The sequence below is a fragment of the Dendrobates tinctorius genome, unplaced genomic scaffold, assembly GCF_039654945.1.
Source record: "Dendrobates tinctorius isolate UK_male_01 unplaced genomic scaffold, ASM3965494v1 ptg000032l, whole genome shotgun sequence".
NCBI lineage: Eukaryota > Metazoa > Chordata > Amphibia > Anura > Dendrobatidae > Dendrobates > Dendrobates tinctorius.
Window position 1 is genome coordinate 4245438 of NW_027361700.1, and position 144179 is coordinate 4389616.

Genomic DNA, 144179 nt, shown 5'->3' on the forward strand with positions numbered 1-144179 from the left:
TCTAAGGGAGGTGATCGCATCATACTCTATGAAGGGACTACATTATACTATATGAGGAGGCTACATTGTATTCTATGGGGGATGCATTTTATTTTATGGGGGGCTAGATTATATTGTATGGGGATTTTATTATACTTTATGAGGGGGCTACATTATATTCCATTGGGGCTGCATTATACTATACAAGGAGGGCTACATTGTAATCTATGGAGGGGCTACATTATACTATATAAAGGGCTGCCATATATTCTATGGAGGGGCTGCATTATACTATATGAGGGGACTGCATTATATTCTATGGGGGGTTACATTATATACTGTGGGGTGGCTACATTATGCTCTAAAGGGTGGCTGCATTATACTATAAGAGGGGGGCTGCATTATATTCTATGGGGGTTACATTATATTGTATGGTGGGGCTGCATTATACTCTGTGGGGTGGCTGCATTATGCTCTGTGGAGTGGCTGCATTATACTATATGTGGGCTGCATTATACTGTATCGAGGACTATGGTGAATACATTATACTATATGAAGAACTATGGGATGCATTATACTATGGGAAGTGAATTGTACTAGATGGATGACTGGTGGTGTATTAGACTATATGGAGCACTATGAGGAGTGTATTATTCTATATGGAGAACTGAGCAGTGTATTTTAATATATGGAGGAGTGTATTATATTATATGGAAGAATGAGTGTATTTTAATACATGGAGGGCTATGAGGAGTGTATTATACTATATGGAGGACTATGGGGAGTGTATTATACTATATGGAGGACTGAGGAGTGTATTATAATATGTGGAGAACTATGAGGCACATTATATTATATGGAGGACTATGGGGTGTAAACTTTAGATGTGGAGCTGATAACATGATACTGTATGGGGACAGTTTGATCCATTAGTGATTGTTCTATCCCCATCATTCTTTCTCAGACGGTGGAAAGAGGCCGGGAAACAAGTGTTGAACAACTTCAATATTGTCGATCGCGCTCATTTAGCATCCTGAACTCAGCGCATGTAAATGCAATCGAAATACTTCTGTGTGATGTGCAATATGTGAGCATTTGGGGCCCCATTTTTGCCTCCTATATAAGATACACACACTACACTTTTATATGGCCTAATATGTCATATGAGGCCTGTATACCGACCATACAGACCGCACTATCATCCTCCTATATGCCGTACATAGGCAGAGAGTGCGGTTTGTACAGTATCTAAGAGGGCGACAGTCTGTATGTCTAATAGGAGGTCGACACTTTGTATGTCTTATAGGAGGCCTAATAGGAGGCCGACAGCCTGTATGTCATATACGAGGCCAATATGCCGTACATACCGCAATATCGGCATCCTATATACTGTACATACCACACTCTCAACCTCTTATAGAAAGTATCTGTTATAGGAGGCTGAGAGTGCAGTTCGTACGATATGTAGAAGGCTAAGAGTGTGGTCTGTACGATATATAGGAGGCTGAGAGTGTGATCTGTACAATATATAGGAGGTTGAGAGCGTTCTCTTTTGCACACTGTACTGCTTGCTAAAAGGCACACGTTTTAGTGGGAGAGGCCAAAAAATGAACACGTAATAAAACCGTTTTTGGTAGCCATAGGGTGGGCCCCTAGAGTCAATTCCCCTGGTGGACCCTAGGCACCCCAGTCCGACCCTGCTTGTTCAGAATTCAACACTGGTTGTAGCAGCACGGAACCCGTTAACCCTGTTGATCCAGGCGTGGAGGAATGCCTGATTAAAAAATAGGCCCAATTTCTTGGAGCGGGTCTCATAGACTTGGAATGCCCATACACTTAGTGTATGGGCTGGCAAACATTTCTCTTGTGGGGCACACCTCAACCTTTTTCAGAACAAGTATCTTATGCCCAGCATAATCACCCACGCTTGTTCAGAATTCGACACTGGCTGTAGTAGCACGGAACACGTTAACCCTGTTGATCTAGTGGGGGTGGATGATGAGGTGTGGAGGATGGCCTGATTAAAAAATAGGCCCAATTTCTAGGAGCGGGTCTCATAGACTTGGAATGCCATACACTTAGTGTATGGGCTGGCAAACATTTCCCCTTGGGGTGTACATATTTTTTATATTTTGGTGACAGGCATCATAACACCCTTGCCAAAGAATAGAGTGGCTGGAGCATGATGGAATACGTTCACCCTGGTGTTCGAGTGATGGTGGACGGTGAGGATGAGGAGAAGGAGGAGGACACCAAATAGCCAAAATCAGGAAGCGTATTCCCATGGTTGGTTGTGAAGAGGTGCATGGGAATACACCTCCCAAAAAAAGACTACATTGGAGTTTATGCTTTCCTGTCATCATTTGGTGATGTCGAGAAGTCATGCCCAATCCATCCCTTGTTCATTTTTATAAAAGTCAGCCTGTCTGCATTTTCCGTTGAAAGGCGAATGCGCTTATCTGTGATAATGCCACCAGCAGCACTAAAAACCAGGCCAGGACCTCCAAGGCATAGAGCGCCAGCTCATGCCACGTGTCCAGCTTGGTACCCAATAATTAAAAAGCACAGAGAAATCACGGAGGATGTTGGTACAGTCAGCAAGGTACTCCCTCAGCATCTTAGAAAACATTGCATTCCTTGTGAAATTACCCGGCGTCTCATTGCCAGGGTGATTGGAGAGTCTTAGAAAACTGTACCAGAACTTTGCCAGTGTTCACCTGCCTCTGCTGGAGTGGACTTGTGTCTCTCTCGCCTGTCCTTGGTTGGCCAACGAATGGTTATCTCTGCCACCAGCGTTTTGAGATGGGAATTTTTTTATGGTACGCCACCATTTTGGAACACCTGTCTGCCTCTGGAACAAGAGATTGAAAGTTATCCTTGTAGCGTGGGTCCAAAAGTGTCACTAGCCAGTAATGACTGGTACCCAATATTTTGTCAATACGAGGGTCACGGGAAAGGCAGTGCAACATAAAGTCAGCCATGTGTACCAGACTGGAAACAGGCAAACCTTCCGTGTCCTCACCAAGAGGATGACTGACCAAGGTGTCCTCCTCTTCCTCTTCTTCCCTGTCCTCAGGCCATCCACGCTGAACAGACAGTATGACAGTTGTGGTTGTAGTCCTGTCTATAGCGCATGAAAATAGCTCCTGTTCTTCCTCCTCCTCCTCTTCCTCATTGTCAACCAATCCTCGTTGGGATGACATGAGGCTGGGCTGTGTGTAATCACCCTGTATGGTTCATTGATCCATGTCCTTGTGCTCCGCCTGCAATGCATCCTCTTTCATTGTGAGCAGAGAGCTTTTCAGAATGCAGATGAGTGGGATGGTGGCGCTAATTATGGCGTCATCACCTCTCCCCATCTTGGTGGACTCCTCAAAGTTTTGGAGGATATTACATATGTCTGACATCCATGTCCACTCTTGAGGTCTTATGTGTGGAGTCAAACCTGAAAAACGACAGCCTTGTTGATGCTGGTATTCAACAACTGCCTGCTTCTGCTCACAAAACCTTTCTAACATATGCAATGTAGAGTTCTAACGCGTGGGGACATCACACACCAGTCAGTGAGCCGGGATCTGCAATCGCTGCTGAAGCACGGCAAGGGTGACTGAAGCTGTATCTGACTTTCTAAAATGGGCACACAGGTGGCATACTTTCACCAGCAGATCCGGCAGCTCCGGATTGCTTTTTAGAAAATGTTGAACAACGAGGTTCAGCACATGTGGGTCGCCCTCACACCCAGGGCTGTGGGGTACTTGGTACCGGGCCGGTATCTCACAGGGAAGTGTCACAGTAGCGGAGACCCAGTCCGTGGCCCTGGGCGCCCATTGTAAATGTTCAGTATGAATGTGTAAGTCGTGACACCACCTGTGCTGTTCGGCAATGTAGATGTTAAGCCGACGCTGCAGACAGTTCCTCTGGGACAGATGGTGTGGTACAGCAGTGATGGTATAGCCCTCCACAGGCAGGACTGTAGTCTCAGGGCAGAGTGGATGTAGCGACACTTAGATGGTGTAGTGTCGGGCGCAAGGGATGTAGCAGTGCTGGGCAGGTTGACGCAGGAATAAGTGGAGAACACCAGGACATCTAGTTCCAAAGCTTTACTCACAGTCTGTGGTGGCTCAAGAGCCCGCATCAGTGCCGTGACCTCCGGATCAGGAGTCAAGCCATCCTCCAGGCAAGATGAAGCACACCTTTCCAACACTCCTCCAACTTATGTGCCTTTTCTGAACGTCTCCCTCTTAGTGCCTTTAAGTGAAGTACTCCTAGTACTGAGTTTCACTGGAGTTCCTCCTGTCCGATGTTCCTATGAACTCTACTTGTACGGCAGACAGCTGTAGCCTGCTTCGGGGACTCTCTGCTTCTAAGTCCCGGCTCTCTATCTTATTGCTGTTGTGCCCCCAAGTCTTGTGTGGGAATAAAGTGATGACAAACTTCTATTCCTCCGGTGTCAGCTGCGGGACCATAAGTATCCAAACAACCTCGGAGACTGGACCCCGGCCTTGCGCCTAGAACTTGAGAAGGGTTCTCCTCTAACCCTCAATCCTCTGTTCTCTTCCTCTCCTCACGTTCCGTACTAATCCTTTCCTTATTATGGAGAGTTAGGCTTTCTTTCAGTGTTCCTTTCCTGTGCCAGCGGACCCAGATCACTGAGGTCGGCTGCAGCACTTTCCCTCCTTCATCCCTCTCAGGGGATCTCCTTACACAGGTCCGACCTCGTCAGACTCCTGTGACTAACTCCCTATATCCTATCCTCTTCCCGCTCTTTAGTGCAAACTAAACTCCACCCACCTCCCAGCACACTTCGTGTTCCAAGCAGGGAGCCACCAAAGGGTGTTTTGCTACACTACTGTGTTGTGTGGGATGCAGGTGTTGGAGCGTGGTCAGGGGTCTCCACCTTACCTGAATGGTGGGATACCACACCTCAGGAGGAGGTGTAGTACCTCTGTGGCGACTGAACCCTCAGGGGCGTCACACAGGGGCCAAGCATGGTACGTGTGTCAGTTCGCCTCTCCTCAGAGTCGCCACCAGGTTCCTGCCATTGTCACACACAACCATGCCTGGCTGGAGAGTCAGCGGTGTCAGCCACACATCTGCCTCCTCTTTCAGAGCTGTCAGCAACTCATCAGCATTGTGCGGTTTGTCACCTAAGAAAATTTGCTTAAGAACAGCTTGTTGCTGCTTGGCTTTGGCAGTGCTGCAGTGCTTCCAGTGCTCATTTCGGAGATGGAGGCTGAAGAGGAGGAGTAGGTGCAGGAGCTGTACACAGTGGGGGCAACCCTGATTGATGTAGGGCCCGCAATCCTTGGCATCGGGAGGACGTATTCCATCCTAAGGTCTGACTGGGCCTCAGCTTCCACTATGTTAACCCAGTGTGCCGTCAGTCAGATGTACCATTACTGGCCACAAGCACTTGTCCACGTGTCCGTGGTTAGGTGTACTTTCCTAGTAACTGCATTGTTGAGGGCACCGGTAATGTTGTGGGATGTGGGACACGTGCTTGTGTAATGTCGGGACGGCACAGCGGGAGAAATAGTGGCGGCTGGGGACCTAGTACCTTGGGATGGCCGCCGCCATCAAGTTGCGGAAAGCTTCTGTCTCCATGAGCCTAAAAGGCAACATTTCGAGCGCAAGCAGACGGGAAATATGAGAATTCAGTACTGTGGCCTGTGTGGCATAGGCTGCGTATTTACTCTTATGTTCCAATGACTGAGGTATGGACAACTGAAGGCTGCGCTGGGACAAGGACGTGGATGTGCTTGATGATGGTGCTATTTGACTGTGGGCAATGGCAGGTGCAGGGCAGGAGGCATCTTCACATGCACCGTGGACATGGTATTGGCTTGCACGCACAACACTGGAAGAAACTGTGGTGTCACCCGCAGACACTGTTCCTGCAGCATGGGGTTGGGCCCACAAAGTCGGGTGCTTTGCTGCCATGTGCCTGATCATGGTGGTGGTGGTAAGGCTGGTAGTTTTGCTATCCCTGCTGGTGCTGGCATGACAGGTGTTGCAAATGGCCTGTTTGGGGTTATTGGCAGAGTCTTTAAAGAAAAGCCAGACTCGGGAAGACCTAACAGTTGGACTGGCAACTTACGTCAGGTTGGTGTTGCGGGGAACTGTTGCACGCTTTCTGTCTGCAGCCACCACAATGCTTCTTCCTGCCTGAAGTGGTGCGATTCCTACTTCCCCCTGTGTGCTGCTGTCCTCGCTCTGCATGTCCTCCTGCCAGGTTGGGTCTGTTACTGGATCATCCACCACCTCATCTTCCACTTCCCCACCCTGGTCCTCCTCCTGACTTTCTGGCAATTGTGTCTCATCATCGTCCACCTCTTGTGACTGTGGCTGCTCAAATAATTGTGCATCGCTACATGGAATATCATCTTGCCCCGCTTCAAGTGGACCGGGCGAGAGGCACGAATCTCCAAATGGAAAACTGAACAGCTCTTCAGAGTGTCCGAGTGTGGGATCAGTTGTCTCAGGGGACTGAGCATGGTGGGAGGAAGGAGGAACAGGGTAAGGAATATGTGGTCCAGATTCATGGCTACTGTGACCTGACCGTGTTGAAGACAGGGTGCTGGTGGTGGTGGATAAGTAACTGGAAGTATTATCCGCTATCCAACCAACAACCTTTTCACACTGCTCAGGCTTCAATAGTGCTGCCTTGCCGCAGTCCCCTAGGACTTCGGACACTAAGGTCCAGCGAGAAGATGTGGGTGTTTTTGATGGCCCAATTTCAGCTTGCCCTCGGCCTGCACCATCACGTCCACTTCCCCGCTCTTTGCCACATTGCCTTGCCCATTGTAAATAGGCTAGAATATTATACACATTCACTACAAACGGCTGATTTGGGAGGCAACTTGTATGTGATACGTGTGCTGGAAAACCACACTTTTACCTATCTGGACTGTAGGTAAAAATGTGTTTTGCCTTATCAGATTTGTGTCAATAAGTACTTTAACAGACTGCAAAAAAATACAATGTGTAGGTCTAAAATGGACAAATTTTTGGCACTGATAAATGAGGCCTGTTAGGTAGATACCACACCGACAAATGTGTTGCCCGTATTTTTTTTATTTTTTGCCTAAATAGTGCTGTATATAACTACAGTGACACCCAGGACAAAAAAGGAAAACCGGCCTAAACTGGCCAAACTTTGAGCGTGCACAGATATCAGCCGGCACGGAGATACCACACCGAAAAATGAGTGCCCTTTTTTTTTTTTTTTTTTTTTTGCTAAATAGTGCTGTATATAAGTACAGTGACACCCAGGGCAAAAAATTAAAACTGGCCTAAACTGGCCAAACTTTGAGCACGCACAGATATCATCTGGAATGGAGATACCACACCGAAAAATGTGTGGCCTGTATTTTTTTTATTTTTTGGCTAAGTAGTGCTGTATATAAGTACAGTGACACCCAGGACAAAAAAGAAAAACCGGCCTAAACTGGCCAAAGTTTGAGCACGCTCAGATATGAGCCGGCACGGAGATACCACACCGAAAAATGTATGGCCTGTATTTTTTTTTATTTTTTGGCTAAATAGTGCTGTATATAAGTAAAGTGACACCTATGACAAAAAAGGAAAACCAGCCTAAACTGGCCAAACTTTGAGCATGCACAGATATCAGCTGGCATGGAGATACCACTACAACAAATGTGTGGCCTGTATTTTTATTATTTTTTTGCTAAATAGTGCTGTATATATGTACAGTGACAGACAGCAAAAAAAAATTGAATTTAGGGCTAAAAACACCATAATTTTTAGCAGACGGATGGATGAGGCGTGTCACAGATATACCACACTGTAAAATATGTGGCCTTTTTTGGGGGGGTTCAGCAAAATAGTGTCAAGAAATTGTGTAAGACACTCAAACAAAATCTACTCAACCATACCACAAAAAAATTAAATATTTCTCTGTACACTCAAAAGGGATTTTTGGGACCCCTTTAAAATTGCTGGATTTTCACGCTGTGCTAGGAAAAGGATCTGGCTGTATTGTGCACTGTCAAAAAGCAAATGGAGAAAAAAAGGGCTCTGGATTGCTTTGCAATAAAAAAAAGCTCAATTAACCCTGGCCAAAAATTTTTTCAAAGCCCTATTACACCTGGGGCTAGGTATATATGGCAATATATCCTACAGGTAGCAGCAGCAGCACCAGAACACAGGAAGGGAATGGACCCTCTTGATGTATGCAATGATATGTATATACACACATACAGTGCCTGCAGGCCTTGCACTGATGTTTATAGAGCGACGTACACTACCCTGCCTACCTAACACTGGAACTTATATACTCCGGAATTAGTCCTTAGAAGGACTGTTGGGTTAGCTGGATTTGAGTAGTTTACGATGGTAGACCCCACACTGACTAATAAATCCCCAATTCTGACCCCATCTCAGCAGCAGCTCTCCCTACACTATCTAAATCTGGAGCTGAATGCGCCGAGCAGGGCGGCATCCGGTCTCTTATACCCCTGATGATGCTGTGCGGCCAGCCAATCACTGCAAGACCATAACAAAGATGGCTGTCGCGTTTCATTGCTTGGCAGACAATCCCTGCATCGTGATTGGGTCTCTAAAGTCCGCCAAAAAAGCTGGATGGAGACCCGAGTTCCCGCCATGTAATCCCGGAAATCCTCGGTGCTTGTCGAGTACACCGAGTACCGTGATACTCGGGCGAGTAGCAAGCAGTGGCGAGCACGTTCGCTCATCACTATTATTAACCCGTCTGGTAAAGGTGAACTCAGTGAGAGGTATAAATGAACACCAGTCCTCCTTCTGAGTCACCCACAAAGAACCTTAAAATGTAAGATTTTTCTGACTGACTGTTGGTTTCAGGATGGTAAGCCGTGTTAAATTACAACTTAATCCCTAGTTTACTACAAAAAGTCTTCCAGAATTTGGAGAAAACTTGCACTCCCCTATCAAGGCACAATGTTAAGAGGGATCCCATTTAACTTTACAATATTAGAAAAAAACATCTGGAGAGTGTCTCTACATTAGGTAATCCTGCCAAAGGAACAAAATGAGCTTGTTTGCTGAATCAGTCAACTACCACCCAGATAGCAGTTTTCCCACCAGAGGCAAATCCATGATGAAATCCATGAACAGATTAGTCCATAGTTATTCTGGAATAAGCATTGGAGGCAATTCCCCTGCCGGCCAGTTATGACAGACTTTAGCGCATGCGCAGACTTGACAAGCGAACATAAAATCTTTAATATCATTATGCACAGATGGCCACCAAAAAGTCTAGCAATGGCTTTTCTCGTAGCTGTGACCCCAGGATGATCACTTAATTCGTAATCATGAAACTCCTGTAATAGGCGCAATCTGGAACTGACAAACCAGTTAAGCTACTGGGCAATCACTGAAAGCAGCCCAGCACTTCCCAGTCTCAGACTGAATGACCGAGGGGTCAATCAAAACACCGACCGTTCAGCACGCCCCTGCACCAGACTGGACAACTGAGCTGTCAATAAAAATATAAACAGCTTCAACACACCCCTGCACCAGATTGGACTGCGGAGCTGTCAATAACTGCCTCCCAGACACACTGAGGTGTGGAATCGGGACAATAAATAGTGCAGAAATAAATGCAAGGCAAAAGGTTGGATGAGACGTGCTTTTCTAAATATTTTAAAAATATAAATCTGAAACTTGTGAAATGCATTTGTGTTCAGCCCTACTGAGTCAAAACTTTGTAGGACCACTTTTCTCTGCAATTACTGCTGCAAGTCTTTTTGGGTCTGTCTCTATAGCTTTGCACATTAGAGGCTGAAATGTTGTTTACCTATTTTTCTTTGCAAATTAGCTCTAGCTCAGTGAGATTATTGGTTATTTTAAATTTTTGTGGAAATTCAAAAACTGAAAAGTGGGGCAGGCAATATCATTCGGCCCCTTTAACTTAATACTTTGTTGCGCCATCTTTTGCTGTGATTACAGCTGCAAGTCGCTTAGGGTATGTCTCTATCAGTTTTGTACATGGAGAGACTGAAAGTCTTGCCCTTTCTTCCTTGGCAAACAGCTCGAGCTCAGTGAGGTTTGATGGAGATCGTTTGTGAACAGCAGTTTTCAGCTCTTTCCACAGATTCTCGATTGGATTCAGGTCTGGACTTTGACTTGGCCATTCTAACACCTGAATACGTTTATTTGTGAACCATTCCATTGTAGATTTTGCTTTATGTTTGGGATCGTTGTCTTGTTGGAAGACAAATCTCCCTCCCAGTCTCAGGTCTTTTGCAGACTCCAACTGGTTTTCTTCAAGAATGGTCCTATATATGGCTCCATCCATCTGCTCATCAATTTTAACCATCTTCCCTGTCTCTGCTGAAGTAATGCAGGCCCAAACCATGATGCTGCCACCACCATGTTTGACAGTGAGGATGGTATGTTCAGGGTGATGAGCTGTGTATCCTTTATGCCAAACATATCGTTTGGCATTGCTGCCAAAAAGTTCGATTTTGGTTTCATCTGACCAGAGCACCTTCTTCCACATGTTTGGTGAGACTCCCAGGTGGCTTGTTGCAAACTTTAAACAACAGTTTTTATGGATATCTTTGAGAAATTGCTTTCTTCTTGCCACTCTTTCATAAAGGCCAGATTTGTGAAGTGTACGACTGATTGTTGTCCTATGGACAGACTGTCCCACCTCAGTTGTTGATCTCTGCAGTTCATTCAGAGTGATCATGGGCCTCTTGGCTGCACCTCTGATCAGTCTTCTCCTTGTTTGAGATGAAAGTTTAGAGGGATGGCCGGGTCTTGGTAGATTTGCAGTGGTATGATACTCCTTCCATTTCAATATCATCGCTTGCACAGTGCTCCTTGGGATGTTTAAAGTTTTGGAACAGGAAAGATGTATATCTTTGTACCGTGTTAGCCAGTAGATAGAAAAATATTCAGAACTGAAAGTCCTCAGTGGTTGATACCTTTTAATGGCTAACTGAAAAGATGGTAACACATTGCAAGCTTTCGAGACTACTCAGGTCTCTTCTTCAGGCTAGACTAATACAAAATCTGAAGAGTCACATATTTATTGTGCATAAATATGTGACTCTTCAGATTTTGTATTAGTCTAGCCTGAAGAAGAGACCTGAGTAGTCTCGAAAGCTTGCAATGTGTTACCATCTTTTCAGTTAGCCATTAAAAGGTATCAACCACTGAGGACTATCAATTCTGAATATTTTTCTAAAGTTTTGGAAATCATTTTGTATCCAAATCCGGCTTTAAACTTCTCCACAACAGTATCATGGACCTGCCTGTTGTGTTACTTGGTCTTCATGATGCTCTCTGTGCTTCAAACAGAATCCTGAGACTATCACAGAGCAGGTGCATTTATATGGAGACTTGATTACACACAGGTGGATTATATTTATTATCATTAGTCATTTAGGACAACATTGGATCATTCAGAGATCCACAATGAACTTCTGGAGTGAGTTTGCTGCACTGAAAGTAAAGGGGCCGTATAATATTGCACGCCCCACTTTTCAGTTTTTGAATTTTTACAAAAAATTTAAAATAACCAATAAATTTCGTTCAACTTCACAATTGTGTCCCACTTGTTGTTGATTCTTCACCAAAAGTTTACATTTGGTATCTTTATGTTTGAAGCATGATATGTGGGAAAAGGTTGAAAAGTTCCAAGGAGTCGAAAACTTTCGCAAGGTACTGTATAGATCTGGACTGTGACTGGGCCATTCACTGCTCTGGCAGTATTTTTAGGGCCATTTTCCTGCTGGAAGGTTAAGTTATGCCCAAGTCTCACGTCTTTTGCAGCCTTTAACAGGTTTCCTTCAGGATTGCTCTGTATTTAGCTCCATCCATCTTCCCATCAATTCTGACCAGCTTCCCTGTCCATGTGGAAGAAAAACTTCCACATACAGTGGTTACGGAATATATCTAGACCCCTTTAAATTTTTCACTCTTTGTTTCTTTGCAGCCATTTGGTAAATTCAAAAAAGTTCATTTTTTGCTCATTAATGTACACTCTGCACCCCATCTTGACTAAAAAAAACCCAGAAATGTAGAAATTTTTGCAAATTTATTAAAAAAGAAAAACTGAAATATCACATGGTCATAAGTATTCAGATCCTTTGCTCGAACACTCATTTGTAAGTCACATGCTGTCCATTTCCTTGTGATCCTCCTTGAGATGGTTCTACTCATTCATTGGAATCCAGCTATGTTTAATTAAGCTTATAGGACTTGATTTGTAAAGGCACACACCTGTCTATATAAGACCTCACAGCTCACAGTGCATGTCAGACCAAATGAGAATCATGAGGTCAAAGGAACTGGCCAAGGAGCTCAGAGACAGAATTGTGGCAAGGCACAGATCTGGCAAAGGGTACAAAAGAATTTCTGCAGTACTCAAGGTTCCTAAGAGACAGTGGCCTCCATATCCTTAAATGGAAGAAGTTTGGGACCACCAGAACTCTTTCTAGACCTGGCCATCCAGCCAAACTGAGCAATCGTGGGAGAAGAGACTTGTTGAGAGATGTAAAGAAGAACACCAAGATCACTGTGGCGGACCTCCACAGATGCAGTAGGGAGATGGGAGAAAGTTCCACAAAGTTAATTATCACTGCGGCCCTCCACCAGTCGAGCCTTTATGGCAGAGTGGCCCGACGGAAAACCTCTCCTCAGTGTCAGACATATGAAAGCACGCATAGAGGACTCCCAGACTATGAGAAATAAGATTCTCTGGTCTGATGAGACAAAGATAGAACTTTTCTGTTGATAATTCTAAGGCTGGGTCCACATTACATTAGGCAGTCTGTTAGACGGACTGCGCTACACCGCGGTATAAAGTGGTGTAATACAGTCCGTTAACGCTGCCATTCAGCCCCATTGTCGGGAGCATCGCGACGCATGCCGTAAAGCGGCACACATTTGCGATGTGCCGTCATTCACTGACGGAGCCTCAGATGCGGGCTGCAGCATCTGAGGCTCCGTCACCGCTAGCGCAGATGAATCATCTGTGCTAGCACAGATGATTCATCTGCGCTAGCGGGTATATCATAACGCGATCGTGTTATGCTATACCGTGAACACATCCCATCAACGCTATGCGTTGAACGGGCTGCCTAACGTAATGTGAACCAAGTCTAAGTGGTAAGTGTGGACAAAACCAGGCACCACTCATCACCTGCCCAATACAATCCCAACAGTGAAACATGGTGGTGGCAGCATCATGTTATGGGGGTGTTTTTCAGCTGCAGGTAAAGGACGACTGGTTGCAATTGAAAGAAATATGAATGTGGCCAAGTACAGAGATATCCTGGAAGAAAACCTCTTCCAGAGTGCTCTGGACCTCAGACTTGGCCAAAGGTTCACCTTCCAACAAGACAATGACCCTAAGCACACAGCTAAAATAATAAAAGAGTGGCTTCAGAACAATTCTGTGACTATTCTTGACTGGCCCAGCCAGAGACCTGACCTAAACCCAATTGAGCACCTCTGGATAGACCTGAAAATGGCTGTCCACCAACGTTCACCATCCAACCTGACAGAACTGGAGAGGATATGCAAGGAACAATGGCAGAAGATCCCCAAATCCAGGTATGAAAAACTTGTTGCATCATTCCCAAGAAGGCTCATGGCTGTACTAGCTCAAAACGGTGCTTCTAGTCAATACTGAGAAAAGGGTCTGAATACTTATGACCATGTGATATTTCAGTTTTTCTTTTTTAATAAATTTGCAAAAATGTCTACATTTCTGTTTTTTTTCAGTCAAGATGGGGTGCAGAGTGTACATTAATGAGAAAAAAATGAATTTTTTTGAATTAACCAAATGGCTGCAATGAAACAAAGAGTGAAAAATTTGAAGGAGTCTGAATACTTCCCGTACCTACTGTACCTACTATACAATGATGCTGTCACCACCATATCTGACGGTGAGGATGGTGTTTTCAGGGTGTTGTTCAGTGTTAGTTTTCTGCCACACACAGTGTTTTCCAGGTAGCACAAAAAGTTCTACTTTGGCCTCATCTGACCAAATCATCTTATTCCGCATGATTGCTGTGTCCCGTACATGGCTTTTTGCAAACTGCAAGCGAGACTTCTTATGGCTTGCTTTAAAAATTGGCTTTTTTTGCCATTCTTCCACTAAGGCCAGATTTGTAGGGTATATGACTAAGGGCTCGCTCACGCGAGCGTTTATATCAGACAAGTGCTATCTGATGTTTTACTGGGTAGCGCTCCGACCACTGTTATTCTATGTGACACTGCAGATTTGTTTTTTTTCTCGTGATAAAAAAAATTTCAGCATACTGCAAGTGGATCCAGAAAAGGGAGGAAACGCACCCATACAAGGCTATGGGTGCGTGTAAAACATCGAACTGCACTCAGATGTCATCCAAGTGCAGTCCGATTTCTGCAGACTCAGACAATGGAAAAGATGGAGAAATTAAGTTCTCCATCTTCTTCACAAGTGGCTGCGGGGGTGGCCAGGTACCCTGACATCACACTCTGATAGTGTTCTATCCTCCATGTAATGATGAGCTCATTATTACTGATCTGAGTCGGCAACACAGAGCGTATGCTGTGATTCTCTGCACATTGCACAGTGCACAGCGCCCTGTGACAGATCAAGGATTAGCCCCACCCAGAAATGAGCATCAGTGATGACATTTCATTTCATGGAAGATGCAGAGGCTGTGGCACAGGTAGTTTCAGCCAACAGTACACAGATAAACAGGTGGAATGCACGCTCCAAAGATCCCAGTACCCAACAGGATCAACGACTCACAAGAAACATGAAGAAGGAGCAGCATCCATTCCAGGTGAAGAAAAATCTTTTGCTTTTATTCTGCCATCAACAAATACAACGTTTCGACCATGCCATGGTACTTGATAAAGACCATGGCATGGTCAAAACGTTGTATTTGTTGATGGCAGAATAAAAGCAAAAGATTTTTCTTCACCTGGAATGGATGTTGCAGAGGCTGTGACAGTGACCAAAGCCTCTGCAACCTGCTCTGATGATGCTTTGTTAGAGTATCCCAGCATGCACTGGGATTCTCAAATGAAGTGTCATCCCACAGGTAGTAGGAAAAAAAAGTATAATACCAGTGTAGTTAGGGAATTTTTATTGCAGGCATATTAGAAATTAGTTTAGATTATAGCATCCAATAGATAAGGATTTAGATTTAAATTTCTTTGACCTCTGGTCCACCACTTTAACTCTTATGGATCATCCCAAGATCTAATGACTCGCATCTTCATGCATCTTCATGTGGCCACAAGAGTGGAGTTCATGTATTCATTAATCGCACTGTGCTTGGCTGCATAACATATTTGTGCACTTGAATATTAATCTAATACTAAAGGTGTGCGGTTTCTTTTGTAGATGATTTGAATGTCACTACCGTAGAGGGATTTTGATGTCACTTCTAGTTCCCGTTGTTTCCTGTTTTCTATTTCGATTATAAGGATTTCTTCTCAATGAATGAGGCTAGCAAGCATCTCTCATAGCTGAATGTGGCTCTCAAGGTAAAAATTGTTGAGGATCACTGAGAGGCGAAGCTAGGGTTTCAGCTCAGGGGATAGGGGATGTAAAATCTGAGTGGGCCCCTAACCGGTAATCCTGATTACAAATTTGATAGCACTCCCTAAATATGCGGAGATGGGAATCTCAGCTAATGATAATGCTGTTACTGAAAATAACTCACTATACAAAGACCAACACTGATATTACTGTCATATGGTGACCATATAGTGGTAGAACATATAAGAGATCACAGTAATGTTGTAGATGGCGACTTACAGATGACGTTCTTTTTGACGGGGTAGTTCACATTTCCCGTTTTTACTATCTGGCCCAGACCAATATGTCAACTTTTCCTGACACGAATATAGAGATTACAATAAAGACACATTTGACTTATCACTAGTGTTGAGCATTCCGATACTGCAAATATCGGGTATCGGCCGATATTCGCTGTATCGGGATTCCGATACCGAGTACCGATATTTTTTCAGTATCGGATATCGGAATCGGAAGTTCCCATAATGCAATGAGCCACTGTTGTGGCTCTGATTGGCTGCCGAAATGACGTCATCATGATGCGCGGTCTGTGCGCATCATGATGCGCCGTCAGTTCTGGCCTTCTGGAGGGTCTGTGCCGACTGCCCGGTGGTCTGTACCGGCCTGCCCGGGGGTCTGTACCGGCCTGCTGGGGGTCTGTGCCGGCCTGCCGGGGGTCTGTGCAGGCTGCGGGGGTCTGTGCAGGAATCGTCCGATGGGACTACAAGTCCCATCGGGCGATGCCTGCTACCACGACGGTGATTGACACATTAGCCAATGATGGGACAGTAGTAGTCCCATCATCCGGCTAATGTGTTGAATGTACAAAAAAAAATACATACTACATACATACTACATGCTACATACATACTACATACATGCTACATACATGCAACATACATACTACATACATGCTACATACATACTACATATATACTACATGCATACAACATACATACATACAACATATATACTACATGCATGCAACATGCATACTACATATATACTACATGCATGCAACATGCATACTACATATATACCACATATATACTACATGCATGCAACATACATATATACTACATGCAACATGCATACTACATATATACTTCATGCATGCAACATACATACTACATATATACCACATGCATGCAACAGGCATACTACATATATACCTCATATATACTACATGCATGCAACATACATACATACAACATATATACTACATGCATGCAACATGCATACTACAGATATACCACATATATACTACATGCATACTACATATATACCACATGCATGCAACATACATATATACTACATGCATGCAACATACATATATACAACATATATACTACATGCAATATACATACTACATATATACTACATTTATACGACATGCATGCAACATACATATATACTACATATATACTACATGCATACTACATATATACCACATGCATGCAACATACATATATACAACATATATACTACATGCATGCAACATGCATACTACATATATACCACATATATACTACATGAATGCAACATACATATATAATACATATATACTACATGCAACATACATACTACATATATACTACATATATACTACATGCATGCAACATGCATACTACATATATACTACATGCATGCAACATACATACTACATATATACCACACATATACTACATGCATACTACATATATACCACATGCATGCAGCATACATATATACAACATATATACTACATGCATGCAACATACATATATACAACATATATACTACATGCATGCAACATGCATACTACATATATACTACATGCATGCAACATACATACTACATATATACCACATGCATGCAACATGCATACTACATATATACTACATGCATGCAACATACATATATACTACATACAATACATTCATACAAAACATACATATAGACATACAGTACATATAACATAGAGTACATACTCACCATCACTTGTCACATTGTTCCCCGAAGCCATTGTCATCTGTGGAATAAATATTAAAATAACAAACCACCAATATACTTACCCCTGATCCGCAGAAGTCCACGAGTGTCCCACGACGATCTTGCGTGGAGAACAGCAGCATCAGCTGATGCTACCGTTCTCTACGGGCTCCGGGAATCCAATGACGGGAGGTAGGTATCCTTCCGCACTGCATTCCTCCGCCACTGTAAAAAAAAGTCCCTAGTCTCACTTTATGGCAAAAGCTGCGTGGGAATATATGTAGTATGTATGTATGTTGCATGCATGTAGTATATATGCAGTATGCATGTTGCATGCATGTAGTATATATGTAGTATGTATGTAGCATGTATGTAGTATGTATGTTGCATATATGTAGCATGTATGTAGTATGTATGTAGTATGTATGTAGCATGTAGTATGTATGTAGTATGTATTTTTTTTTCTTTTTTTTTACATTCAACACATTAGCCGGATGATGGGACTACTACTGTCCCATCATTGGCTAATGTGTCAATCACCGTCATGGTAGCAGGCATCGCCCGATGGGACTTATAGTCCCATCGGACAATGCCTGCACAGACCCCCGCAGCCTGCACAGACCCTCGGACAGTCGGCACAGACCACCGGCAGGCCGGCACAGACCCCCGGCAGGCCGGTACAGACCCCCGGCAGTCCGCACAGACCCCCGGGCAGTCTGCACAGACCCCCGGCAGGCCGGCACAGACCCCCGGAAGGCCCGTACACACCCCCGAGAGGCGTTACAAGGACAGAAAAGGGTTTTTCTTATTCCGATACCGGAAGTCCCATAGACTTGAATGGGACTTCCGGTATCGGAATCGGCGATACCCGATACTATTTCGTATCGGGCTGATACCATCCGATCCGATATTTTAGGGTATCGGATGGTATCGCTCAACACTACTTATCACATTTCCAGTACCTTCTCCATCTATTCCCAACTTGCACAAACTCCTCAACCTGCTGTCAACCTAATTCTGAGCCGCTGATGATACAGTATGTGCCTTTATTACTGCACAACAACAGTGCACCCCTTTCTCCCCCACATAATAATGCCCAAAACTGTGCCCCCGCATAATAAAGCCCACCATTGTGCCCCTTACAAAGTACAATGCTTCCTTTGTGCCCTCTAAATGGTAAAATTGTCTCCAAGAAAATATTAATGCCCTATTCAAGTGCTCTAGAAAACAGTGTCCACATTTTGTCACCAAGTGCAGCTTTGACGTTCATAGTACCCTGTGTGTCCTTATAACAATAATACTTCATAAGTGCCCACTTAACATTTAAGAATCACCCGAGACTCCCATGTACAATGCCTCTATACACATTATAATGGGTCCACAGCTCTCCTATACACAGCATGATGGACCACAGCTCCCCTACACACAGTATGATGAGCCCACATCTACCCTATACACAGTATGATGGACTAACAGCTTCCCTGTACACAGTATGAAGAGCCAACAGCTCCCCTATATACAGTATGATGAGCCCACGGCTCCACTATGCACAGTATAATGCCTCCACAGCTCCCCTATACACAGTGTGCCAGGACCACAGTTCCCCTCTACACAGTATACTGTGTCTAAAGCTCACCTTTACACAGTATGATAGAGTAACAGCTCCTCTATACACAGTATGATGGACCCACAGCTTTGCTATACATAGTCTGATAGACAAACATCTTCCCTATGCACAATATAATAGGCTCATGGCTTGCTATACACAATATGTTGCTCCCACAGCTCCCCTGTACACTGTATGATGCCCCACCAGTCCCCTATACACAGTATGATATCCCCACATCTCCATCAAAACACAGTATAATGGCCACCACAGTAGCCCTCACATTGTACAATTAGCTCCCATCTAATCCACAATCCTGATGAGCCTTCTAGCAAAGAGCAGGTGGACCAGCACGCTGTCATCTCACTGGTAAAATGCAATGACATTACCGTTCCAGGATTCTGACATCCTGTGCATGCTCCGGGATCTCGGCCAACTCTGTAGACCACAGGCTTAAAGCAACATGAGGTTTACTTACAGTAAAGGACAGCGGTAGTGCAGAGAGATCATGTCTCCTCGCACTACCGCAGAGCTTAACTATACTGGTGAGCTGTGCATGCTGATATAGTGTCTGCAATTGTAGTTCCCTTTGCACCACTCCACAGGCTCCGTGCTCCCTTGGGGCAACTTCCCACCGAGTTACCAGTAAGTTCAGAGACAAATTGAAGTGTGGCGCCCCTGAGGCTCAGTCGCCACAGAGGTATTGCACCTCCTCCTGAGGTGTGGTGCCCCACCATCCAGGTAAGTTGGAGGCTCCTGACCACGTTCCAACACCTGCATCCCTCACAACATGGTAGTTCAGCAAAGCCACATTGCGGCTCCCTTCTTGGAGTATAGCAGAGCACCTTTGGTGGCTCCCTGCTTGGAACACAAAACGTGCTGGGAGGCGGGTGGAGTTAGAATACATAAAAGAGCAGGAAGGTTTAGAATTTCAGTCAGTAGATCAGTCAGTCAGAGAGTCACTCAGAGAGGAGTGAGGAGAGAAGATCCGTGAGAGAGGGATCGAGGAAGGAGGTGCTGCAGCAGATCTCAGTGACCTGGGTTTGCTGGCACAGGAAAGGAAAGAAGGAGAAAGACATTGAACCGAAACCTGATCTTCCATAAGAAGGAAAGACTAGTATGGAACGTAGGAGTAAAAGGGAACAGAGGACGTGGGTTAGAGGAAGAACCCTGCCTAGAAGTTCTAAGCGCAAGGCCGGGGCCCGGTCCCCGAGGTTGTATGGACACTAATGGTTCTACAGTAGACACCGGTGGAGTAGTGGGCTGTAAATGCACTACTCCCATCTAAGACTTGGGGGCACAACAGCAACACTGATAGTGAGCCGGGACTCAGGAGTAAGGAGTCCCCGAAGCAGGCTACAGCTGTCTGTCGTACAAGTAGAGTTCTTGGGAACATCTGTCAGGAGGCACTCCAGTGTAACTCAGCACTAGGAGTACTTCACACCAAAGGCGCTATAAGAGGAGACGGTCAGAAACGCACATGTTGGCGGAGTGTTGGAAGGGAGCATTCCATCTGGCCTGGAGGTTGATTGAGTCCCTGACCCGGAGGACACAGCACGGAGGCAGGCATCTGTGTGTACTACAGACTGTGAGTAAAGCTTTGGAACTACAAGCCCTGGTGTCTTCCATTCATTCTTGCGCCAACGTACCCAGCACCGCTACATCTGGGTACCAGCTTCTACACCGCTTGTGCCTCTCCTCTCCCCCTACATCTACACTGCCCTGGGGCTACAGCTCCACCTGTGGGGAGCTTCACCATCTTGGCTGCAACACACCACTAGCCCCAGAGGATCTGCATGCAGCGTCGGCTCAACATCTCACTTGCCGAACACCACAGGTGGCGTCACAAACTATTCAGTTACATTCCACCATTCAATCTCCCCTAATACTTGGGCGCCCAGGGCCACGGACCGAGTCACAGCTGCTGTGACACATCCCGCTGACACCGGCCCGGTACCGAGTACCCCACGGCCCTGGGAGGACAACCCAGAAGCAAAGGCTTTTATGATGCATTTTGGATGAATAAATTATTTTTCTCTGTGCCGATATCGCTAACAGTAGCAAAGCTTCGATTGGGTTGCTCTGTGGGCAGGGACTGGGGCGGCTGAGCCCTATGATCCCCCGGGAGCTACACTACTGGTACCACAATCTTACAGCTTTATTTCCCCCCATTGATGTACTGGAATAAAAATAAAATGCCATAAGCCAATTTGCCCTAAGCTAAGAAAAAAATCCTTCAAGATTGCAAGTGGCAATCAGACTGGTATAAATACAACTGTAGGAAGCAACTTTTAAGGGGTTGTCCAAATAGGTCATCAATATCAGATCTGTGAGGAACGAAACCTGTTTGCTGGATACAAGGTCCTATTGAAGTGAGCTGAGCTGTAGTACTGAAGAATGGTTTCTGGACAGTGCACGGAACCATGGTGTTCTGGCTCCATATACAGTACATCCATCTGCCACCATCACTGCACATAGATGATTGATGTGGGTGCCTGGTCCGCAAACATCTGATATTGATAACAGGCCATCACAATATAAATGCTCCCATACACATTAAATTAATATCAACTGAACCCGATATCAACGAGTTTGGCCTACAGTCTGGTTTGTATGTATTTGGCCGCCTGATCGTCGGGGGAAGATATCAGCATGACCAATTTCAGCCATATCAGTTGGTTGCTTTCTTTTAGAGAACACAGGGGTGCTCAGACGAACAAGTGCTCATGTGTTGGCTGAAATGGCTGTCGGCGTATAGATAGGCCATTGCTGACAGCTTCAGAAATAGACAACCTTTAACACTAAATCTGTATTTAGTAGTCTTAAGGCCCCGTCTCACTAAGCGATCTCGGTAGCAAGATCGCTGCTGAGTCACAACTTTTGTGACGTAACAGCGATCTCACCAGCGAGATCGCTGTGTGTGACAGCGATCAGCGAGCGGCCCCCCTGTCAGTATCGCTGATCGCTGGAAGAAACCTCTGGACATTTCTTTGGTCTCTGGTCTCCTGCTGGGCAGCACGCATCGCTGTGCGCGACAGGCGGGAGACCAGCGATCAGGTGTAAAAAATAATAAAAAAAATAAAAAATATAGTTATTCTCACCTTCCGACGTTCCGTTCAGCCATCCTGCCTCTCTCCACGCTCCGGTCCCAGTGATCCTTTGCACGAATGACCGCGAGACTTTGTTATCCCTCGAGACCGTGACATCTTGCGGTCATTCGTGCAAAGGATCACTGGGACCGGAGCGTGGAGAGAGGCAGGATGGCTGAACGGGACGTCGGAAGGTGAGAATAACTATATTTTTTATTTTGATTCTATTTTTTACAGCGATGGCAAGCGATGCCGGGCGCTCGGCATCGCTGTGCTGATTGCTGGTGAAGCTGTCTGTGTGACAGCTCACCAGCGATCACATAGTGACTTACTAGCGATCCTGACACCTTGATATCGGTGTCGGGATCGCTGGTAAGTCGCTTAGTGTGACGGGGCCTTTACTGATGCAATACACAGTCTAGTACTTGGAATTGATATATAGCTCCAAAAAACTGCAAAAATAAAAGGAAGGTTAAAATTTCCAAGTTTTATGTACATTTGGATTAAAGTTTGTAACCTTATCAGTCAAAGTTACATTTCTATTGAGATGGTAAAAAGCTGATGAAATCTCACTTCTGAGCTGTTAATCTTACAGATAAAGCAGTGGCATGAGTTCTTGTCTATCAACGCAAACAGCTGCAGGAAGAATTTGTCACTCACGCAGAGGCATACAGTATGTACAAGGGCTAACATGCTCCTAGAGAGTTGAATTACTTCTGCTCAAGGAAAATGGAAATGTCTATGATAAAATGGGTTGTCATCCTGTTATATAAGAGCAAACACAATACTTGCAGGTAAGTTTAGGTATTCAGAGAAAATTTATTTTCTGTTCTTTCCTTGTTGAAAATAGTTTAGCAATTTTGGCAGTACAAATTAATGTAACAGACTTACCTAGCAATTCACAATTTTGGATCCTGGCTGCCATCTGCCTACACATGGCTGCCAATATTTGGAGATGTACACCATCATGATTGATGATATACACAAATTTTTACAAATCCAATACATTATCTGTATATATAAAGTGTATGTATGTGTGTGTGTGTGTATCAAGCCACACCCACCCCACATAGCCCCACCCACTCAACATAGCCACACTCACTCCACATGCAAAGCACCGTATAATAATAAATACTGTAACTAATCTAATATATATCAAGAATCATAGAATCATAGAGTTGGAAGGGACCTCTGTTATGAATGAGTTACCGAGGAGGAAAAAACAAAAAGCAAGCTAAGCCCAGAAAACCAGAGAGGTTGGTAACTAGCGGATTGCAGACCCCTGATCCTATCCACACAACTAGCAGTAGCCGTGGAGCGTGCCTACGGTGGTCCTAGACGCCTCATCACGGCCGGAGAACTAAATAAGCCTAAAGAAAGAAAGGGAAATCTAAACTGCCCCAGAGCAGACCCCAAAGCAATAGACAGCCCCCAACATGTATTGTCGGTGAAACAAGATGAAAACACAAACACAGATAGAAAGATAGGCGGAGCAAACGATGGGGCCCTCACTAACTAGAAAGGACAGGAAAGAAAAGCTGCTGTCTGCAATCACGCAAAAAACCCTGCCAAAAAATGTCCAACATGTCTGATAGAAAAAGGCCCTGAAGTCGCTAGACTTCAATTCCCTATATCAGCCCTCAGGTATATTCTGAAGACAGAGCAAAAGAGATCAACTGATCAGAGACAAAATGGGGATTCAGCCCAGTCCCAGCCAGGGCTGGCTAAACACAAAAACTAAATAAACCAGGCGAAAACTCATATGAACAATAGCAGAGAAAACTTAGCTTTAAGAAGGCAGGAACCAAACTGGAAACCAGAAGCCACAGTCAGGAGAAATCACCAGCAAGAAACTAGGGAGTCGGCTGCCTTAAATCCAATCAGAAATTCCTGATGTCCAATCACAGTCCTCTTCCTCAGGTGGCCGGTCTCTGCCATTTAGATCAGCTTCATTACCTCCCTTCACCAACAGAGGGAGTCCAGATAGAGAACTCACTACTCCTCTGTCAGCACAGCCAGCTCCATAAACCTCACCAGAAGCCAGAGGCAAACCCGAAAAGGAGCTCACAACAGTACCCCCCCTTGAGGAGGGATCACCGAATCCTCATCCACGCCACCGGGCCGATCAGGATGGGCCCAATGAAAAGCACGAACCAATCTATCAGCATGGATATCAGAGGCAGAGACCCAAGAATTGTCCTCCTGGCCATAACCCTTCCACTTGACCAAATACTGGAGTCTCCGTCTAGCCAGACAAGAATCCAGTATTTTCTCTACCTAATATTCCACATTACCTTTAACCAATACAAGGTCAGGAGGTGCTGCCATAGGAACTACTGGCTCAACATATCTCTTCAACAGCGACTTATGAAACACGTTATGGATCTTAAGCGTAACAGGAAGAGCCAATCAAAAAGAAACCGGATTAAGAATCTCCAAAATCTTGTAAGGTCCAATAAATCTTGGCTTGAACTTTGGAGATGCCACCTTCATAGAGATATTCTTTGATGACAACCAAGCCATATCACCCACTTTAAACCGGGGACCAATGGTCCTAAGCCGGTTAGAAAATCGCTGGGCCTTTTCCTGGGAGAGAGACAACTTATCCACTACTTGGTCCCAAATCTGCTGCATTCTCTCTACCACAGTGTCAACACCTGGGCAGGCTGAAGATTCCACTTGCCCTGAAGAAAATCGAGGATGAAACCCAAAGTTACAGAAAAGGGGGACATCAAGGTGGCAGAACTAGCTCTATTATTTAAAGCGAATTCGGCCAAGGGCAAAAATGAAACCATATCATCCTGATCAGCAGATATAAAACATCTCAAATAGGACTCCAAAGTCTGGTTTGTTCTCTCCGTCTGCCCATTGGTCTGAGGGTGAAACGCAGAGGAGAAGGACAACTGAATTCCCAGCTTGGAACAAAAGGCTTTCCAGAATCTGGAAACAAACTGAACTCCTCTGTCCGATACAATGTTCTCAGGAATCCCATGCAACCGAACCACCTGTTGTAAAAACAAGGGTACCAACTCTGAGGAAGATGGCAACTTTGGGAGTGGTACAAGATGGACCATCTTAGAGAATCTATCACAAATCACCCAGATAACAGTCATTCTCTGAGAGACAGGAAGATCAGAAATAAAATCCATTTAAATATGGGTCCATGGCCTCTTAGGCACCGGCAAGGGCATCAACAACCCACTAGAGCGAGAACAGGGTTTAGACCGGGAACAAGTCCCACAGGACTGCACAAAATTCCTGACATCACGAGATAGCCGTTTGGCCGACTCAAGGTAAATCAAATTCTTGTGGTCAGTGAGGACCACAACTTGATGTCTAGCTCCCTCCAACCAATGTCTCCACTCCTCAATTCCCGATTCCCCACATCATAGTTGCCTTCAGATGGGGAGAACTTTCGGGAAAAGAAGTCACAGGGATTCATTTTAGACGTCACCGGATCTTTTTGGGACAAAACAGCTCCTGCACCAATCTCTGAAGCGTCTACCTCCACCTGAAAAGGAAGTGAGACATCAGGTTGCCGCAAAACCGGAGCAGAAGTGAACCTCCGCTTCAGCTCCTGAAAGGCCGAAACAGCCTCTGAAGACCAATTCAGCACATCAGCACCCTTCTTAGTTAAATCAGTCAGAGGTTTAGCAATACCAGAAAAATTAGCTATAAATTTACGATAAAAAATAGCAAAACCCAAAAACTTCTGGAGAGCCTTCAAAGAAGTGGGTTGAACACAATCATAAATGGCCTGTACCTTGGCCGGGTCCATTTCAATAGTTGACAGAGACAAAATAAATCCCAAAAATGAAATCCTCTGTACACCAAAAAGGCACTTCGATCCCTTAACATACAAGGAATTCACTCTCAAAATCCGGAACACAGTCCGAACATGTTCCACATGAGAATCCCAATCCCTGGAAAAGATCAAAATATCATCCAGATAGATGAACAAAAACTTATCCACAAAGTCCCGGAAAATATCATTCATGAAGGATTGGAAGATAGAAGGGGAATTAGTGAGCCCAAAAGGCATCACCAGGTACTCAAAATGTCCCTCCGGAGTATTAAACGCCGTCTTCCATTCATCCCCATGCTTGATGCGAATAAGATTATACGCCCCCTGAGGTCAAGCTTAGTAACCCAGCAAGCACCTTTAACTCTGGAGAATAAATCAGAAATCAGGGGTAACGGATACTGATATTTAACCGTAATTTTGTTGAGGGAATGATAGTCAATACAAGGCCTTAATGAACCATCTTTCTTGGTCACGAAAAAACCCCCAGCACCTAAGGGCAAAGAGGATGGTCTAATATGAACCTTCTCCAACGACTCCTTAATATAAGATCACATAGCCTCGTGTTCGGGTACAGATAAATTGAAAAGTCGACCCTTGGGAAATTTACACCCAGGTCTCAACTCAATTGCACAGTCATAACTCCTATGAGGAGGCAAAGACGTAGACTTGCTCTCACTAAATACATCATAAAAATCAGCCAAATAGTCAGGAACATCATGCGACTGGGAGGAGGTGGAGAAAACGGGAGTGTCGCCAAGAGCACACCGACAACCCCAACTCACCACAGACACAGATTTCCAATCCAAAACCGGATTATGGATTTGCAACCAGGGAAAACCCAGAACAATGGTATCATGTAAATTATGCAACACCAAAAATCTGCAATTTTCTTGGTAGTCTGGGGCGACCCGCATTATCACCTGGGTCCAAAACTGAGGTTTATTCTTCGCCAAAGGAGTAGCATCAATACCCCTCAAAGGAATAGGCATCCGCAGAGGTGTCATAGGAAAACCACAACGTTTAGCAAAATCCAAGTCCATCAGATTCAAGGCCGCTCCATACAAAAAACGTGGCAGAAACGCATGCAAAAACGCACGTTTTTGCCACAGCATGCTTCCTGCCAAGAGATGCAAAAACCTTGCAGAAATTTCTGTAAGCAAATACTTGATGTGCGCCTGAGTTCTCGCTCCTACAAACCAGTTACACACTCCTAATCAACTTGCTACCTGTATTAAAGAAAGCTGTCTTAGGCCGGTTTCACATTAGCGCTTTTTCAGCGCACGCACGGCCGGGGGTAGCTCCGCCCCCGAGCCGGCTCTCTGCCCGGCGTGCCCGCCCCTTGCTTGTAGCGCCGCCTACTAGCGGACAGCGGCGCCTGCGATCGGCGCACCCTATCTTTAGCATAGGGTGCGCAGATCGTGCGCAGGCCGTGCGCTAGTTGCGCTTTGACCTGCGCTGCGCACTTTTGACGGTGCGCCGTGCGCGCCAAAATCAAACTTTTCGGATTTTAGCGCGCACGGCGCACCGTCAAAAGTGCGCAGCGCAGGTCAAAGCGCAACTAGCGCACGGCCTGCGCACGATCTGCGCACCCTATGCTAAAGATAGGGTGCGCCGATCGCAGGCGCCGCTGTCCGCTAGTAGGCGGCGCTACAAGCAAGGGGCGGGCACGCCGGGCAGAGAGCCGGCTCGGGGGCGGAGCTACCCCCAGCCGTGCGTGCGCTGAAAAAGCGCTAATGTGAAACCGGCCTTACATAGTCACCTTTATGAAAGACTCCTGTCCACAGACAGTTAATCAGTCAGACTCTTAACTCAACTCACCGTGTTTGAAGGAAGAGAAATGCTGCCTATGACCCAAAGAACACTGCCCCCACTGTCAAGCATGGAGATGGAAACATTATGTTTTGGAGGTGTTTCTCTGCTAAAGGCACAGGACTACTTCACTGCATCAATGGGAGAATGGATGGAGCCATGTACCGTAAAATCCTGAGTGACAACCTCCTTCCCTCCACCAGGACATTAAAAATGGGTAGTGGCTGGATTTTCCATCAAGACAATGACCCAAAACATGCAACCAAGGCAACAAAGGTGTGGCTCAAAAAGAAGCACAGTAAGGTCATAAGGCCTAGCCAGTCTCCAGACCTTAAACCTATAGAAAACTTATGGAGGGAGTTGAAGCTCGGAGTTGTGAAATGACAGAATCAAAATCTTAATGATTTAGAGATGATCTGCAAACAGGAGTGGACCAAAATTCCTCCTAATATGTGCGCAAACCTCATCATCAACTACAACAAAAGTCTGACTGCTGTGCTTGAGCAAAAAGGGTTTTGCCACCAAGTATTAATTCTTGTTTGCCAGAGGGATCAAATACTTATTTCTCACTGCAAAATGCAAATAAATTTATATAATTTATACAATGTGATTTTCTGGATTTTTTTTTTGATATTCTATCTCTCAATGTTATTATTAACCTACCCTTAAAATTATAGACTGTTCATGTCTTTATCAGCAAGAGATCAAATACTTATTTCCCCTACTGTATGTGCCAGAATGGAGAACCATTTTGTTAGGACTTGTGCATGCATTACATGGACAACTAACCATTTGAATGGTAGCCATGCAAGGCTATTTTTCTCCAGTAATGTCCCATGATTGTATTATAATATTCTTGAATGCATAATGTATGATGTTATTTTATTACATCTAGTTTGAGACTTTTCTATGGATGACTTACTTCAAAGTGCTATCTATACTCATCTGAAAACATGAATCATCCCTTTGCATCTACTCTTAAGCCATCAAAATGATGTAGTAGATTGGCTCACTTAAAGGTATCCCCCCTGATGAAGGCACGCCGAAACGCGCGTCGGGGTTGGTAGGTCTGTCCGGGAGGGTCACTCTCTTGTTTACAAGGTACCTGTATACTTTCATTATTTGATGTGTCATTAGTGGTATTAACCTGGTAGATGGATGTGACCCGGTTTTGGTCATGGCATTTTTGCCTGAATGGGTACCCTGTATGTATTACCATTTGGCACAATACTATGAGTGATTGATATATTTATAATACTCTTTTGTTTATTTATACTCCCTTGTGACATACCTACCTTGGGCTTCCTGTGTGTGGTTGTTATAGCCATTTTCCATCTTCCAGCCCTTTTTTGTGCATGTTTGTCTGTACAATTTTTATATATCAATAAAGTTGTTTTTACTTGGTGTTTGACCTTATGACTGTATTTGCTTGTTCTTTGTGAGTTTAACATTGCAGTTGGTCTTCTACTGTCCCTATTGTGGTGGATATGTGAGATTGTGGCTGTGTCCATTACAAAATGTCTATTTTCTCCATCCACTATGTTCATTGGACTATTCTTATCACTTAAAGGTAGACACAGGGACACAGTCTCTTTAAATCTTCCACTGGTTTATTAAAAATCCTGCATAAACTAGTGCAACATTAGCAAAACAAACCAAGACTTCCTGGCCTATCAGGAAAACAAAGCATAACGTATAGTACTATTTTTATTATTATTATTATTATTATTTATTGTTATAGCGCCATTTTTTTCCATGGCGCTTTACATGTAAGGAGGAGTATACATAATAAAAACAAGTACAATAATGTTAAACAATACAAGTCATAACTGGTACAGGAGGAGAGAGGACCCTGCCCGCGAAGGCTCACAATCTACAAGGGATGGGTGAGAATACAGTAGGCGAGGGTAGAGCTGGTCATGCAGCGGTTTGGTGGATCGGTGGTTACTGCAGGTTATAGGCTTGTTGGAAGAGGTGGGTCTTCAGGCTCTTTTTGAAGGTTTCGATGGTAGGTGAGAGTCTGATATGTTGTGGTAGAGAGTTCCAGAGTAGGGGTGATGCCCGAGAGAAATCTTGTATGCGATTGTGGGAAGAGGAGATAAGAGGGGAGTAGAGAAGGAGATCTTGTGTGGATCGGAGGTTGCGTGCAGGAAAGTACCGGGAGATGAGGTCACAGATGTATGGAGGAGACAGGTTGTGGATGGCTTTGTATGTCATGGTTAGGGTTTTGTACTGGAGTCTCTGGGCAATGGGGAGCCAGTGAAGGGATTGACAGAGGGGAGAAGCTGGGGAATAGCGGGGGGAAAGGTGGATTAGTCAGGCAGCAGAGTTTAGAATAGATTGGAGGGGTGTGAGAGTGTTCGAGGTACAGTACAGTCCTTGTTGCTATGGGAATCCACCCGCTTCAGGGACAAAGGACAAAAGGTTCAACTTCCCTTGACATGAAAACACCCCTCCACTCTGAATGCTCTAGAAGGCTGGGTGTTTATCCTTTTGACTCTTCCCACTCTACAGCCATTCAATCAACCTATCACTAAACATGGCTGATTAACCCCTTTCAGCACTTGGTGTGCTGGAGCATTTGCTAGATTGCTAGGGCTACAATTTTGTTTCTGGTGTCCTTTGACAGCTCTTTGGTCTTCACCATAGCGGAGTTTGTAGTGTGATTGTTTGAGGTTCTGGACAGGTGTCTTTTATACTGATAACAAGTTCAAATAGGTGCCATTACTACAGGAGTGGAGGACAGAGGAGCCGCTTAAGGAAGAAGTTACAGGTCTGTGAGAGCCAGAAATCTTGCATGTTTTTAGGTGACCAAATACTTATTTTCCATCATAATTTGCAAAATAAACCTTGCCAAATCAGATAAGGTGATTATCTGGATTTGTTTTCTCATTTTGACTCTCATAGTTGTGGTCTACCTATGATGTCAATTACTGGTCTCTCTCATCTTTTTAAGAGAGAGAACTTGCACTATTGGTGGCTGACTAAATACTTTTTTCCCCACTGTAAGTGGAGTGAAATTGAGGTCCTTTGGGTCCACAAGAGGATGGTTCTGAGGGTGAACCCTACAACTTTAAAGAATATGTGTAAATCCAGATTTAGTTGTATAGTTCACTTCATTGGTATCATTGCACACAGGTCATGTCACTAGAAAGATAACCTGTAAATCCCATAAGAGGTTGCAGAAAGTGAATGGCTTTGAATATCTATGGGACCAATGTTATGTCAGAGATTTGGATATTCTTGTGGACCAGTGTGACATTGAACACAAGTTAGAGCCATTTTCATACAAAAGAACTTCATGTATTTGTTGCCAAAGTTGGATTTTATCCAATGCCCAAGTGCAACACAGTGCGCGACAATGAACCATTATGCTACTTGATAGTTGATGATAACCAAGCCTATAATGATCACCTCCGAGTTACAAAGTTTGAAAGCATTATTTCCAGTTCATTCATCATATATTGTCATTTATAGCATCAGTGACCACATGCAGAATGTGACAATACCCATGATAACCTCAATATTTTATCTAGTGCTGATAACCAGGATGCTAAACCCACGCCAAACAAGAATATAGTTACAATAATTCTTAAGTTAATTATTTAGGAAGTCGTTAAGGATGGCTTGATTATCTTTGGCACTGGCATCTTTAAATGTGACATGAAATATTTAACCGTCCCTCCTGTTCCAGTAATAATATTTGGTTTCCAATATAGGCTTATTACTATTGGCATTGACACTTGTGTGAAATTGCTGGAGCATAATGCAATATCAAAGTATTACACCATTCTTGAGACTTCTGCTTTGATCCACCACCTATCAGGTGATCTTAATAACTAAGCAGTAGTTGGGAAATACTTTGGTAGAAACTTTGGTACAAACTATTTTTTTCTCACCAAAGGATATAGGGAACCTGTTCCAAAACGCTACTAACCTGCAGATATGCATTTAATCTGCGAATTAATAACATTCTAAAACCGTGCGGCAGCCACCTGGCCTGGCTCCCGAGAGGAAATTAACTTTATTCCTCCCAGTAGGCTCAAGCTTTCAATCACAGAGGCACAGTTGGCACAGTTGGCGTGGCTTCAGTCATCGCTCAGTAGATAGTAAGCGACGGCTGTAGCGGCACTTTAGAGCTGATTGTCAGTCAGTGCTGGCCGCGGTTAGTCACTACTCACTATCCACCGAGCGGTGACTGAAGCCACACCTGCGGCATCAGCCGCACCTCTGTAACTGAAAGCCTGAGGCTGATGAGAGGAATAAATTTATTTCCTGTAAGCAGCTGGGCTGTGAGTGTGGTGACCCCATGGCTGTAGAACACTATTAATTGCAGAATAATATCTGCAGGTAAATAGCGTTTTGAGACATGACAGGTTCCATTTAAAGTATAAATATTGGAGCAAAATACAAATGCCCAATGGGAGACATAGGAAACAAGAATAGAAGATTCTACAGTATAAGATAAAGGTATACCAGTAGGTTTTCTTATTCACATGTGAACTTACACAACACATCTTCTTACCAAAAGGAAGGGAGGAAACAGCGTTAGGGTCGGCGAACCTTTTCTTTTTACAGTGATTGGATAGAGTGGCTGAAAATGCTCTGTGATTCCCACTGTTGTTGAGTATGGCTTTATGATTGTATGGAAGAGCCCTTGAATAGCTTTAATCTTAAGGCCCCGTCACACTAAGCGATCTCGGTAGCGAGATCGCTGCTGAGTCATAACTTTTGTGACATAACAGCAATCTCACCAGCGAGATCGCTATGTGTGACAGCGATCAGCGAGCGGCCCCCCTGCCGGGATCGCTGATCGCTGGAAGAAACCTCTGGACATTTCTTTGGTCGCTGGTCTCCCGCTGGCCAGCACGCATCGCTGCGTGTGACAGGCGGAAGACCAGCGATCAGGTGTAAAAAATAATAAAAAAAATAAAAAATATAGTTATTCTCACCTTCCGACGTCCCGTTCAGCCATCCTGCCTCTCTCCACGCTCCGGTCCCAGTGATCCTTTGCACGAATGACCGCGAGACTTTGTTATCCCTCAAGACCGTGACATCTCGCGGTCATTCGTGCAAAGGATCACTGGGACCGGAGCGTGTAGAGAGGCAGGATGGCTGAACGGGACGTCGGAAAGTGAGAATAACTATATTTTTAATTTTGATTCTATTTTTTACAGCGATGGCAAGCGATGCCGGGCGCTCGGCATTGCTGTGCTGATCGCTGGTGAAGCTGTCTGTATGACAGCTCACCAGCGATCACATAGCGACTTACTAGCGATCCTGACACCTTGATATCGGTGTCGGGATCGCTGGTAAGTCGCTTAGTGTGACGGGGCCTTTAGTCACAAAGCTCACTTTTGATGTTTGTATACACCATATAAGATAAAGGATTAGTAACAGTGTGAAGGAAAAAACCTCTAAAATTAGCCTACTGTGAAAGTTTAGAAAGTGTAGAAGAAACATGGATGCTATAAAGAATAAACAGCTGCCCAAATCAGACATTTGCTTCATCATTGCCTGACGCACAGTTGTATCATAGCCCAAAAATGGGAAAGTCACCTCAGCTCAGATCCTGCATGCTACAACCTGACCAACCCACTCACACATTACATGATGTGCCAAACCATGACTTCACCATGCCAGGCTGCCACTCACACTAGTGCAAAACAAGTGACTATGGATAAGTCATCATCTTATTAACTCTTCAGATGCTAGGGTGAACAAGCAAAGCATAATTTGCAGCACTATTCTTTCCATCAAAATCACTGGAAACCTGACAAAAACTTGACAAGACTCCATTATACGTCAATGGAATCCACAAAGATTAGATTGGATTCTTTTGAAAATGCATCAGTCTTGTTTCTCATACCACTATGACAGATCCTGTCCACAAGGCCTATTAGGACAACAGAAATCATAGAGGTTGGTCCTCTCCATAACATACCCTCTATGGGGAAACATTGTGTAAAGCTATTTCCAACTCTGGCAGCCCAATGTATACATAGATGGCCACTCATATGAATAGCCAGCAAGTAATGCCATATTTTATCGGCCACTGCTGGGTACTGTCTGACACCTCCCCATTGTTTTTCAAGCAATAACAGCTGATCCCTAGGAAGTAGAAAAGTCAGATCTTCATGACTCAGTCTATATAACCGGAAGCCATAACAGTAGAGTAAATTACACCTAATAATGAGCATAATAACTCCAGTCCAAATTTTAAAAAAAGTGTTCACACGGGACAATCTCTTTTTATCAAAGAAATCCAATAAGCTTTGATCTGAGTAATTGTAGGATATTAGTGAGATTTTTCTGAGGTTTTTAGACTCTAAGTGTCAGACACCTATGGGTCCCTTATATGGACCAGTAACCAGTCTAAGTACCATTGTACAAAATACAAGGCCTGTACCCAAAGTAATGCCAAGTTTTATTCAGTGGCATCTGGGTGCTGTTCAGCTTTCCTAGGGTCTTAGAACCTACACTGTTAAAAGTGCATGAAGTGGTTTTATCAGTCATATTTTAGGAGGAAAATCTTTTCCAGAACTAGGAATATATTCAGAAAAAAGATGCATAGATTTTTCTAGTATACTTTTCCTTTCTCTTATTCTTAGCAGAATTTCCATAGCTCTTTAAAAACTGTAAAGAGAGCGCAATTACTAAAATAACAATTAGTTTACTGTAAGGTAAAATTCTCACATTTACACGTTGTGAGTATGCACAACACATATAGTAAGTATGATAGGAGGGCTGCAGATGACACCGGACCCACAAAGGATCTTCAAGAAATTCTGGATAGGATATTCAAGATGCCGACAATTCAGCGCTCCTCAAAAATTAGGTAAGAGAATCACAGAGTTCAGAAGAGTTGCATACTTTATTCAGGGCTCTAAAACTATGCGTTTCATGCACGTCCTGTCCACCTCCTCAGGTGGAATAGCAAAGAGACTAGCACTAGGAACATAAACCTTAGCATCATGTTGCTCATGTTTTCTCAACATGACTAATTTACTCCTATCTATCTATCTATCTATCTATCTATCTACATATCTATCTGTGTCTGTCTGTCTATCTATCCATCTTTCCATAGATCTATGTTATTACAGCTGCACCAAGATTTTCAAAAGTAATTATCCTAACCTCTTAATTACCTCTCTAGTCTTACTGCTGTAGACTGAAATTATTGGAGACTTTGAGAAGTTTAGGAGAATCAGCATTGCCTTCACTATTTTTTACTAATTATTTTTACACTACTTTTTGGAGGGACAGTTCATACTTTTGACCCAAATCCCTCTATCCTTTGCTGCATTAGTTACTGTATTATACTTAGGTGTGTAAAGATCGTGGTAGCAGAGGGTGCAACCGAGCCCGTGCAGGATGTGGCCCGGCAATGCCAGCACCAACTTCAGCTGCGTTGGGTCCGAGGATGTACATTCAGCTGAAGTGTATTGCTACACAGAGACCCGTCAGCTTCCTGCACTGCAATACATGCCACTGGCCAATAAGGGGCTGGCTGCTGACATTGGCAAGTCTTTCATGGCCGCAGCGTCATGTACTGCACGTGGTTGGCATGGCGAAGTCAGTTGTCTGACTCTGCGCCGGCTATAGAAGAGGACGCTGCATATTGTGGGACTGGAGGAATCTAAGAAATTTATTTTTTTAAAAAAAAAAATATGTTGGAGAAGAGTGGCAGAACTTGGGACATTATTACTGGAACGCGCCCAGGATGTGGAGCATTATTAATGGAAGGGGATCAGGATGGGAGATATTACTACAAGGGGCCCAGGATGAGGAACATTATACCAGTAAGGAACCTAGGATTGGTGACATACCAGCAAGGGGCCCAGGATAAGGGACATTTTTACAGTAAGAGACCCAGGATGGGAGACAATATAGTAGGAAGGGGCCCATGATGAGGGACATTATTAATGAAAGAGGCACAGAATGGGAAACATTATTACTGGAATGGGCACAGGATTGAGGACATTATACCAGGAAGGTGCCCAGTATTGGGGACATTAGTACTGGATGGGGCTAGGATGGGAGACATTAGTGCATGAGGGGAAAACATGTATGTACATACATCTGACTACCATGCACGTGGTGGCCAGGCCCAAAGTTTTCACTGAGGCCCATTGCACTCAAGTTACACTGTTGAGGAGAACCTTAAGTTTAAATACTTAATTAACCTCAAGTGTGTTATTTCACCTTACATGAGCTTTTTCAGATCAAAGTGTGACACTAAAGATGGCTGCAATTTCCTGCTTGCCTCACACCATGTGCTCATGGAACTGGAATTTCCTGTTTGGCCAAACAGCATGTGCTCCATGGATCCACCCATGATGACGCCCACTGTGATGACCTTATGGACCAACCCGGCCTGATGACCTCATGGATCCGCTCATACTAGCTCACTGCCCAACCCACTAACCAATGGAATACATCCGAACACTCCCATTTTAGAGTTAACCGAGCCCCCTTACAAGGGACATATAAATTTATGTTTGAATCAATAAAGGCTCTCTTATTTGTCTTGCTCTCTCTTGGAGCTGTGCCATAGATTGATCAAAGAGAGATTGCATCCGATCGTGTGGTGTGTTTCTTTTAGTGCACACTGATCAATACCCATTGGGCCAGGAGCAGGCAACTAGTGAACATTGCTTATTGTTCAACCTAACAACACAATTGTTTATACTATATTGCCTATGATAGTGTCTCATTGTCTTTTAATTATATATTAGTCACAAAATTGCATCTACGGTAATATCATGTGTTTATGCAGTTTTGGACTTTTATAATTTCCAAAGGTAAAATTTGTCATGCATATGCCTATGCTTTATTATTTCTTTTATTTAGAGTGAGCTACTAATATACAGTGGGTACGGAAAGTATTCAGACCCCTTAAAATTTTTCACTCTTCAAGCTGTCTTATGTTAGAGGGGGCAATACACGATATTAAGAAATGGGGTATGCAAACTTTTGATTAGGATCATTTGGATGTTTTGGGTTGTCATTATGATTTAGAAAGAGAAAACACAGTACTTTGACAATAAATGGCCTCACAAAGCCACTAACTATGAGTGGAGAAAAAGTTTTGGTGTTGTCATTCATATTCTCTGAAAAAAGGCCAAGAAAGCAAAAATTCTGCTGGGGTATGTAAACTTTTGAGCACAACTGTATGATGAACTAAACTAAAAAACAGGGTGTCAAATAGTGAAGAGGACTCATACATAGTAAATTCCAGAGGGTAGAGAGTGCCTGGTAGTGCGGTCATATGTTGCAAGTCAACCAAAGTTTATGGTTGTGGATAACCATAAACTTCGTAGGATGATTAATAAAGCAAAAAGTAAATTAAAAAATCAGAGCGTACAGGTTGCGCTGTCAATTGAAAACAGGTACAACTAGAGCATCAAAAACAGTAATTTTTTGGGCATCTTTTAAAAAATAAATGGTATGGCAAATAAAACTATGTCTTCCATGGCATGAGGAACACATCATGCTGATGTAGAAATGAGTAAACTTTTATCTGCCAGATGCAAAGGCTTTCATTTTATTTTTAATCACAATAGTTTTGACTTTATTTAAAGAAGCACTCCTCCTCCCATCAAAGTTTTTATCCTCTTAATGTATTGCAATTATCATATTACATAGCACTGTGTATTTCCAATTGCTCATTTTGCCTTTCTACGAAGGTAATTCTTCTCTCTTCTCTGCTCTAAGTAGACTGCAAGGAGTGTGATACACCAGCCTCTTACGAAAAATTATATCAATTACCTCCTTTCCCACAATGAAGGAGATAATTGATATAAATGAAGACACCGAAACTTGTGTGGGCTAAGCGGGCTGGCCACAACGTTATTAAGAGCTAAAACTACAAAAACTCCATCCATGCCCATTTCCTTTCTTTCCATTGGTGTCCTCATTTAAGCCCAAATGCCAACTGCTGTATTACAGCCGGCCTTGCTGAATGCACATAATTGGGCATGGATGAGAAAACAGGCCATGCTGACATCTTTGTAATTATTAGAGTTGAGCGACTTTTGTTTTTTTAGAGTCGAGTTTCGTTTCGTGAAACCCGACTTTTCCAAAAGTCGGGTCGAGCAAGATCGGCCGATTATAGGGAAAAGTCGGGGTCGTCCTGAAACACGAAACCCAATGTAAGTCAATGGGGAATAAAAGTCGGCAGTGAGAGGAGGACAGGAAACACACCTACAGTGCCCATTTGAATGCCAAAAGCATCAATTCTTCTTACTTAAGCTTGTCAACCTTAATTAACTTCATAATACAAGTTACGCACTGAAAAATGGGGGTTATTTGGCTAAAGTTGTGGGGGGGTAGGGCTGGCTCCAGGTTTTCATGTGCCCTGGGCGAAAGAGCGCCCCTTTAACACATACCACAACTCATCATGCTCCGATACGGCAGAGAAATAGCGGTATAGTACAATGAAAAATACTTCACTTTTCACATCTCATGACGAGGCCCATCTATTTCTCCATACAGAATCATTGGTCCCATATAATGTTTGAAACAGTATATGATGAGCTCCACATAATGCTACAGTATATGTTGGTCCCCATGGATGAAGCTTCACTGTCTTATGGGCCCAAATAATGCTCCAAACATAATGGGCCCCATTTCTAATGCTCTAGTGTATAATGGGCCCTGTAAATGCTGCTCCAGTGTCTGATATCCACCTTTGGAATGTTCCAGTGTATGGTGGGCCCCATCTATCATTCTCCAGAGTATAGTGCTCCCCAAAAATTGCTGTCCCAACATTGAAAACAATCAAATAAGTCTCCTCGCTAGGGAATCCCTGTACTAGTCTGGACTCCTCGTCGTCCCCATCTTCCATCTCACTGCACAGTATTTCAACCTTGCAAGTGCTGTGATCCTGAGCAAGCAGGGGGGGCCCACTCGTTGGCGACGGCACTGGCACAGAGCCCCTGATAGTACGGTGGTGTGTCTGATGACGGGTGGGCCGAACCTGCACTTTCATCTGCAGCTTCCTCTTTGTCACCGTGTAAGATGGAACTGTATATGGGAAGGGTAACCTGAGTTTCATCAGGGTCAGATTCAGGCCGTGTAGCGTGCGGGGGGAATGTAGTGGTCTGGGTCAATGTACCAGCAGATTCATCGAGCAGTGGCTGGGCATCAGTGCACTTGTGTCGCCCCCAGGAGTACGGTCACCACAGTGGCATTACCTTCCTCCTAGGGAGTGTGATGTCATGCTTGGGAGCAACGATGGATCTCTCTAGCAGGTTAACTGATTGGGCGGCGTTATTCCCACGAGTCATGACCCTCCAAACAGCGTTCATGAAGGCAAAGTGTTTGTTTTACGTGGGCAGTATGGTTGCAAAGCTGAACCTTAAAGGAATGTCCAGAAGGGCACCACCAGGAGTGGAGCCTACGGTTAAATTCGACTCCACCTGGGAAACCTCAGCCATGCCAGCTATAGAAAAGATGCACACATTGCAAGCTTAATTCCGTTAACGAACGAGACTCCGTCATGCCCCGCGGTCCGAGTCCGGCTTACTATAGGGACACGTGAGGCTCTGGCACATGAGATTGGCCAATAACTGGTGTGTCATGCCCTTACATGTCCGTGGCTGCATGTGCGCTACACTGAAAAGGCCAGCGTTTGTCGCTTACAGGTGCAGATAACCCGCTGAACAACGTTAGTGATGGGGATCACTGATTACAATTATTACCCGCGAACGATGATTTCCCAGTAAGTGCAGGTCAACCGCAGTTCCGGAATTAGGCCTAACCGTCATTCCTGAAAAAATGAAAAACTTACGTGTGCAAACCACAGGTGCTGTAGCTTGCTTAACAGCTCGCCAGCCGTTCTCACGCCCAGTTTGGATTACACGTGATTGCACAAAGGTGAGAAAGGGTACCGTATCCCCGGATAACATGTATGGATAGCGTACACATTCAAAATATATGTCTATACATCAGGAGGCAGGCTCAGACGGTGTTAGGCCCAGTATGGATTGCACGTGATTGCACAGAGGTGAGAAAGGGTACCGTATCCCCGGATAACATGTATGGATAGCGTACACATTCAAAATATATGTCTATACATCAGGAGGCAGGCTCAGACGGTGTCAGGCACAGTATGGATTTGACGGCCCAGACTACACAGCGGAGGAGCAGGGAGAGGTAAAGATTGCAAATGCTGGGTCCCTGCCCAAGCAAGGGGGGCCCACTCGTGGGCGTCGGTACTGGCACTGGGCCCCTCATAGTATGGCGGTGTGTCTGACGGCGGGTGTGAACCACCACCGTCAGAGACACTTGATTGCACTATGAGGGACCCTGTGCCAGTGCCCGCGCCCAAGAGTCGGCCTACCCACCTGTCCAGGGCAACGGCACTCGCACGGTGTCGTGCGCTAGGTGGTGACCCCGGCCATGGGGGGGGGAGGCAGCACAGTTAGGGAGTTTTAGAAAGTGGCATATGTTGATGTTGGACATTCAGCTGATGCAAAAGGCGAAATAGGTCAAGTCCCAGGAAGAGGTGGACCAAAGCAAGCCATTTTTCTGTCACCCTATGTGTCATCAGGGGAAGGTGGGACAAAATCCTTGGAAACCCATGCATGGTTCATTTTAATGAAGGTTAGATCATCCACATTTTGGGTTGACAGACGGGTCCTTTTTTCTGTCAGGATTGATCCAGCTGCACTGAAGACTCTTTCCGATAGCACACTTGCAGCTGGGCAAGCGAGCTCCTGTAAGGCATATTGTGCCAATTCAGGCCAGGTGTCCAGTTTAGCGGCCCAATAGTCAAAGGCGAATGACCTGTGTGGGAGAACATTGATATGGGAGGAAAAGTAGTTTGTAACCATAGTTGACAACTGCTGTCTCCTGTCACTTTCCATCGATGCAGTATTACCAGTTGTGTGAGCGGTACTTGAAAAATCAGTCCACAACATTGTCATGAAACCCCTGTCTCCAACGCCACTTCTGCTGTGTGCACCATGAACACCTCTGCCAAGCTGCCCCCGGCCCGTACGGCTCGTGTGAGAACCATCACAGCTGCTGTGTGCTGGGAATGCCTCAAGCAACCGATTTACCAGAGTTGCTTGTTTATTAGCCAATATTAGGTCAAGGTTCTCCTGTGGCATGATGTTTTGTAATTTGCCTTTATAGCGTGGATCCAGGATGCTGGCCAACCAGTAGTTGTCATCGTTCATCATTTTGGCAATGCGGGGGTCCCTTTTTAGGATCTGCAAGGCATAATCTGACATGTGGGCCAATGTTCCCGGTGTCAATGATGCACTGCGAGTGCTAGTTGGAGGAGCACTTTCTGGCAAATCCACATCCCTCCAGTCACGCACAAACCCTGTACCAGACCTTGCCACGCCAACATTTTCACTTGCCCCACGAGATGCATCCTCCTCCCCTAAGTAATCATCCCCATCATCATCCTCCTCCTCCTCTTCTTCCTCCACCTCGTCCAGGAGAGGTCCCTGAGTAGACAATGGCTGAATGTCATCAAGGATTCCCTCCTCGTCAACATTGGCTGCAGACGCCTGCTCCTTAAGGTGCGTCAAAGTTTGCATGAGCAGATGCATAAGTGGGATGCTCATGCTTAGGATGGCGTCGTCTGCGCTTACCAGCCATGTGCATTCCTCAAAACACTGAAGGACTTTACAGAGGTCTTTCAGCTTCGACCACTGCACACCTGTCAACTCCATGTCTGCTCTCAAAGTGCCTGGCCGTGTATCCTCCCACAAATGCATTATGGCCTGCCTCTGCTCGCACAGCCGCTCCACCATGTGCAGGGTGGAGTTCCACCTTGTTGCAATGTCGATAATGAGGCGGTGGTTGGGAAGGTGGAGCAATCGCTGCAGCTTCTGCATACGAACGTGTACAGGCGACCGGCGGATGTGCGCGCATAGTCTTCGCACCTTCTGGAGCAGGGCTGTTAACTCCGGATAATTTTTGAGGAAGCACTGCACCACCAGGTTCAAGGTGTGAGCCAAGCAAGGTATGTGGCTGAGTTTTGAAAGGGCTATGGCTGCCACAAAATTACGGCCGTTATCACTAACTACCTTGCCTGCCTCAAGATGTACACTGCCCAGCCATGACTCAGTTTGTCGCTTCAAGTACTCGGCCAGCACCTCGGCGGTGTGTCTGTCGCCCAAACACATCATCTGCAACACAGCCTGCTGACGCTTTCCACTAGCTGCTCGATAGGGGGACACCTCGTGTGCAACAGTGGCAGCTGCAGATGGAGTGCTCGTACGACTGCGCTCTGTGGACGAGCTTTCGCTTCTGGAGGAGGAGGAGGATGAGGAGGGTCGAACGCCTACAGCCAACTGTTTCCTATACCGTGGGCAAGGCAGCACTGTCCCACCACCGCTGTCCCCTGTGGACCCTGCATCCACCACATTAACCCAGTGCGCAGTGATGGACACGTAACGGCCCTGGCCATGCCGACTGGACCATGCATCAGTTGTGAGGTGCACCTTTCCACTCACTGACTGCTTGAGTGCATGGACAATGCGGTCTTTTACATGATGGTGGAGGGCTGGGATGGCTTTGCGAGAGAAATGGCGACTGGGTAGGTCATAGCGTGGTACTGCATAGGCCATGAGTTCGCGGAAAGCTGCGCTTTCCACCAACTGACAGGGCATCATTTCAAACGAGATTAGTTTGGCAATGTGGGCGTTCAAACCCTGTGTACGCGGAGGAGAGACTGAGTACATTCTTGACCTAGTCATAGTGTCTGGAAGGGTGAGCTGGACTTGAGAGCTGCATATGGTGGAAGTAGCGGTGGACAGGGCGGACTGAGAGAGGGTTGATGATGGTGATGGAGTTGGTGTTCTTTCTGATGGCCTAGATTCAGTATTTCGTTGATATAACAGTGGGATTCCCTGACTGCTGTGGCCTTGCAACGACACCTCAACATTTGCTGCTGTGCTAACCGGTGGGCTTACAGTGGGGGAAACAATGTAGCGTTGCTGACTACTTTCTTTGTGATCAGTTGCACATGTGGCACTTGAGGTTTGGTGTTGTGTCCACGCTTGCAAGTGCATGGTGGTCAAATGTCTAAGCATGCAACTGGTATTCAAATTTTTCAGATTTTTCCCTCGGCTAAAGGTCTTTGCGCACTTCTTACAGATAACCTTGGCCTGATCATGAGGATTTTGTTCAAAAAAGTGCCACACTGCACTCTTCCTACTTTGGCAGACATTTTGCGGCCTAGCACGCTGTGATGTTTTGACCCTCTGGACAAGCTGTCCAGCAACTCTTTTGATTTTTGGAACCTGTCTTTGGAGTGCTCCGGGCCTGCCAGATAACAGCTGTTGCGATGTCGATGTCTGCTGTGGATGCTCCTCATCTGAGCTATTGGAAGCAGCACCCTCTTCCCCCAATGGATGCCAATCTGGGTCAACAACTGGGTCATCCATCACCTCCTCTTCAATGTCATGTGCAACTTCCTCTGTGTCACCGTGTATGGTGGTATAGTGTGCGGGAAGGGGCACCTGAGTCTCATCAGGGTCAGAATCTGGCTCTGTACACTGCAAGGACAATGTAGTGCTCTGAGTGAATGTACCAGCAGAATCATCTATCAGCGGCTGTGCATCAGTGCACTCCATGTCAGATTCATCTTGGCCTGGGTAATTCACCATTTCACTTGATAATCCAGGCATGGTATGTGAAAACAGCTCCATGGAGTAATCAGTAGTATGGCCTGCGTCATCCTTCAATCTTGGTTGGGGTGAAGGACACAAGGAAAGGTGTGGTTCATGAACATGAGCCTCCAATGACGACTCAGTGCTTTTACTTTTTACAACTTCAGAAGAGGAGGCGATAGAGCTGGAGGCTGAGTCAGCAATGTAAGACAAAACTTTTTCCTGATGCTCTGGCTTTAAAAGCGGTTTGCCAACTCCTAGAAAACTAAGCCTTCGAAGCCTTATGGAGCCAGACGATGACGCAGGCTCAACACCTCCTGCATTCAGTCCTATCTTGCTCTTGCCACTACCATCAGATCCACCACCAACACCATCATTACCAGCTGCCAACCCCCGCCCAATTCCACCAGCCTTCCTCATTTTTTGTAGAAATGTAGACAAAATCCAACAAACTATATAGTAATGTAAAACAAGGTACAAGGTGTCTATAGGACAGGGGAGATTTTTAATTTCTGCACACACTTGTGAACACTGGACACTTATGGATTGTGTGAGGCCCACTGAATATCAGAGCGCTATGTCACAGGCTCGATGGCACAGGTGTGAAAAAAGTGACTACAGGATAAGGGAGATTTTGAATTTCTGCACACACTAGTGGACACTGGACACTTTTGGATTGTGTGAGGCCCACTGAATATCAGAGCGCTATGTCACAGGCTCGATGGCACAGGTGTGAAAAAAGTGACTACAGGATCACAGAGATTTTGAATTTCTGCACACACTTGTGGACACTGGACACTTATGGATTGTGTGAGGCCCACTGAATATCACAGCGCTATGTCACAGGCTCGATGGCACAGGTGTGAAAAAAGTGACTACAGGATAAGGGAGATTTTGAATTTCTGCACACACTAGTGGACACTGGACACTTTTGGATTGTGTGAGGCCCACTGAATATCAGAGCGCTATGTCACAGGCAGAAATTGGCTAGTGTATCACAAACTACAAGGTGTATGTAGAATTGGGCAGAATAGGAATCTCCCTAGAGTGTAGGTCTGTAAGAACGGAACAAGTCCTCCACTTATCCTTCCACAGTGACACACAGATAGCTTCACTGTGGCCGTGATAACAGCCGTTACACGGTACTGAGAGGAGCGTGCACGTACATGGCTGTCCGGTGTACGTAAAATTGTCAAGCTCCGTGTTTTTTTAAGTATACGGACTGACACACGCTGTCTCTCTATAGTTTTGAATGTGATCAAACAGCAAATATATTTAACTGTTTGAAAGCTAGACAAAACTAGTAGGTGCAGGTCTGTAAGAACGGAACATGTCCTCGACTTATTCTCACAGCGTGACACACAGATAGCTTCACTGTGGCCATGATAACAGCCGTTACACGGTACTGAGAGGAGCGTGCACGTACACGGCTGTCCGGTGTACGTAAAATTGTCAAGCTCCGTGTTTTTTAAGTATACGGACTGACACACGCTGTCTCTCTATAGTTTTGAATGTGATCAAACAGCAAATATATTTAACTGTTTGAAAGCTAGACAAAACTAGTAGGTGCAGGTCTGTAAGAACGGAACATGTCCTCGACTTATTCTCACAGAGTGACACACAGATAGCTTCACTGTGGCTGTGATAACAGCCGTTACACGGTACTGTGTGAGGAGCGTACACCGCTGTATGGTGTGAAAAAATGCACGCTCAGTACCTCAGCAGGACAAAAAAAAAAATTGGGATTGCTTTTAAAAAAGCAGTTTGCAGAGCAGTGGGTAAACAGCAATGCAGCTGTCAGGAAGCCTTAGAAGGCAGCCTAACAACCAACACCGCTGATCCACCACAATATAGCCTCCCCTTGCACTGCACACACAGTGACTGGTGTGTTGTACAGGCAAAATCGCTAGCAGCAGAAGCAGTTTTTTTTCTTCTTCCCTGCCTAACGCTCTCCCTACAGAATCAGCAGCAGCAACCTCTCCCTATGCTAAGATCGGCAGAAGTAAGATGGCGGTCGGCGTGCACGCCCTTTTATAACCCCTGTGACGCCCACCAAAGCAAGCCAGTCACTTGCATACCCTTCTGAAAGATGGTGGTGACCCCTGCCTATGTCATCACGTTGCCCGCAGTGTCCGTGGATCCTGATTGGCTGAAAAAGAGCGCAAAACAAACTTTTGAAACGCGACTTTGGCGCGTAAGTCGCCGACCTCGTGGCCGACCTCATCCTAGGGTCGGGTTTCGTTTCATGAAACCCGACTTTGCCAAAAGTCGGCGACTTTTGAAATTTTTCGACCCGTTTCGCTAAACTCTAGTAATTATACATACATTATATAAAAAACATTTTATATGTAAAACTTTTGTCAACTACCTAAAAAAAAATTCATAAACTTACACTGTAACCAAAACCTTGGTCCTTTATGTATGGATCTGTAAATCATCCTTATCTTAAGCCATCGAAATTCAAATCTATCAAAGAAAGACCTACAGTATAAAAGACGGGGCCAGGGTGGATGGGCACCAAGCTGAAGGTAATATGGCTGACAAGTCTTTTGGTGTCAAAACTCCTATATATGCTGTTCTAATCCCACCCAAAACTTTCCCGCATTTTCCTTTAACCCTTTCCGTCTCCCTTACAGTCCCAGTGCCTTTCCTTATATAGTTCAGGCCCTGTAAGAAACAGGAAGTCTCTTTTCCCTGCATTTATCATTCCCCTCTTCAACTCCTGACTGAGCCGCTCTCTTCTCCCCCTGCCAGGGAGTTTTGCAGTGACCCATGACTCACGCAGGAAATTTGACCTCTTGTTTCACAGAGCTTAGAAGGATTCAGCTAGTCAGTTTTTAATCACAAGATGTCAGGTAAAAAAGAAGAATTAGCTGTGTAGAATGGAAAAATGAGCAATTGTGAATACACAGTGCTATATAACATGATGATTGCAATATAATAAGAGGGTACAAATTTGGATGTGAGTGCTTCTTTTATCAGTATTACGGCTACACTCCCATTTTTTATATTCCTTTTTTTTGTTAAATCTTCCTAATAAAAATATAAGAAGTCTATTCCTTTAAGAATACAGTCCCACATGATATAACTAGTGATTGGTCATCAATTTTATACCTGTTATACACATTTAAATTACTAAAAGTTCACATATTTCATATATCATATTATCTGCATCATTAATTTACGATCCTGGTGCTAGCTAGTCATCACCAGCAGACAATAGTTCTCCAGCTTGGCCACACACTTCTTCTGTCTCCAAGATGGAATGACAACCACATAGATTCATAACATAGACTGTCAGTATGGCAAAGGAATGGGGAGACAAAAAAGCACAATAGGGTCTTATCCACTTTACAAAGGAGGAATATAATGAGAAACTTGCTCACCTGGTTAGGATGAGATAAGTGCTTATAGTCTGGCGGCTGCTGCAGATCCACAGGTCCTCAAGGACTAGAAGAAGTCATACATTCAATAGGAATTTGCAGTTAAAACTCTGCGCTGCCGCAGGGATAAATTCCAGGAGAGAGATGTATTCAATTCACAGTGGCTTTATTCAACGCGTTTCAGGGGTCTCATGCCCCCTGGTGGTATTTCCGGATGAAGGGGGCATGAGACCCCTGAAACGCGTTGAATAAAGCCACTGTCAATTGAAGACATCTCTCTCTTGGAATTTATCCCTGTGGGGTCATCAGGACCAGGACAAACAGCGTCTTTTTGTTACTTTTATTAGAGCATGTGAGACCAGAATAGCTCAATCAAGTTGATGGATTGAAAACTGAGTGACGTCACTGGTGCACAGGAATTGATAGTTCACATCCAAATGTGTGAATGGCCATGGTTCAGTACAATAACATAACTTAAAGCCCCAGTGCAAAATATGAAACAAGGAACCGCAACTACTTTGTTCCATTTATATTACCCTCAGAAAAAAAGGTCCCAGTTAAACTGCTACCCTTTTGATCCTTATAGCAACACACTTGATTTAGCAGGTATAATCAGCTGAGACAAAAATTGCCACTGTCAGGATCAGAACTTTTTTTTGCCATATTTTTTGCTTGTCAGGTATAGGACATTATCAGCAATGACAGCAGGAGATTAAATAGATATCCGGAAGTCCCAAAACGAAGGTCCAAACTGGTGGCTCCCTTGGACCCCCAGCTAGTTATTAAACATCCCATTGGGTTCTTGCCATTGTATTATGAAGACCAAATGAAGGTGTAGGATTGTGTGCCGACTGGGGGGGTGGTCCCTCCCGGTTCCGAAAAGACTGGAGTCGGACGCAGATGAATGTTCAATCAGGTCCTCTTTATTGGGTGTCTTCTCCGAAATCCACAGCAATGCGACAGCTCCTGCACACTGGCCTGGGTACCTGTCACCTTCTCCTTTCTGATGTGACAGCCCTCTAGGTTCTTTCACCGTGTCTGTCTATGTCACCGGCCACAGCGCTTCCCCTGGTCGAGCCCAACCTTTGACCATTGTCGTCCCACATATTTATACAAGTTACAATAAAGCATTGTACACTATAGATTTTACATTTGTCTTCTTCATCAGACAGGTCCACGTATCAGTCCATTCCAATACATACCCCCTTCCTTTGACCATTGTCATCCCCGACAATTCTATAACTTTCAGAGTAGCCGATAGCTACTCACAGGCGCGTGCTGTTATGATTGGGTCACCGAGGAGGAAAGCAAGACCAAGCTAAGCCACAGAAAACCAGAGAGGTTGGTAACTAAGCGGATTGCAGACCCTTAATCCTATCCACACAACTAGCAGTAGCCGTGGAGCGTACCTACGAAGATCCTAGATGCCTCGACACAGCCAGAGAACTAAATAAGCCTAAAGCAAGAAAGGGGAAATCTAAACTGCCCCAGAGCAGACCCCAAAGGAATAGATAGCCCCCAAACATATATTGTCAGTGAGACAAGATGAAAACACAAACGCAGGTAGGAAAATAGACTGAGCAAACGATGGGGCCCACACTAACTAGACAGGACAGGAAAGGAAAGACACTGTCTGCAATCACGCAAAAAACCCTGCAAAAAATGCCTAACATGTCTGATAGAAAAATACTGACGTCACTAGACTTTGCCCACTATATCAGCACTCTGGTATATTCTGAAAGCAGAGCAAAAAGAGGCCAATCTAAAAAGGGACAAAAACAAACTGGCACAAGCAGTAACATAAGGATGGAAATTCAGCACAGCCCCAGCCGGAGCTGGCTGAACACGCAAAACTGAAATAGACAAAACCAGATCAAATGTGAACAATAGCAAAAGAACACTTAGCTGAGCATGCAGGGACTGAGCTGGAAACTAAGACCTCAGGAGGCAGGAAAAAATCACCAGCAGGGACAGAGGGAGTCAGCTGTCTTAAAACCAGTCAGAAACTCCAGATCTCAAGTCATCCTCCTCATCATCAGGTGGCAGGCCTCTGTTAATTAGATCAGCTCCATTACCTCCGGTAACCACCAGAGGGAGCACGGAAAGAGAACTCGCGACCCCTCTGTCAATATAACCATCTCCACTACCTGCACTAGTAACCAGAGGTAGGCCAGAAAGCGAATTCACAACAGCGTCCGCTTATATGACAATCTCCATTCATTGGGGTAGGAACACCCAGACTCCTCGACGGGTACTCCCCCCACGTATCTTACACTTCTGAAACCATCTTTGATTGGAGTAGAGCCACCCGGACTCCTCAACGGGTGCCCTTTTCCCCGCTTCCAGAGCTGTGTTTAGTTCTTGAAGCAAAATGGCCGAGGCTGTCATGGAGCCTACCAGGTCACCGTTTCCCCCTCCTTTTTTTGGGGGTATTTCCACCGAGGACCTGACCTGTGGACCGCTGTCTGTTCCAAACCACAATCCATCATATACCTTCTTTTATATTGCATCATGGCAGGCATTTTCTACATATTCGCATCTTGGACCTCTTTGAACATTTTTATCAGTATACCATATGTTAACGGTCTTTCCACTTTTTATATTTGCAACATTTAAACTATTCAGCATATCCGCTAAATACTTTTTCAACATTTCGACATGTCTAACCTCAAATATTTATTAAACATTATTAACCATAATCAAACTTTTTCAAACATTGGGGTGCCCCCTTCCTTTGTGGGAAGCACCCCCATTACATCCCTGCCTGCGTCAGGAGTAAGGGCTTCTTACCCCGAGGGGACGCGGAACAGTCCCCATGCTGTGCAACAGTGCGCAGCAGTCCCGGTAGTCCGTTTGCTTCAGCGGTGTCCCGGACCATCTCCTGATGGCCGATTTTCTCTGCCAGCAGGAGAGAACTCCACAGCCGTGGAGCACCCGGAATGTCTGGCAGTCCCTGGGCCATGAGTGTCCTCAGTACCTGAGAACCAAGAGTCCGCCTACCCTTTACGGGGTTGCACACTCTTCGGGATATACGATCACGGCCACAGCATAGTAACTGTGGGGACAGTATTCTTTATAAAAGGATACCCAGTCCCCCATCCACAGGGCCCTCCCATGCTTTATGAAGGCTGCATTGAGGTAGACTTTGTGGCCAGTCTCTATTTCTTTGAACCCGTAGCCCCGCTCAATGTTGGTATAGACGAGCCGCCCCTGGCTCTGGGGGACAGACATGGCGGTTTCCCCCTTCTCATGGAGGACTGCCCAGATCTCCTGCTCCTTGGACTTCTTCTGGGCAATGATGTCGGAGATCCAGACAGACGCGAGACGGGGAGAAGCTGGGCGGGGAGGCTGGGGGTCAATGGATCGGACGTCAGCCGGCCCAGGATAGGCCGCAGATCCGTCGGGAGCCAGTGATGTTGGGCGAGGGGAGGCTGAGGCTCAGGAGCACGGACCTTAGGCCTGGCACCCCCCTTCGGCTGGTGAAGTAGGATAGGGCGGAGCTGGGCAGGGTGGCTGGGGATCGATATCGGGGACCTTGGGCCTAGTGCTCGTATGGGGCGGGGAGCCGGGGGCTGCCTGCATTGCTGCCAGCCAGGGCGGGGAGACGCTGACCTTCCCCGGAGCAGCGGCTACCTTCCGGCTGCTCCGCAGCTCCTCCAGGAACTGGGGCACCCGAGCGACCGGAGTTTCCGAAATCTCACCAGCCTCCTCCTGATGGGTGGGCTTGATGTCGCCAGCCTCCACCCGCGGAAAGGGCCCCGCAGTTCCTCTGCTGCTTCCGGTCCCGTTGCCTGGAGTCCGCTGCTGTTCTTCATCCCGCCGTCCGGCAGGACCAGCCTCCAGGCCCGATGGTTCCACAGGGAGCGTCAGCGATGGCTTCTCCAAAGGCTGCTTCGGCACGGCCTGCGCTGCAGGCGGGCACGCCTCCACCCTCAGCTTCGCAGGTCCAGCCGTCGGCAGCTCCAGCTGCGTCTGGGGTTCTTCTTCACGGATAGGTGCCCGGTATACCGGCAGGGACTCGTGTCTCGATGGGCTTCGACCTCCACATGTCCAAGGCCACGGCAGCTGCAGCGTCGCATCATATCTGATGTCCCGGAGCTCAATGGTGCCAGAGAGCCCCTCCACCTATTTTCCAGTGTTCAGAGGGAAAGGGCAATTGTCACTCGATGTACACCATTGGCCCGACTTAGCTGCCCCTGACAGTCCAGTGTGACACCAAACTCCTCCATCCCGATGGTAGCCATTTATGTTGGTTTGCAAAGTCACTTTCTGGGTCAAATCTGGCAATCCCAATCACAGTCCACAAATCACAATCTTCAACCCACTCAGCTAGGGTCCTTTTCTTCTATCTTCTGGCGCGGTCTCACCGCCTGTGTTGGGCAGTGATGATCCTGCCGACTACGCCACTTGTAGGATCGTGTGCCGACTGGGGAGGGTGGCCCTTCCGGTTCCGAAAAGACTGGAGTCGGACGCAGATGAACATTCAATCAGGTCTTCTTTATTGGGTGTCTTCTCCGACATCCACAGCAATACAACAGCTCCTGCACACTGGCCTGGGTACCTGTCACCTCCTCCTTCTCCTTTCTGATGCGACGGCCCTCTAGGTTCTTTCACTGTGCCTGTCTAAGTCACCGGCCACAGCGCTTCCCCTGGTCGAGCCCGTCCGTCTGCTGCGACACTTATTACTACCTCTTTGGTGCCCAGGGGTCCTGTACCCCAGTCATCCTCCGTCTGCAGCTGTCCTGTCAGGGCCAAACCCTGGGACTCTCCCTCCTTTTATTCCCTTACTTTGGAATTCCCCTTCTCAGTGCCCGTAACTCCGCCCACCATGACTTTGCATTTCCTAGCTTCAGCTGCTGTTAGGTCCTCTTCTCACTATCCTGTGTCTCCCTCTAGTGGCCAAAACTCAGTGCTACACCGTCTCTAACTAATTCTTGCTGTTTTCCCCACAAATTTATACAAGTTACAATAAAACACACGGGCTGATGACCAGATCATGCAGCTTTATATGAAAATCCCTATTATAATTGCCAGACCTGAATTAACAAGCATTTCTCACCTACTGTGTCCCCCCATTTCCTTGTAGATTGTAAGCTTGCGAGCAGGGACCTCACTCCTAATGTCACTGTTTGAATTGTCTTAACTTGTATTGAATTTATTGTCTGTACATGTCCCCGCTTAATTGTAAAGTGCTGCGGAATGTGTTGGCGCTATATAAATAAAAATTATTATTATTTATTATTATTATAAAGCATTGTACAATGTACATTTTACATTTGCCTTCTTCATCAGACAGGTCCACGTATAAGTCCATTCCCCTGCATAGGCATCAGTGGTTCTCATCTTCATCTAACAACTTAGATGCCATGGTCATTTTACACCATGGCATCGATGGATTTAACTGCAGTGGTAAGAGCTTACTGAAATCACAACAGTTACTGCTAAGTGCCTTCAGTAGTGATGATCGAGGACTGAAATGTTCGCATTCTCAGTACTTGGATCGAGCTTGTCAGATTTTCGGACATGCTCGACTTGAGTAGCAAGCATAATGGAAGTGAATGTGAAACTAGAACATTTTTCTGAAAGATGGTCTCTCTGTCTCTCTCTCTCATTCTACGTCTTGAAAAGAGTCCGGCTCACAGAGAAATCCCTGCACTCTCAGCAGTGAAATACCCTGTTTCAGTGTGGTACACAGTTCAGATGATTCAAATGAGCTTCTTACGGGAACCCCAGCACTCGAGCTTCATGCGATGCTCGGCACTGCTCAATACTCAATCCAGCGCCCCGATGCTCCAGCACACTTGCCCATCACTAGTCTGCGGTAATCGTGGCAGGCCACGTGACTGGCGTGTGGTCCTGTGTGTGAGCCCCATAGTGGTAACATGACATGCCACTATTTAAGGTACACCACTTGATGGTAGTATCCACTCCACATTATTATCAGACATAGGTTTTGAAGGTGCCGTCCAGGACAAGTGAACCACCAAACATCACCTATATCTAGACATCTGCACTCCTGTAAATATGATACAGAAAAAAGAAGGATACCGGAGCTAGCTTCGGTCAGCACAGGTTGTAAGTGAAGCTATGTTATATCTATTCATCTATAAAGCACATAAAAGAAAATTAGTAACACCAGTAATAAATTAAATAATCATATATTTGGATAAACCTTGACTATTGATGGTAAATAATATCATCTATGTATATAGAACTTTATGGGTTTCTGTAAACTGATACGGAATTAATAGGTTAAATAAAGGACTTCGGGGTTTGTTATCTGTCTCCATTACCTCTTGGTTTTTCATGTAAGTTACTTCTCTGGCAGCAGTGTCCCTTTTGTTTTCTAATTGTTTCCAGCAATTTACATGGAAAATACAAAGGAATTTGGAGAATCCAGGAGGGCTGTATACTGGCTATTGTGGTGAACAGACCCAGCCTGGACCCTCTTCTGTAAAATGAGAGAGCACGCAAGGACCCTGCAGCCACTTACGTCTCTCACCCTATTAGATGAGTATGTCTTACATATTATTCTTTTCAGGGGAGAAAATCAAGACTGGGATCAATTAACTTGGCAAAAAAAAATAATACATTACAGCAGGTCACAGAGCCATGGAGGTAATGATTGCAGCTGGTGGCCATCATGTCACGTAAATAGTAACTTCTTATATATTACAGCGCTGTATCCTATGGACCAACATCACACCTATAAAAAAAAACATATTTGTGGCATCGCTCCAGGGTGGAAGCTCAATCTGGTGAGCACATGAGATGATGCATCCATAGAGGACACAATGTTCAAAAAACAGACTTTACATAAACTAATTGTGTAACCTGCCATAAACGAAACGATGATATATATATAACATAAAGGCAGATGCTGCTACTGGGCCACGAAGGAAGCCCAGCACTAGCGGCACAATCCTTCCCTCACGTGGGTCGTGTAAATAAGTGAATGGAAAAGTAGAGTGAGGACCACAAATCGCTTCTATGTAATAGGGAGAACAATTCTGTTACCAAGGATCTGGTGGCATCAACTAAACACAAGGGCGGGAAAGGTGGGGACATTTTTCTCTTGCTGTGTTATCTCTGGTGCACTCATCACTGCATCTATTACGCTGGCCAGACACATGAGATTGCTGTTGGCCAACGATGCTTCGGTCAATCTTTTGGCCAACAGCCATATCAGCCGACTCTCCCTTACATGTTCAGCTGTGTTCTCTATGAGAAAACCACCGGCATTTGGCTGGTGGCCTATTTACAGGAGAACAATGAGATTGGCAGTCTGAAATCGGACATGCATGATCAGCATCTCCCCCAACCTTTTCAAGAAATACCAGAAATACACAAAACCCGCCTGTATAGTCATACTGTCACAATCCATTTTTGGATCTGTCAAAGATCTGGCTTCTCAGATAAAAACTTTTTTCCTTTCAGGCCATCGGGGGTTAATGTCAGGTCCCCCCACTCTGGCCTGCTGGTGTAATTGCATTGCTGCTAGGTCAGCTGATGTGGGAGGTGACCACTCCCACCATCCTTCAAGAGGTCACCTGATGCATCAGCTGACTGTTGGTGATACAGTTCCTTTCTGGAGACCAGCCTAGCAGAAGCAGCTCTCTGGTGCTTGCCACGTTTGGTGTTAATAGTACTGTTGCTGTTGATATCTGCGGTGTGGAGCGATGCAGCGGTGCATATAAGCTAAGTCTGGTGTTTTTTCTCCTAGTTCCTTTTGGTGTTTGTCACTTTCCCCTGTGTTTTCTATCTGCAGTGGCAAGGCTAGTGCTCCTTGCCGACCAGGGCATTAGCCAGGGAAGAGACAAGTGACACTAGGGATTAGGTTCCTGATGGCGGCAGGGGGAAGGACCTGCATAGGGTGTTAGGGGAGTGTAGGGACCGGCTCAGGCTGAGCTCAGGTGGTGACCATCCCTCATTCTTTATCACTAGGGCCTTCCTTTCGCTTTTTCCATCCCGTTGTGTGAGTTGCGCCATCCGTTAACTGACCACCCGTTGGGATTGAGTCACACCATGACACATACCTTTCAAATTTAAAAGGGCAATTTCTATAGTTACTTAGCCTGTAACCTAACCTTACCCAATCCTTTATATGTGCTCACACAAAAAATGTCTCCTAATGTAGCCCTCCAATTTTTCTTCACAGTATGATACTGTTTTCCCAGCCCCATCTTGCTCCCTATATGATGTCCCCAAACATAATATGCCCCCTCAGTGCATATTATGACACACCTCTCTATCACAAAGAATGATGTCCACTGCAGACCCCGCTACAAAATGATGCCCCCAATAGTGTGCATACAATTCTGCTACATCAACCTACATATAGTACTGCTACATCAAAAGACACAGCACTGCTACATCAAAAGACACACTTAGCTCTGATATATACACCCAGCTGTTTTATATACATGCAACTCTGTTACCTCAACCCACACAACCCTGCTACATCAAAACAAACACTCAGCTCTCATATATACACCTAGCTCTGTTTTATATACACACAAATCTACTGCATCAACCCACACAGCTCTGCTGCATCAAAACACTCTTGTTCTGCTACATGTGAACACACACAGTTTTGCTATGTACACAAACACACAAACTCATCTCTGCTTCTCTGCTATATGCACACTTTGCACTGCTGAATATACTGTGTATATATACAGTACATATGGACACACTCAACTCTGCTATACATATTTAGACACAACACTGCTACATCAACACACAACCAACTCTGCTACTTCAAGACATACACTCAGCTCTGCTACATACACACTCAGCTCAGCTATATATTCAAACACACATACAGCTCTGATCAATGGCGTTAACTAAAGTCCTATGGGCCCCAGAGGAAAATTTGGACTAGTGTTTAATCTCGGTTATTAATGTGGACGTCTATTTTTTTTCCTACCTATTAAGATGCCTTTTTATGATTGGACAGGGTAATAGTGGAATGAAATACATGGCCACAGCACAGCATCAAACGTCCAGTTGAAGGATAAAAAAAATTAACCGACAGGACAAATCATTTAAAAAAAATTAAAAAACTGAATGTGCTTTCCTGCCATTATGTGCAGATCTGTGCAGTGAGTAATGCTATAATTGATGAAAGGGCCACTTTAGATAGTTACATTGGCAAGGTGCTTGTAAAAAACAGCAACTTATCATTTTACCTGTTATTAAAAATCCTCTCGGTTCTTAAGAATGGAGGGACTTTAATGTTATTGTGTACAGTTCGTTACCGAGTTTACAGGCCACCCTGCCGTCTGAGAGTGGCCGGTTACCTAGGCAAGGAGCACGTGCTGCCTTTGCGTAGCAGTCTGAACAAGCGCTCAGTTCGGATCAGTAGAGCGACCGTGCTGTTGGTCCGAACTGTAAATCTTTAGGCCCCTTTCACATGTCAGTTTTTTGGCGTCAGTCACAATCCGTTGGCTCGACGGATCCGTGGCAGATTGCGTAAAACTGATGCGACGGATCCAATTTTTCGCCGGATCCGACTGCCCTACCTGGTAATAATATTGGAGCATGCTCAGTTTAAAAAAACGTAATCCGTCGCTGGATTCCGTCATTTGACGGACAGCGACGGATCCTGCGCCCATAGGCTTCCATTCTAGCAAACGACGGACAGCGCTGGATCCGTCGCTGTCCGACTTTGCGACGGAGACAAAAACCGTTACTTTGTCCGTCGTCTTCGGCCGCCGGACACAAAATTTCCGACAGATCCGGCGAACAACGGATGAAACGTGCGGCAATCCGTCGCTAATACAAGTCTATGAGAAAAAAACGGATCCGGCGGCATCCTTTGCCGGATCCGTTTTTTTCAAAAATTGCCGGATTGCGACTGATGTAAAAAGGAGCACACGCACATCGTTCTTTACAACCAGGATCAGCGGGACTCGTGGGAGCTGTGCGCTAGTGATGATTAATCATGAGAGAACATCTTTACCGGGATTTATTTTTTATTATGCTTATTTTAACACATCAACACAGTGCGCAGCATCTTGCAGACACTGTCTCCATTGGGGCTCTCAAGCTACATTATCTATCAGTATGTCTTTGGATTGTGGGAAGAAACTGGAGCATATGAAGGAAAACCGGCAAACACAGGGAGAACATACAAACTGCATGCAGATGTTGTCCTCGATCAAGTTTGAACCCAGTGCTGCAAACAGTGTCGGACCGAGGTGTCAAGGGCACCTGTTCTGCTACATGCATATATTACATTACCCTCATTCACAAGTTACCTACGCTTCTATATAATTATCATCTATATAATTATAGCCTATATAATAATAAACTAGGTACTTTGTTAAATAAATGATGAGCTGTTGCTTTTGTACAGACATGGTGAATCAAGTGTGGTGCTCATATAGTGGGTGGGGGTCCACTTGTGAACACGGGCCCACCGGGTAAGTCTCCGGTTCCTCAATGGACCAGTACAAGCCTGAGAGCAAAGTAACCGTGCTAAATCAGTGTTGCCCATTAGTAGTGATGGCATAGCAGATGGAAATTGCATATTCTCCGGATCGGTGTCCTACTGCTGGAACCCCCAATAGCTTCAGAAGAAAAGGGGCTGAAGTTAGTTCTTTGTCTTTATTCACGTAAACTGAGCAAGGTTTGGAAGTGATGAAGATCCTATAGGTAAGAAGACCCACCATAGTGTTATGCCATAGAATATCCTAGGGTTTACTGCCACTTTCATGTCCACTTCTCCAGTAATACGTGGTTAGGAATGGATAAAGATAAGCAGCACCAGGGGTATCTGGAAACTGATGGTCACCTCATATTATATATATGTATGTATATGTATATATATATATATTTGCACCAAACATACCAAACCTACATGTTAATGGATTAGCTGGCGTAAACAGCATATTCTTTAAATAACAGGCTTCCAAACCGGGATAAACGGCTAGCTTTGATGAATAAAGTGCATCTTTTCAATAATAAAAGCATTATATATACCATTTAAAAAAATTATAAGGGAAGCAACCATCACCTGAACAACTTAATCAGATCGGGGAATAATTAATCAGAAATCTTCATACACATACAAACGTCCTACTCTTTTTACATAAATCATATTTGCTGCTATATTAATTGATGACATAATTTTTCTAGAACAGGAATCTGTCATTGCCAGTTTCTAAAAGCCGCCACTGGGGGCGCTGTGCGGACCCGTCCGCCGTGATTGGCTGCGGCGCACACACCGCACGTTCTATATAGAGCACAGGCGGCTGTGGAGGAGGCTGCAGTGTGAGCTCGGCTGCGGAGGCTTCTCACAGGAAACCGGCAAGTCACCGTGCACGGCGCCTGCATCATGTCCCCGGCTTTCCCTACCGACAGGCTGCAGTGAAGACTGTATGGGCGCAACCTCTGCAGATTCTCTCTCCTCCTGCATTGGACTGTGTGTGTAAACTTCGGGGACTCTGACTTGTCCTGCTTCATTTCTGACTGGGACAATTGCACTTGAGATGATGGATAAAAGCAGCCTGGTCACTCACGCTCAGACTGTCCTGAGGACTGACCCCTTCACTGACCACTATAGTGTGGTGGGAAAGGAGCTGGGCAGGTGAGTTGTCAGATGTTATTTTTATTATGTTCATATTTGCATTTATTTGATACATGCTAGCAGTTGTGGAACTACAGGTACCAGCATTTACCCAATAATTGCCAGGATCCCCAATGTTATTGGCCACTATTGAGGATGAGGATGCTTTTGGCATTGAGGATGGTAACTGTCAGTCGAGCGATCACTCACTTTATTTGTGTATACATTAGCAGGCAAGCAGATGACATTTTATCAGTTATCATCCATTAAATGGATTCCATATGGATATTGACCTATGGTGCAAGTTTTTTATTTTGCGTGGTGCCAATTTTTCTTGCAGAATGAGCACTGTTTTTTTTGTGTGTGTATTTTCTGCATGGACATCAATGGAGAAGTCAGAATCTGCGATCAAATTCTAGTGTTGTGGATTTTTGACAGATTACTTGCAAATCAACCAATAAAAACTGGAAACAAACACTATATTCTCGTTTCTCATCCTGTGGTGATCTTGTGGCCATGGTTCTCTGGTCCCTCACTGGTCTGTATTTACCAGCCTCTCCTCGTCAGGTGAAGACTATGGAAGAGACTGGACTCATAGGAAATCAGGGGAGAAACTGGTAGGGGACCATGGAAGAGACTTGCTGGGGACCAAAGAAGAGACTGGCTAGGGACTATGAAAGAGACTGGTTGTTCATAGAAGAGACTGGCTGGGCACCATGGAAGAGACTGGCTGGGGACCATGGAAGAAACTGGCTGGTGACCATGGAAGAGACTGGCTGGGCACCATGGAAGAGACTGGCTGGGGACCATGGAAGAGACTGGCTGGGCACCGTGGAAGAGACTGGCTGGGCACCGTGGAAGAAACTGGCTGGTGACCATGGAAGAGACTGGCTGGGCACCATGGAAGAGACTGGCTGGGGACCATGGAAGAGACTGGCTGGGGACCATGGAAGAGACTGGCTGGGGACCATGGAAGAAACTGGCTGGGCACCATGGAAGAGACTGGCTGGGCACCATGGAAGAGACTGGCTGGGGACCATGGAAGAGACTGGCTGGGGACCATGGAAGAGACTGGCTGGGGACCATGGAAGAAACTGGCTGGGCACCATGGAAGAGACTGGCTGGGCACCATGGAAGAGACTGGCTGGGGACCATGGAAGAGACTGGCTGGGGACCATGGAAGAGACTGGCTGGGGACCATGGAAGAGACTGGCTGGGCACCGTGGAAGAGACTGGCTGGGGACCATGGAAGTGACTGGCTGGGGACCATGGAAGTGACTGGCTGGGGAACATGGAAGAGACTGGCTGGGGACCATGGAAGAGACTGGCTGGGGACCATGGAAGAGAGTGGCTGGGGGACCATGGAAGAGACTGGGCAGGGTTCATAGAAGAGACTGGTCGAAGTTTATGTAAGAGACTGACTGGTGACCATGAAAGAGACTATCAGTGGAAAAGGGGAAGAGACTAATTGGGGGCGAGGAAAGAGACTGGTGGGGATCAGAGAAGTCTCTGACTGGAGATGAGGGAAGACAACTGGGGGCCATGGAAGCATTATCATGGAAGTGCCAGGGGTTTGTTGATGTGAGTACAATGTTTTTTTCTTATAGACTTCTGCTGAAAATATTCTGCTGAAAATCCTTTGTGAATCTATTCTAAAAGATGATACAATACACCCATTCAAGACTCTTCAAGAATTATGGAGTTGATTCCATTGGTTCCAGTCATGATTTGATAGCTATTCATATAAAATGTTTACATTGATTTCAATCTTATCAGATTAATGTTACCATTTTGCACAACAAATAAAAAAAAAGGTTGCCACTTCTGTAATGACAAGAGACCTAATATAGAGAGTAGGCAAATCCATAGTTTGCACTCTCCTCATTCTCTTCTAAAAAAAACTGCTGCAATGGCCAATGTCAGCTGACAAGTGGTGGTCCTCCACCAGATAATTATAGCACATTGGCAGTGCCATAAATATGATAAGATTACTCCTCTAAGGAGGACACATCCAAGTATAAAATTAGTAGATTTTCATGACATAGTCTACCACTGATTCAAAGGTGTTTCGGTATCACTAGGGGTCTCAGAAGGTCTTCTATGGTCAAAAATATTCTTAATTTTGCAAATTCATTGAAAATGTTTCCCTGCAGATCATTGCTACTGTGTAATAGTGCAGTGAATTTGGTAATTGGTTCACTGATATCTACATACTATAATTCTATTAAATATTGGTGATCTGAGATTATAGCCCCCACACAAGCATAGTACACCCTCAGTCATCCAGGTGACTAAAGCCCCCATAACACATAGCAATCTCGCTAGCGAGATCGCTGCTGAGTCACAAGTTTTGTGACGCAACAGCGATCTCACCAGCGAGATCGCTGTGTGTGACACTTCTCAGCGACCGGCCCCCCTGCCGGGTATCGCTGATCATCCTGGAATGGCCAGGACATTTTTTTGATTGCTGGTCTCCTGCTGGCCAGCACGCATCGCTGCGTGTGACAGGCGGGAGACCAGCGAGCTGGTGCTGGTAACTAAGGTGCCGCGCGCCGCTTAGAAACCTGATGTGTACCTTGGTTAGCAGCTCCCTGCACCAGTGCGCTGGTAACTAAGGTACACAGTGGGTAGCTAAGCGATGTGCGTCACTTGTTACCCCAGTGTTGCTGGTGCTGATCGCTGGTGAAGCTGCCTGTTTGGCAGCTCACCAGCGATCATGTAGCGACACACCAGCGATCCTGACAAGGTCATATCGTTGTCGGGATCGCTGGTGCGTCACTATGTGTGACGGGGCCCTAACTCTGCATGGCTCGTTTGAAAGGTATGGAATACCCTGTGTGAATTTGTCCCAACACATCATTAGTACTCATTATAAGGTGTTGACTTAAGCACTCTGTCCAATTATTCCCTGTGTTCAAATGGGTTAAGATAATAGTGCCACTCTCTTCCCATGCATTCTTTTACAATTGTAGATAAAACAGATGTATATTCCGGATGCCTGCGAGTGTTGAGATGCCTGTAATAATACTATTGTAACCTAGAATATCAGTAAAGGATCCCATACACAGAAGACTAACGACGGCCAAACCCACCGATATCAGCAAGGGTCTCCCTACTCTCCCCCTACAGATGATGTTGAGGAAGCTAAGAATCCTTACTATCTGATTTTGGACTAACGAGACTTTTGTTCTTGATAAGACAAGGTGGAATCTGGCAGCGGCTCTCTCAGAATTCTGTTCATGGAGGAGTTGGTAAAGATGTCTGACGGCCAATCAGCCGAACCATCATTCAGCCAACAGCTTTTATTGTGTATATGAGGCTTAAGACTGCAACCCTATTCATTTTCTAAAACATCCAAATCCATTATAGTGTTGACTGGGGGTAATTTTTTTTAAGTTTTTTATTTTTAAGTTTTTTATTTTTTTAAAGGAAAAGTTGTCCCTGTGTTATGCCTATTGCATGGCAAGGATATTTCTTTAGCATTCTTAGAATCCCTGTATCATGTACCATCCCCTCAGCTCCTTTCCAGGATGAACTCTGTAAATTAGGGCAACCAATTGGAAACCCTAAGAAAATTAAGCTAGCTGATGCTAATGCTGTTAGTGACCATTGAAATGCTATACAGCTTGCCATATACATTAGATCACTGCCCTCCGAGCAATGCTTTATCCGATCTTTCCACTGACAGCCATGTCAGTCAGTTCTCCCATATGATATCTGTGGGTTCAGCCAACATTAGTCTATTGTGTATGGGGTCTTTAAGGGAATAAAAGTTGTCTCTATTAACTATTTGGAAGAAAGTTATCATAATGATGGTTACCCAATTCATAGACTAATGATCTGTAAAGGTGTCCTGTAGCATCTCACACCAAGACATGAGTAGATGTATGGGTCCCGTTTCACATAGCGATGCTCCAGCGATCCCGACAACAATACGACCTGGTAAGGATCGCTGGTGCGTCGCTGCATGGTTGCTAGTAAGCTGTCAAACAGGCAGATATATTCAACGACGCAGCAACGATCAGGCAATCCATATAACGACCTCGGCGGTCATTGGTACCTTGTCACACAGCAGCTATTCTGACGACTCACGCCTGCGTCCCTAAGTTCTGTGTCGCCAACGAGGTCACTCGTCTGCGTCAAACACAGCGATGCATGCGGGACACCAACGATCAAAAAATGGCCCAGGACATTCGAGCACGATCAACGACATCATAGCGGGTGGGCCGGTCGCCGCTATGTGTCACAAGTGGCGAGATCGCTGACTAGGTCGCTGTTGCGTCTCGAAACCTGTGACGTTTCAGCGATCTCGCTAACGATCTCACTATGTGAGACAGGTCTTAAGTCCTGTAGTTTGGACTTGTTTTTCCAGAACATCCCACAGATGCTTAATTGGATTATGATCTGGAGAATTTGGAGGCCAAGTAAACACCTTGAACTCTTTGTCATCTTCATGAAATCATTCCTAAACAATGTATATTACCCTGAGGCCATTGCTTGTTGTGTAACAATGTATAGATGCATTAGGTGTTTTGCGTCAAAGTAACATCCAAGTCCAGATGGCCAGAACCCAAGGTTTCCCAACAAAACATTACTTAGAGCATAGGTGCAGTTTTTTTCTTACATTTTCCATTGCTGAACCTCATGTGCCCATTGCAGGCACATTTGGCAATGGAGGTGGCACTTGGCGTTGTGTGGCTACACAGCAAGGAACAATGGACTTTCTATTGTTGAGTTGACTTTTTAAGGAGTCATTCAAATTACTATGCATCCATATAATAACAACCAGGATGTGGGTCAGCATGAGAGCCACTGACTTTCCACTCTAGGTCATAGGTGATATTCCAAGCAGGGGATTCCCTTGATAATGTTTATATGTGCTAATAGGGTACATGGAATGAAGTTGACACATTGAGACAACCCCTTTAAAGAAGTCATAAGAATAGAGTAGCTCCTTTGTGGGTCTGGGTAATCCACCCTTTCCATACGCGTTAGTGAGCCTTTGGCACCCATTACAGTGTTGCAGGTCCAGTTGCCCTTGCAAGGACCACTTTTGGTAGCTATTATTAACCATTGCATAATAGGACTATTCTACAAATTCTGCCATTTTGGAGATGCTTCGACCGAATGAACTCCTGATTTGTCTTTTGAAAAATTGCAAAGATCCTTATGATTGTCCATTTTTTTCATTTGCTGCACCTTCTCTACAAAAAAAAGCCTAGAAAAAGACTGCCACACACTGAAAAGTGAACCATAGTTTACAACATTATAGCAAGATCATTAGGGAAACTGAAAATAAACTTGACCTCTAGACCCAGACAGCAACGCATTGATCCTTATTGTACCTGAATCTAATTGGTAAAGCCATAAATGTATTATTAACGTGGCTTAATTGTGGGCTGAGACAGTGATAATAGTATTTATAGTATCTTAATGTAAAGCTCCTGTCACACATAGCGATCTCGCTAGCGAGATCGCTGCTGAGTCATAAGTTTTGTGATGCAACAGCGATCTCACCAGCGAGATCGCTGTGTGTGATACTGACCAGCAACCGGCCCCCCTGACGGTTATCGCTGATCGTCCTGGAATGGCCAGTACATTTTTTTGATCGCTGGTCTCCCACTGGCCAGCACGCATCGCTGCGTGTGACAGGCGGGAGACCAGCGATCAGCGCGCTGGTAACTAAGGTAAACGTCGCACTTCTAAGCGGCGCGCAGCACTTAGAAACCTGATGTGTACCTTAGTTACCAGTGTGCTGGTGCAGGGAGCTGGTAACCAAGGTATACATCGGGTTTCTAAGTGCCGCGCGCTGCTTAGAAACCCGATGTGTACCTTGGTTACCAGCTTTCTGCACCAGAGCGCTGGTAACTAAGGTACACAGTGGGTAACTAAGTGACGTGCGTCGCTTGTTACCCTCCTATCACAGGTGCTGAGCGCTGGTGAAGCTGCCTGTTTGGCAGCTCACCAGTGATCATGTAGCGACACACCAGCGATCCTGACAAGGTCATATCCCTTAGTGTCTGTGCTCTCTGCCATCAATAGCCCCTAAAACATTTGTGCTACTGATCAGTGGTGCATAACCAGGTCACTCCAAGGACTCTGTAAAGGAGAGATAAGAGACAATAGGTTAATTGCTCCCATCATGGGCCATTCACACCACAGTGTTATTCCCAATGTGGACTGTTACTTTCAGAGTAACACCAACCTTAGAAATTCATTCCTTTGCTTCAGTTACAGAACTTGGAGGAATTGTCTTCTATCCAGCCCCTGACCACACACGATGTCTTAAGTCACCACACTAACAAGGAAACATATTTATGAATATACATTGTGTCATTTGTTCAAATTAGAATATCATCAAAAATTTAATTTTTTTCAGTTCTTCAATACAAAAGGTGAAACTCATATATTATATAGAGTCATTACAAACAGAGTGATCTATTTCAAGTGTTTATATCTGTTAGTGTTGATGATTATGGCTTACAGCCAATGAAAACCCATCACTGGAATCATTGTCTTTGCCTATACATCATACTGCTTTCAGATTACATAGCAAAACCTGATGACAGTTTCCCTTTAAAGGGAATCTGTCACCCCTTTTTTGAGATATCATATAATGATATCATTCAATTGTGTGTCACATAAGGATTTTCTTAGTACTTTTGCTTCCCCCTGACCCCGCACCTTTCATGCATAAATACCTTTTTTATATCGGTTCAGATGTATGTAAACTGCCACGGTCCGTCCGATGGGCGGGGCTTATTCACCTGCTCCCCCCTCCCTGTCTTGCGCTACACAAGAAGAAATGCGTAGAGCAAGACAGGGAGGGGGAAGCAGTTAAGTAAGCCCCGCCCATCGGACCGGACAGCGGCAGTTTACATACATCTGAACCGATATAAAAAAGGTATTTATGCATGAAAGGTGCGGGGTCAGGGGGAAGCAAAAGTACTAAGAGAATCCTTATATGACACACAATTGAATGATATCATTATATGATATCTCTAAAAAGGGGTGACAGATTCCCTTTAAGTGTGGTTTTTACTTCCATTGTGATACATAGTAGTTTCACCTGGAAGTTTCCAAATGTGAAAGGATTTCAGGGACCAGAGGGAAATTACACACTTCCTGAGTGGGGTGGAAATGGCATCTCAAATTCACATTTAAGTATGGCAGATTAAGCATCCATTTTTCAGATCTGATAATATATTTGAATGTGTTTTAGAAATTATTTGGTGTCTGGATGATACACGGGGTTCTTGAAGGAACTAGAAGTTCTCTACACTACATACTTTATGGCTCAAGTTGCGTAAAGCTGAGCTGTGGTCGGTAACAATATACCTTAAGCAGGTAGTTGGAGGTTGTTCATCTAAGGTCAAGGGTTTGCAAGACATAAATCCTGTGGACAAGGTGATGAGTTAATGGAAAAAACACTTAGAGCAAGACATAGACCTCTTATCATTACTTTAAGGATTTCCACCTGTTTAGTAGAAAAATATTCACAATTGAGAGTCCTCAGTGGTTGATACCTTTTAATGGCTAACTGAAAAGATGGTAACACATTGCAAGCTTTCGAGACTACTCAGGTCTCAACTTCCGGCTAGACATCTTTCCTGTATCACCTGTTTAGTAATAGCTCAGCTTGTCCTGTATGAGAAGAATGTCCTCCTGTAATTGCTTACTAATTGAAAATACATATACTAAAGCCTCTCTTGGCTCTTATTTGTCAAAGATAGTTCCGTCATTAATTTTTCAGAAAATCCAAGTCTTATTACAGTCTTATTTTGTGCAAACCAAAAGATCATTTCACCTCATCTGATGGACAGGCGTTTTGCTCTTTCATTGGGTGATCAGCAGTGTTTTAGATTGCACAATTATCATGATTATTGCTCACGATAATCACATAGTATTCCGTAAATGGACCTTAAGTATGAGGACCTCTACTTTATTCTGTTTAGGAATAAAAATAATTGATTTGCATTTCAATGAGAATTTATTCTCTGTCCAATGCTAGAGTATGCAAGTGTTATATAAGTGACTGGGATTAAATATATGGGTTATATCAGTTATGGTCATCACTTGAGCTTAATGTTGGTGATGATAGATCTGGATGATGAGATATGTAAATTCTGGGGGGTGCTTGTCCGGTGACGATCATGTTATGCAAAAAGTCAGAAGGGAACTTCCTCTTTCGTGGACCTTGTGGTTTTGCTGGAGCCACATTGAATTTATTGCCACACAATGAGAAAATGTGACTGTTCGTCTGGGAATATTAGTGCAGGGTCTGAGGATGGTCAGGTGTTCTGATACTAGAGTTCTAGCTATACATTTACAGGAGACACGATACCCCTGCCTGCTTATAGGAGAGCTGTGAGCTGACACGTAGGCATTCCAGGCGGCCTGGCCAGGTCAGAAGACAATTATTACCTGCCTGACTGCTTATTTACAATTAGGCCGTGGTCTTTCTTCTATGTTTTTAGGCATTGGTCAACTGTGTAAGTAGCAGTGAAGCTTATCTATCTGTGCATACTTCCCAAAACAAATGCAGTCATGGCTGTTGGTATTAAGTTACGCTTTTATTAGTTTTCATCCATCCATAACAATGCAATCTATAAAATGAAGCTTCCGATAGACACGTTGAAGATTAGATTAACACATACCAACAAATATGAGGATACTTTGTCTTTATGTCTACAATATTGCATCTGTCTTTGGTGGATATCGCTTTATGTAATCAGATACTACTGGGAATCTCTAAGGAAACCATAACCATGTGAATCTGGTGTGACCTACACAGTTCATGTCAATGGTCCCTCAGTTAATAAATATTAATAGTAATTTGTGTTTCTGTAGCCCCAACATATTTCTCAACACTTTACAAATCAGAGGGGGCATGTACAAATAATGTCAGATATGACAGATTAACATAAAATTCAATCATTTAGCAGGAGTCCAGGCTCTGCTTGCAAGAGTACAATCTATAAGGAAGTAGAATGGACGCAAACGGTAAAAATTGTGTGTAGTGTATGACACAGCCATCATTACAATCAAGGTATTAAGGGGAACCAGCCACTAGATTCATGCTGACCAAACCACCAGCAGCATGAATTAGAGACTGAATGCATGATTGCATCCAGGCTTATTTGTCTCTCAAACACACTGACATTTCAGAGAAAATATATTTAGAAGTCCAGCTGTGGCCACAGGCAGATACGAGACTAGTCACACACTGCCCCCAGGCCAAAAACCAGTCAATCACCTGGAGCTGGGTGATAGAGAAAAATGCAGTTGTGCAGCCAGGCTCGGATTCATGCTGCCTGTGGTTTGAGCAGCATGGATCGAGTGACAGGTTCCCCTTGACGTAAAGCTACATAATCCAGCCACCAGCCAGGATCTGGATATATTGCCTTTAAACCCAGGTGTAATAATAATAATAATCTTTATTTTTATATAGCGCTAACATATTCCGCAGCGCTTTACAGTTTGCACACATTATCATCGTTGTCCCCGATGGGGCTCACAATCTAAATTCCCTATCAGTATGTCTTTTGGAATGTGGGAGGAAACCGGAGAACCTGGAGGAAACCCACGCAAACACGGCAAGGAGAACATACAAACTCCATGGTTTCTGATTTTAGAGATGGTACACCTGGGTATTTGTCCTTAATTACCTGTTGCGTGCATATTCTGTTTTTTGTTACAACCATTTTTCCCTGAAATGACCTTGAGATCCTGTAGAAGGACCCATCTCACTGAACACATTGCTTTTCTGTCCTTCACTCTCTGAATCATGTCTGCACCTCATCTCCCTATAGAGATGTAGAATCTTATCCTGACAGAATTACATTGACAGACATTCTTAACTGGGGGCCTCTTTTCCTTGTTCAACATTTTTGTGAATTCTCTGTGGATTAGAAGAAGGAAAAAAAAAGAGTGTCTGAAATTGAACGTGCTGGATGATGACCGGGTAGCGTCGGAGACCCCTCATACACATTGAATAGTCATATGAGCCAGCCGATTTCAGTGGTTTAAGCCAACATTAGTCTAATGAGTATTGGGGGGGGGTCTTAACATTTGGTTGGGATTCTTGATCAGGGCATAAGATCGGAAATAAAGCTGTACAGATCACAGGAATCTGATAGGTAATTGGTCGGGGACTAACTGCACTCCAGTTACAAGCCAAAACCAAAAAGAAGCATCATCCAATCTGCAGGTGTCTGCAAGAGAATGAATATAACAGACTGAAGGGCTCCCTGATTGCAAACACTAGAGTTTCCCATTAATGATCTCCCTACTTCTCTGTTTTCTTTTTTTTTTTTTGCCTACATTGCAAAAACAAAATTTTGTTTTCAAAAACGTTGTAATTTACAGCAAGCAATTTGCCTGTAACAGTACAAGGATCCCCATGCTGAAGACAGCTGGTTAGCAGACAGTCCTTCTTTCTTCAATTACTATAACTGAAATGATATAAAAAAAACATAGGCTCCTACCATAATAGGATTTACCATCATTATCTGTCTGATTAGTGGTGTCCAGTTCCTGGGGATCCCCACTGACCCACAAACTAAATGAGATGATGAGGTGCATTCAGAGATGCTGCTCTTCGGCCATTAATGAGCCTCGATCAATTACTTATATAGTTCGGCGCTGTTCTGATGGCCTGTTTACACAGGCCGAAAAATTGGATAATGGTTAATATGATTGTTCTAGCCTCATACACTATCATATTATCACAGCACATTTCCCTGTTTAGATGCGCTGCCAATAACGATGATTTTTATCCAGTCACCTCTTGAACAAGAGTTTGGCTCTTTCAGGTGATCATTGCCATCTCCACATGGGTTAGTTGTCTTGCACTAGCATTCTTGTCTCATTCTGACGTATGTGAATCGTATATACCTGTTCTGCCTGTGATTTTTACTTATAAAGCATATCCCATACATAAAGTCGATGGTCCTACTCACACGTCCATTTGAAAAAAAAATCACGGAGACGTCCATTTTTGATCGAAGTCACCGATCAAAATTACCCATACAAGTCAACGTTTCTGTGAAGATCATGGACAGCACATGGATGGCATCCGTGTACAATCCGTGTTCTGTACATTATTACCATTGTAATGGATAAGTTAAGTTATGTACGTTTTTTTCCTATACAAAAGCTCTCATGAAACCCTGATGGTAAAAGCTGACCCTGATCAAGCACTGATGAAAATTGGATCCAAAGCACTGATAAACTTTGTTTCCCCCCCCTCCTACATATCTGTAAATAGGACTGAAATAAAATAGCCCATTATAGCTCTATCTGTCTGTCTACTCTCATCTATTTGATTCAATTTAAGAACTCTGTAGACCTCCTATAGAAGAGATGTAGGTCACCCCCACCGTTTCCATGCCGCCACCATACCTAGTATGAAGCTTAGGGTCTGTAATTTAGTAGGGTACATTACATCAGTGCATGCTACACTTGCATCTTCCAAGAAAAACATTTTTAATCAAGTAATGCATGCTAGTATTATAAGTATTAAGTACAGATATGAGATGCCTCCACCATCTGCAATCAGCGAGTTACTTTACCGGCGGTGTTAGATGACGGTTCAGTAAATGGTGATTCTGGGTGATTAATGCACGCCATATTTTCTTTTTTGAATGTACGCCATTCTCCAAGTTACCCGCATGTAAAGGGATATACTGTTTATAGTACAAGGGTACATTTGTATGGGACTGCTGGCTGTGTCTTGGAGGTCAATGAGTCATTTTGCTAATAACACATGCACATTCACAATTCACTGATTTCCTCTCTACAATGTTACTATAAACTGAGCTAAAAAAAAAAGCTAAAAAAAGAAACCTAGACAAGAGAGGAAAAGCGATAAAAGACGTGGTAATGCTGTAAGCGATGAGCCTGTCATTATCAGGACAAGAGCATGGTGGGGGTTACAGATATGTAGGCTAAACCTTTCATGACCCAGAAAAGGGGCTACCTTATCGTGAGATTGGAACATCTGTATACACAGCGTGTCATGTAGGCCTACATCAAAGCCTGAGTGATAGGCATGGGGAGCATCAGCACTCAGCACTCTGCTCGGCTCACAAGTGGAGACAAGAAACTATTTTGTATAGTAGTTAAAAAGCTATCATTATTATTGCCACAGTTCGGCATGGGCCACATCAATTAGTGATATGACTCAGGGCAGTGATTGTAGGACTGCGATAGAAGTAAGGCTACAATTGGTTCTTAGATAGTGCAAGTCAAGGGAAAAAAGTTGTGTGACCTTTTCCTCGTGCCCATCATCACAAAGCCCAGATTCATCAAAGTGCATTCGCAAGATTTCTGCCGTAAATTACTTGCAAAATTTTTGTGCAACTCATAATTGCATACAAATGTTCAACTCTTTAGCATTTACGTGCCAGTTTTGCCAAGTTCCAAATGGGTAGAGCCGGGATAGGATAGGGGAGGGATGAGACATGATGTTACAGTTCATTCAATTCATGAAGAGCTGTGGCACACCTCAAGCTAGAAATCTTACTCTAGTCTAGTCCCAGACGAAAGTACGCTTGGGTGCACACGATGGATGTTGGGATGTCCCGGATTCATTTAGAGACGTTCATCCCTTAGTGAAACAGGAGACTCTGACTCCAACATGCCCCCTCAAGACAGGTGTGAACAATGCCGATATTGATGAATTGAGGCCTTGTTTTCCAAATTAGTACACACCCTAATTGTTGCTTACCTAATGGCCATATGTAAAGGCTCCCATACACATCGATTAATGTTGCCCAAACCCACTAATCTCAGGGAAGTCAACTGACAGTATAATATGGGGTTGTCTCATGTCCATTAATGGCTAAAATGGCCAAGTTCTTTTAAGAACAAGCAACTTTACGTTTAACTTCTTATTAGAAGAATGGAGGGATTGTAATTCCATCATTTATTGCTCACTGCCTAGGTTACCATCCTCCACAGAGTGGCAAACCTCCTTGTAAAGAATTATTCTATTGCAAGTTACTTGCTGACCAGATGCTTGGATGCAGCCAACTTCAGGGGACCCCTGTGGTTCTCCTAGGCTGCAGATGCAAAACTGTCTCTGCTAACAAAATAAAAGGGCATACAGTTCAGAACAGCGGTGCAACCATGGTACTGGTCTGAACTGTCAATCATCAGGAACGCATTATTTGCTAGCAAGCAAGAAGCCAATAGGCAGCAGATTGGTGCGCTCTTGATCACAGATGATAAGCACACCCCTTTAATTTGTGGAAGTCATCGCTGATACAACTATAGTTCAGGTCATGGTATCTCAAGATTGATTGACAAATGTAACATAACTACAGGAAATGTTTTAATTACTGTATATTAATGTTTGCAACCCCTTCTCATCACAATAACTGGGCCCTGTATCCCTTTTATGGATGTAATGGTCACATTTGCGCACTACCACTCCAATAATTGTTTATGGGACTGATGTAGAGAGCCAAAGACAGTGCTTGACTATCTCTGTCAGCCTTACAGTTGTTGAATGACATGACAGTGTCAGGCAATCCCCACATGTTTTGTGGCTATCTAACAGCCGTGAAACATGCGGCCACGGGGACGCGAACTTCTCACTTGAGCCCCCTGATACTTAGTGCATACCCGAGCACCCACGGCGAACTTTAGTAACGAACACTTGTGTCCATCACTAATGGCTGGTTTAAAATGTCTGTTTGGGTCTATTTTGACCAATTCATAGATTTAAATTCATACATTTAAATGTTTGGAAAATGAATAAACTTGACAAAAATGGAGACCTTACATGTGATATGGCAAATAGATTGGGACCCTTCTCTTCATAGGCTTCTTGCAAGAATGATTTGCAGTGTAAGCAGGGAAGATTTAGACTTTAGGACGATTTTGATCACCCCTATGCTTGTTTAGTAATGGAAATATGTATCTTGTTCTCTTTACACACAGCAACAAGACTCAGAATGGTCACCTAAGGTCTAGGTTAGAGGACTGGCCGGCCATGTGCCCATGTGATTGTGTCAGGGAAGGGGTTCCAACAAGAATTTTTTCCTTGGCAAGAGAGTACAATGAATCTTTTCTTGTGGGAGTAGGAAAAAGATAGCTACAACTCTGGCATTTTCTCTAGATAAGATATTTGGGTTCCTCAAAGTGTACCCCATCTACTCTTGATGCCAACCTCTTACAGAGGCTGGCTCTATTGAAATGGACACATAATGCCCCGCATACATTTAAGATTAGAGGTTATATTTGTAAAAGGAAATCCTTTCTCAGTGATACCTCATAAATATAAGTCGGACCATGAAGTACAAAGTATTTGCAGATACATATACATTCCAGCAGTTAATATATGTTCTACTCTGCAATCCATGCTCAATGATATAAGCTCATGGTGCCCTGATATGGTCTGTACTGTAAATACTTAAAATCACACATTATTTTTGAGTCGTCATATATTTTGTATCGAATTTTGTGAAGCTCACAGTTTAATCTCACTGTATTAACCTCTCACATGCACTGTGCCAATTTCATAAAAAGTGAATCGATTTATGAGTGTTTATCAGCGTGTGCAATACAACAAGGACACCTATAGGAACCATATAGAGATGATAAAAACTCGATGCAAAAGTTGCCTCTGTTCAGATTGACGCCCAGAAACCGGCAATGCTAACCTCTTCGACAAGACACCGTACTGTAAAATAAAGGAGGTTGTAGACTGACCTCTTCTTGGCTACAACTGAATTGCATCATGTTCTTGGCAAAAAAAAAATTTAAATATTGTCATCTGGAGATGACTAGTTATAACTTCTGGCAATTCCAGAAACACAAAAATAAGCAAAATTTCCATTCCAAGTACAACAAATTGGGCAACTTGACATGTGATGGTCGGACATGGATGCTTTTATATATGTTCTATATTATTTTCAGTTTACAGGTTAAAATCTCCGACTATGGAAAGCTAATATGATCACAGTCACAAAATTCAGTATCATTTTTATAGTTGACATATAAAACACATAAGTAGTGGACAATATAAGGATGGAACAATGACCGTTTCACCAGAATTAAATGAGCCAACAGTGCGCTTAGGTCATAATAGTCCTGGGTACAGTACATGTATATATGTGGCGCCCCTGAGGGTTCAGTCGCCACAGAGGTACTGCACCTCCTCCTGAGGTGTGGTACCCCACCATTCAGGTAAGGTGGAGACACCTGACCACACTCCAACACCTGCATCCCACACAACATAGTAGTGTAGTAAAGCACCTTTGGTGGCTCCCTGCTTGGAACACGAAGAGTGCTGGGAGGTGGGTGGAGCTTAGTCTGCACAAGAGAGCGGGAGATCATTAGGACTAGGGCAGTCTGACTAGGTCAGTCTGGGAGAGAAGATCCCCTGAGTGGGATGGATGGAAGGAAGTGCTGCAGCAGATCTCAGTGACCTGGGTCTGCTGGCACAGGAAAGAAATATTCAGAAAGCCTAAGTCTCCATAAGGAAGATAGTTTTGTACGGAACGTAAGGAGAAGAAGAGAACTAAGGACTAGGGTCAGAGCAGGGCCCTTCCTCAAGTTCTAAGCGCATGGCCGGGATCCGGTCCCCGAGGTTGTATGGATACTAATGGTCCTGCAGCAGACACTTTATTCCCACACAAGACTTGGGGGCACAACAGCAATGAGAGTGAGCCGTGCTTAGTAGCAAGGAGTCCCCGAAGCAGGCTACAGCTGTCTGCCGTACAAGTAGAGTTCTAAGAACATCTGAAAGGAGGAACTCCAGTGTAACTCAGTACTGTGAGTTCAAATAGGCGCTAGAAGGGAGACGTTCAGGAAAGGCACATGTTGGCGGAGTGTTGGAACGGAGTACTTCATCTTGGCTGGAAGTTGGCTGAGCTCCTGGCCTGGAGGACACGGCACGGATGCGGGCACCTGTACGCACAACAGACTGTGAGTAAAGCTTTGGAACTACACGCCCTGGTGTCCTCCACTTATTCCCGCGCCAACACACTCAGCACTGCTACATCGCTGTGCTTAACACTGCACCATCTACGTCCCCTCGCTCTCTCTTCATCTACACTGCCCTGGGACTACAGCCCTACCTGTGGAGGGCCACAACATCATTGCTGCACCACACCATCTGTCCCAGAGGATCTGACTGCAGCGTCGGATTAACATCTTCATTGCCAAACACCACAGGTGGCGTCACGAATCATACACTTATAAACTTTAATCATCATCCACACGTTCAACATCTTCCCTTTCACAATGGACGCCCAGGGCCACGGACCGGGTCACAGCTGCCGTGATATCTCCCATTGAAACCCACGGGCCCGGCTCCAAGTACCCCGCCGCCCTGGGTGCGAGGGCGATCAATATACAGTACATGTTCTCATAAAGGACAATTTTTCAAACAATAACAACCTGCAATCAGAATGAAAGATACATATAGAGCAAGTGCATGTATGTCCGCAAAATTCAGTGTGACATGGGCTGAAATTGGATGTCAAAAGCACTATTGCAGAAGGGAGATAGCTCCACATACCAATCTCATCCAGGCACTGAATGCAGACATAAATCTAACATCCATATTACTAACATCCATAATAAAAGCACATGGTGCAAGTACGTGGGAGAACAATGATAGAGAGAAACAAGTTACATATGACAGTAATTACCCATTGGTAATGTTGTAGCAGCACACAGGCTCACTAGCTGCACTGAATTTTGCGGGACATCCATGCACTTGCTCTATATGTATCTTTCAATAAACTAAGCTCATTTAATTATGGATAAACTGTCACTGTTCCATCCTTATTTTGCCCACTACTTATGTGTTTATATGTCTAACTGTTATTTAACTTTTTCCCAATAAAATACATGGTTTTACCTATTAGCATGAACTCAATTCCCTCCTTTTTTGGACAGTGTAAGGCCTGTTTCACACATCCGTAGTCGGCGGTCAGCTGAAATCCACCAAAGGGGGGAAAAACTGATCCGCCCCTTTGAAAGATGTACGGATGACCGCGGACTATGGATCCATGAGCGGCGTCAATTAAAGGGACCGCGGGTTGTGGAAAGTGCTATCGCGCAAGGAATGGAGGAGGCGGACAAGATCGCGACATGGTCTCTCTCTCTCCTTACCCGACTTCCGCGCGATCTGCCTCCCCGATCTCGGTCGAGCCATCGCGCGATCTTGTCCGCCTCCCCGATCTTGGCCGAGCCATCGCGCAATCTTCACCGCCTCCCCGATCTTGGCCGGCCCATCGCGCGATCTTGACCGCCTCCCCGATCTCGCGATGGGCCGGCCGAGATCGGGGAGGCGGTGAAGATTGCGCGATGGCTCGGCCAAGATCGGGGAGGCAGACAAGATCGTGCGGAAGTCGAGAGAGAGAGAGGAGTGGGGGTTAAAAATGTTTACAAACACAAAATAGCGGATCCTGGCACTAAAAAAACGTTGCAGGGTCCGTCCGGACATGTCAGCGGACGCCAAAATCTTGGCGGATCCGCTGACATGTGGAAGCAACGGATCACCATCAGTCAAAATCCGCCGATAATGCAAGTCAATGGGGAAAAAAACGGATCCGCAAAGAAAAATGGCGGATCCGTTTTTTTTGCAAAACGGCGGATTTTGACTGATGGTGACAAACGGATGTGTGAAACAGGCCTAATATGTGTTGGGACCTCTTGACTCTCCCCTGATAGACATTGTCCAGAGAGATAAGGGTTAATGTGGAGACACGGGTGCCAAAACCACATGGACCAAGGCTCATCCTACCGAAGGCCCACTCAGACAACACAAGGTGAGGGTAAAACAGTGGACAATACTTTATTGAACCACAAAACAGGCAAATAACACCTAGAACAGTCCCAGCAAAATACCCAAGATGGTGCACAATTCCAGAGTCTCACCCTTAAGCTGACTTGCTGAGATGACAGCAGCTGTGACTTCTTAGCTTCCAAGGCCCACTATCCCCACACACAGAGAAGAGGTTGGGAAGCTGACAATCCATTGAGATACAAGGCCAGGTGACCGGAGGGTCACAACCTGGCTTCTCCGAATATGTCCATGGAGCTCATTTGGGAAATTATGGCTTTCCCAAATGTATTGATGGAGCTCAGGTGGTCAGCAAGTTCAAATTATGACTACCCCAAACATATCCATGGGTTCATTGATGGTCAGTGGAGCAGATATGTATTCTTTCAGCTGGGGCTGTGGTCCCCGAAGCTGACATCCTGTGGAATTTCAAATCGGTGTCCCTCGTGATGGAGCGATGATGTATGTCTTGGCTCCTGTCTTGTACCGTGTTCCTTGCTATAGTTTTGTAAAGAGTCTCTGGTTCTTTGGATCTCTTGGATGTCTTGGATATTTGGATGTATATTGTTACAGAGGACCATCCCCTTTTTTATAGTTACAGTTCACAACTGTTATTCAAAATCATTATTTACAGTTTAAGGGAAGGGGTGATGAGATTAACTCACATTGTTTGATTATTTAGTTTAGATTATTGTGTGATCACATTTTTGCAATTTGAATTTTAATAACCCATCCTTTGACTTTTCAGGAGATAAGCCAGTGTCAAATCTGTCAGCAGCATTTTCTGCTCTCCCCAATGCAAAAACATAAATGCTTGACTAAGCCGAACATACATGTGTCTGTGAGGCTTTTGTAAAGATAGCTCACAACCAGCTGTTCTATATGTGTAACCAGCTTTAGATCTAATACATTAGTCAGAGTCTACGAAGCTACTGTTTTTGTCAAACAGGCATCTTGCTGCTGTGACCAAGTCTTAAAGGGTTATTTTCATCTTCATAGACGTAAATTGTTGACTGGTGTTGAAAAAACAAGCACTTTTGCAATTTGCTGCTCATTGAAACTTGCAGCTATTCTTCAGATATCAACACTTTTGTTTACAGCTTGTTGCCTAGGAGACTGACCACCGCTGCTGTCTAGCTTTGTAATCGAAGCACTGAAAGTGGTTAGCATTAGGAGGTAACAGTGCACGCCAGCGATCCTGGCCAACTTCAAAATAGTGCTTAAAAATTCAGCAGAAAAGGGCTGTAAGCACTGTGCATGTTCTGCTGTCTAGCACCTGTGATCACTCTCCAAGGCAAAGAGCAATAAACCAAAGAAAAGTGATAATATCTCAAGAACTGGTAAAAATGTTAGTTAATAAGAAATAAATTGCTAAGTTGCCTATATTTGCAAGCACTATCCAACATTATGCATTAATGAAGATATTAAATTTTACCAGGTGCCACCTGCTGCTATGTATGGTAACCTCATGCTATAGCTGTTGATCAAACAGGTCTGTAGTTTCTGTAACGGGAGGGAAGTAGACGCCTCTTATCTAGGGGAAAAAAGTAGGATTGTACATATAGGAATCCAACCTGTTGAATTTTTGTCTCCAAGAAAGACTTTGGGGACACTAATGTAGACCCTATATACAGTCATATGTAAAAGTTTGGGCACCCCTATTAATGTTAACCTTTTTTCTTTATAACAATTTTGGTTTTTGCAACAGGTATTTCAGTTTCATATATCTAATAACTGATGGACTCAGTTATATTTCTGGATTCAAATGAGGTTTATTGTACTAACAGAAAATGTGCAATCTGCATTTAAACAAAATTTGACCGGTGCAAAAGTATGGGCACCCTTATCATTTTCTTGATTTGAACACTCCTAACTACTTTTTACTGACTTCCTGAAGCACTAAATTGGTTTTGTAACCTCATTGAGCTTTGAACTTCATAGCCAGGTGTATCAAATCATGAGAAAAGGTATTTAAAGTGGCCACTTGCAAGTAGTTCTCCTATTTGATTCTCCTATGAAGAGTGGCATCATGGGCTCCTCAAAACAACTCTCAAATGATCTGAAAACAAAGATTATTCAACATAGCTTTTCAGGGGAAGGATACAAAAAGTTGTCTCAGAGATTTAACCAGTCAGTTTCCACTGTGAGGAACATAGTAAGGAAATGGAAGAACACAGGTACAGTTCTTGTTAAGCCCAGAAGTGGCAGGCCAAGAAAAATATCAGAAAGGCAGAGAAGAAGAATGGTGAGAACAGTCAAGGACAATCCACAGACCACCTCCAAAGACCTGCAGCATCATCTTGCTGCAGATGGTGTCACTGTGCATCGGTCAACAATACAGCGCACTTTGCACAAGGAGAAGCTGTATGGGAGAGTGATGCGAAAGAAGCCGTTTCTGCAAGCACGCCACAAACAGAGTTGCCTGAGGTATGCAAAAGCACATTTGGACAAGCCAGTTACATTTTGGAAGAAGGTCCTGTGAACTGATGAAACAAAGATTGAGTTGTTTGGTCATACAAAAAGGCGCTGTATTGTTGACTGATGCACAGTGACACCATCTGCAGCAAGATGATGCTGCAGGTCTTTGGAGGTGGTCTGTGGATTGTCCTTGACTGTTCTCACCATTCTTCTTCTCTGCCTTTCTGATATTTTTCTTGGCCTGCCACTTCTGGGCTTAACAAGAACTGTACCTGTGTTCTTCCATTTTCTTACTATGTTCCTCACAGTGGAAACTGACTGGTTAAATCTCTGAGACAACTTTTTGTATCCTTCCCCTGAAAAGCTATGTTGAATAATCTTTGTCTTCAGATCATTTGAGAGTTGTTTTGAGGAGCCCATGATGCCACTCTTCATAGGAGAATCAAATAGGAGAACTACTTGCAAGTGGCCACTTTAAATACCTTTTCTCATGATTTGATACACCTGGCTATGAAGTTCAAAGCTCAATGAGGTTACAAAACCAATTTAGTGCTTCAGGAAGTCAGTAAAAAGTAGTTAGGAGTGTTCAAATCAAGAAAATGATAAGGGTGCCCATACTTTTGCACCGGTCAAATTTTGTTTAAATGCAGATTGCACATTTTCTGTTAGTACAATAAACCTCATTTGAATCCAGAAATATAACTGAGTCCATCAGTTATTAGATATATGAAACTGAAATAGCTGTTGCAAAAAACAAAATTGTTATAAAGAAAAAAGGTTAACATTAATAGGGGTGCCCAAACTTTTACATATGACTGTACATTAGAGGAGATGTAATATTGGATTAATAGTTAGTAAATATTGAGAAACAGACATGTGCTTTTTTGTGTTTTTTCCTTTTCTGTACCATATCAAAACATGTTTCTCTGGCTTGGATCCATATGAAAGCTGTCAAGGGTTATGGGTACAGTTAATGATTATCATCTGCAGTATTGGATCTGTCTGTAAATCCTGGCGTGTATCTTATGGTTAGGAAACAACTACCCTGACAGTGTCAGCTTCAGTGTTTGCATCACTCTGTAATAAATCTGTCAAACTGGGAAGAACCTGAAGCCATGCTTGACTGAATTACGATACTTATGTAACTCCAGTTCCAGGTACAAACAGAGGTGGGAATGCACCACAGTCCATAGTGTTCCAGAACAAAGGCGCAGCAGGTGGAGACTGCATCATTGACATGCAGAAAACATGGAAAACAGCTTTGTGGGCAACATCTGACCTTTTCATACATGTTCTAAAAATGTGCTTTTCGATTCTTGGCTTTGATTCAGATACATGTCAGCTTCTAGATCTCAGGCATTTTGCTGGGCTCACCACCTCTGCTGGGATGGAATTCCAAGAATCCCACCCTATTTGTAGCATACGTCTTTAACTGTCCCCCTGGGTGACCACCTTCTACATGCTAACAATGAGCGTCTTGTCTTAGGGCTTTCCTTTCCTTTGTCTGAAATTTGTCCCCCCCCCCCCCCAACATTGCTGAATTCCGAAATAGATGCAAAGAGCTGTTTAATAGCAATATGCCCCTTCTCATAGGATGCGTTGATTTAACTGTGCATATCCAGACGTTCCCTGAAATTAGTAGATGGTTGGCTCCTGTGGTTCCTCAGAAATGTTGCATTTATATGCTGTGTTAATATAACGTATCAGATTGATGCACTATTAAGAGACACAATTTTCAGCTGCAAATCACAATTCTAGCGTTTCACTTTCTAATGTTTTGATTGATGGAATTTAGATACATTTGTATTCTTCAGCTTTAAAAAGAAAAATCACGGACGCCTTAATAAATAATCTTTATTTTTATATAGCGCTAACATATTCCACAGCGCTTTACAGTTTGCACACATCATCATCGTCCCTGATGGGGCTCACAATCTAAATTCCCTATCAGTATGTCTTTGGAATGTGGGAGGAAACCAGAGTGCCCAGAGGAAACCTACGCAAACACGGGGAGAACATACAAACTCCTTGCAGATGTTGTCCTTGGTAGGATTCAAACCCAGGACCCCAGCGCTGCAGTCACTGAGCCACCATGCCGCCCGTGACGCTTTAAATATGTTTTACAGACAGGGTAAAAATGTGCCCTATTTACACGGACTGTCCTCCAATTTTCGGACGGTTGACAATCCTGATTCTGGCCTTGGGGGTTTAGAAATAATTTAAGCATGGTGAGCTGGAGACAGGTTGATGCTACCTATCAGAGAAGGTGCTTGAAACTGTTGCAATGGTGTGGTGGGAGTGCTTGATGTGAGAATACTGAATGGGGGTATTGTGGGAAACCCTAGGTCTTGCTATATTTCTTCAGTGTGATATTTGTGGAAAGTTTTGGCTCATTGTGCCGGTAACATAGGCTCTGGGTGGCATGACTTTGAAAGGGGTGTGAGCTGGATGTGGCTCACGTCCCTCTCTCAAAGCTGAATGTGGCTTTAAAGGTCCGTAATGTTGGGGACTACTGATCTCAAGGTTCCCGCTCATATCAGATTAAAGCCATCCAAATCCAGCAATTTCAGCATAGTTAGTTGACAATCTGATGTGTATGGTGGCAAACTCGGACTGGCCCACAGGGGAACAGATGAATTCAACCGGTAGGCCCTTGTGCAGGAGTAAGCCACTTACCCCCTACCCACCAATATGAGATGAGTTGGCCCAAAACATGATTCCCTATGTACAGAAAGAAGCAGCATCTCATCATTCATTCAACAAACTACCCAGTTTATTATTATATAGATGCATAGGTGAATTTATGAATGAGGGTAATGTAATATTTGTATGTAGCTGAACAGTGGTCCCCCAGAGTCAGTGTTACTGGTGTGCCCTAGCCGCTCAAGTCTGACACTCTATGGGGACCTCCAATTCTCTACCATGGATAATGGATGGTTACTCATATCCTTGTTTCATCGAAAGCTGTTTTTTTCTGACACCCCCTATACGCATGCTGGCTCTGCTTTGCATGGGGAAAACAAAATGATCCATGATCAAATAAAAGTGTCTAGTTTTTTCTTTCTCCTCTGACATTTGTCATCAGAAACTTTGGTCCAGTACCTATTACATGGATGGCCCTTCCTACCAAAATCAGCTGATTTGTTAGACATTACTCTATTGTGTGTAATGACTCAGTGGTTAGCAGTGTCGCCTTGCCGCACTGGGGTACTTTGGTTCAAATCAGACCAAGGAGAACATCTGCATGAAGTTTATACATTCTTCATGGGTTTCCTTTTGGTAGTCTTGTTTCCCAGTACTCCCCTCTGATGATGAATTTAGATTGTAAACCCCTAATGGGGACAATGGAAATATGAAATCTCAGACAACCTTAGTGTTCAAGTGGTACCTAACATATAAATTACTTTTTCTTCTATTTACTTAAACATGATGGCTGACATAAAAGTAAAGGGCACAGGATCCATCCAGAACCACTAGACAAACATGTCAGACCAGATGGGATTAGTTCGGGTACTCCACATTATTGAGATGTGTCCTTGACTCCTAATCAGACTTGTGTCAGGTTACTTTGAAGCCAAAAGGAAAGAACCGAGTCTGTTTACCGCCATGAACAGACGTTAAATAAGACATATGCGCTGCTAATCCATTTAGTGAATGTGAGGGCAAAGTCTTTTGTTTGGTCAATAGACCAGTGACACATTAAAATGCTCCTTATCTTCTCTGATGCATTAGAGAGAGCAAACATTTACTAATATCACCTAAATTATAACCTCCTAACCTCAAATAATTGTGACGATAACATGCCAGACCAATGCAGCCTGCCCCCGCATTGGATCTGAAAAGAAGAATGTCTGGTTTCCTAGTTAGAAGAAAAATCTGAGAGCAAAATCTGTTTTTCCGTGACTCATGAACGTGACTGAGTAATACTTTAATCGAGTGGTTCTAGAAAGATAATTTCTGTCCACAAGTCTATGGGTTCTCCCCTCTATTATTCAGAGTTTGTGGCAGATTAAACATTACCGTGAATTGAAGGTTGCCCATTAGGTCTTGTGTAATATTATATTTTTCCATACTATTGACAATAGCTGATCGTACTGGAATTGGCAGCATGCTGGGTAGCATCATTTTAAGGCTGGCCATACAGTTGTTTTTTTTTACCTTTGACCAAATCCTTTTTTGTTCGACAGCTATGTCTCCACACCCACTTTAAGGGGAGAGCTGAACAGACCATTGCCAGACTTCTTGCAGCTTGAACTCTTTCCCAACATTTGCCTTCAGAGGTAGAATCAGCAGGGCCCCCTATCTATTAACTGGTTCTAGCTTTCAGAAAATACTTGCCCCTGGACCCAGCTCTGACGTCACATTGACAGCAGTACATCCAATGACCTTGGTGGGTGAGACCAGGGTGTTTCGTCTAGATGGACAGAGCCGCTGAGCTCAGTGGTTGGCTGCAGTCAATATCCATTACCGAGATCGGTATTTTATGAATGGGGACAACCTCTTTAAAACTGGCCATACATATTGCATATTCAGCTGCAAACCATTGTCAAGTCCAAATTTGGTGAAATCTGCTAAAACTCCAATAATTTGGGGGTTAATATACCAGATGCTACTGAAATATGTTAGCAGAACTCACTGATTTTGGGAGATCAGTCAGCCATTAGATGGCTGACTGATCTCCCAAAATCAGTGAGTTCTGCTAACATCTAATGTGTATGAAGTTGTCCTGACTCTCACACTTTGCAGATGTTGGGATAAGGCAATATTTGGCACGTTGGTTACGTGACACAGTGCCAACGCAGGAGAGTACAACATTTTTTCTATATTGTTCTGTGCTGCAGATCTATTAAGAATGGGCTTTTTAGATTTAGGAAACCACTTAAAGTGACTGCAGTCATAGTAAGGCTACTTTTAGATTTGCCGTTTTCTTTGCGGCCTGTTTTTATGGGCCATTTTTGCAGGCCGGAATGCTCTGATTTTTGTGGTCTCCCGCAAAAATGGGCCGCAAAAATCTTCTCGGATCGCCATTTTCCCCTGTTATAACAAATAGCAGGGGAAAAAACGTCGATCTGCAAATACAGTGTACCGCAAAAACAACTTAACGTTGTTTTTGCGGTACTATTGAAATGCATTGCAGCTGTGTCCGTAAGCCGTGAAAAATATAGAGCAAACTCGATATTTTTTCACGGCAGTATAGACGGCTCTCACGGCCATATGGAGCACGGCCCTCCTACTAATTTTTGTGACCCTTTTTTGCGGCCCCATAGAAATGCATTGGGGCCGCAAAAACGGGCCGAAAAAACACAGCAAGTGTAAAAGCAGCCTAAAGTGAAGGAGACATTAGGTGGAACGTGCATTATACAATGTATCTGTTGTGAACGTGTCTTTCTGATCTGAAAAAACAGTTCCTTTTGACAGAATGAGAAATGTGGCCTAGGTGTACTCCTTCTCGTACAAAGGAGAAGTTAATTATGTCGTCTGTGAATTTTCTTGTGGAAACAGAGGAATAGCAGCAGAATAGAATAATTCAGTCTAATATAAAATGATACTAACATAGCCCCAAGAGAAATGTAATTGAATTACAGCTGCAGGATTAGGTCTGCACACCTCTTGGGGATAAGTATAACAAAGTTTGGAATTAATCTGCCCGCCTGCATTCTTGTGTATCTGACCTTGAAGATGAAGGTCTTGGAGTGGGCACCTACAGGGCACAGGTGGAAAACATTAGTAGGTGTTAGAATTCCAAGCAATCCCTGTGAGTATTGGACTGCCATCTGTTCGTCTGCATTCTGCTCCTGTTAACCCATGAGAGGTTAATTTGTTTAGTTAACTGCCCATTTCCAAACAAACAGTTTTCTTTCACTTCTTTATACAATGAAATTGGGAAAAGACATCTGTCATTGTACATGGTGTAAGGTGACTGTCTCTGGGCGTTACACAGTGGAAGTCGTTGTTATTATTTTCAGCCGGACGTAATGCAAACGCGTTTTAAAGTCTTTATTATGACTGCAATATACAGATTTCCTATGGCCATATAAATTGTACTTAGATTACCATGGATGATCCCTATGGTAATCTCAATTAAATTATGAACGCTCCATAGAATCCAGTCGTATCGTCAGTTGAATAAACGATAAGGTCCATAGCGGTGCAGTATTTAAATATATATAAAAGTTAAAAGATGCAATAAGCCAACAGAGATACAGTGAAGTGTCAGCCTCTATGTATATATTAACGCTTTGGCTTCTTCAGCCTCTATGTATCACATAACATGGCTCCAGTAGATAACTGGCCCCAGAATGAGTTATCAGAGAATCCATTAGTGAGCTTTTCCTGACAACAGCAGGATCTGTAACCTCTAGCTCGCTTTTCCTGAACAATTCTAAGCTTCTTAAGACTGTAACTTTAATGTGGGCATAAATCTGCTTAAAAGACCGTTCAGAAGAAAGTGGGAAGGGTTAATGATCCTGACATTAAAATTATTGGAGCTTAAAAACACCACTCCAGCGTGTTTTTTTGGAATGGTGCCACTAATGTAAGTTCCGTGACCCTGGTACTAGTCTCAACAGTTGCCATCTTTAGCTCCTCCCGGCACCGCCATAGTCCTGCGCCACCATCTTGTGACCACAACTTCTAACTGAAATGGAAGGCAGAGGTAACAGTTACAAGGTACTCTCAATGTCAGTCTATGGGAACTTTGTTCTGGCTCTCATAGACTTACATTGAGTTGTGACTTACGGGTTGCCCACCAATCACTGGAGCTATCTGGCAGGTCACAACTTGCAGAAGATGAGTGGAGCTGCACCAATAACAGATGAAGACGATGGCTGGTAAGTATGAGACTAGTGGCAGGAAACTTAAACTAATGGAGGCACTCCAGCATTAAAATGTAAAAAAAAAAAACGCTGGTGTTTTACAATTTAAATGAAAGCAAACTAGAAAAGTTACTTGTGTCCAAAATGTCAACAAAGGCATCCTTATAGTTTAATCCAAAACCTATAAAACCTCCAGTATACAGGGTACAACTTCTTAAACACTATATAGGTTTCATCATCCTTATCTTTTAAAGCTCATGAGTCTCCATTGTAAAATCTATGTAAATAGGGTGCCCCCCAACTATCACGTCATTTACAGTACTGCGCTGTGGCAGAGGGGTCATTGGGCCTTTGCTGCCAGTGTATTCCCTATAAATATGCCCTTGGCTACATGTAAAACAGCCTTTTTCATGAAAGGTCTCCAGTTTGCAGCACCTTGTTAATGTTAATTTTCAGCAATTTTGCAGATTGCCAGTCGGGGGGCTACTTACAATATGCACCACATATTGGGTTGCTTTACCAGATCTGCAAGTGTATGGGCTGATTTCGGCAGCTGTAGCCAGCGGAGAGGGCTTACATTATGCAGTAAGGGGCTAATGTCACCATTTAGCTTATGAGGTTACTCCAGGCCCCGTGTACTACCTGTGCGGCCGGCACCCTCCTCCAACACCTGTATCTATCTAGCAATTCTAGTAAATACTCAGCAATCCCACTGGCTCCACTCTGAGATAAGGTCTGTCGTTCCCGGTGATGGAATCAGTCTGCAGCGTGCCTGGACATCCCAAGGTTATCTGTAAGTAGCCTGATCTGTAGCCAACAGCCAGGTAACCGTGATAATCACTTTGAAGTGGAGGATTACAGGTGAAGCATTGAGTAACTAAAAAACCTTACATCCACGCTAATCCAGTGTTTCCTTTACCATACCTGGAAATCTAGCTCCTTAAAATGCAAAAGTCTACAAGGTGTACTTTTCTATGTATTGTTAAACTGCAACTCGTAATGTATAACAGCAAGTAAGATAAAATATAACTTTTAATACATAACTCTAAAATAATCAAACTCAAAGTGTCACCAAAAGTGATTAAAACGAGATGCCCATACATTGGGTAATCCCCAAAGGATAATTGAATGCACCCAAAAGCATCAGATAGGAGTATAGAATGCCGTTAATGTGATAACCAAACAGCAATCTATATATATTGGATACAGCATAAAAAATAGCAAAATGCCATAGCCAATTGCACTCATATGTTTATATACTGGCTAAACCAAAGAAAGGGGAAAGGTTCATAGCCACAAATAGATGTAGGGCTTGTGCAATTTAGGGCTAGCTGTGGACTGCCCTTGTCAGGGCAGGAGTCTGGGGATCAGATAATGGTCAGCTTATGAGGGTTGTGACAGGGTATTGTACTCCCACTGCTGCCTATCCATATGTATGATGAGTATCCCTGGAGACTCCTGACCGTCTGCAAAATATTGGTGAGATTGTTCCTTTTATTATTACTCTCATCTATTTGTAGCTATGAACCTTTCCCCTTTCTTTGGTTTAGCCAGTATATAAACATATGAGTGCAATTGGCTATGGCATTTTGCTATTTTTTATGCTGTATCCAATATATATAGATTGCTGTTTGGTTATCACATTAACGGCATTCTATACTCCTATCTGATGCTTTTGGGTGCATTCAATTATCCTTTGGGGATTACCCAATGTATGGGCATCTCGTTTTAATCACTTTTGGTGACACTTTAGGTTTGATTATTTTAGAGTTATGTATTAAAAGTTATATTTTATCTTACTTGCTGTTATACATTATACATTGTTGGGTGAGAATTCATTGTCAATCCCTGATTACTATTGGCATTTTTGCTGTATACTTAAACTGCAACTCCCAGCATACCCTGATAGTTTACATCAGTTTGATAAAGAAGGAGCGAAAATAATTCAGAATGTTTTAAAGGGGTTATGGGATCACATATAGCAGTGGGATAGCACCAGGATATGCCATCCACGTCTAATGTTTCGACCCCCACTGATCATCGCTTCTTGATTTTCCCAGAGATCAGGCTTGAAATAATAGCAGTCTGCAGAATAACCTAAGTCCAGAGGTTGTTGAGTCTGTGAGAACCACAAAGTGCTGCTGAAGAATTGAGTTATCCGCTTCACTGGGTATAGTAACATTACAGACAGCATTAATCCAAGTCACTGATAAAGAAGTATTGCCCTTAGGCCAGCCATAAATTTCCGAATGTTGTCAGCAGCCGATTGTGGGCCCCGTTCAGCCTACTGCTATCCCTCCTATCTCCTCATTCAGACGTACACTCGGATTGTCTTTGTGCACGGGTTCTTATTAGAAAAAGGGAGTAAATCGTTGCCAAAGTCTTCTGTTCGGAACAAAACCATAGTACATGTTCAAATCGAACATCTCAATGATTCTGTACTTGATATTTGCCATAAGGACAGGGTTATAGACTAACCCCGGGCATATTAGATGGTCAGCAGGTTCTATTGAAATCCATTGATGTATATAGTTACCTCAAGCTTCTATTATATTATTCTACATACAAACAACTGAGAGAACAGATAGGTCTGGAAATTATCTTGTCCTTACTAGCACTCCTTTCTTACTTGTATGTATGTATGTGTGATAATAGTGTGTGACAACCAGAAACCATATAAACTCCATTAATGTCCATAATAACCTGCAGATGTCTCCTTCCCCACAATTGTTAGGGTATGTGCACACGGTGCAGATTCTGCTGCGGATCCGCAGCGGTTTTGGCCCTGCGGGTCCGCAGCAGATTTAGGTGGTTGTACAGTACCATTGTTTTCAATGGCAAACTGGAAATCGCTGTGCACATGCTGCGGATTTTTCCGAGCGGATTTGCTGCGGTTTACAATCCGCAGCATGTCAATTCTTTTGTGCAGAACCGCTGCGGTTTCACACCTCATCCATTATGAGGTGTGAAACCGCAGGCAAATCCGCAGATAAACCGCAGGACTAATTTATCTGAGGATTTTACTACAAAATCCGCACCACCAAAAAACTCTGTGTGCACTTACCCTAATTCAGTGCAGGATACAGACTACCACTTATTGGTGTGTATGTAATCCTGTATTCTCACAGTTAGATAGTTGGTAGGAGGCAGTGAAGTCTACACAGAGCTCTTGTTGCTACAGTGGTATGTAAAAGTTTGGGCACCCCTGATCAAAATTACTGTTATTGTGAAGAGTGAAGCAAGTTGAAGATTAAATTATCTCTAAAAGGCCTAAAGTTGAAGATGACACATTTCCTTTCTATTTTATGGAAAAAAAAAAAACCTATATAGTCAATTTTTTATTTTAAATATTACAAAAAGGAAAATGGTCCAATGCAAAAGTTTGGGCACCTTTGTAGATTTGTGTGCTCAGATAACTTTGACCAAGGTTTCAGATGTTATTTAGGATTATGGCTTGTTCACCATCATCGTTAGGAAAGGTCATTTGATACAAATTTCCCAGCTTTTTAAATACCCAGCCTCTTCTAACCTTGTGCCAAAAAATAGCAACCATAGGTTCTTCTAAGCAGCTGCCTAGCACTCTGAAAATGAAAATGGGGGAGACCCACAAAGCAGTAGAGGGCTATAAGAAGATAGCAAACTGTTTTCAAGTTGCCCTTTTCTCAGTTCGAAATGTAATTAAGAAATGGCAGTTAATAGGAACAGTGGAGGTCAAGATAAGGTCTGGAAGACCAAGCAAAATTTCATTGAGATCTGTTCGTAGAATTGCTAGAGAGGCAAATCAGAACCCCAGCTTGACTTCAAAACACCTTCAGAAAGATTTAGCAGACTCTGGTATTGTTGTACATTGTTCTGCTATTCAGAGACACCTGCACAAATATTGCCTTCATTGAAAAGTCATCAGAAGAAAACATTTCCTTCATCCTCACCATAAAATTCAGCATCAGAAGTTTGCAAATGAACATCTAAACTAGCTTTATGCATTTAGTATACAAGTCCTGTGGACCAGTGAGGTTAAAATAGAACTCTGTGGCCATAATGGCCAAAGGTATGTGTGGAGAAAAAAGGGCACAAAATTTCAGGAAAAGAACATCTCACCAACCATTAAGCATGGAGGTGGATCAGTCAAGTTTTGGGGTTGTTGAAGCCAATGGCATGGGTAACATTTCACATGAAGTTGGAAGAATGTATTCAATTAAATTTCAACAAATTCTTGATGCAAACATAACACAATCTGTAAAAAAGCTGAAGTTGAAAAGAAGATGACATCGATACTAAGTACTAAGAGACACCCATGAGTACTAAGAGACACCCACGAGTACTAAGAGAACTAAGTAATGTAATAGACAAACCATTATTTCTTATATTTAGAGACTCTATAGCGACTGGGTCTGTTCCACAGGACTAGCGCATAGCAAATGTGGTACCAATATTCAAAAAGGGCTCTAAAAGTGAACCTGGAAATTATAGGCCAGTAAGTCTAACCTTTATTGTTGGTAAAATATTTGAAGGGTTTCTGAGGGATGTTATTCTGGATTATCTCAATGAGAATAACTGTTTAACGCCATATCAGCATGGGTTTATGAGGAATCTCTCCTGTAACGCCATATCAGCATGGGTTTATGAGGAATCTCTCCTGTCAAACCAATCTAATCAGTTTTTATGAAGAGGTTATGTGGCACCCCTGAGGCTTCAGTTGCCACAGAGGTACTGCACCTTCTCCTAAGGTGTAGTGCCCCACCATCCAGGTAAGGTGGGAACTCCTGACCACACTCCACACCTGCATTCCACACACATGATAGTTCAGTAGGGTCCACCTAACAGCTTCAGGCTGGGGGTTAGCAGAGCAACCCTCGTGGAACCCTGCTTCGTAACACGAGATGTGCTGGGAGGCGGATGGAGTGAGATGATACAAAAGAGTGGGAAGAGTGAGAGTTAGTAGTTGGTTAGTGAAGAGAGAGAAGAGAGATGATGGGTGTCTGACGGATGTGCTGCAGCAGGTCCCAGTGATCTGGGCTGCTGGCACGAGAAAGACCAGAGAAAGAGACTGATAAGATTGATAACCTAACCTTCCATAAGAGAGAGAGAACAGATCGGAACGAAGGAGAATAGAAGGACGGTGGGAAGCTGGTTGAAGAAAGATAGAGAATCCTTCCAGTCCAGAGCGCAAAGGCCGGGGCCCGGTCCCCGAGGTTGATTGGATCTTTATGTCCGGCAACAGACACCGGAGGAGTAGTGAGCCACTAATGCCTTGCTCCCCTCATAGACTTGGGACACAACAGCAATTGAATAGAGAGCCAGGACGCAGAGAGGAGTCCCCGAAGCAGGCTACAGCTGTCTGTCATACAAGTAAAGACTAGGAACACCTAGAGAGAGGCATTCCAGGGTAACTAAGTACTGGAGTGCTTCACACCTAAAGGTGCATTGGAGGAGTCGTTCAGTAAAGGTACATATTGGCGGAGTGTGGAAGGGAGAATCCTATCTGGCCTGGAGGTTGGCTGGAGCCCTGACCTGGAGAACACAGTGCGGAGGCAGGTGTGTGTGTGAACTGCAAACAGTGAGTAAAGCCTTGGAACCGCACACCCTGGTGTCCTCCAGTTATTCCGCACCGTTACACCTGAGTACCTGCACCTACATCATCTACGCCTCCCCGCCATTACTTCATCTACACTGCCCTAGGACTACAGCTCCGCCTGTGGGGAGCTTTACCATCTAAGCTGCGCATACCATCAGTCCCAGAGGATCTGCCCGCAGTGTCGGCCTAACATCACACTTGCCGAGCACCACAGGTGGCGTCACGAACTTTCCATATAAACTATATTACAAACATCACCGCCATTGATATTGGGCGCCCAGGGCCACGGACCGGGTCACCGCTGCTGTGACACCTTCACCCTGACACCGGCCCGGTTCCGAGTACCCCACAGCCCTGGGAGGGCGACCCAGTAAGCTATAGACTGGACCAAGGTGAGTCGTTGGATGTGGTATATCTTGATTTTTCCAAAGCGTTTGATACCGTGCCACACAAGAGGTTGGTACACAAAATGAGAATGCTGGGTCTGGGGGAAAATGTGTGTAAATGGGTAAGTAACTGGCTTAGTGATAGAAAGCAGAGAGTAGTTATGGTATATTCTCTAACTGGGTCGCTGTGACCAGGGGGGTACCGCAGGGGTCGGTGTTGGGACCTATTCTCTTCAACATATTTATTAATGATCTGGTAGAAGGTTTGCACAGTAAAATATCGATATTTGCAGATGATACAAACTATGTAAAGCAGTCAATACAAGAGAAGATAGTATTCTGCTACAGATGGATCTGGATAAGTTGGGAACTTGAGCCGAAAGGTGGCAGATGCAGGTTAACAATGATAAATGTAAGGTTATACACATGGGAAGAAGGAATCAAAATCACCATTACACACTGAACGGTAAACCACTGGGTAAATCTGACATGGAGAAGGACTTGGGGATCCTAGTTAATGATAAACTTACCTGGAGCAGCCAGTGCCAGGCAGCGGCTGCCAAGGCAAACAGGATCATGGGGTGCATTAAAAGAGGTCTGGATACACATGATGAGAGCATAATACTGCGTCTATACAAATCTCTGGTTAGACCGCATATGGAGTACAGTGTACAGTTTTGGGCACCGGTGCTCAGGAAGGATATAATGGAACTAGAGCGGGTACAAAGGAGGGCAACAAAATTAATAAAGGGGATGGGGCAACTACAATACCCAGAGAGATTTTCAAAATTAGGATTATTTAGTCTAGAAAAAAGACGACTGAGGGGCAATCTAATAACCATGTATAAGTATATAAGGGGACAATACAAATATCTCTCCGAGGATCTGTTTATACCAAGGAAGGTGATGGTCACAAGGGGGCATTCTCTGCATCTGGAGGAGAAAAGGTTTTTCCACCAACATAGAAGAGGATTCTTTACTGTTAGGGCAGTGAGAATCTGGAATTCCCTGCCTGAGGAGGTGGTGATGGCGAACTCAGTCGAAGGGTTCAAGAGAGGCCTGGATATCTTCCAGGAGCGTAACAATATTGTATCTTACAGTTATTGTTAGGTTCTTTAGAAGGACGTAGATCTGGGGATTTATTCTGACAGAATTTTATAGGCTGAACTGGATGGACTAATGTCTTTTTTCGGCCTTACTAACTATGTTACTATGATAATGATTTTTAAACACATGCCAAAATCCACAATAGACTACCTCAAAAGGCACAAGCTGAAGGTCTTACAATGGCCCTCACAGTCCCCTGATCTAAACATCATTGAAAATCTGTGGCTAGACCGCAAAATAACAGTGCATGCAAGATGATCCAGAAATTTCTTAGAACTGGAAGAATTTTCCAAGGAAGAATGGATGAAAATCCCTCAAACAAGAATTGAAAGTCTCTTGGCTGACTGCAAAAAGCATTTACAAGCTGTGATACTTGCAAAAGGCGTGCTACTAGGTACTAACCATGCAGGGTACCCAAACTTTCACATCAGCCCATTTTCATTTTTCTAATTTTTAAAATGTTATTTTAGATGAAAAAAAAATATTTTTTTGCTTCAAACACAAAGGAACTGTGTCATCTTTAACTTTAGCCCTTTTAGAGATTATTTCAACTTGTTTAACTGTTCGCAGTAACAGTAATTTTGACCAGGGGTGCACAAACTTTTATATGCCAGTGTATATCATGAATATTTTTAAAGCTCTATAATACCTTTAGTCTTAAGTTTCCTGTTTACCAAGAAATGCAAAGTAATTAGCAGATGTATGTAGCATGCGTGGGATGTTCACGCTTCACTGAAGACAATCTGGCTTCCTCTCTGATCATGAGAAAGTTGTATAATGGTTTTCAGCATTCATGTATTATACTCATACAGTCATATGTAAAAGTTTGGGCACCCCTATTAATGTTAACCTTTTTTTCTTTATAACAATTTTGGTTTTTGCAACAGCTATTTCAGTTTCATATATCTAATAACTGATGGACTCAGTTATATTTCTGGATTCAAATGAGGTTTATTGTACTAACAGAAAATGTGCAATCTGCATTTAAACAAAATTTGACCGGTGCAAAAGTATTGGCACCCTTATCATTTTCTTGATTTGAACACTCCTAACTACTTTTTACTGACTTCCTGAAGCACTAAATTGGTTTTGTAACCTCATTGAGCTTTGAACTTCATAGCCAGGTGTATCAAATCATGAGAAAAGGTATTTCAAGTGGCCACTTGCAAGTAGTTCTCCTATTTGATTCTCCTATGAAGAGTGGCATCATGGGCTCCTCAAAACAACTCTCAAATGATCTGAAAACAACATAGCTTTTCAGGGGAAGGATACAAAAAGTTGTCTCAGAGATTTAACCTGTCAGTTTCCACTGTGAGGAACATAGTAAGGAAATGGAAGAATACAGGTACAGTTCTTGTTAAGCCCAGAAGTGGCAGGCCAAGAAAAATATCAGAAAGACAGAGAAGAAGAATGGTGGGAACAGTCAAGGACAATCCACAGACCACCTCCAAAGACCTGCAGCATCATCTTGCTGCAGATGGTGTCACTGTGCATCGGTCAACAATACAGCGCACTTTGCACAAGGAGAAGCTGTATGGGAGAGTGATGCGAAAGAAGCCGTTTCTGCAAGCACGCCACAAACAGAGTTGCCTGAGGTATGCAAAAGCACATTTGGACAAGCCAGTTACATTTTGGAAGAAGGTCCTGTGGACTGATGAAACAAAGATTGAGTTGTTTGGTCATACAAAAAGGCGTTATGCATGCGCTGTATTGTTGACCGATGCACAGTGACACCATCTGCAGCAAGATGATGCTGCAGGTCTTTGGAGATGGTCTGTGGATTGTCCTTGACTGTTCTCACCATTCTTCTTCTCTGCCTTTCTGATATTTTTCTTGGCCTGCCACTTCTGGGCTTAACAAGAACTGTACCTGTGTTCTTCCATTTCCTTACTATGTTCCTCACAGTGGAAACTGACAGGTTAAATCTCTGAGACAACTTTTTGTATCCTTCCCCTGAAAAGCTATGTTGAATAATCTTTGTTTTCAGATCATTTGAGAGTTGTTTTGAGGAGCCCATGATGCCACTCTTCATAGGAGAATCAAATAGGAGAACTACTTGCAAGTGGCCACCTTAAATACCTTTTCTCATGATTTGATACACCTGGCTATGAAGTTCAAAGCTCAATGAGGTTACAAAACCAATTTAGTGCTTCAGGAAGTCAGTAAAAAATAGTTGGGAGTGTTCAAATCAAGAAAATGATAAGGGTGCCCATACTTTTGCACTGGTCAAATTTTGTTTAAATGCAGATTGCACATTTTCTGTTAGTACAATAAACCTCATTTGAATCCAGAAATATAACTGAGTCCATCAGTTATTAGATATATGAAACTGAAATAGCTGTTGCAAAAACCAAAATTGTTATAAAGAAAAAAGGTTAACTTTAATAGGGGTGCCCAAACTTTTACATATGACTGTATAATTAGCATAAGATAGCAAGAGTGAAGCATGCTGGGAAAGAATGGTTGTAATTATTACGGCTCATGACATTTCCTTACTGACACTCCTATTACACGGGCCTACAAACAGCATTTTGTTTACAGGTGCCAAGGATTTTTGAATGGACTTAGAGTATTTTGAGGGTGCTGAATTCAAAAATACCATTACTTTTGCTAAATTGGTTGTAGTTTGTCAGATAATTCATCCATGATAATAATGCATTCCCCCAATGCAACATGTGTGTGATTACAAATGCAATAGCTTTTGGTCTATTGGTCTGTCTTTAGACTTTAACAGAGTCTCAGATAATGAAATATCCCATTTAATTTTGTTTTCCCATTTGTATGTTTTCAATGTTATAAAATCAACTTTTTGAAGCCAGAATTCTACTGTAATTAGCTATTAAACATCCCAGAAATTAATTTTCTTAATCAGCACCATAAACTTTATATAAACAGTTCAGATATCTTTGGCACCAAAATCATTGTGTACCAGTATAATTGAATAAAAATGGTGGATCCAGCGCTCGAAAAAGCAAATGTTTTTTTTTTATTTTAAAATTTCCCAAAAATTTTTATTGAACACATTTTAAAAAATTTAAGTGTGCAGACAGCCAGAACTAAAGGCGCCGTCTCACATAGCGAGATCGCTAATGCGTCACTGATTTTGTGACGCAACAGCGATCTCGCTACGTGTGACACACAGTGGCGACCGCCCCCCCCCACTGGATATCGCTGATCATGCTCGTTGAAGAGATCTGCCTGTTTGGCAGCGTACTAGCGACCATGTAGCGATGCACCAGCGATCCCTACCAGGTCGTATCATTGTCGGGATCGCTGGTGCGTCGCTATGTGAAACGGGATCCTTACATTAGTTAGCCGCATGTAGCATAGACGATCCTACGCGTTTCGGCATAGAGCCTTACTCATGGATACCAAAAGTGTATAATTGAGTCCACGGTTCTGGACAACACTGATATGCTCATCGGCATACACAGAGGAGAGAGGGGTGCAGGGTTTTCTCATGCAGGACTTGAGAACCTTCTGTTTGCTTCACTGCCCCACTCATGTATTCAGACCTTTGCGTCTGTAGCACCATTTATATACTTACAATACAGTTCATCTTTTGAGGGGGGTCCTTAATAGTTTCCTACTTCAAAATGGGAAAAGGATACAGCATACAAACAGTGATTTATCATTTATTACTGCAGCAAGCATCCAAGTAAATTATGCATCACTGTAATCAGGATCTCTCCCTCTATATCATGCTGCTTTCAGATGGGGTAGAAATCACCTGGCATAACTGAGGCTAATGTGATTGGTAAAGGGCCTATGAATAAAGAGAGCCCAATCTCTGAGATACCATCATTTCTCAAGAAGAGCTGTATATAAAGGGTGCTACAGGCACAAAGGTCTAATTACACGAATGGGCAGTGAAGCAAACAGAAAGTTCAACAAAGACTTTACCAAAACTGCAGCAAGCAGCCCAGTAAGTGACAAGGTCTCTCTTTGCCACTACATTATGCTGCTCGTAGATTAGGTGGTAAATACCTGATGACAGATTCCCTTTAAAACAATGTATCTCCACAACCAGTGGCTTTGGGCAACCTCTGGCACTACCTCACTAGTGACAAGAGGTGGCTGTAAAGACTCTGGCATTTCTAGCCCCATTACCCAGATGGGTCTTCCATTACTACTGAGAATTTCATAGAGAAATCTAGAATTTTGTCCAGATGCAAATTTCTTTGTTGCAAAGAGCTACGATAATATGAAATGCAAACCGTTTCTGTTCTTCTGTCTTAGGGGGAAGTTTGCAGTGGTCAAGAAATGTGTGGAATTATTGACCGGCAAGAAATACGCCGCAAAGTTTCTGAGGAAACGACGAAAGGGTGAAGACTGCCGCAGTGACATCATCAATGAGATCGCCATTCTAGAGCTGGCTCGATTCTCACCCTATGTGGTGGACCTACATGAAGTCTTTGAGACCAACAGTGAAATAATCCTCGTCATGGAATAGTAAGTAGTGACGTCACCTGGAACAATGTCTGTAGCTGTCACGGGGGATTACTAGTGACGTCACCTGGGACAATGTCTGTACCTGTCACAGGGGATTCAGGGTCACACACATTTCTAGAAGTCCACCTTGCAGTGTTAAGAAATACGCTCCACACTATGTTAAGAACTGGTGTAGGTGAAGTGTCTCAAAACTGTAATGATGGTAATCCAAAACCTCAGAGGAAATTCATGCCACATTGATCTAACACCATGTAGCATTTTTCTGAGAAGCACATGTTCGTGTCTGTGTCGGCTAAACCAAGGTAACCACTTCCTGCCCAATTCACAGACGGTAATGGCTATAAAGCCCTTTAAGGCTGAAGTATAAAACCTTATATGGCGCTTATGGAAGTATCTACGAAAAAGTTGTGGTCACACCTATTAAAAGCAAGGTTTATTGCTGCAGAAAATATCATCTCTACTGACACCATTTCTTTTTCTTCAATTGTGTAAAGCCAAAAAGATTTACATAAATTGTCTAAAATGATCGGATAAATAAGCCAGAAAGAACAAGAGATAAATCATATGTATAGCACTGCCAAAGCTCCTGGCCTTTTCTGCCTTATGTCAGATGCCTTATGACAGATAGCTAAGGACATGTTCCCTGGCCGATCCAGTCTGTCATAAGGCATTTTCAGCCTTCAGTAAAAAAGGTAGGCCTTTATATTTGTCTAAAACTGAACAAAATCAACCATTTCTACTAAAATTATTTATTTTACTGATGACGGACTGTCACCATCAGGACAGAAATTGACAATCTTTAAAGGGAACTTGTCAAGTGAATCCGCTGGCGCCCCCTCTGTGACTGAAACCAAAACGCTGCCGGGGAGAGTAAAGTTAATTTCCTCCAGGCAGCATGGGTCTAAGTGTGGGCGCCAGGCAGGGTCAGAATGCTATTAACCTGCAGATTAACCCCATATCTGGACGTACGGTTCAGGCGCTGGTGATGTAGGATCGCAGAGTGGAGAGCTCTGGCACCCTACTACATTAAAGCCACACATTATAACTGATAAATAGCCCAGATTAGCCTACCAACGAGTAAAAACCTCGACAAACCTGCCCTACCCCTGTATGGGTTGGTATCTGCTACGCAGCGCACAGAAGGAAACGACGAGACGCCGAATGGCTGGTCGAGAACGGATACATGGAGAATGACAATATGGCGCTGAGACCAGAACGTGCTTCAGCAACACAAGCAGTTTTACCTCCGCCTAACAGTGAGTACATTGAGGTTGCTTCATCAACAGTGTTATCCACTGATTTGCTGGACTATAAAAAGTTGGCTGCTGAAGTAACAGGCAGATTTGCCCCTGATATTCAGAAGATTCTGGAGCAGACTATGCAAACCTCCCTTAACCGCTTACAGGGAGAACTAAGGGGCTACACAGGCAGAATTGAGGAGCTGGACCAATGGGTCCTGCATTTGGAGGATCAAAATGAGCAAATAACTCACCTTAATGAAATCTCTGCATAATCTAGCCGCCTCTGCGAAAAGATGGAGGATCTAGAGAACAGATCTAGACGCAGTAATTGGAAATTAGTAGGGCTAATGGAATCAGTCAATGCCTCAGAACTACAAGAACTCTACAGGAGAGATTTGCTGCTTTCACTGGATTTCAGCCATAGCTGCAGAGTTGAAAGAGCACAAAGTGTGGGACCTGACCTACGCTCTTACCAATCTGATCCTGACAGCCGAGGGTCAAGAACACGTCAGGTTATAATGAAAATCTTAGATCATAACGACAAAGCAGACATTATGAGAGCTTACAAGAAAAGATCTCACCCTTTGGCAATTAAAAGAATGAAGCCTCTGCTATTTGAAGATCACTCAGCTGATGTCGCCAAGTGCAGGAGAGCCTTAAGCAAAATCTGCTCAACTTTGTTCCAGTCAAAGAAGAGGTTCACGCTCCAATACCCTGCTGTACTAAGAATTTTCCAGAAAAGCCTTCAAGTCGCCTCAGGAGGCTGAAAGGGATATGGACACTCTCCTCTCTGAATCATCGAGACATGGAGGTAGAAAGGGAAATAGAAGTGGATGGGAAGACGCCAGACCATGCTCAACACCTGAGGCCCAAAGACAGCATGGAAACCGGAGCAGATGGCCTACCTGAAGAACAACCACCTTGGACTTTCTTTTATACCTGTTTGGAATGGGTTTATTGTTGAAAACGTTGTGTCCCATACTGGTTTACATAGCAGGAATTGTATTGCTTGCTGACATTTTTTTAATTCTCCATGTAGAAAGCTACACTATTGTTTCTGCCAGTAAGGAGGGTTAATATTTCTCTCTTTATCGATCTCAATGTTGATATAGAGTTGCCAGCGAAAAAGAAATGGTTAAGGTTATGATGTTACAAGCACCCTGTTGGTAAATGGGTTCATCCAGGTGCAAGAAGAGTCTCTTCTTTTTCCTTTTCTAGTTCTTAATTTAGCTCAATGTTTTCAGGTCCACCTCGCCAGAAAAAAGAAAAAGAGCAGTCCGTAGCACATGGTGCAGTTAGTATTAGCAAGGCACTTTACTGTAGCGCGTAAATTGGTAAGTGGTTAAATGTTAAAACTATTAACAATGAATATTATTTCTTGGAACCTGACAAAAGAACAAAAATCCTGAGGCACCTCAAAAGTTTTTTCCCTGATATCATTCTACTCAAAGAGACACATTTAAAAGAGGAGGATTTTTTTAGTCTTAACCGTTTTTGGGTAGGGAAGGTTCTGTGGTCAGCCGCCCGGAAAGACGTGCGGGGGGGGGGGGGGCAGGTAATGATTCTATTTCACAAACATTTCACATACACTTTGCTGACCCTGGAACATGATGACCAGGGACGTTGGATGCACATCACCTTTGAAAGTGTTGAGGAAACATATAGTATTTATAATATATGGATCTAACGGTTCCAATAACGGTTTATTCAAAGAATTTTAATAAAGGGTTATGTTAGATGTCTCCTCATTGATGATAATTGGGGGAGATCTAAATACTGTTAACAAAATTGGAAAGGACAGGAGGGGGTCGTACCCCAAAGTCAATATGAGGGGAGACAGTTCTATCTGCCCTTTTACAGTGCCTTGAGAAAGTATTCGGGCCCCCTGGAACTTTTCAACCTTTTCCCACATATCATGCTTCAAACATAAAGATACCAAATGTAAATTTTTGGTGTAGAATCAGCAACAAGTGGGACACAATTGTGAAGTTGAATGAAATTTATTGGTTATTTTAAATTTTTGTGGAAATTCAAAAACTGAAAAGTGGGGCGTGCAATATTATTCGGCCCCTTTGACTTAATACTTTGTTGCGCCACCTTTTGCTGCGATTACAGCTGCACGTCGCTTGGGGTATGTCTCTATCAGTTTTGTACATCGAGAGACTGAAATTCTTGCCCATTCTCCCTTGGCAAACAGCTCGAGCTCAATGAGGTTTGATGGAGATCGTTTGTGAACAGCAGTTTTCAGCTCTTTCCACAGATTCTCGATTGGATTCAGGTCTGGACTTTGACTTGGCCATTCTAACATCTGGATGTGTTTATTTGTGAACCATTCCATTGTAGATTTTGCTTTATGTTTGGGATCATTGTCTTGTTGGAAGACAAATCTCCGTCCCAGTCTCAGGTTTTTTGCAGACTCCAACAGGCTTTCTTCAAGAATGGTCCTGTATTTGGCTCCATCCATCTTCCCATCAATTTTAACCATCTTCCATGTCCCTGCTGAAGAAAAGCAGGCCCAAACCATGATGCTGCCACCACCATGTTTGACAGTGGGGATGGTGTGTTCAGGATGATGAGCTGTGTTGCCTTTACGTCAAACATATCGTTTGGCATTGTTGCCAAAAAGTTCGATTTTGGTTTCATCTGACCAGAGCACCTTCTTACACATATTTGGTGTGTCTCTCAGGTGGCTTGTTGCAAACTTTAAAGGACACTTTTTATGGATATCTTTGAGAAATGGCTTTCTTCTTGCCACTCTTCCATAAAGGCCAGATTTGTGCAGTGTATGACTAATTGTTGTCCTATGGACAGACTGTCCCACCTCAGCTGTAGATCTCTGCAGTTCATCCAGAGTGATCATGGGCCTCTTGGCTGCATCTCTGATCAGTCTTCTCCTTGTTTGAGTTGAAAGTTTAGAGGGACGGCTGGGTCTTGGTAGATTTGCAGTGGCATGATACTCCTTCCATTTCAGTATGATCATTTGCATAGTGCTCCTTTGGATGTTTAAAGTTTTGGAAATCATTTTGTATCCAAATCCGGCTTTAAACTTCTCCACAACAGTATCACGGACCTGCCTGTTGTGTTCCTTGGTCTTCATGATGCTCTCTGTGCATCAAACAGAACCCTGAGACTATCACAGAGCAGGTGCATTTATACGGAGACTTGATTACACACAGGTGGATTATATTTATCATCATTAGTCATTTAGGACAACATTGGATCATTCAGAGATCCACAATGAACTTCTGGAGTGAGTTTGCTGCACTGAAAGTAAAGGGGCCGAATAATATTGCACGCCCCAGTTTTCAGTTTTTGAATTTCCAGAAAACTTTAAAATAACCAATAAATTTCGTTCAACTTCACAATTATGTCCCACTTGTTGTTGATTCTTCACCAAAAATTTACATTTCGTATCTTTATGCTTGAAGCATGATGTGTGGGAAAAGGTTGAATACTTTCGCAAGGCACTGTATGTAATACAGGCCTAAACGATGTGGGGTGATGGTTACACCTGATGCAAGAGAATTCACCCATTTCTCACATGTTCATAGTTCAAGGATCGACTATATCTTAGGAACTGACAATATACTAAACAGGCTGAAATGTATAGAGATCCAGGGCAATATCACTTCTGACCCCCTAAAAAATAAATTCTATATTACAAAGCTACTACAAAACATTGTATCACAATTCCTCTGTAGATATAGCTGAGGGACGTTTTCTTAATAGCATGTCCCTGCCTAAGTGATCACAAGAACAACAAGATTTTATTAATGCTAACATAGCAGAAGAGGACATAAGAGCTATTATTAAATACCTACAACAAAACGGAAAGGCTCCGGGCCCGGATGAATATAGTGGGGAATTTAATAAGGCTGTAACAAATCAGATTCTGCCAACCTTAACCAAATGTTACAATAACATCCTTCACATAGGGGTCATTCCAACAGATCCAAAGAAACATACATAAAAGTGATACCCAAACAGGGGAAGGACCCCGTGGATGTGGGCTGCAGGCCTATTTCTCTAATTGATGTGGATTAAAAAATTATTTTTAAAATAATGGCAGATCGGTTGGCATGTTTTCTCCCACACCTGGTAGGCCCAGCACAAGTAGGATTCGTAAAGTGATGGGCCACAGTGATGAGCATACGTAAAGTCCTGACGGTGCTAGATGTCGTACAACATCGCACACAGCCAGGCGATAATCCGAGCCTGCTAGCCATGAATGCAGAAATAGCTTTTGACAACGTTAGGTGGGACTGGTTGGGCGCAGTGTTGGATGCAATGAATATTAAGGTAAATTTTGGGGCGGAATATATAATAATCCTACAGCAAGAGTTTATATGCCAGGCTTTTTGTGTGAATCTCTTTTTCTGCACACAGGGACTTGACAAGGTTGGTACCACGACGACAAAATTAGCACTCTTTGCGGACAATATTATATTGTTTCTGTCTAGACAATTGAAACAATTGCCACAATTGTTCCAAGTTCTCAAAAGTTTTGGGAAATACTCTGAATATAATATTAAAAGATGTAAAAGTGAAATCCTGGAATAGGGAAAAAACTTCCTTCGGATAGCAGGGAAAAAACTAGATCTGAATCTACATGCTTCTAAATCCTTCATTACATACATGGGAATCCAGATATGGAGATACCCAGAGCAATTATACTCCATGAACTATACCCCTCTACTAAACAAAATCACGATAGAGCTTTAAAACTGGCATTGCGCACCATTGTCCTTTGTGGGCAGATGTCAGTCAAAATGATTAGCTTTGCCAGAATCTTGTACCCCCTCCAAATACTGCCCTTGCTACTATAACATGTAGAAATAGATAAAATATCCAAAGCCTTCTCTTATTTTATTTTGTGTGGGGAAAAGAGCAAGAATTGCACTACAAAAACTGATGCTACTCAAAAGAGAAGAGGAGGTAAACTTTCCAAACCCTATATCTGCTGGTTAACAGCATTTTTTCACACGACAGGTTCGCGTTCAAATTTTTGTCCGATAAATCAGTTGTCCACGAAAGATTTTTCCTGAAAGAACGTTCTCAGAATGATTTCCATCCAATGTCATTAAAAGTGTATAACGTCTACATGTAAATATGTGCACGGCTACATCTGTGTAAGGATCAGTCACCCAATGATCAACCTTCTTCAGTCTAAGGCCTGTTTCACGTTTCAGTTATCTGACGTCAGTCCAAATTCGCCAGGTTGTGAAAAAAACAGATCCGTCAGCGTTGTGACACAAACGGATGCCACCGGATTTGTTTTTGGACGGATCCGCTTTAGCAGGTAGTGACCGAAATTTAAAGGAAACCGAGTCTGGGGAAGAGAGAGTTTTTCTTTGCACGGCTGTTCCGGAACGCTACTCGGGTTAAAAGCCCTGCTCCAGCGAATCTGCTGGGCATGCGCAATCTAAATTAGCGGACCGTCGCTCGGAAAAAACGTTGCAGAGTCCGGCCCATCCGCCCGGGAGACGCTAAAATTTTGACGGATCTGTCAAAAAACGGGTGGGACGGACGACTGTCAGTCAAGATCCGCCGCTAATGTAAGTCTATGGGGGAAAAAACGGATTTGCCCCTTTTTTGGCGGATTCGTTTTTTTTTCGAAAATTGGCGGATTTTCACTGACGTCAAAAAACTGAAGTGTGAAACAGGCCTAATGAGTATGGCTACCATTGGGGTAAAAAAGCCTTCTAGCAAGGAGAGGAGTTAAAAAAGCAACCTTTTTCTAGGGTCACCAATATAAATGCTACCTTTTCTGCATGCTATATTTGGTCTGAATCAAAATAGATTCCTCTTTATCACAATGGGCTGCCATCAGAATGCTTAAATGATAAGTTAACTATTATGAAGGGAATTAAAACACAGATGTCTGTCTAAAGATTCCCTTATTGGAAGATGTGGCTATTGAATCTATAGACGGATATGCCAGTTTCTCCATATGTAGCAAATGATTGAATCATTTTTCCTTTCTTCTAAACATCTTGAATAGGTATTTGGTAAATGGTCATTTAAGGTCTTTACAATTGTTTTGTATTCTGCCAAATTGTTGAAAACATTCTTCATTCTTAATTTTTTTGAATATGAGTGATGACTAATAGAGATCAGGGAAGTTTAAGCGACTACCGCCCCACATAGCTGTCATGGAGGAATTTTGATCTTCACCCATATGTCACAAAAAACTGATGTTAAAAAAATCTGAAAATACATTTTTCATGAGAACCAGACAAAATACTGTAGACCAAAGATGGCCAAATCCACTAATATCTGCAGGATCAGGCAACAGTCTAGGGTTTATGGAGGCCTTCCAACTCTCCCCTGACAGAGGATTTTTGAGTAAAGAAGGATCCGGCCCGTTGGATTTCGAACGGCGGATCGTTTTGTTCTTTGGGAGATAAGCTGCAGCCACAGGAGTTTGTCAGCAGCTCTAATAGAGAACACAGGAGCGCTCATGTGTATCACGGAGTTGGGATTACTGTTGGCTGAATGATCACTTGAATGATCGCTATGATCTTGTAGCGGTGCATTAGCAGAAGCAGATACAACTGGACTTCTATTTGTCGGTGAGTGTCCCTATTGGGGCTCACAATCTAAATTCCCTATCAGTATGTAAAACCCAGGGAGAACATATAAACTCCTCACAGATGTTGTCCTTGTACTACTGAGTGCTCAGTTCTAACCACTGAGCCAACATGCTGCCTTATTATTTGTAAAGGAAATGCTCTTTAATAAAGATACTCCATGTGGAAGCAGACACCAACAGGAAACAAAAAGCTAGACTTATTTGTGAGGTAAATAGGATTATGACATTCCTCCTACACACTACAGAATGGACTTTCAATGTATCGTGCACAGTTGACTTAATGTTGTAAATGGAGGGCCAGGTGCTGTGTACATTGTACGGCAGATTATCTTCACACTGTATTTCTGGCTTATTATTTGATTATTTTCTTTCCATGACATACACCCAGCAGCTGGAGATGAGAGGACTGTGAGGAAATAATGATTTTAATTATTTCTTTGTCAGTCGGCCTTGTGCTTGAGATCTCATTAGCCGCTCGTGTAGACAGTAGATGGGACTTGCAGGCCTCTGGACATGGAATGCGCTGAGACAATAAATTCTCATAAAAGCATCTTATCGCAGCCAGGAAGGAGATTAACCTATTCAGCTCTTGTCCTTTTGGAGGATTTTACTAGGGCAACTGCAAATGTCAAATAAGTTTTTATAGTTTTAGAAGTGAGCAGCATGTTTTCATTTTACCAAGAACCCCAAGTTAAGGGTCGGCTAGCCAACAAGGAGGCCATGCAGTTTGTCCGGTTTCTCATGAAATGCCAGGACTATCCTAAACAAAGAGCCAAGCTGAATATTTCCATACTTTTGGAGTGAACAACAAATAGCCTGTTAAGCCTTGTTTAGGCTTCGTATAGAACTTTATGCCGCACTGCCTAGAATTTTACCACAAAAACCACATGGAGTTTTACTATGAATTGCAGCATTTTTATGAAATAGTAAAACATCGAGCAGACGCTTCCCACTTTTTTCTCAATTGCAGGACACTACATATTCCACGGTGCTGACCAGAGGTCAATGTCACCATTTACATCAATGGTGAAGTGACCATTCCCAATGGTCTTTGTCTCCAGTGAGGAGCACAATTTGGTTTACAGATTATAGGAAACTGAATGACAGAACACATTTGTTTGCTAAAAGAAAGATTAAAATAAGTAAAAATGTAACTTAGTGTAACAGTGGCCAAACCCTTAGAAAGCAGTGATAGCCATTCCTCCTAACTGCCCAGATACATGCGCAGTTTTGGCTCCGCCAAGCATAATTATATTCTCAATCGGGAGATAACTCCCATAAGAACAAAAGGATCTGGCATGTTGAAAACCAGTCCAGCTTTCCCACATCTGCAAATGGGAGAGAGATGAGACACACCATGCACATTACAGTCATGGCCAAAAGTTTTGAGAATGACACAAATATTAATTTTTACAAAGTCTACTGCTTCATTTTTTCTAATGGCAATTTGCATATACTCCAGAATGTTATAAAGAGTGATCAGCTTAACAGAAATTACTTGCAAAGTCAATATTTGCCTAGAAAATGAACTTTATCCCCCAAAACACATTTCAACATCATTGCAGCCCTGCCTTAAAAAGACCAGCTATCATCGTTTCAGTGATTGCTCCATTAACACAGGTGTGGGTGTTGATGAGGACAGGGCTGGAGATCAATCTGTCATGATTAAGTAAGAATGACACCACTGGACACTTTAAAAGGAGGCTGGTGCTTGGCATCATTGTTTCTCTTCTGTTAACCATGGTTATCTCTAAAGAAACACGTGCAGTCATCATTGCACTGCACAAAAATGGCCTAACAGGGAAGAGTATCGCAGCTAGAAAGATTGCACCTCAGTCAACAATCTATCGCATCATCAAGAACTTCAAGGAGAGAGGTTCCCTAGTTGCCAAAAAGGCTCCAGGGCGCCCAAGAAAGACCAGCAAGCGCCAGGACCGTCTCTTAAAAGTGTTTCAGCTGCGGGATCGGGCTACCAGCAGTGCAGAGCTTGCTCAGGAATGGCAGCAGGCAGGTGTGAGTGCATCTGCACGCACTGTGAGGCGGAGACTCTTGGAGCAAGGCCTGGTCTCAAGGAGGGCAGCAAAGAAGCCACTTCTCTCCAGGAAAAACATCATGGACAGACTGATATTCTGCAAGAGGTACAGGGAGTGGACTGCTGAGGACTGGGGTAAAGTCATTTTCTCTGATGAATCCCCTTTTCGATTGTTTGGGACATCTGGAAAACGGCTTATTCGGAGAAGACCAGGTGAGCGCTACCACCAGTCTTGTCTCATGCCAACTGTCAAGCATCCTGAAACCATTCATGTGTGGGGTTGCTTCTCAGCCAAGGGAATGGACTCTCTCTCAGTCTTGCCTAAAAACAGCCATGAATAAAGAATGGTACCAGAATGTCCTCCAAGAGCAACTTCTCCCAACCGTCCAAGAGCAGTTTGGCGATCAACAATGCCTTTTTCAACATGATGGAGCACCTTGCCATAAAGCAAAGGTGATAACTAAATGGCTCAGGGAACAAAACATAGAGATTTTGGGACCATGGCCTGGAAACTCCCCAGATCTTAATCCCATTGAGAACTTGTGGTCAGTCATCAAGAGACGGGTGGACAAACAAAAACCTTCAAATTCAGACAAAATAAAAGCATTGATTTTGCAAGAATGGACTGCTATCAGTCAGGATTTGATCCAGAAGTTGATTGAGAGCATGCGAGGGAGAATTGCTGAGGTCCTGAAGAAGAAGGGTCAACACTGCAAATATTGACTTTCTGCATTAACTCATTCTAACTGTCAATATAACCTTTTGTTACTCATAATATGATTGCAATTATATTTCTGTATGTGATAAAAACATCTGACAAACACATAAAATCCAGAGGCCAGCAGATCATGTGAAAATATAATATTTGTGTCATTCTCAAAACTTTTGGCCATGACTGTAGATGCTCAACTAGTTCTATCAAGATCGGTGGGTTTGACCAATATTCATGTGTATAGTCCCATGTAGACTCAATACTTCTATAATCACAAGACATCTGTAACATTCTTAGGAAAGATACAAAAGACAGCAACAAGAAAGGGATTTATGAATCTTTCAATTACAGGTGCTTCTCACAAAATTAGAATATCATCAAAATGTTAATTTATTTCAGTTCTTCAATACAAAAAGTGAAGCTCATATATTATATAGAGTCATTACAAACAGAGTGATCTATTTCATGTGTTTATTTCTGGTAATGTTGATAATTATGGCTTACAGCCAATGAAAACCCAAAAGTCATTATCTCAGTGAATTAGAATACTTTATAATACCAGCTAGAAAAATGATTTTAAAATCCGAAATGTTGTCCTCCTGAAATGTATGTTCAGTAAATGCACTCAATACTTGGTCGGGGCTCCTTTTGCATCAATTACTGCATCAATGCGGCGTGGCATGGAGGCAATCAGCCTGTGGCACTGCGGAGATGTTATGGAAGCCCAGGTCGCTTTGATAGCAGCCTTCAGCTCATCTGTATTGTTGGGTCTTGTGTCTCTCATCTTCCTCTTGACAATATCCTATAGATTATCTATGGGGTTAAGGTCAGGCGAGTTTTCTGGCCAATCAAGCACAGTGATACTGTTGTTTTTAAACCAGGTATTGGTACTTTTGGCATTATGGAAAGGTGCCAAATCCTGCTGGAGAATGAAATTTCCATTTCCAAAAAGTTTGTCGGCAGAGGGAAGCATGAAGTGCTCTAAAATTTCTTGGTAGACGGCTGGGCTGACTTTGGTCTTGATAAAACACAGTGGACCTACACCAGCAAATGACATGGCTCCCCAAACTATCATTGATTGTGCAAACTTCACACAAGACCTCAGCACGGGCAGCACGGTGGCTCAGTGGTTAGCGCTGCAGCCTTGCAGCGCTGGGGTCCTGGGTTTGAATCCCACCAAGGACAACATCTGCAAGGAGTTTGTTTGTTCTCCCTGTGTTTGCGTGGGTTTCCTCCGGGTACTCCGGTTTCCTCCCACACTCTAAAGAAATACTGATAGGGAATTTAGATTGTGAGCCTCATCGGGGACAGTGATGAAAATGTGTGCAAACTGTAAAGCGCTGCGGAATATGTTAGCGCTATATAAAAATAAAGATTATTATAAGCAGCTTGGATTGTGTGCCTCTCCATTTTCATCCAGACACTGGGACCTTGATTTCCAAATGAAATGCAGTGAGTGTGTCAGTGACTGCCTTCTGGACATCTGTCAAGTCAGAAGTCTTCCCCATGTTTGTGGAGCCTACTAAAACACACTGAGAGGGACCTTTTTAAATGCTTAGGAAGCCTTTGCAGATGTTTTTTTGCTAACTATTCTAATTTACTGGGATAATGACTTTTGGATTTTCATTGGCTGTAAGCCATAACCATCAACATTAAAAGAAAGAAACACTTGAAATAGATCACTCTGTTTGTAATGACTCTATATAATATATGAGTTTCACTTTTTGTATTGAAGAACTGAAATAAATTTAACTTTTTGATGATATTCTGATTTTGTGAGAAGCACCTGTATGATGTGGGGAATACACCGCAGGCCTGAAATTCCTCCTTTCCAAAACAATAAATGAGACAAAAAAGAAGACTACAAAGACTACCCGACAGTTTACAGGCTTTGAAGGATATAGTGAACTATTATTTGCAGCAGGCTTTGAAGGATATAGTGAACTATTATTTGCAGCACCTTTCTTCAAGCGGTGATTTACATTTTCCATGGTGACACAGGCATGTTAAGTAGTTTTCCTCTGGATATATTGAACTTGGTTAGCACCTATAATCTGAATCCGTGAACAACCCTCTGTTTGACATTGTGACTCTGAGCGTGGAAACCTCCGGGAGATCTATAACTTTGCAGAATGATCACGACAGCAGTTACACTGTAGGAATCACTTGTCCATACTACTAATTGTCTTAGCGTATATACTATGGAGGAGCTATATAAAACTGCAGGGATGTTCATTCTGATGAATTAGGAGACGACTTCCAGTTTTGCGATTTAGAAAGTAATGTGCACTGCCACAGTTCTAACAATAACTGTGCAACAAAGTGCCTCCTGAGGAAGCCATCTCCTGGGGTGATACGCGTGGGGTCCTCATTCCCATATAATGCTTTTTCTACAAGCTAGTTTACCTTTGTGATTCTGCACATGGCACTTTATTGCACATAGTTATTGCTTACTTTTATATATTTTTTTATACTGTATTATTTATTATCGGTACATGTTCACTGCACCTTTCTTTTTTACTGAATTATACTTGACATCACTGTAGGGGTAGTGTCCGTGCATATTTTTCTAAGATATCTACCACATTTACATGGCTCTCTTGATTATCATGCCAGTGATATGTGTTGTTAGCCAGTTCCAGTTTTTGTCTTTTCTAGGTTTTTGTGTTTGTTACCTAAGAAAGATTCACATTGTTTAAAATTAGCAAGTGCGACCTATCTTTTGTAATTGGCTTTCCTAATTTTTTTGGATATCCTAATTTAATCACTAAGATGGAAATAACCCACTAATAAATAACCCACTAAAAAAACCCACTAAAAACCCACTAAACCCACCCACTAAAAACCCACTAAAAAAAGGTTTTGTGCATATACAGTAGCTTTTATGTGGACTTATGTGTCTCTATGGCTACAAATAAACCTTAGGTAGTCTGTCGCGGTAGTCAGACTCCCACCCATCTGTACATACAAGACGTGGGGGACAAATGGATGATGTTCTGACCACAAGATCAGTCTGTACCTGGATTGATTGTAGTCTTCCATGGAGGCACATAGAAGTGCATAGATAGGAACATATCCTAATGATATAACATCTGTCAGAATATTTTGCTGCTTTGAAACTTGTCAGACTTACTCACCACTTATGACAGCCCATAGCAATATCCGGTGGCAAGATCTGTCTTGTATATTTGTGCTGGTTCAGAATCACATAGATACAGATTGTTCTGTACTCCAACAATCACAACACACTTATACTGTCATTTAGGAAGGTGAACAAAATGTTTTCATAGCCCCAGGCTGTATGATTTCAGGCACAGTAACTGACTACTAGTGTGTCCAAAAAAATAGGAATTACCTCACTGTGCAGCATATACCTTACCGATAAGGGAGCCTCATTGTGCATCTGTGTAATGCTTCTTCTCAAGGTTCCACGTCATGTCCAAGTGACTAGTATCCTATGTAAGGGTGTTTTTATCAGAACTTCAATGTGTGAGGATTGTTTCCTGATGATTGACTGATTTTGTCCCTTTAATATATATTTTGTACTTTTTTTTTACAGTTTTTAAGAAGTTTATTGGGTGTTTTTCAATACTTTGATGCATTTTTGTTATTGGGTGATAAAAAAACCCCAATGTTCTTTTTTTTCTTTATTTTGACTCATGGAAGGATATTGGCGGAAAAATGGTCCAGACAGCCCAGTAAACATGTAACCTCAGCATCAGATCCAGTTATTGATGAGTTAAAACGAGAGGCGTTCAATTGGAAACACCCCATTGTCTTATTGAACATCTTCATGATGACCTGCTTTTAGTTATTGCCTTATATATGTCAAGGTGGAAGTAGTCACCCTGTGGTTGGAACTTTGCACGTGGACACACGTGATTGCAGTCTTATAGTATCTTGACCTATAATAAATTCTAAGTCTCTGAACAATCTTCCTCTTCTAGTGCGGCAGGAGGTGAAATCTTTAATCAATGTGTGGCCGACCAAGATGAAGCTTTCACGGAGAAGGACGTCGTGCGGCTCATCCGTCAGATCCTGCAGGGTGTGCTGTACCTACACAGAAATAATGTCGTCCATCTTGACTTAAAGGTGAAAGATACTGCAGATATAAGCTAATTTAAACATTATAATCTACAGTTTAGGCTTATTTTCCACATCCAACATGTACGGACCACAGATCTCCTGACCGAATGTCAACAGCCTCAGATATGAGCATGACGGTGAATGTCAGATGTGCAAAAGCGTCCTTACAAGGCAGCATTCAGGAACATGAATTGTGATTAGAGGATGCTACATTATGGTTTAAAGGGGAAATTAAGTCAAAATGATCTTCTGACATGTTAGATTCATGTGAGAAGATCACATTGAGGAAGTCTGTCATCTCTGGCCACCACTGATTTTGAGAATGAAAGGTCTCTATACTGTAAATTCCGAAACAGTGTTCTCAGCTAACTGACATGGATATGATTGTTTGGTTTTATTTACTGTATTAAGACCTTTTTTGATAGCTCGAGATCACAGACTTCTCCAGTTTGATCTGTTCACATGTATCTATGATGGATCATCTGACTGGATTTCCCCTTTTATTACTATTTATTAAGCATAGCACTAAATGTGCAAAGTTGCATTCTTGCTAATCTTGTTTTCATAATTTCTTCTTTACAGCCCCAAAACATTTTGCTTACCAGCAGTAAACCACTGGGAGACATCCGAATTGTAGACTTTGGTCTGTCCCGGCAGGTAGACAACATTAAAGAGGTGCGAGAGATACTTGGGACCCCCGAGTATGTAGGTAAGTCAGAGTGATGCTAGATGAACTAATAAGCATGCATATAGATCATTCGAACATTGACTGCACGTAAACTGGCATTACTAAAAATGTTGTCCACTACTTTAACATTGATGGCTTATCCTTAGGATAGCTCATCAACGCCTGATCGGTGGGGGTGCTACACCTGGCACCTCTGCCAATCGCCAGTTCTGTGGCAGCAATGGCTGGAACTGCCCAGTTACAGAGCTGTACAGTTCAGTTCCGTCTACTGTATCGTGGTCCCGGCTGGTACTGCACCACCGCCCTCAACATATCAATAGGGGGTAGAAGTGCAGTACCCGGCTCCAGCCACTATTCTGTTGACAGAGCTATGGAGCTTCGACAGCAGACACCATAAACAGCTGACATGCGGGGGGTGCCACATGCCGCACTCCCAGCCATCAGACATTGGTGACCTATCCAAAGGAATGTAATGGAAAATCTCTAAGAATTGTGAGCTGATGTGTATCAAGATCCAGGTTTCCCGTTGTGCGAGTTATGTCTTGTGCACACAATTATAGTTTTGGTCTGAGTGCTACCCGTTAAAACCAGATCACACTCAGAACAATGTTATACAATGAGGCAGTGCAGATGAATGATTGTTTTTCACTGATCGAATTTGGAAATTGGATGAGAATCATGAAATAACTCATTGTGCCATTCCTCTATTATTCCGCTTGAATAGTTATGAATATATTGACAATTGGGTGCTACTATTTGTTAAATGGGCGTGTCTCTTTACAGCCTGACACTGACAATACCAACTGGAATGTGTGCAGGGACACCCAAATCACATTAGGATAGGTTCTCAGCAACGGGAGATGACCTTGTTGTGGCTGCTGGGCATGCATAAATTGGCCAAATTGTTTTCTAGAGCAGTAATGCAATTCCAATTTCATATAATTCATGTTTATATGCTAAAGCACTACAGAATACAACAGTATTGGTTAGTTATGTATAGAGATGGCACTCCTAGTATGCACCTGTTCACACCAGGTTTCTCTTTGGAAAGGATGGTCAGCCTTGTCATATTTACCCAAATAGATTGTTTGGTGTCACCCGTGATTCTCAATTAACAATTGCTTCATGAATTTTTAGGAGTACCAGGGGAGCACAAAAGTTTGGGAAAAGATCCCACAGAAATGACTTTTATGAAAAATACAAATATTTATTGGAACAGAGATGTCAAAAGAGCTTTAAGATTACAGGCTAAATTTAGCAAGGGGGTTGGCTGTCCAGTGTGCAATATGTATGTAAAAAGGAAACCCAATGTACAGTATGTAATATATTCGATAACACAGTAAATGTAAAATTTGACTCTTGTTCTGAATATTATAATTGGATTTTTTCTTGATTTTAGCTCCTGAGGTGTTGAGTTATGAACCGATCAGCACAGCAACAGATATGTGGTTAGTTTTAATGCACCCTGGTTATTATTACCCCATATACCTATTATCACTACAGGTGCTTGAATGTGAAGAGATTGTAAGATTTCATTTCTTATGTGTTGTGTCACAGGAGTATCGGAGTACTTACATACGTCATGCTTACTGGAACATCTCCATTCCTGGGAGACACCAAGCAGGAGACCTTCTTGAATATTTCACAAGTGGCCGTACTATACCTACTGGAAGAGTTTGAGGGAATCTCAGATGATGCTATCAACTTTATCAAGTCTCTTCTTATTAAAAACCCCAGGTAAGGATTTTTAGTACCTGACTGGGTAGAAGGTGAAATGGGTAGAAAAAAACTCGCCCAAAATACTGTGGCTAAAAAAATTTGGAATATGGCTATTTTAGTTTTTGGTCATGTCTGGCATATCAGAAATTGAAACATTTCCAAAGTTTTTGATCCTGAGGGAATGTTTGAAGCTGGCTGTATTTCCCAACTAAAGGTGGTCATACATAGAGATGGCCACCAGATGATTTGTGGTCTCATTGCGCCATTAACTTTCAGTCTGAAGATGCAGAACTGAGGATCATACCTTCTTACTATCTTGTTGTCCAGAGATTATGATGGCGTAAAGAATTTTTTTGCATCTACGCTTAAGTTCACACGCAGCATTTTTTTTGCTGTAGAGCTTTTAATACCAAAAAAACAAACTTTTGGCAGGAATAACTCTTCTTAACACATGTGTTTTTCAAGAATTTTTTACTTGTATTTTTTTCCATGCATTTGAATAAATGACAAATACTGCATTATAGAATGCTGTTGATAAGCCCTGAAAGGCAATGGTCATTATATTATAGTGACCAAAAGAACTGACAGGTTCACTTTAAAGGTGGTTTCATCTGTTGTAACTCACTCATAAATTGTTAAGTAGGTGTAAACCTATCTCAACCCTCTCTTCAACAGGAAGCGGGCTCGAGCTGACCAGTGTCTTAAACATGCATGGCTATCTTCACACCAAGAGCCAGAGCCTTTGAAGGCCATAAGTTTTGAGCAGAATGAAAGTGAACTAGAGACACCTGAAGCTTCAGAAGAAATTGTGCTTCTAGCCTCCTACACTGTTCATTGTCCATGCCTGGAAATCCTAGAGACTGACCTCCAAGGTGTGAGGAACCAATTTACAGCCCTGAAGGAAATTCAGCCGGAGGTCGTGTGTTAACATCAGGATGATCCTTGATTCAACCAAAGTGGGTTCTGTCCCTCAAGGCTGGATCCCTCACGGATCTAGAACAGCCCGTGTTTTACATGTCAGGAATGAAACGGGTCCTTTGAAACTAGGCTCAGCTTTTCGCCTTTTTTCAACCCTAGGCATTATTGTGTTACTGCTGCCTTATTGCCTGTGGAATAGTTTTGACTATCAAACGCTATCCTTATTGAGACAACAGTGTTTGTTTTAGTCATAGAACGTGAATTTTGGAAACGTTAAAAGTTATACAACTTTAAAGACTACTAAGTGCACTTGGAAGCATCTTGAAGAGAGATACAATTTCTTGCTTGGTCCAGAATCTCAGAACTAACTTGAAGACTGAAAACCTTGCATTTGCCCACTGATATCCCAGTATCTCAATCCCCATTTATGGGACATATTAAGCCTTGCCCTTGATCCACTTAGTAGCTGACAAAACGCACCAGAAATGCCCATGTATATGGTATATTTGCTAATGCGCCTCTCCTTTGATATTCAAGAATCTAGAGAAAAGGGAGTCCTTGGCAAATAGTCATAGGGACTTTTTTGAGATTTAATTGATAAATGTTTAATATGAAAGCCTGTTTATAGAATAGGAGTGTTGGCACTGCAGGCATTTTACCCTCAGATGCCCGCTGAAGTTCAAGCCTTTCAATTTATTTTTTTAAGATGCAGCGATTTAAATTATCTTTCATAAGAAAATTATTACTGGGATGACTTTTTTCAGGTTAGCTATGGTAAATAATTCAGTTTTCATACATGGTGCATGAAATTATCATCTGGTGAATGTTAAAGAGGAAACAAAATGTTCCCAGTCCAGAAAATAGGACACTGCAAAGTAAGCAACAACTGTGCACTTAACCTTTGGTCTGCCAAAAAAAAAAAAATAATAATAATAATCGGCGTTGTTGGGTGTCATAAATGAACTTGTACAGATTACTAGAAAACATAGACAATGACTATACATGGTTCTTGCTGTCATTTTTAAAATTAATAAATTTTTGTCGTAATATAGGCACATTATAGTGTGCATACCATGGCCTGTTGGAGCTCCCAAAGTAGCTGAACCAATTGTAGATCCTTAAAGTGAATTTGTCACCAGGATTTTTCGATGTAACCTGAGAGAAACGTACTGTACGGGCTGAGACCCTGATTCCAGCAATACGTGTCACTGGTTGGCCTGCATGATGTAAATTTGATAGTCACTGTTTTCATCTCTGCAGATCTAGCAGTGCTCAGAATACTTAGCCCTGTATAACCCCACCCACACCACTGATTGGCAGCTTCCTGTCAATGTACAGTGTTCACAGAAAGCTGCCAATCAATGGTGGGGCCGCTTTTATACAAAACAGTTGTACTAGGAGGCATGAGATAGCTAGTCCTGTAGTTATTATTCTTCTGATAAAACACTGATTTTATTGAAACAACAGCACACAGCCTAATAAGTGACATCACTAGAATCAGGGCCTCAGCCCTTACATCATGCTGCTCTTATTTTTTATTTTTTTTATTTTTATTTATTTTACTCATTTATATAACGACATTAATTCCCCAGCGCTTTACACACATTATTATTATCACTGTCCCCGATTGGGCTCACAATCTAAATTCCCTATCAGTATGTCTTTGGAATGTGGGAGGAAACCGGAGTACCCAGAGGAAACCCATGCAAACTCCTTACAGATGTTATCCTTGGTGGGATTTGAACCCAGGACCCCAGCGCTGCAAGGCTGCAGTGCTAACCACCGAGCCGCCCTAAATTATACATAAAAACCTGCTGACAAAATCCCTTCAAAGAGTTCTATAGTGAGTTCAGTAGGTCCAGGTATTGCAGCTATAACTTCTGCAACTTGGCTTTTAGAAGTGACCTGTATTATAACCATGTAACAGCAGAGGGCGCCACGTTTCACAAACATAATTGCATGTCCTTTTGCAAAAAAAAGTATAACATTGACACTGAAAATATTATAAGTGTAACCTACCCACTTATAAATGTAAATATTCCCCAGTTGGGAAATTCTAATTATGTAAAATACAATCTATTTATAAATGTGGTTTATTACATTTTCCTAAAAAACAAAAATGGACAACTTTGGCCTTCACTTAAAAGGGTTCTCCACGCTTATGATATTAATGACCAATCTAATAATGGTCAGCAATATCAGATTAGTTGGGTGGTCTAGCACCCCCACTGATCAGCTGTTTGCTGTTGGATGTACACCATGTAACTGAAACACCACCGTACAGTGACCGTTCTGGGGGCTGCAGCACAGCGCAGACATTATATACTGAGCAGGAACTGAACTGTAACACCTGAGAACGGCTACAACACAGTATCCCGAGCCGTCAACCATTTAACATTCAGCTGAATAGTGGTGGTGCTGGATGGCGGACACCCACCAATGAAATAGGTCATCAATACCGGAAGCTTTATCAAAGTGGTTGTCTAATGTATTTTTATTGCAATCTCTATGCACTCTTAGTTTGTTATATATTCTTAGCACTGATGATACATCCATTTCTGCAATGTCATGGCACCCAACACCCTGCTCAACCAATGCCTGTATATAAAGATTGCCAGTGGTCACTCATGCAGCCCCAATCTAACGTGCAGCCTATTACCCTGTCTTATGAGGAAAGGTTGCAGGATTTGGGATTGTTTAGTTTGCAAAAAAGAAGACTGAGAGGAGACTTAATAGCTGTCTACAAATATCTCAAGGGCCGTCACCAGTGTCAGACTGAAGAACAGTGGGCGCACCAGAGGATTTTATTCTGAGGGCCCACCTTTCTCCCCCACTCAAAAGCCCCATAGCAACTGCAAGGTTTGCACTATGAACTCTCCTTAAGAAGAAGCCAGGGCCCACCGGAGGATTCTCCAGTTCTCTGGTGGGACAGTCCAACCCTGGCTGTCACACTGTAGAAGGATCATCTTTATTCTCATTTGCACAAGGAAAGACTAGAAGCAATGGAATGAAACTGAATGGGAGGAGACACAGATTAGATATTAGAAAAAACTTTTTGAAAGTTAGAGTGATCAATGAGTGGAACAGGCTGCCACGAGAAGTGGTGAGTTCTCCTTCAATGGAAGTCTTCAAACAGAGGCTGGACAGACATCTGACTGGGATGATTTAGCGAATCCTGCTTTGAGCAGGGGGTTGGACCAGATGGCCCAGGAGGTCCCTTCCAACTCTATGATTCTATGAAAGGGATCCAAGTAAACTCCGTAAGGAGCGTCTCTTATGTTGTATAATAGGAACATTCTATTTAGTCTTTGTCGCTTTGTTAATGTTTTGTAAATAAAGATACAAATATTTTACGTGAGGTCTGTGATTATTATAGTGAAGGGTAGTGTTTGGATGGAACTTTAAAATAAAAATACTTCCCACACTTCATGAACAGGACACAAATCAGTAGTTTCTATTTTAACCATCCGTCTCATGGGCTGAAATCTTAACTTCCCAGCTCCACTTTGTTTTGAAAAATAACAGAAGAGAATTCCTGAATCAGCTTGTGCTATATAGAGAAACGGCTACTGCGACGGGTCAGAACAGAGGCAATTTCCTGCCAGGCTTTCAGTCCCCTAGGTATACTGTTATGTATTCCAGCACTGAAGGGGTTACAGGAAAAATACATTAATGGTTTATGTTTAGGATATGCTATAGGACACACAGATCATAAAGGGGCCAAATCCGAGGATAAAAATTACAGGGGATGAAGCATCACAGGCCCTACTTTATGAGATTTGGACACAGTGATCAATGTTTAGTCATTGAAAACCATATTAAGAACATGGAACTTTTCAACTATTAGAGGGATTATCCAGTACCTTTATACTGATGCCATATCCTTAGGCACTGGCGGACACAGACAGAAAGGGCCCCTTTTGCAAGAACAATATATGGGACTAGAGTTGAGCGACTTTGGTTGGATCGGGTTTCATGAAACAAAATTTGAGTCGGATAAAACTGGTCCGACTAGGGCAAAAAAAGTCGGAGTTTCGTCCGAAACCCGACCCCAATGCAAGTCAATGGGGAATAAAAGTCGGCATTGAGCGGATGACCTTTGCAGCCCATGAACTCCTAAAAATACTTTGGAGGTAGAAATGACCCTCTTACCTTTTGGGCCCCTGTCTTTAGGCCACGTTCACTATTTAGTCAGTATCTTGCAGCAGCACTATCAGTAAGCCAAAACCAGGAGAGGTACAATCAGAGGAAAAGTATAATAGAAACATGTCACCACTTCTGGATTTATCACCCACTCCTGGCTTTGGCTTATAGATGTTGAGGTAAAATACTGACCAAATATTGAGTGAGTGAATGTGGCCTCAGAATAGAGCATCAATATCCGATCCGTTGTGGTATACCACCTAGCACCACTGTTCCCTGTGCAGCCAGCAGCTTGATGCAGTCGGCTCCAGAATGGAACAGCAGAGCTCCATCAGCTGCATAGTGGCTGCTGCTGGGTACTGCAGATCTACTCCCATTCATTCAAATAGGGGCAAATGCGCAATACCTGGCCACTACCATTATACAGGTGACATCACAGGCATGTGATTGTGAGTCACCACAGATCCTGTACTGTGCGGGAGTTTAGAACTGAAGAGGAGACTGGTAAGCATTTTATTGTGTGTGCACCGTGTATGCAGCATGCATGTATCTATGTATGTGATCAGTATATGCAGAATGTATGTTCTCAGTGTATGCAGCATGCATCTATGTATGTATGTGCTCAGTGTTGCAGCATGAATGTATGTGCTCAGTGTATGCAGCATGCATGAATGTATGTGCTCAGTGTATGCAGCATGCATGAATGTATGTGCTCAGTGTATGCAGCATGCATGTATGTGCTCAGTGTATGCAGCATGCATGTATGTGCTCAGTGTATGCAGCATGCATGTATGTGCTCAGTGTATGCAGCATGCATGTATGTGCTCAGTGTATGCAGCATGCATCTATGTATGTGCTCAGTGTATGCAGCATGCATCTATGTATGTGCTCAGTGTATGCAGCATGCATGTATGTGCTCAGTGTATGCAGCATGCATGAATGTATGTGCTCAGTGTATGCAGCATGCATCTATGTATGTGCTCAGTGTATGCAGCATGCATGTATGTGCAGTGTATGCAGCATGCATGAATGTATGTGCTCAGTGTATGCAGCATGTATGTATATGCTCAGTGTATGCAGCATGCATCTATGTATGTGCTCAGTGTATGCAGCATGCATGTATGTGCTGTGTATGCAGCATGCATGAATGTATGTGCTCAGTGTATGCAGCATGCAAGAATGTATGTGCTCAGTGTATGCAGCATGCATCTATGTATGTGCTCAGTGTATGCAGCATGCATGTATGTGCAGTGTATGCAGCATGCATGAATGTATGTGCTCAGTGTATGCAGCATGTATGTATATGCTCAGTGTATGCAGCATGCATCTATGTATGTGCTCAGTGTATGCAGCATGTATGAATATGCTCAGTGTATGCAGCATGCATGTATGTGCTCAGTGTATGCAGCATGCATGTATATGCTCAGTGTATGCAGCATGCATGTATGTGCTCAGTGTATGCAGCATGCATGAATGTATGTGCTCAGTGTATGCAGCATGCATGAATGTATGTGCTCAGTGTATGCAGCATGCATGTGCTCAGTGTATGCAGCATGCATGTATGTGCTTAGTGTATGCTGCATGCATGTATGTGCTCAGTGTATGCAGCATGCATCTATGTATGTGCTCAGTGTATGCAGCATGCATCTATGTATGTGCTCAGTGTATGCAGCATGTATGAATATGCTCAGTGTATGCAGCATGCATGTATGTGCTCAGTGTATGCAGCATGTATGTATATGCTCAGTGTATGCAGCATGCATGTATGTGCTCAGTGTATGCAGCATGCATGAATGTATGTGCTCAGTGTATGCAGCATGCATCTATGTATGTGCTCAGTGTATGCAGCATGCATGTATGTGCAGTGTATGCAGCATGCATGAATGTATGTGCTCAGTGTATGCAGCATGTATGTATGTGCTCAGTGTATGCAGCATGCATCTATGTATGTGCTCAGTGTATGCAGCATGCATGTATGTGCTGTGTATGCAGCATGCATGAATGTATGTGCTCAGTGTATGCAGCATGCATGAATGTATGTGCTCAGTGTATGCAGCATGCATCTATGTATGTGCTCAGTGTATGCAGCATGCATGTATGTGCAGTGTATGCAGCATGCATGAATGTATGTGCTCAGTGTATGCAGCATGTATGTATATGCTCAGTGTATGCAGCATGCATCTATGTATGTGCTCAGTGTATGCAGCATGTATGAATATGCTCAGTGTATGCAGCATGCATGTATGTGCTCAGTGTATGCAGCATGTATGTATATGCTCAGTGTATGCAGCATGCATGTATGTGCTCAGTGTATGCAGCATGCATGAATGTATGTGCTCAGTGTATGCAGCATGCATGAATGTATGTGCTCAGTGTATGCAGCATGCATGTATGTGCTCAGTGTATGCAGCATGCATGTATGTGCTTAGTGTATGCTGCATGCATGTATGTGCTCAGTGTATGCAGCATGCATCTATGTATGTGCTCAGTGTATGCAGCATGCATCTATGTATGTGCTCAGTGTATGCAGCATGTATGAATATGCTCAGTGTATGCAGCATGCATGTATGTGCTCAGTGTATGCAGCATGTATGTATATGCTCAGTGTATGCAGCATGCATGTATGTGCTCAGTGTATGCAGCATGCATGAATGTATGTGCTCAGTGTATGCAGCATGCATCTATGTATGTGCTCAGTGTATGCAGCATGCATGTATGTGCAGTGTATGCAGCATGCATGAATGTATGTGCTCAGTGTATGCAGCATGTATGTATGTGCTCAGTGTATGCAGCATGCATCTATGTATGTGCTCAGTGTATGCAGCATGCATGTATGTGCTGTGTATGCAGCATGCATGAATGTATGTGCTCAGTGTATGCAGCATGCATGAATGTATGTGCTCAGTGTATGCAGCATGCATCTATGTATGTGCTCAGTGTATGCAGCATGCATGTATGTGCAGTGTATGCAGCATGCATGTATGTGCAGTGTATGCAGCATGCATGAATGTATGTGCTCAGTGTATGCAGCATGTATGTATATGCTCAGTGTATGCAGCATGCATCTATGTATGTGCTCAGTGTATGCAGCATGTATGAATATGCTCAGTGTATGCAGCATGCATGAATATGCTCAGTGTATGCAGCATGCATGTATGTGCTCAGTGTATGCAGCATGTATGTATATGCTCAGTGTATGCAGCATGCATGTATGTGCTCAGTGTATGCAGCATGCATGAATGTATGTGCTCAGTGTATGCAGCATGCATGTATGTGCTCAGTGTATGCAGCATGCATGTATGTGCTCAGTGTATGCAGCATGCATTTATCTATGTATGTGCTCAGTGTATGCAGCATGCATGAATGTATGTGCTCAGTGTATGCAGCATGTATGTATATGCTCAGTGTATGCAGCATGCATCTATGTATGTGCTCAGTGTATGCAGCATGTATGAATATGCTCAGTGTATGCAGCATGCATGAATATGCAGCATGCATGTATGTGCTCAGTGTATGCAGCATGTATGTATATGCTCAGTGTATGCAGCATGCATGTATGTGCTCAGTGTATGCAGCATGCATGAATGTATGTGCTCAGTGTACGCAGCATGCATGAATGTATGTGCTCAGTGTATGCAGCATGCATGTATGTGCTCAGTGTATGCAGCATGCATGTATGTGCTCAGTGTATGCAGCATGCATTTATCTATGTATGTGCTCAGTGTATGCAGCATGCATGTATGTGCTCAGTGTATGCAGCATGCATGTATGTGCAGTGTATGCAGCATGCATGAATGTATGTGCTCAGTGTATGCAGCATGCATGAATGTATGTGCTCAGTGTATGCAGCATGCATCTATATGTGCTCGGTGTATGCAGCATGCATGTATGTGCTCAGTGTTGCAGCATGAATGTATGTGCTCAGTGTATGCAGCATGAATGTATGTGCTCAGTGTATGCAGCATGAATGTATGTGCTCAGTGTATGCAGCATGCATCTATGTATGTGCTCAGTGTATGCAGCATGCATCTATGTATGTGCTCAGTGTATGCAGCATGTATGTATATGCTCAGTGTATGCAGCATGCATGAATGTATGTGCTCAGTGTATGCAGCATGCATGTATGTGCTCAGTGTATGCAGCATGCATGTATCTATGTATGTGCTCAGTGTATGCAGCATGCATCTATGTATGTACAGTGGGGAAAAAAAGTATTTAGTCAGTCAGCAATAGTGCAAGTTCCACCACTTAAAAAGATGAGAGGCGTCTGTAATTTACATCATAGGTAGACCTCAACTATGGGAGACAAACTGAGAAAAAAAAAATCCAGAAAATCACATTGTCTGTTTTTTTTCATTTTATTTGCATATTATGGTGGAAAATAAGTATTTGGTCAGAAACAAGCAATCAAGATTTCTGGCTCTCACAGACCTGTAACTTCTTCTTTAAGAGTCTCCTCTTTCCTCCACTCATTACCTGTAGTAATGGCACCTGTTTAAACTTGTTATCAGTATAAAAAGACACCTGTGCACACCCTCAAACAGTCTGACTCCAAACTCCACTATGGTGAAGACCAAAGAGCTGTCAAAGGACACCAGAAACAAAATTGTAGCCCTGCACCAGGCTGGGAAGACTGAATCTGCAATAGCCAACCAGCTTGGAGTGAAGAAATCAACTGTGGGAGCAATAATTAGAAAATGGAAGACATACAAGACCACTGATAATCTCCCTCGATCTGGTGCTCCACGCAAAATCCCACCCCGTGGGGTCAGAATGATCACAAGAGCGGTGAGCAAAAATCCCAGAACCACACGGGGGGACCTAGTGAATGAACTGCAGAGAGCTGGGACCAATGTAACAAGGCCTACCATAAGTAACACACTACGCCACCATGGACTCAGATCCTGCAGTGCCAGACGTGTCCCACTGCTTAAGCCTGTACATGTCCGGGCCCATCTGAAGTTTGCTAGAGAGCATTTGGATGATCCAGTGGAGTTTTGGGAGAATGTCCTATGGCCTGATGAAACCAAACTGGAACGGTTTGGTAGAAACACAACTTGTCGTGTTTGGAGGAAAAAGAATACTGAGTTGCATCCATCAAACACCATACCTACTGTAAAGCATGGTGGTGGAAACATCATGCTTTGGGGCTGTTTCTCTGCAAAGGGGCCAGGACGACTGATCCGGGTACATGAAAGAATGAATGGGGCCATGTATCGTGAGATTTTGAGTGCAAACCTCCTTCCATCAGCAAAGGCATTGAAGATGAAACGTGGCTGGGTCTTTCAACATGACAATGATCCAAAGCACACTGCCAGGGCAACGAAGGAGTGGCTTCGTAAGAAGCATTTCAAGGTCCTGGAGTGGCCTAGCCAGTCTCCAGATCTCAACCCTATAGAAAACCTTTGGAGGGAGTTGAAAGTCCATGTTGCCAAGCGAAAAGCCAAAAACATCACTGCTCTAGAGGAGATCTGCATGGAGGAATGGGCCAACATACCAACAACAGTGTGTGGCAACCTTGTGAAGACTTACAGAAAACGTTTGACCTCTGTCATTGCCAACAAAGGATATATCACAAAGTATTGAGATGAAATTTTGTTTCTGACCAAATACTTATTTTCCACCATAATATGCAAATAAAATGAAAAAAAAAACAGACAATGTGATTTTCTGGATTTTTTTTTTCTCAGATTGTCTCCCATAGTTGAGGTCTACCTATGATGTAAATTACAGACGCCTCTCATCTTTTTAAGTGGTGGAACTTGCACTATTGCTGACTGACTAAATACTTTTTTTCCCCACTGTATATGCAGCATGCATGCATGTGCTCAGTGTATGCAGCATGCATGTATGTATGTGCTCAGTATGTAGCATGCATGTATGTATGTGCTCAGTGTATGCAGCATGTATCTATGTATGTGCTCAGTGTATGCAGCATGTATCTATGTATGTGCTCAGTGTATGCATGTAATATTTATCTAGGTGCTCTCTCTGTCAACTTGTATGTGTCTATGTGGTGTATGTGTGTGTGTAACAGCTTGAAATAAACTCAACCCAAGGCCTCATTCACACGTCAGTATTTTTGATCAGTATTTCTATGCCAAAATCAGGAGCGTCTCCAAAACAAAGAGCAGTTGTTAATATTTCAAAGATAGATTTTTCTCTGTAAGTTACACTCCTAGTTTTGGCATACAATCACTTATTTAAAATACTGACGTGTGAATGAGGCCTAAATGTTTCTGGCCCTGGACGGAGCTGTGCAGCTCTGCAACTGCCAACATCCGTCTGGCAGCAGAAACATCTGATCAGTAGAGGTGCCACACCTCGACCAATCTTGTATTGATGACCTATTGATCTGAATAGGAGGCAGATGTGCAGTACTGTGTGGCAGCTACTACAAGTAGACAGAGCAGCTCGGCAAGTGAGTACATCAGGCCACTGACACTGATAACAGCTGATCAATGGGGGTGCCGGGTGTTGGACCCCGGCCATTGATTATCTATGTAATAAACTGCAGGTACTGAGGATGTCGCCACAGATCCGAGACAGACCAACAGTTCAAGGTTTATTTACAGGGATTTTCTCTCCAAGCAGGGAGGAGCAGAAGGGGATTAAATGTGACAGTGTAAAACAGTAAAGCAGCACAATGGAATTGAAGAAAGCAATAAAACAGTTATGCAGCGTTGAAAACGGTTAACCTCAGATAATTATAACATCAGTTTGGGGAAAGCTTGATTGAAGAGTCTACTTCTCCCACGTTGGCACCGACAACAGCAGCCCTTGCAGTCTCTACTCTGAATGAAGTTGGGACCTCCAGGGGTAAAAGCAAGGAGCAGGGAGATGATGCGAACCTGAGTCTCCCCTGCTCTGAGTCTCTGTATGATACCCCGCCTGTCTCTCCGCAGGAACGATGCTGTGCACACTGTGAAGTTTTTTTTGCCACACTCAAGGACTCTGGCTTGTCACTGCGCACTCCTGTCTCTGTGAACCGTCAGGGGGGGGGGGGGGGGAGAGTCTCCTCTAATCATGGAGGCTACCGAGTCCACATACTCACATACGGCGCTCTCAACGCCTCGTCCTTCAGTCACAGTACCTTGATGGGGGGGGTTCTCGCTCTGGGAGCGCAGTGCTGCGCTCTGTTCTCTGTCTGGCCGTTCTCTGCCTTCGTGCCCTCACCCTGCACTGCTTCCTGCCCCCCACGGTCACATGGTTCAGTCGGTCCGGGCCAGAAAGTCTCTCCCCCCCCCCCCCCCCCCCCCCGGCAACCCTGCTGTCTGGCTAGGTGGTTCCGAACACGGAGCAGGAGAGGTAATCCCTTTTAGGCTCTTACTCTTCTTCACCCCGTTACACCTATCCTAAGGATACACCATCAATGTAAAAGTAATGAATAACCTCTTTCAGACTTACTTTCTCGCCCTTCCAGTTCTACATTTATATTTTACTGCTTTGTTCTCAAAAGGGTAAGTTTTATTGTACATGGAAGTTTTAAAGCCTAGTGTATGTTTAGTATTCCTGTGATAATTACAGTGTCTGGTCTTCAGTGCGGAAGCGTGTGGTCTGCTGGTGACGTAGTGCTGGAATGCCACTCTCGTTGCGGACAAGTGCATGAAACATCCTCTCCCCATCAATAGGCACTGGAGACATTGAACTAGGAATAGGTCAGGGTCTTCATTACCTCTATTCTGTAACTTCAGGACAGTTCTGTCCAGACTTGACAAATGTGCAGGAAACAAACAGGCTGGGCCCACGTTGGTCTGTCGGATACATTGGGTAAACAGTGTATATAAACCGCACATGGATACCTAAGTTACGGCAATGCCCTGCCCATAGTGTAAGCGACATAGCGAATCAGAAGAATTATACTACATTTCTAATTAGAGGCATTTACTAATATTATTACTACACCTACTACATATTGGGGTAGGATCTGTGAGATGGGAATGCCACTTTAACCCTTACATATCCCTGCATCAACCTTGTAATATGACATTTAGTCAAACAACGCCATCTATGGGTAACTTCTCGGACTGCAGATTTAGTTCAAGATATAAAAACTACTGGATTTTCTCACTGACGTGATGGATTATTAATAGCACTTGTAGGTCTTTCACCGACAAGACCAGCAATTTCAACATGGCCAGTCCATTCCTCTATTATTGAGAAATCAAAGTTTGATATGCCAATGAGGCTGAAACGCTATTTGTAGACCTATAGCCTCTGTCACTCCAGCTCTTTTCTCCACCCAACATCACCTCCTCCTGCTTGACCAACAGCCACTGTGTCCTCTGACTTTACACAAAGGAGTCGTCAGTCAAGCAAGAGTTAGTGCCGCTAGTCTGGGAATAGAGCTGGAGTGACAGGCTTCAGATCTACACCAGCTCTTCAGCCTCATTTGCATATTAATACAAACTTGTCTTTAATAGAGCTGCAAGCACAAATAAATAGTTTGGGGTGTGAAATCCTGCTGACCGATTCCCTTTAAGTCTTGGGTCACTTAAAAAACTGCAAGCCCCCAGAACACAGTTAAATCTTTAGATATAGGAAGATCTGACTCTACATGGACCCCAGAAGCTCAGATATTTCCTCTAATATTCTACTACAGTTTATTCTAAGCTTAGAAATTGTCTCATCTCCAGGCAGAAGAATCCAGGCTGCCCAGTGCCACTCTCCTGCAGGAGAGTGATTTTATGCTTTTTTTCCAAGGTAGAATTCCATTTTCCCTTGTCTATGAGGATATATGTACACAGTGTTTTGATGAAGCTAAACAATGCGTTTTCTACTGGAAACCGCTTTAAGAAATGCACCTGGTTTGGGGTAGTTTTTGTCGTCCCAAGAAGCGGGTTTGAAGTGGGTTTTTTGCAGCCTTTTACATTGACAGTTCCTAGCTTGGAGGGCTTTCCATTGGAAAATGCATTTCTCAAATCCTGAAACGGAAGAAAAATGCTCAGTTTTTACAATAAAAGTGAATAGGAAGAGTCTTTCAAGCATTTTTTCCAAGTGATTTTTTGGAGGGGACCTGTTCCAAAACACTCCTCAAAAACCTCTATGTGCATATACAAAAAGTCTTCACATGCAATATTGGCAGTCTCCACAAAGACAATTAGTCACATGTAAAAGAATTGTGGAAAACACCTTAATAAACAAGCATGAGTGGTCTTCGTTTTTATACTGAATAATCATACTGTTTTGCATATATAATTGTGATACGGCTTCTTTACTACCATAATGTAATATATTTGATTAAGCAATTAGCATTGATTCTTGTCATAATTGTGTCTTTGAATTTACTTTGGTTCCCATATAGAACAGCAGCATAATTATGCACTAGCACTTTATATGATGTAAGGTGGCTACCAGACACAGTTAATGTGAGGTATGTATCACAGAGGTGGTTGTCATCTATGATGCAAACTTGGAGTATTGCTCTAGTGCACATAGTACCAACAAGCTGCTTGGTGAATCTGGGCCAGGTTTTAAGGGCAACCTGAGAGATGGGTGGGTCTGGCTGCCCACATACCCCAAACTCTGGGTATAGTTCAAATGGGGTCTGTTTTTTTGACACATGGTATCCGTGCGTGGAGGAAGACGGCCTCCTGTGTGTTACCTCCAGACTGAGCTGGAATACTGGATGTTATCCAGCCTGTGTGACCAGGACTGGCTCTTAAGAGACATTGTTTTGCCTGCACTGATAGGCAGTTTATTTTTCCTTTGCTTGTGTCTCGTTTATGAAGCACTAATAAACCAGCATGGACATTTAAATGGTAATGTTTCTTGTGTTACCACACAATGCACCTGAGTACCAATCTCACAATGATTTTTTTTTTAATATTTATATGATATCTTATAGAACTATATTTTTGCACTAGCACTTTATATTTGTTAATTGGTCCTATATACATCATACTGTACATCAGCAATTTATAATAATTATCTGCCTATATATGGAATATCAACTGTGCAATATTTCAGCATTTTTATATGTACTCAATCACTCCCTCTTGGCATTGGATATTTTCCTAGTTGTGCGCCCCAAGCTTTTATTGCTTATTGGTTTGTTATCTTTGTTGTCAACTGATTATCAATAAAATATGATTATGGTTCACAAATTTTGATGTATTGTGACTATGGTCAAATCTTTTCTATATAATATATATATTTAATTATAGAGAAAAGAGATGTGTATATATACACACACACACATTACAGACCAAAAGTTTGGACACACCTCATTTAAAGAGTTTTCTTTATTTTCATGACTATGAAAATTGTAGATTCACTCTGAAGGCATCAAAATTACATAATTCCACATGTGTTAATACATAGTTAACAAAAAAAGTGTGAAAAATGAAAATATGTCTTATATTCTAGGTTCTTCAAAGTAGCCACCTTTTGCTTTGATTACTGCTTTGCACATTCTTGGCATTCTCTTGATGAGCTTCAAGAGGTAGTCACCGGAAATGGTCTTCCAACAGTCTTGAAGGAGTTCCCAGAGATGCTTAGCACTTGTTGGCCCTTTTGCCTTCACTCTGCGGTCCAGCTCACCCCAAACCATCTCGATTGGGTTCTCGTCTGCTGACTGTGGAGGCCAGGTCATCTGGTGTAGCACCCCATCACTCTCCTTCTTGGTCAAATAGCCCTTACACAGCCTGGAGGTGTGTTTGGGGTCATTGTCCTGCTGAAAAATAAATGGTCCAACTAAACGCAAACCGGATGGAATAGCATGCCGCTGCAAGATGCTGTGGTAGCCATGCTGGTTCAGTATGCCTTCAATTTTGAATAAATCCCCAATAGTGTCACCAGCAAAGCACTCCCACACCATCACACCTCCTCCTCCATGCTTCACGGTGGGAACCAGGCATGTAGAGTCCACCCGTTCACCTTTTCTGCGTCGCACAAAGACACGGTTGGAGCCAAAGATCTCAAATTTGAACTCCTCAGACCAAAGCACAGATTTCCACTGGTCTAATGTCCTTTCCTTGTGTTCTTTAGCCCAAACAAGTCTCTTCTGCTTGTTGCCTGTCCTTAGCAGTGGTTCCCTAGCAGCTATTTTACCATGAAGGCCTGCTGCACAAAGTCTCCTCTTAACAGTTGTTGTAGAGATGTGTCTACTGCTAGAACTCTGTGCGGCATTGACCTGGTCTCTAATCTGAGCTGCTGTTAACCTGCGATTTCTGAGGCTGAACTTATCCTCCGCAGCAGAGGTGACTCTTGGTCTTCCTTTCCTGGGGCGGTACTCATGTGAGCCAGTTTCTTTGTAGCGCTTGATTGTTTTTGCCACTGCACTTGGGGACATTTTCAAAGTTTTCCCAATTTTTCGGACTGACTGACCTTCATTTCTTAAAGTAATGATGACTAGACTTGAGCGACTTTAGTCGGATCGGGTTTCATGAAACAAAATTTGTTTCAGATGAAACTGGTCCGACTAGGGCAAAAAAAAAGTCGGAGTTTCTTCCGCCAACCCAACCCCAATGCAAGTCAATGGGGAATAAAATTCGGCATTGAGCGGATGAATGTCATCCACTCAATGCCGACTTTTAATCCCTATTAACTTGCATTGGGGTCAGGTTTCGGACGAAACTCCGACTTTTTTTTGCCCTAGTCGGACCAGTTTCATCTGAAACAAATTTTGTTTCATGAAACTTGATCCGACTAAAGTCGCTCAACTCTAATGATGACCACTCGTTTTTCGTTACTTAGAATTTGTATTATGGCAAGAGAAAAGCAGCTAACAGTCTATTCAGTAGGACTATCAGCTGTGTATCCACTAGACTTCTGCACAACACAACTGATGGTCCCAACCCCATGTATAAGGCAAGAAATCCCACTTATTAAACCTGACTGCGCACACCTGTGAAGTGAAAACCATTTCCGTTGACTACCTCTTGAAGCTCATCAAGAGAATGCCACGAGTGTGCAAAGCAGTAATCAAAGCCAAAGGTGGCTACTTTGAAGAACCTAGAATATAAGACATATTTTCAGTTGTTTCACACTGTTCTGTTAATTATATAATTCAACATATGTAAATTCATAGTTTTGATGCTTTCAAAGTGAATCTACAATTTTCATAGTCATGGAAATAAAGAAAACTCTTTAATGAGGTGTGTCCAAACTTTTGGTCTGTAATATTATATATATATATATATATATATATATATATATATATATATATATATATATAAATAAATAAATATGAGATTGGGATCCAGAAAAAGGATGAAAGTTCACCAGATTTTAAATAGGACTGTGAGGAAGGCACATAGTGCGGAAACATGTAGTCCCTTGATGGAATGCTACATAATCGATTGGAGTTCCTCTTACTTTTTATGACATAATGGATTAATAAAGAAGAAGTTTTTACAAATCTGGTGAACTTTCATCCTTTTGCTGGATCCCAATCTCCTGATATTTCTATTTGTTGGGGCATACTCCCTGCCTGGATCCGTGCAAAACACAGGGTGAACACCGATTACTGCATCAAAAGGAACTCCTTTATGGTGAGCTGGCTATATGTTTTTCACATTGTTTGAATATATATATATATATATATATATATATATATATATATATATATATATATATATATATATATATATATATATACACACACACACATACATACATATATATATATTGTGGTGTAATGACTACTGTGTCCGCTAGGGGGCGCTGTGTGGATGTCCCAAGAGAAAGGATGAGTGACAGAATACTGAGTGGCCGTTGTGTATCTCAAAGTGGGTGGCTTTGAGATGAAGGCTTGGTTATGTGCTGATCAGCAGAGCTGATCTTTTGTGCCTATGTGTTAGGGAGAAGCCTTCAGGCAGCTGGAGAGATGGGCGGGTTCTAGCTGCCTACAAATCCACCCAGGGGTGTGTCTGATAACACCTATTGTAAAAGGCTATGTATGTGAAGGACCTGTGATGAGGTCATAGTCACGTGACCCAGTGGGCATGGCTATAGACCATATAATGTGGCCAGAATAGGTCGCATGAGGTGAATGCTGGGACCTGATTGGTCCAGTTTGGAAGGTCCCGTGAGAAGGATCTCCTCACTAACAGCCTGTGTGTAATGGCTGCCAGAGCTTGAGAGTTCCCTGGAGGGATATGGACGTCTGCAGCCTGAATGAAGGAACCATGTGGAGACCCTGACGTGGGTGAGATGAATGAGGCTAGAAAGCCTCCTAAGCATAACCTGTATGATCACAAGCTTAACAGAGGGAAGCTCTGTAATGGACGCTATGCTGTGGTGAACTTTGTTATATTGCTGTGGTTTATGATGACAAATAAACCTCATGGACTGTTATGGCTTATGAAAATCCGAGCTGGATCTGATTGTGTGGCTGCCAAGCGAGTGTCCCCCAACCTTGAATGACAGCGCTACCTCACAATTGGTGAAGGCTATGGGCAGTGGTGTAGCCTTGTTGCTGGGAGCAACGGATAAGGACTGCAAAATTCGGTGGCAAAGAGCATCGCTGAGGCAGGGCTGACGGTTGTGGAAGCCGTGTGATGTGCTGCTGACCGGCCATGTGTGAGCAGAGCCTGTGACGGCCTGCAAGTGGGGAAGCCACTGTCCGGCTGTCGGGCGGCCTAGTGAGTAAGGCACTATCCGGATCGGTGAGTCCAGTGCGGCCACTTCCCCAGGAGAAAGAGACTGGTGATTGCTAGGGTGCCTCTGCGGAGAAGAGGTACCCGAGGACCTGTGTGGGCAACACAGGAGAAACGGACTGGTGTTCGTGTGGTACTGACCTGGGTCAATGAGTAAAACGGTGACCCGTGTGGCCGACACAGGTATCGGACGGGTGTTCGTGTGGTGCTGACCTGGGTCAGTGAGGAAGACAGTGTACCTGGAGGGTTCAGTGAGGAAAGGTCCTGGAGGGTCAGCCCTGGAACAAGAGTCGGATCCCAGGAGCACGTGGTGTGACCTTGGACCTGGTGAGGCGCGAGTGTTGGGCAGTCTCAGGCGGGTCCTGAAGAGCACCCGCCGAGCCCCTGGACCTGGTGAGGCCGGTGTGTGGGGAGACCCTGGGAGGAGGGTCGCTCCCTGAATCGCACCCGGTGCGCCCTGTGTGTTGGACGGTCTCAGGTGGAGACAGGAGCGTCCTGAATAGCACACAGTCAGGACACGTGAGTTTTCTGTGGTGTGTTTTTTCTTCTTTTTTCTCGACTCAGCCTGCGGTGGCTCAGTGGGAGTCAAGAAGGTGACAAGCGGCTTGATGTGGCTCAGTGGGGCCACGAAGGTGACAAGCGGCTTCCGGTGGATCGGCGGGTCCACGAAGACGGCGCAGCAGGAGCTGCAGTGAACAGCAGCCGGTGGTGCCGGTGATCGGTGACAGCAGGAGCTGTGGTGGTGCCACCAAAGACTTGTGTGGTATCGTAAGAGACAAACTGTGTGGTGTGAACTTTGGTCTGAGAAGACCGGTATAACAGACATGGGGAGATCCCGAAAGGGGGTGGAGTCCCAAAAGGGGGCGGTGACCCAAATCGGGGTGGTGGCCCAAAAGGGGGTGGAGTCCCAAATTGGGGTGGTAACCAAAAAAGAAGTGGAGTCCCAAAAGTGGGTGGAGTCCCAAATTGGGGTGGTAACCCAAAAGGGGGTGGAGTCCCAGAGGGGGGCAGTGACCCAAATTGGGTTGGAGGTCCAGAAAGGGGCCGAGTGTGAAGAAATGGCAGCACTGGTTGGCTCAGTGGGTATGTTTGGGAAACCGCAGTGTGCGTGTATGTTGTTTCCAGAATGTGGGTTATACTTTCCGGAGCATGACGGACCGCAAGTGTGTACTGTGATGCTGCACCGGGAAGGAATCTCGGGACGGTTGGACTCCAAGAGTCAGGTGACTCTGATGGGAACTCCTCTCACTTTGTCTGACTGAGAAAATGGCTCAGGTTCGCTGTAAACATGGGGTTATGGTGAACTATGTGCTAGACAGAGTGGTGTTTGAGGGGCTTGGAGGCAGTGAGGGCCAAGGGGGCAGTATACCATCAGACTTAGTGTATGACTTGGAGTGGGGCCGGGATTTTGTCACGTTGGATGACCTATGGTACGAGGATGGAGATGTTCCTACTGTTGGACTAACCAATACAAAGACGCTGACGCCTCCTAACGTGGACAGGCCAGACGTAGGGGCGACCAGAGAAAGAATTGCGTCAGATGAATTTACTGACCTGACGTCACCTGAAGGGTACCACAGTGTGAATGAGAATGGTGTGGTAAACAAAAAGAGCGGAGCTGACACACGGATTGAGAGTGTCTTGGGGGTTCACCGTACAATGGGGTGTGACTGACGTGTTGTTGCCAGTAGCCACCACTAGGACAGAATCTAGTGCTGTGCTGACTGAAACTCGTGACAAAGCTGACGCTGACCTGGTGGGTAAGACTGCGGAAGTAGTCACACGGTTAGTGAGTAACTGGAGGGATGACTTAATCTCTGGGGGTGACGGTGGCTCTGAGAAAGAAAGGGAGCACAGAATAGCAGGGCTAGAGAAAGAAGTCTCTGAGCTCAAAGGACACATGGTAATGTGGCAAGGACTGAATACGGCCCTCAGAGAGGAGGTGGATGAGTGTGTCAAACGAGAAAGAGTCCTGAGACAAACGGCTGAGTACAGGGTCGAGGAGCTCAAGAAAGAGATCTTGGAGCTCAGAGGTCACCTGTCCACCTGGCCAAGTGTGAACAAGAACCTCAAGGAAGAGATGGAGGAACTCCGAGGAGTAGTAAAAAGTCTTCTGCGAGAGAAGTTGGACGAAGACTTACCGCGGGTGAGCGTTGAGTAATAATAAGACAGAACTGCCAGTAGCCATCGTGGCAAAGGGTCATGAAGTGATCCCATCGTGTGAAGTTGGTGAGTTAAGAACTAAAGAAGACAGTCACCCGGTCGGGGCAACTGTAGTGAGGGAAGTGTCCGTGGTAAAGCCAGATCCTTCGGTCCAGGAAGAGAGCATGACCATGACCTTCCAGTCTGTGATTGATGTACCAGAGGACATGCAAGAAGCCTGTGCTGAGGAAGGTGTGCATGAGGCTTTCAAAGAGGCGGTCAAGGCATGTGAGGTGCACTGGGCACCTGAGACTCGGCAGTTGGTGATAGTATCAGCCAGAGAAGATACATCAAACCGAGTAGCTGTCCTGAAAGAGATGCATTTGCAGTGTCTACGTGTCAAACAATTGGTTAGGCAGAGTAATGTGAAGACTGCTCGACGCCTAGAGATAGCAAGAGAGGCTATGGATCTGTTGGGTTTGTGGAAAGATGTGGTTCCGATACCCAAAGCTCTGATTGGGAGAATCATTGGAAGATCCGGGAAGGTGATGCAAGACCTCGTGAATATCTCCGGTGTGGTGAGGGTGCGGATCCCTCCTGATAATGAAGACCCGGTATCCAGTGAAGTGGGTAGAATTCCCATCATCGTGGTTGGCTCCATGGAGAGCCTGAGAGACTTTCGGATGCTCGTGGAGTATCGAGTGGGGTACCTGCAAGAAATTGAGCAGTTGAGGCTGGACCGTCAGCAAATTAATAAAGAAGTATGGAATACCAGGTGGCGGCCGCCTGCAACCCAACAAGATGTAAGGACCCGAAGAGTTCCGCCATGAAGTGACAGGGCAGATAGCCGAAGAATATCAGCAAGTGGCAGTTCGATGGGCCGTGCGAAGCTGAGAGACATTAGTTCCTGTGAGACGCTGAATGAGTCAGACTCAGGCCAGACAGTAGGACCGATTAAGATTGATGACCGTACCAACCGGGAGAGCCGATCAGTGGGAGAACGGTCAGGCGACGAAGCGCACTCTAGGAGGGTGGTGACTAAACAGTGTCTGATGACGCAGACTGTAACTGGAGGGTCAAAGTCAATGACCGATATTTTGACCGCTGGGGGCGGGGGAGGCCTAACGTAGAGAGGAGGCCGTATGACAGTTGGAATAGGTTCTCTAGACCTGTGGGGCAAGGTGTGATGAGTGCCCGGTCTCGAGATCCTGGTGTAAGATTGTGTGTTCAACCCCACAAGTATGAACAGAGGGGCGGGGTATGTGGTGTAATGACTACTGTGTCCGCTAGGGGGCGCTGTGTGGATGTCCCAAGAGAAAGGATGAGTGACAGAATACTGAGTGGCCGTTGTGTATCTCAAAGTGGGTGGCTTTGAGATGAAGGCTTGGTTATGTGCTGATCAGCAGAGCTGATCTTTTGTGCCTATGTGTTAGGGAGAAGCCTTCAGGCAGCTGGAGAGATGGGCGGGTTCTAGCTGCCTACAAATCCACCCAGGGGTGTGTCTGATAACACCTATTGTAAAAGGCTATGTGAGTATGTGAAGGACCTGTGATGAGGTCATAGTCACGTGACCCGGTGGGCATGGCTATAGACCATATAATGTGGCCAGAATAGGTCACGAGGTGAATGCTGGGACCTGATTGGTCCAGTTTGGAAGGTCCCATGAGGAGAAGGATCTCCTCACTAACAGCCTGTGCGTGGCTGTGTGTGTAATGGCTGCCAGAGCTTGAGAGTTCCCTGGAGGGATATGGACGTCTGCAGCCTGAATGAAGGAACCATGTGGAGACCCTGACGTGGGTGAGATAAATGAGGCTAGAAAGCCTCCTAAGCATAACCTGTATGATCACAGGCTTAACAGAGGGAAGCTCTGTAATGGACGCTATGCTGTGGTGAACTTTATGTTATATTGCTGTGGTTTATGATTACAAATAAACCTCATGGACTGTTATGGCTTATGAAAATCCGAGCTGGATCTGATTGTGTGGCTGCCAAGCGAGTGTCCCCCAACCTTGAATGACAGCGCTACCTCACAATATACATATATACACACACACACACACACAGACACAAATACTCCACAGCAAAACCATTTTCCCTTGTTTTAAATCTCATCCATTATTGTGGCTTACTGCTGCGAATTTGAGATGTCTGCCAGATGCTTGAATTAAATCAAGCTGCTAGTTTAACAAAATACTTGCATCTGGGCTGCTGCAAGAGAAGTCGTGCTAAATGCCAATTACTATAGGAAGGCTTAGTTTAGTTATAATGAGTGCCAACATGAGATATTCTGTTGACAAGGTGTTTAGATACATCTGGCCACAAGGGGTCAGTATTGCATTACAGGTCAATGTTCCATTAGCGCATGGTAGTGGTAACGCCCATTCTAAAAGCCGCCATACAGATTAGGCCATATAATGTGTATAGAAGGCCTCCTGATTCTCCTTACATTAACTACATCAGGCATTTTGAATTTCAAAGCTCAATTAATTTACTAACACTGGAAATAAGTCACCACTACAGCCGAGTGGCAGCGGCTTTCTCCATTTTCATAGAAAATCATTAACATTGCAAATTAATCAGCGGAGCTTCTAAATGACATCAGAAGATGTAGTCAGAACAGAAGACAAGTGCCCATTTCCTGGTTGTCATAAATTAAAGTTTTATTATCAGAGGCAGGGAGACTTCATTTATAAATTCACAGCAGCAACAACAGGGTAAATTAGACAGCAAATTTAAGAATCACTACCGTAAACACATATGATACAGTGAGAGTTGCCGGCCACAATGGACTAATATGTCTGTAACTGGGAGTTAAAAGTGTACATGTAATCTCCAGAAGGTGGCCCTATAGCTCCTATGGACTAAGCAATTTTTCATTGACTGGACATAACGTAACCCCTCAGTGGTGTCACCAGTGGCCAATAGTCAGACTGATACAAAGTAGACTTGTAAAAGGTCTACCCCAGTATGTGAAAAGTACGCTGCACACTATAGACCCACCTAACAGCCTCCCCCCAGAAATGAATCCAGCCCTTTTCTTGCTTTATAATAGGGCAGGAACCATTAGGTCTATAGCTGTAAGTGCATATAAATGGTTATTATAGCCCAATATCTTACGCCTGCGCAGAATTATCACACACTGAAGTTCCATATCCTACTGGCACGGTGGCCTTGACCCTCCGCCAACACCTCCAGCCACAAAGCTCTGGCAGCTAAAGTGTCATCAGTGGGTCATATTGATACTAATCAGAGTCCAAGTGTTTTTCTGTTACCTTTGAGGACTAGAGATCAAATTGTGTAATGAGGCCTAATGCTCCTATGATAACACTTATCTTACAGATTACAGGTGTGGACATCATGATGGCGCTGGCCGAGCCTCTCTTATAGGGGACCGGCAACTTCAATGTCTGATAACTACACCGGCGTTAAGACTTTTTAAGATGCAGTGAATGAATCTAGCGTTCCCCTTTAATGAGGAGCACCATTTTATTCTTCACTAACACACTACACCACCGATCAGCACCCCCATATCATACTTTCCAAGGCTAGCCTTAGAAGTGTTCTGATCAGGAAAGGAGAAGCAGCCAGAACTATATGGAAACTAGATCGGGTACATTGCTGATGGCTCAATAGTGCTGACCCCCACAAATCTGCAGATGGATGATGTTGCTGCAATTTTTAATGGTCATTAATTATAGAAGAGCACATTTATCATTAGTCCACTATGATGATCTAGAGGCTAATAGTTGATTTATAATGGTTTTCAACATTACTGATCCCAGAGACCATGTATAAGGATGGGACAATAGTGTGGTGCCCCCTTAGGTGGCTCCAAGGATGAGCTATGAGGAATTAGCCCTGAAGTAAATGCTAATAAGTACCCATTAGGATGGTGTCTTGTAAAAGCCTTGGTAACACGTTATCTAACATGGGATTTGATCTTCATGTCCATTTTTGTGTATTAAGTGCCAAATAATTACTGCAATATAGTGTGTGATGCAAAAAAAAAATTAAAATTCCTACTGAGAAAAATATTGAGGTAGAGGATGGTGAGGATTACCCAGATGTTTGCACATGGAGAATCCTCCAGCTCTGTACAAGCTACATGATTTCCACATAGAGGGAGCCCCCTAGTGGCAAACACTGTAACACCCCCACTTCTGGAAGGCTGCTAACCGCATAGTGAGGCTCCCCTGTGCAACACACTAAGTCCGGACTATCATGAGACTACTGTGGGCCTATGAAGCGTGAAGGACAGGAAGGACACATCAATGCACCACTGCAGGAGAAGACAAAGAAGAGGAGGAGCGGCGCACACTGGATGGTCGATTTCACTCATCGAATCGGCCCTCTCTGATGGTTTCGAACGAGAACGGCATGAACTTAAACCCTGTTCCAACGTAGAACTTGTTCTGAAATTCCACCCTGGAGGACAAAAAGAAAGATTAGAAAAAAAGAGCCAATATTTTATTAAAAGATGGAGGATGACGCAGATCTCTCTTCATCTTCTCACATTGGTTTTACTGCAACTGGGGAGAGATGGTGGCTCAGTAGTTAGCACTGTGACCTCACAGCACTGGGGCCCAACACAACAAATCCATGGCATTTCCAAGTGCTTTTTCCCCATTTCCTTAGGGTACTCTGCCTACTTTCCATATGCAAAAAAACTTGCTGATAAACTGGTCCTAGTCGATGCTAGGGGCAGGAACTGTTACTGCAGAATATGTAAGCAGCTGGAAAACCCCTCAACCCGGGTGCTGAAGAACCTCTTTGAGGCTTGGTTTACGTTTTCACAAGTTGGCAGTGACCATCACAAAACATGGATTTTTGTGATAAACTCACCGTAAAATCCTTTTCTCCGAGACGCTCATTGGGGGACACAGATACTGTCGTGCATGCTTCTGCCGCTTGGAGGCTGACACTAAGTGAAAAAAAGAGGTTAGCTCCTCCTCCGCCGTATACAGCCTCACCCCCATTGCGGGCGGAAATCAGTTTGGTGCCAAAGCAGTAGGAGGACAACAAAATCAGCCTTAACACAGGTACAACATGTCCAGAAAAAGACCACCCTTAAATCACATAAATAAATGCGTATTAATTAAACAAAACAGAAGGCAACTTGGCTAACAGGGTGGGTGCTGTGTCCCCCAATGAGCGTCTCGGAGAAAAGGATTTTACAGTGAGTTTATCACAAAAATCCATGTTTCTCCTTCGCCTCATTGGGGGACACAGATACTGTGGGACGTCCTAAAGCAGTCCCTGGGTGGGAGATTGACTCACCGATCCAAGCTACATACACCTCTCGTTTAAAGGTGCGCCACCGCTGCTTGGAGAATCCTACCCAGGCTCGCATCCGCCGAGGCCGGGGTATGGATATTATAATGTTTGGCAAATGTGTGCAGGCTGGACCAGGTTGCTGCCTTGCAAACCTGTTCCATCAAAGCCTGGTGCCGAAGCGCCCAAGAGGCGCCCACTGCCAGAGTAGAGTGCGCTCTGATCCCTGCTGGAATCGGCGTGCCTCTAATGAGGTAGGACTGCTGAATAGTCAAACGAATTCATCTGGCTATGGTCGATTTTGAGGCAGCGAGTCCCTTCCTTCGCCCTTCGGGGAGCACGAACAGCGTGTCCGTCTGACGAAAGGGTGCCGTCCTCGAAACGTACCTCTGGAGGGCTATTACCAGGTCTAACGTGTGAAGAGCCTTTTCCACACGGTGCACCGGTGCTGGAAAAAATGAAGGTAAGACAACATCCTCATTAATATGAAATGAGGACACGACTTTGGGCAGAAAAGGAGAGGCTGGTCTGAGCACCACCTTATCCGAATGGAAAGTGAGGAACAGAGCTCGGCAGGATAGGGCCGCCAGCTCCGAAACCCGCCTGATAGACCACTAGGAACACCACATTCCAGGAAAGGTACCTCAAAGAGACCTCCTGAAGAGGTTCAAAAGTAGCTTCAAGCAGAACACTTAGGACCAGGTTAAGGTCCCAGGCGTCCATAAGTGCCTTATAGGGAGGTACCAAATTAGAGACTCCCTGGATGAAAGTCTTCACCTGCAAATTGGTAGCAATTCTGCGCTGGAATAGAACGGATAAGGCCGATATTTGTCTCCTGAGGGAGCTTGGGGCTAACCCAGAGTCTAGGCCCAACTGGAGAAAGGCCAAGATGTTGGGGATCGAGAATCTCAGTGGAGAGACACCCCGGCCTCAACACCAAGCAAAGAACAACTTCCAGGTGTGGTGGTAAATTCGTGCTGAAGCAGGCTTCCGGGCACTAACCATTGTAGCGACCACCTTGCTCCCAAACCCCGCCTGGGTTAGAATCCAAGATTCAACGGCCATGCCATCAAACACAGGGCCCCTTAGTTCGGGTGGCAAATCAGGGTGGCAAATCGGCCCTTTAGAAAGTAGATCTGGGCGCTCTGGCAGACGCAAAGGAACGTCGGCGAGCCGCTGCACTAGATCCGCGTACCACACTCGATGGGGCCAGTCTGGGGCCAGCAGAATCGCCAGAACCCCTTCCGTCTTGATCTTTCTGATGACTCTCAGAAGTAGTGGCAGCGGGGGAAATAGATATGGGAGGCGGACTTGGTTCCATGGCAGAACCAATGCATCCACAGCGATTGCCTGCGGGTCCTCAGCCCAAGCGACATATGTGGGCACCTTGGCGTTCACTCTGGAAGCCATCAGGTCCACATCTGGAGTTCCCCATGTTGAAAAATCTGCTGGAAGACCTCGGGATGCAGTGACCACTCTCTGGATGCAAGACCCTGCCGGCTGAGATAGTCTGCCGCCCAATTTTCCACGCCCAGGAAGTGGACTGCCGAAATCACCGAGTGGTTTGCTTCGGCCCACTGAAGCACGTGCCCCCACCTCGCGCATGGTTGCTCTGCTGCGGGTGCCCCCTTGGTGATTTATGTAAGCCACCGCTGTGGCGTTGTCCGATTGAATTCGGACAGGGGGGCCTGCTAAGAAGTGATGAAACTGTCGCAGAACCAGCCGAATTGCTTGTATCTCCAATAAGTTGATCGGGAGGTGGGCCTCCTGCGGAGACCATCGCCCCTGGGTCGTGTGGTGGCAAAACACCGCTCCCCAGTCGAGGAGACTGGCGTCGGTTGTCATCACCAACCAAAGGTCTGGGGGGAAGGGTTTCCCCTGGGTGAGAGAGGAACTGGTCATCCACCACCCGAGTGACTGCCTGCCTGACTTGAGGGGACAATCGGCACCGCCGATGGAGCGTGAAGGGATTCTTGTCCCAGGCTGACAGGAGGGCGTGCTGCAGAAGGTGAAGATGGAACTGGGCGAACGGTATCGCTTCCATTGCTGCCACCATTTTTCCTAGAATCCTCATCCCGAAACGGATGGTATGAGGGACTGGTTGGCGAAATGTCCAGACTCCCTGCCGGAGAGCTAGCGTTTTGTCCTGAGGGAGAATTACCAACCCTCGGCAAGTGGCGAAGATCATTCCTAAGAAGGAAATCCTCTGAGCTGGCACAAGTGATGATTTCTTCGCATTGACCAACCACCCTAAGCGGGCAAGAGTATCTAGCGTGATGTTGACATTTTCTTTGCGTGCCCGTATTGAAGAGCCCTTGAACAAGAGGTCGTCTAAGTAAGGCAAGATGACTATGCCTCGAGAATGCAGTAGGGCCATGACAAATGCCATAACCTTTGTGAACACTCTGGGAGCCGTGGCTAACCCGAAGGGTAGCGCTACGAACTGAAAATAACGACCGTTTATGGAGAAACATAGAAACCTTTCATGAGGAGGAAAAATGGGAACATGCACATATGCGTCCTGGATGTCGATCGAGGCCAAGTATTCTCCCTGCCTCATGGCCGATATGACTGATCGGAGAGACTCCATCCGGAAATGTCTGATCCTGATGAATTTGGTCACAAGCTTCAGGTCCAAAACCGGTCTGACAGACCCGTCCTTTTTGGGAACCGCAAACAGGTTGGAATAAAAGCCCTGAGCCCTTTCGTGCTCTGGCACGGGAACAATGACCCCGTTATGCTGGAGCGATTCAATGGCTCCTAACAGAGCCCTTGCCTGGGTATCCACCCTGGGAAAACGAGAAAGAAAAAACTGTCTAGGAGGGTATCTGACAAATTCTATTTTGTAGCCTGAGGCCACCAACTCCTTTACCCATGCGTTGCGTGCGACACTGAACCAGACGTGGCGAAACCAGAGTAGTTGGCCGCCCACCTTGCTGGTGTCATCTGGCAAACGCCTCGAGTCATTTGGCTGACGATCTTTGGGATCTGGATCCCCTCGATCTGGGCTGCTGAGCACGCATTCTCCCCAATGGGTTGGGTTCTATATGAGACCTGCCGCTCCCTATCCTGGTTGGGGCGGCTTGAAGCGGCGGAATTGGCCGCTGTGGTCCACCCAGGGTTGTGAAAGGCCCGAAAACGTGCCTGAAACGGGTGGCGAAAAAGCGGTTTGACCTTTTGTTGAGGGAGAAAACCGCTCTTTCCTCCTGTGGAGTCGGAGATAAGTTGATCTAACTTCTCCCCAAATAGACGGCCGTACTGATAAGGCAGGGAAGTCAAGGACTTCTTGGAGGTAGTATTGGCCCACCATGTCCTTAACCATAGAGCTCTTCTGATAGAAATTGCATTAGCGGAAGCAAGTGCCGCGCAATTGGCCGCATCCAAAGATGCATTGATTACGTAGTCTCCGGCCATCGCGATCTGACTCGCGATCTCCGATATCTCTGCAGGTAGATCTTGCTCCTGCATGACCTAGTTTAATGATTCTGACCATGAAATCATGGCCTTGGCTACCCAAGTTGCTGCGAACGAGGGAGAGAGCGCTGATCCTGACGTCTCATATACTGAGCGAGCTAAGCTCTCTGAGGCAATCCGTGGGATCCTTAATAGAAGAACCACTAGGTACGGATAACAGGGTTTTAGTGACTAGGCGCGAAACCGGTGGATCCACCATCGGAGATTCCATTTTTTACGGAGGTCTGGGGCAAATGGATACCTTGCTTCGAGTGCCTTTTGACCCGAGAAATGCCTGTCTGGTCGTTCCCTGTGTCGTGTCGCTGCACTATGTCCTCAAACTCAGGGTGAGTGGCGGCCGCTTCACTCGTTTAAACGCCACCTTAAGCCCCATAGCCGCTGCGGGACAATCCTCAATCCCCAAGGTCTGATTGACGGCTTCTATGAGGCTGTCCACTGTTTCACGTGACCCTGCAGCATCCAGGTCAAGGGGCTCGTCTGAGTCGAAATCTGAGGTCTGCTCGCTATCATCCACTGGTGACGGGAAGCGAGAAGCAGAACTTACGGATGCCAAGGCACCGGATGAACTGGGCGACACCGTGTGGATTCTTTTCCCCCGGGTCTGCCTGGAATGAGAGCGGCCC

General features: G+C 44.0%; 2 protein-coding genes across 8 annotated transcripts in view; one reads left to right on the forward strand and one right to left on the reverse strand.

Annotated features, from left to right (window-relative positions):
- Nucleotides 1-58072: 58072 nt before the first annotated feature.
- Nucleotides 58073-118278, forward strand: LOC141086368 (serine/threonine-protein kinase 17A-like). The gene is made up of 7 exons (XM_073572328.1): nt 58073-58402; nt 96725-96937; nt 111462-111606; nt 112183-112309; nt 113688-113736; nt 113846-114025; nt 114683-118278. Exons 1-7 carry the CDS (start codon nt 58305-58307, stop codon nt 114933-114935), a joined length of 1065 nt encoding a protein of 354 aa, XP_073428429.1. The 5' UTR covers nt 58073-58304; the 3' UTR covers nt 114936-118278.
- A 19167-nt stretch (nt 118279-137445) lies between these two features.
- The window catches only part of ATP6V0A1 (ATPase H+ transporting V0 subunit a1), a 167717-nt gene continuing 160983 nt past the window's right edge, over nt 137446-144179 (reverse strand). For all 7 annotated transcript variants that reach the window (XM_073572337.1, XM_073572330.1, XM_073572336.1 and 4 more), the window contains one exon: nt 137446-139236. In XM_073572337.1, coding sequence (XP_073428438.1) covers nt 139143-139236 — 94 coding nt within the window. In that variant the 3' untranslated portion in view covers nt 137446-139142. The remainder of the gene's footprint in view (nt 139237-144179) is intronic.

Excerpts from the sequence above, each read along its gene's own strand:
- LOC141086368 (XM_073572328.1), top strand. The coding sequence starts at position 58,305 with ATGATGGATAAAAGCAGCCTGGTCACTCACGCTCAGACTGTCCTGAGG. Across the intron at positions 111,607-112,182 it reads TCGTCCATCTTGACTTAAAG|CCCCAAAACATTTTGCTTAC; the intron begins GTGAAAGATACT and ends TCTTCTTTACAG. Across the intron at positions 114,026-114,682 it reads CTTCTTATTAAAAACCCCAG|GAAGCGGGCTCGAGCTGACC; the intron begins GTAAGGATTTTT and ends TCTCTTCAACAG.